Source organism: Perognathus longimembris, chromosome 1 (genome assembly GCF_023159225.1).
Source record: "Perognathus longimembris pacificus isolate PPM17 chromosome 1, ASM2315922v1, whole genome shotgun sequence".
In the NCBI taxonomy this organism is placed as follows: Eukaryota; Metazoa; Chordata; class Mammalia; order Rodentia; family Heteromyidae; genus Perognathus; species Perognathus longimembris.
This window is the reverse complement of record NC_063161.1, coordinates 54,295,666-54,435,939: the sequence shown is the minus strand read 5'-3', so window position 1 is coordinate 54,435,939 and position 140,274 is coordinate 54,295,666. Positions and strand designations below refer to the sequence as shown.

Genomic DNA, 140,274 nt, shown 5'->3' with positions numbered 1-140,274 from the left:
ACTGCTATTAACATTGTTGTACACTTTTGCATCTCTAAAATTTGGCAGTTCACTTAAACTTAGTGTTCACAGTTTACTTAAACTTTGGAGTAGGTGGAGATAGCAAGAAAGTCTGCCATGGTGGCATATGCCTATAAAATCACAAACTTGGGAACCTGAGGCAGGAGGATTATGAGCTTAAGGCCAGCCTGGAAGCTGTTGTTTTTAAAGTATTTTAAATCATAAGCTACTGCTAATACAAGGTGTAATTGCTTTGATATCCCCTCATCTACACAGCCTTTGATAGTTTTGTTTTCACCAAGAGAGTAGGCCCCAGAAAGAGGCAGTCGGTAAACCACTGGGAAAGAGGAGTTTCTGCTTTTGTGCTGCCCTGCACTTTCCACTCAGAATGGTCTAGTTACATGTGTATTGCCCCTTGCTGACTAACAATCCCCTGGGCACTTGAGGTCCCCTCCTCCTTTTGATGCTTGAAATTGGAAGCAAGAGCTACTTTAGCATTGCTTTTGTGAACACTGAGAAACTTGGCTTTGCAGGTTGCTTCAGTATTGTTGCAAGTTCTGTCTAGGGATATCATTAAGGCTGTTAATGGAAGCCTTAAACAAAGACACTTTCCAGGTGCTGGATTCTGCCATCCTGTAAGTGTGCTCCCTAGAGGATCATTCATCATGGTTATGGAAGGCTGTGCCTAGCATTGCAACAGCCTGCAATAATTGCACCATCTAGATCAAGAGGGCCCAGAGCCCAGTGATTCAGAGGACAGGGCAGCAACTTCAGTAGGTTTTGCAGCTCCTTACTGAATCCAGCCTTAAACACAACTAAAAGAAGTGAGGTGAGTGTGGTTGTTGGTGAGGGAAAGAAGTGACTCTGAGAAAGCCAGCCAGCTGTTGTGACTATTTCATTTAGGGAGGAGAGCCTCAAGAAACTAATGGCAGTTAACCTAAGAGTGGAGTGGCATCTTGCCATCTGCATGGGGTTCTTCAGGAAGTTGGCTTGAGGACAGTAATTTTCATTGCCTAGATTAATTGTGCTGAGCATTGGGGGTGGCTACTGATTGGAATGGGCATGAGTAGTTGGACTGTCTATCTTCTTTGTTTGAAGCCCATCCTCCCCCATCTACCCTTTCCTTTTTGATAGATTTGAAAGAGATGGGCAAAAAGAGAGAGAGAGAGATGGGCACCATCTATTGAATAAAAATTTGGAGGATTTATATTTAGGAAAGGAAGAAGCTCATGATCAGCTCTTTAGTTCTGTGGATTGAATGTGTGTAGGACTGCATGTATGATAGGAGTGGGAGCAAAACTAAAGGTGACTTTATGGTGTTGATGTGATGTAACCTTAATATAGATCAGTTTTAAAATGTCCTTTCTGACATACTAGAATCGGGAAAATTCTGAAGAAAGTTGTAGGTCTCAAAATAGCATTGTAGTCAAGTGTTGGTGGCTCATGCCTATAATCCTAGCTATGCAGAAGGTTGAGACCTGGAGGGTTGCTGCAGTTCAGGGCTAGCCAGGACAGAAGTTTACTAGACTCCATCTCCAAAATAGCCAGCAAAAAAGAGGGCTGGAAGCATGGCTTGAGTACTAGGGTCCCAGCTGAGCAGAGCAAGCGCAAGCCACCTACTATTACAACAAAGAGAAAGAAAAAAAAGAAAAGGGCATCATATCATCTGTGTGTGGGTGTGTGAGTGTGCGCTCATGAGTGTGCGCTCGCTAGGGCATGAAGTCTGGGCCAGGGCTCCTCTGTTCCTTAACTTTTTTGCTCATGACTGGCTCTCTGCTACTTGAACCACAACTCCTCTTATTTTTTGGTGGCTAACTGGAGTAGGAGTCTCACAGACTTTCCTGCCTGGGCTGGCTTCAAACTGCAATCCCCAGGTCTCAGACTCCTGAAGAGCTATGATTACAGACATGAGCCACTGGTGTTTAGCTAGTTTCTTGTTACTGTTTTTTTCTTTCTTTTTTCTTTTTTTGGTCAGTCATGGGGCTTGAACTCTGGGCCTGGGTGCTGTTCCTAAGCTCTTCAGTTCAAGGCTAGCACTCTACCATTTGAGCCACAGCACTACTTCTGGTTTTCTGGTGGTTAATTGGAGCTAAGAGCCTCACAGCCTTTCCTGCCCAGGCCGGCTGTGTCTCAGCCTTTTGAGTAGCTAGGATTACAGGCATGAGCCACCGGCACCGGGCTCATTTCTTGGCTTTTAAGTCTGCACATTACAGATTGAAGTTGGTATATGCATGTGTATGTATGTTGGTGTATGTGTATGACTGAGGTAACAGAGAGGCAATGGAGGGGGAAGGGGGTTAAAGCAAGTATGGTAAAATACTAATATTTGGGAATGTGGGTGATGAACATACAGGAAGTCTTTTAAGTTAATTTTCATAGACACAATAAAAACCTTAAGAATTGTGAATCTTTAGTTCAGTTTAAAGATGTATTAAGATGGAGCTTTCTATATGTATATATTTAAAATGCAGGTTCTGCTACACGTGATTTTATTGTTTGATCCTTGGGATTCCTGAACTAAAGAAATTACCCAACATCTTAAAACAATGACAGACTTTTGTTTGTTTGTTTGTTTTGTTTTGTTTTTGCCAGTCCTGGGCCTTGGACTCAGGGCTGTCCCTGGCTTCTTTTTGCTCAAGGCTAGCACTCTGCCACTTGAGCCACAGTGCCACTTCTGGCTGTTTTCTATATATGTGGTGCTGGGCTTCATGTGTGCGAGTCAAGCACTCTTGCCACTAGGCCATATTCCCAGCCCCGACATTGAACTTTTTTTTTTTTTGGCCAGTCCTGGGCCTTGGACTCAGGGCCTGAGCACTGTCCCTGGCTTCTTCCCGCTCAAGGCTAGCACTCTGCCACTTGAGCCACAGCGCCGCTTCTGGCCGTTTTCTGTATATGTGGTGCTGGGGAATCGAACCTAGGGCCTCGTGTATCCGAGGCAGGCACTCTTGCCACTAGGCTATATCCCCAGCCCCCCGACATTGAACTTTTAAATGCTAGTGTTTGGTCCCTTTAACTAGACTGCTAATTGAGAATTTTTCTTGCAAACTGTCTTTAAAAGGACAAATTACTTTCCAAAAAAAACATCAAATGTTAGTAACAATTGTTTTGGGAGAAGATTGGTTTATTATTTAATTCTTTTAAAAATAGTTGACAGTTATTGCAAATTTATTCTAAAAGTATTCATAAAATGAAAATATTTGGAAAAGGGTAGTGAAATAAATTATAGATAGCTTCTTTTTTTTTTTTTTTTTTCCAGTCCTGGGGCTTGAACTCAGGGCCTGAGTCCTGTCCCTGGCTTCTTTTTGCTCAAGGCTAGCACTCTACCTCTCGAGCCACAGCTCCACTTTTGGCTTTTTCTATATATGTGGTACTGAGGAATCGAACCCAGGGCTTCATGTATGCGAGGCAAGCACTCTACCACTAGGCCATATTCCCAGCCCCATCTAGGTAGCTTTTTAATTTTTGTCTTAGGGCTTGAACTCAGGGCCTGAGTTGCTCTGATCTGCTTTTTGCTTAGGGATAATGGTCTACCACTTGAGTCATAGCACCACTTCTGCCTATTTCTGAGTAGTTTAATGGAAATAAGAGTCTCATGAGTTTTTCTGCCCAGGCTGGCTTTGAACCTCGATCTTTAGATCTCAGCCCTCCTGAGTAGCTAGGATTATAGATATGAGTCACCAGCACTTGGTGGTAGTTTAATTTTTCAATGAACAGTGTCAGTATTGTTTATAAGAATGTCATTTGTGCTTTTTATGTGTCTTCGTGTCTTTAACCTTTTCTTTACTCTTGATTGGATAGAGAGGAGACTGTCATACGGACTCTGGAACCATGAACATATTTGATCGGAAGATCAACTTTGATGCACTCTTAAAATTCTCCCACATGTAAGTGTACTAACCTTGACTGTGGTTCCTTCATTTCTTCTCTTGGCTCCCCCTCCCCCCATTTTGTTAACTTTTGTATAAACAAATTAACAAATTGGCTGGATTCCAGATAAACCTGATTAAAAAAATACTTAGCTTCTGCAGGTTGCTCTGTAGTATGCATATGAGACATTGGGCACTTGGATCTTCTAAGCATTAGAGTCTGTTCACCTATTTCTAAAGCATTCTTATTATAATAATGCTTCCCCAACATAGCTCAAACTACTCATAACTATCACACATTCCCCTGAGAAGGGAAAAGAAGTAACTTAATGAGTTAATGAGACTGACCCAGAGTGACAGCTATTCTGAACATTCTCTCCTAGAACTCCCTCGACACAGCAGCACCTGAAGAAGGTCTATGCCAGTTTTGCCCTCTGTATGTTTGTGGCGGCTGCGGGGACCTATGTCCATGTGGTCACTCATTTCATCCAGGTAAGAACAGGTTTCCATGTGGTTGTTAAAACACTTAATTGCACAGAAGGAAACCAGCTCAACAGGATGGTTCATTCCCGAGCCCCTCCTTAATCCTTATCAGTAATTTGAGCTCTGAACTCAGCCAGCCAGCCATTCAATCAAGATATGTGGAGCTGGTTAAGTTTTCTGGCAACTGCATACTAAAACCAATATGTTAACCTTGGCGTTGGAGGGTGTGCTGCTGACTTGCAAGACATAGAGCTTAGGAGAGACATCATGTGACCATGTGTGCTGCCCTTCTCTGCATTGATGACCTTCCTGTCTTTTTCTTGTTTTTCTTTGCTGTCTAAATGACTGGAACAGTGATAATTGGGAGACAAAACACCAATTGTGCTGTTAATTATTGGGAAAGGCAGGATTGAGACCTTTACAAATTTGACCCATTTTACTCTCTGATCTACTGTTATCTGAATAGTTGAGGGACACCTTCAGTGACTCATTGTTCTGTCCCAAAGGAGACTTGTTAGTGCTGTCCATCAGTAGAAGACAGAGTTTGACAACTAACCAAAAAGTTTGAGGTTCTTACTAGCCAAGGCCTGCCCCTTCTTAAAATGTCCTTTAAAATAAAAATCACCAATATGACTCTTTATTTGTGCCTGGCATTTGCTATTGCAGAGAACTGTCCTTTAGGCATCTCCTGCTAAGGGTTGTATGAAAAATTACATATTCAAAACAGTTTAGATCCTTGAGTTAAAGGCAAAGTTTTCCCTTTTGTTTCTGGTTGTGTTGTTTCATTTTACTTTTTAAAGTAATGCAGTAAAAATACAATTGGTTCTTGTTATTCCCAGATTTTGTATTTAGGAGTTCACCGGCTTGCTAAAATTTGCAATTGCAAAATCAGTAATCCTAGCTTGGTGAAACTTTTGTTTGTCTCTTGTGCTAGCCTCTTAGTGTACATTGGGAAAGATAATACTCTCTGCCTTTGTAGTTCACTTAAATGTCTCTTTGGTAGGTTAGTGCTACCTTAATGCCACCTTTGTGCTTTTTTTTGTTCCTAGAGATTGATCAACTCAGGGCTTCATAACCTGTTTTCTTCCACTGAGCTATACCCTCAGCCAATTTTTTTTTAAATTAGTTTTGGGGCTTAAACTCAGGGCCTTGAGCTTTGAGCCACAATACCAATTCCGGTTTCCAGGTGGTTAATTGGAGATGAGTCTCATGGACTTTCCTGCCTGGGCTGGCTTTGAACCATAATCATCAGACCTCAGCCTACTGAATAATTAGGATTATAGACATGAGCCACCAGTGCCTCCTTAGCTTTTTTTGTGCTTTTGTTACTGATTTTGTTTGAAATTCAAAGAGCATAGGGGGAAGTGCTGTCCATTGAATTACTGATTGCAATGTCTTAGGGAGAAAATAAACAACACTTGTTCAGGTATCAGCTATAGTGCTGTTGGCTGTGAATTTAATGTTAGGTCAACAAAGTATGACACGTTAAGGTATCATTAAACAGAACTGCATGAAATAAGATTATTGTATTTCATGAAAATGTGACCAGAAGCTTACAGGAAACCCTGTGTTTCCCTCCGGAGCAGTGACTGTTTCCAGTATTTACTAATTCATTGTCCATTTTGACATTTTAACATGATTACTTTGAATTAGCTATATATTTTTTTTTTTTTGCCTGCCCTGGGGCTTGAACTCAGGGCTTGGTGCTGTCCCTGAGCTTTTGTACTCAAGGCTAGCACTCTACCACTTGAGCCATAGCTCTACTTCTAGTTTTTGATGGTTAATTGGAGGTGAGAGTCTCATAGACTTTCTCTTCCAGGCTGGCTTCAAACTGCAATCTCAAATCTCAGCCTCTAAGTAGCTAGGATTACAGGCATGAGCCACCTGTGCCAGCTAGAAAATGATTGTCTTTAAAGGAAGACAAGAACTTCAGTGTCTATATCCAGTCTTGATTATTTCCCTCTTTTTCTAATGCCTATATCCTCTCCCTTTAAAAAAGAGAGAAAAGAAAATTATTATAAAATTAATACATGTCTGTTGTAAAAATAAAATTCAGAAACACCTGACTCTTAAGAATGTGTTTTTTGTTTTTGTTTTTTGCCAGTCCTGGGCCTTGGACTCAGGGCCTGAGCACTGTCCCTGGCTTCCTTTTGCTCAAGGCTAGTACTCTACCACTTGAGCCACAGTGCCACTTCTGGCCATTTTCTGTATATGTGGTGCTGGGGAATCGAACCCAGGGCTTCATGTATACAAGGCAAGCGCTCTTGCCACTAGGCCATATCCCCAGCCCCAAGAATGTGTTTTTTAAAAACCTACAGAAGCTGGGTGGGTGGTGCACTCTTATAATCTTGTTTGGGAAGCAGAGGCACGAGGGAGGACCTCAAGTTCCAAGCCAGCCTCTGCTACATAAGCAAGATCCTATCTAGGGAACGAAAAGCCAACAACAAAAAAACTCAAAAAGCAAAAATGCTCCATTACCCATCACTCAGAAATAATGACTATACTGTTGACATTTGGTACTTGCTGATCTCTTGTTTTTTTCTTTATTGTGTGCACACACATTTTTTTAAAGTGACTGAAAAGTATTCCACTTATTCTACCAATGAAATGTGCTTTTTAAGCACTCATCAGTTTGGCTCATCTTTTCTGTTTCTTGGGCAAGCCTGACTGATAGTTTGACTTGAGCAGTTAAGCAGTAGATGATGGACTACAAAAGAGCCCCAAGAACCCTTAGCATCCACTGTGTTCCTTTTTCTGTCTTTAGAGCTTTGATTTCCCTCCCTACCCTTGAGAAAACTGCCTTTTTCCTTGCCTCCAGGTTAGACACAGATATTAGGAATTTTAGGTAAGTATTTGAACCTCATTAAGTCTTCTACCCTAATGTATTTCTTGACTGGCTCTGACAGGCTGGCCTGCTCTCTGCCTTGGGCTCCCTGGGGTTGATGGTTTGGCTGATGGCAACACCTCATAGCCATGAGACTGAGCAGAAAAGACTGGGACTTCTTGCTGGATTTGCTTTCCTTACAGGTATGCTAAGGAACTGGTCTCATTGGGAGGTGGAGGGGTGGATAGCGCTATAATTTCAGTATTTCTTAAAACTAAAGCCTGAGGGGCTGGGGATTTAGTTCAGCGGAAGAGCGCCTTGCCTGGCAAGCACAAGGCCCCGAGTTCGGTCCTCAGCTCTGGGGGGAAAAAAAAAACACCTATAAAAAAAATGCCAAAAAAAAACTAAAGCCTGAGATTTGTTTTTAATTCTTATTACCCCAATTGACATAAGATTCTTTTGTACAGTCTTCCCTGAAGTACATTACTCTGTTGTGATTTCTCCCTTCTGGGCTCCTCTAGGGCTGCAGTGTCCAATCATACTTGTATTTGAGTATCTTTTGCATTGTACTGCTTTTTCTGTGTGACTGTCAGCTGTGACTCCTACTTTGGGATCTAAAAATAGTCATGTGTGCTCATATGAATGAGGTTTATGACTTGCTAAATGGTAGATATGAGAACTAAGCTTAGAAATAAGAACCTGGCTTTTTTGGACCCATACTGGTCCATCTGCTCCCACAGGCGTCTGTTCTGAGCCTGGCCAACAGTTAAAGCCACACATTGACATCTGCCACATAGGACAATTTGCTGACTCTCAGGAAAGAATTCAAGTGCAGCTTTTCTAGAATTAATCATTAAAGGAAGCAAGACTGAAGCCACATAATAAAAATAATTGCAAAGCAACCTACTTGTTCTGAGTGACAGGCTGTAATCTATACTGTTTTGAGGAACTTTTAGAAAGGGATTTACATATTAAGCTTTAGCTTTCTTTTTTGTTGTTGTTTAGATTGTGTTTATTTTCAACATCATTATTCTATTAAAACCCATCCAACATGATTATTTCATTTAATTTATTTAATACACACTTGTAATCATATACTATGTGCCAGCACTGTTAAGTTTTAGTTTTCAAAGGCATGAAGGGGTGAATTATCAGGAGAGGAAAGAGCTGGGACAGAAGAAATGTTGGACTGCAACAAGTTGCTCTCACGTTGGCAGGTGTCCACCTGCAGAACCAGTCCAACCTTTCTTTGCTCCCAAGGAAGTCAGTCCGCATGACTGCAAGGTTGCAGGCTACCAGGCCCTGTTCTGCACATTACAGTCTCATTACTCTAGCTCAAAAATAGCTCACTTGCCTGCTTCACTCCTCCCCCTTGTGATCTTATGGTTTGAACTAAAAAGACAACTTTGTGAATATGTCTGTAAGTACCTAGAGTATATATGCTCTTAAAAACAAGGAAAAGAGAAGAGAGAATTACTTGTTTACATACCTGTTTTTGGAGTATGAATGCCTGTGCTACTTATGATCAGTTTGTGGATGTGAGGGTCCTCTTCTTACAGTGGACTGAAATGCCGTGGCTAATAATGTGTTCTGGTTTTTCTTGTTTTCTAGGAGTTGGTCTGGGCCCTGCTCTGGAGTTGTGCATTGCTATTAATCCCAGGTAACTGTTTTAGTTAGGCTTTCTGTCCTTTGAATCTTTGATGAATTTACCTTCTAACTATGGGCCACATGCTTGGAGCCCTGGAGCTAATGGGATGTTTCTTGAACAGCATCCTTCCCACTGCCTTCATGGGCACCGCCATGATCTTCACCTGCTTCACCCTCAGTGCTCTCTACGCAAGGCGCCGGAGCTACCTCTTCCTGGGAGGTAGGTGTGGAGTGGGGCACAGGTAGCATAGCGGGGCAGTACTGTAGCCAGAATTCTCACTAGGACTCCTACCTCAGCTCCCTGGCTGACTGTTAAATGCCTTCATTTCAGAGAAAACTAAGAAATGATGTTAATGGAATTGATTGGTTGGGCTTCTCTCGAGGTAACCTTTGCCTTGTCTTGATAGGTATTTTGATGTCAGCAATGAGCCTGATGCTTTTGTCTTCCCTGGGGAACCTTTTCTTTGGATCTGTTTGGCTTTTCCAGGTAAGATTTTTTTTTCCCCAGCAACCATTTGATTCATACTTCTTTCTCTAACTTAACCCTCAAGAAGTAGGCTAATTAAGCCTCTTCCAAGATAGGCAGTACCCTAGTGCCTTGTAGGCCATCCCTCCAAACCCTTGAAGGATACAGTGGTTGGGCATTGCTCAGGAGAAGTGTTTTACTTAGAGACAATTTATCTAAGACCTCCCAGCAAGGGCTTGATAGAATATGAAGCTTTTCCAGGAACCTAAAAGAGAGACAGTAGAATTGTGCCTTAGGTTAGCATTTTTGATAGCCAAGAGCCAGAAAATAGGGCTGCTTGTTCCCTCTTAACTTCAATTAATTACTATGTGGTAATTTTATTTTATTCTTTCATTAGGCAAACCTGTATATGGGACTGGTGGTCATGTGTGGCTTTGTCCTTTTTGATACCCAACTCATTATTGAAAAGGCTGAAAATGGAGATAAGGATTACATCTGGTGAGTATGGGAACTGGTCTGCACTGAGAATCAAGATGGAAACATCCCATTCCAATCCATGGAGGACCTTAGGTAGCCAGGCTTCAGGGGTGCATGTATAGCTGTGTGGTTTTGGAGTTGTTTATGAAATAGCATAGTCTCTCAATTCCCAAAGGGTACTGGATTTTTAAAAACTAGATTAATATATATTCTCTTTTTTTATTTTTGCTGGTGCTTGGGATCAAATCCAGACCTCATATATGCTAGGCAAATACTGTACTACTGAGCTACATTCTCAGCCTCTCAGCCTTTTGTAGTGGTTATGTGTGTGTGCATGTGTGCCAGTGCTGGGACTTGAACTCAGGGACCTTGAGCTTTCCCTTACCTATTGCTTTTGAAACCTGTTCCTCAGATCTCAACTTCCTGAGTAGCTAAGATTAGAGTTGTGAGCCACTAGCACCTGGCCCTTTGTAGTTTTAATAGTAGCTACCTCCAGGCAGGAGTGAGGGAAAGAAGTCTTTGTCTTTTGACTCAAGAGATGTGTGGGTTTGTGCACCAGTCCTAGGGCTTAAGTTCAGAGCTTAGGCACTCTCTTCTAAGCTGTTTTGCTCAAAGCTAGCCTCTCGAGATATAGCTCCACTTCCAGCTTTTTAAATTCTTGGTGGTTTATTAGAGATAAGAATCTCCTATATTTTCCTGCCTGGGCTGGTTTCAAACCACAGTTTCAGCCTCCTGACTAGCTAGGATTACAGGCATGAACCACTGGCACCTGACTTTGAATACTTTTTGTAGTATTTAAACCTTTAACAGTGAAAAGAAGATGGGCATAGTTTTTAAGTAGTTTTAAAGTCTCCATAAATAATACAACTTCAGTCTCTGCACAATCCAAAACCCAATCTCTTTGTGCCCTGTGGCTCCACTGAGTTGAATAGGATCCCAGATCACCCTCCCTCCCCCCAGTTTTACTTCCTCAGTTGGGGTGGTGTTGAAGAAGCTGACTTCCGTTCTGGGCTTGTAGATAAGGAAAGTAGGAAGTTCCACGGGTAACCTGATTCTTTTCTTTCAGGCACTGCGTTGATCTCTTCTTAGATTTCGTTACTCTCTTCCGGAAACTCATGATGATCTTGGCTATGAATGAGAAGGTCAGTCAGCCCACTTCCCACATGTAGAAGAATGGCTTCTCTGGTCAGCATCTATGTGTACACTTCAGACTTCCCATGTTACTCAGATACTTACTGTAGTGTAATGCAGGCCTCATTTGGGATAGACCACCAGTCTGCAGCCTTCCCTGGCTAGGATCTGGGCTCTGGTGACCAGGAGTAGCCCAGTGTGATCAGGCAAGCCCGCTCAGGCACTGCAGGGGTGGGCAGGGAGGCTGGGTGGGGGGCAGATGCTTTGAGATTCCATTTTTGCAGAGCTAAGGGATTTCTCATTCCTTGTTATTCCCCAGATCCCTTTTAGCCCCTGACTGAAGGCCACTTGAGTTTGAGATTGGATGTCAAATGCCAGAAATTAATTGCATGATTTTTTTTTTGCCCTTATAGGACAAGAAGAAAGAGAAGAAGTGAGATGACCATCCAGCCTTTCCCAGTTTGACCTCCTCTCCCTCTCCCCCTCATTTCCTCTTTGCACACATCACAGGTGGCGTGTTCTATGATAATGAAAAGCATCAGAAAAGCTTTTGTACTTTGTGGTTTTCTCTATTTTGAAGTTTTGGGTTTTTTTTTATCAAAAAAAGAAAACTGATTAGCAGAATATAGTTTGGAGTTTGGCTTCCTATTCCTGGAGTTCTTCCATATTCCCTTTTTTGTCAGCCCATCTGTAGCCTCTTGCTCTGTCCAGGCAGCCAGGCCACCAAGATGAGAAGTGGGGCCAGCCGAGGGAACAAACTTCCGGAAGTCCGCCATCCCACCAAGGCTCAGCGAGTGGACCCAGGACTGGTTGATAGAGACGCCTCGCCCACCCTTCCTCAGCACTGCTTGCTCTGCGCACAGTTCCTGTGGGACTAGCCAGTGTGTTTTCCATTGGGAAGAAGGTCTCTGGCCCCTTGGCTAACTCAGAGTCATCACATCTGATCTGTCAACTCTACAAAGAAAGCAGTCTTGTTGGTGCTGTGTGTCTTCTGCGCTATGTGCGCTGGTCTGGCAAGCCCCCTCAGCCTTGTCATCACGAGGGGGATGTGGGCTCTTCCAACCCACCTGGCCCTCAGGGACTCCGCCAGCTTTCCATCCTTGGGGTGGGAGGACTCGCACAAAGATCAATTCTTGTTAGGTATTTTGCAAAAGGCTAAGCATGGATGGCAAGGTAGATGTAGCCTAAAATTCTCCCATTTTCCCTGGTGTTTTGTATTGTTTTTTTAAATTGGTTTTGAAAATAGGTCCTCACTGTAGAGTGGCCTCCATTAGGTGGCTATGATTAAAGGCCCCCAAAGAGGAAGGCTAAGGAAAGGGAGCAGTTGAACCTCTAGCGTTAATTATGCGTCCTGCCAGATGAGCTTAGGCAAGGAGTCTTGGTGTCGTGGGGGACAAATCTCCACCAAACCAAGGGGTTCCTTGTAGGATCGGTGAAGCAGGGGCCTGGTGACTTGCAAGACAGCCTTGGTAGCCCTTCAGTGTATTTTGTCTAAACCCACCTCGACACTCTTAGGGCGTTGTCAGCCAGAGACTCTGGGCAGTAGATAAACTTTTCATTTACAGATGCACTTTGGTGTTTGGAGCCAGGCGACCAGTCCTGCAAAATGCAGCTCTGTTTGTTACAAACATGGGAGAGGCCTTATAACCATCGCCAGGTCCTCCCTGTGGGCTGCCACTGTCAGGTGGCACAGAAGGGCGCATGGGCACAGTCCTGGCCCTGGCCGCTGGGTTTCAGTGCTGGGCGACTATGCCAAGGAAAGCTCATCTTTAGTAGGACACCATTTTGGGCTGTGCTGGTTTGTGGTGCTCCATGTCACTATGCCATCTCATGAAACTTCTGGAGTGACGATGCCACCCATAATGGCTTGCCCTGCTGAGGATGCTGCCCTCCAATTTAGCTGCTGCCTCCAGCCTCTGGCTTGAGAACTTTACTACAGGGACTTCCTGCCTGTGAAAAGCCCTCATCCGCAACTCTCCATAGACGTGGCGGTTCTCTGCTAGACCCGAGAGCCTGACTTCCACCTGTTGAAGCCAAACTCCACCTCTTGTGCTTTTTTGCTTGGGATAAAGGAGTTTTTCTTTAGAAACAGTGCCAAGAATGACAAGAATATTAAAAAAAAATTACTTTTAAAGAAAATGTCTAACAGGTTTTTAATACAGTTATCTGTAATTTCCACTTTCTTTTCTAGCTCTTGGTTTTTTGGCTCAGGCTGCATTCTCTTAACTCATACTGTGAAGACAAAGGTGTTTTTGATTCAAAAATATATATCTACATAATCCTAATTTGTAAAAAATAAAGAAAATTCCTTAACCTCTCTTGCTGTTCGTGTGTGTTAAAGGCATTAAATGCAGGACTCAGAGCCTGGAGACTGGTTTGCTGGTGGGAGGTTGGATTGTCTGCTCTGGATGTGAATAGAAACAAGAGGCCCACGTAGGCCTCCCTCTGGAGCCCCAATATGTCCTGTCCTTGCTCCATCCCCACTTTACTGAGTCTCTGGTCTGCTGTGGAATTGGGTAATGTAAATGGAAGGGGGAAGGCAGCTTTAGTCACTTGTAAGTACTTGTGTTCAACTGGCCAGGCCTGTACCACATGCCTGGTGAATAAAGATCACACCAGGTTCATTGAGCTTTGGCACATTGCCCTCTAAGTGCCAGGGTCGTTGGTCACAGGCCAGTTAGTCTATGCTGCTGCTCATCTGTTTATCATGTTACTCTCAGGAGACCTGTCAGCCGGCCTGCCCGTCCCAGATAAGAATAGCCACTCTCCACAATCGGGAATGAATATTTCTCACCCTTTCTCTCTCTGAGAAAAAAAAGATTTCATCTTGAGCTGAAGGCAGTCACAGGGCATGCTATATTCCAAGTGCTTGCAGTGACAGGCACTTGCTTTACCTAGACAGTTCTAATATCAATAGCCTAAGAAGCTCAGATGATCAGTTCATTGCAAGAAGCCAAGCCTACATCTCTAGGCTACCCGTGTGGGGGTCACTGGAAGTCTTTTCCATTCCTGACCTGCACACTGGCTCGGAGGTGGAGAGGGAAAATAAAGAGGTTTTAACAAATTACCCAAATCTCACCAATATACAAGAGTGAACACAGCTGCGGTCTGTTTTCTTGCCAATTATTGGTGAAACTGGAGGCAATGGACGACAGCTGGGTTTGTGCCTGCTGGACCTGCACCATGGGGAAGAAGAGAGATGGGCAGCACATGTGGGGCATGGCCACAATGGAAGGAAAGAGTATGCTCCCTCGACATGGTGATCACATGGGGCATCCATGGGATTGCGGACACGGTGGCTAAGTCTGTTCTTGCTTACTACTTAGTCATTCTCTGCTAGCAAATGTAGGAGAGCTGCATGCAGACAAGTGTTTAAGTGGAGCAAGCAAGTGGGTGGCAAGATCACATGGAAAGAGGCAGCCTGGCCTGGTGGGTCAGGAAAAAGGCCTTGAAACCTGCACCAAGACTCAATCTCAAAAGGAAAGTCACCAAAAAGAAAGACTTTCTAAAAAACAGTGGAGCCGGGTGGCACTGCTCAGGAGACTGAGATCTGAGGGTCAGTTTGAAGCCAGCCTGGGCAGGAACATCCATGGACTCTTACATTAACAACCAAGAAAAAAAAAAAGCAGCCAGAAGTGGAGCTGTGGCTCAAATGGTGGAGCCCTAACCTTGAGCAAAAAAGCTTAGGGAGTGGGCTAGGCCCTGTGTTCAAGCCCCAATCTTGGTACAAAAGAAAATATAAAAATGGCAAAGGACATCCGGGCATGGTGGTACACACCTGTAACCCTAGCACTTGGGAGGCTTAGCTAGGAGAATCTCAGAGTCGAACAAGAATCTAGAGATTAAAACACACATGATATAAACCTTGTTTGGGTCTTGAACCCCCCCCCCCAAAAAAAATGAGAGAAACAGATACCTATAACCAGGGAGCCAAGCAGGTATGCAGGCAGGCAAACAGTTGAGGCAATTTGAACACCCAAATCCTAAGGATCTGACATTTGTGAGCTTGTAGGTTTCTGTTCACTGAAGCATGCTGGGCTCCTGCAGAAACCAGTATAGCTTCCTCCTGGGCTCCCAGGATCACTGGCAGTGGAGAAACAAGCTCGTGTCCTGAGGCTTTTAAGGCACTCTGTGGAGAGACTTCAAGAGGATAAGAAGCTTGTGGCTGGTCATGCCTGTACTTCTAGCTACTCAGGAGTCTGAGATCCTTGGGAGGATTATGATTCAAGGCCAGTCCAGGCAGAAAAGTCCAAGAGCCTTCATCTTCACAATAGCTAACAAAAAGCTAGGCTGGAGATGTGGCTCAAATGGTAGAGCACCAGTCCAGCAAGCAAGTATGGAGGATTAGAGCTCTCTGCCAATAGTAAGAAGAAGCCAGCTGGGAAACAGATTCTCCAGAGCCTAACTTCCAAAGGACAATGGTTTTATGAGACACTGAGCCAGAACTACCCAGCTAATCTGCTCCTGAATTCCTGACCCACAACATTGTTCAGCAACAACTATTAATAAAGAAAAAACAAAAAACAAGGTGGAGGAGTTGGAGCCAAGAGTGTAATTCAATAGTAGAGCATTTATTTAGCCAGCATCCCTAGCACCACAAAAATAAACAGATATTGGTCTTTTTTTTTTTTTTTGCCAGTCCTGGGCCTTGGACTCAGGGCCTGAGCACTGTCCCTGGCTTCTTTTTTGCTCCAAGGCTAGCACTCAGTCACAGCGCCACTTCTAGCCATTTTGTATATATGTGGTGCTGAGTAATCAAACCCAAGGCTTCATGTATAGGAGGCAAGCACTCTTGCCACTAGGCCATATTCCCAGCCCTGTTGCTTGTTGTTTAAGGTAGCAACACATAACAGAAATGCTCATAGATAGTTGATAATATTTAAAAATTGTTACTGCATAATGCTGATAATGTTTTTATGATGACATCTTCAAAAGGTATCTTTTAAAATGACATGGTGGCACACATCTGTAATCCCAGCACTTAGGAAGGTGGGATAGAAAGACTGAGCTCCGGGGCTAGGAATATGGCTTAGTGGTAAAGTGCTTGCCTTGAATACATGAAGCCATGGGTTCAATTCCCTGGCACTATATAAACAGAAAAAGCTGGAAGTGGTGCTGTGGCTCAAGTGGTAGAGTGCTAGCCTTGAGCAAAGAAGCCAAGCAAGAGCATGAGGCCCTGAATTCAAGCACCAGTATTAGCACAAAACAAAACACACAAAAAGGAAAGGCCTTGGCATGGGGAAGAAGGGCCCCACAGCATCCTGACCAACAATGGGTGGGAAAGAGTGAGAAGTAAACAAGGCCCATTGAAGCTGGATGTTGGAAATATGTCCCCAAGGTTTCAGGCTGGTGGCCAGGACTGGCAGGCTTAATTCCAGGAGAATTTTGTCCAAAGCCTGAGAGAGGTTTGGGAGATTGTGTTCAGTATTTAGTGATTGGTCACCCTGTACTTCCTCTTCCTACCACAGGGTGTCAGTTCAGCCCTGCAAACCTTGCCAGATGGGCGTGACCTCCATTGCAGCACCCAGTGGCAACATTTTCCCAATTGCTTAATAAAAAAAAAAAAAATATATATATATATATATATAAACAAAAATTAGTTTTGTTATTTAAAGAATGGAAAATGGAACCTAAATGGTTACATAAACTTGCTCTTTAAAAATAATTCCTGGGGGCTGGGGATATGGCCTAGTGGCGAGAGAGCTTGCCTCGTATACATGAGGCCCTGGGTTCAATTCCCCAGCACCACATATACAGAAAACCGCCAGATGTGGCGCTGTGGCTCAAGTGGCAGAGTGCTAGCCTTGAGCAAAAAGGAAGCCAGGGACCGTGCTCAGGCCCTGAGTCCAAGGCCCAGGACTGGCCAAAAAATAAAATAATAATAATAATAATAATAATAATAATTTCTGGGGGTCTGCGGAACAAAAAACTCGGGAAATGGTATTTCCACAGGTTTGGGTCAGTGACCGTACATTATGTATCTAAAACCAAACAACTACTAAACATAAAAAGGTCTAAACTAGACCTCTCAGTGGATCACAATAGCTCAACAGCTATGCATCTATGACCATATAAGACAAGGATAAGCAAACTCTATTTTTTTTTGTTTTTTTTTTTTTTTTGGCCAGTCCTGGGCCTTGGACTCAGGGCCTGAGCACTGTCCCTGGCTTCTTCTCGCTCAAGGCTAGCACTCTACCACTTGAGCCACAGCGCCGCTTCTGGCCGTTTTTTCTGTATATGTGGTGCTGGGGAATCAAACCTAGGGCCTCGTGTATCCGAGGCAGGCACTCTTGCCACTAGGCTATATCCCCAGCCCCAAACTCTATTGTTGACATTACATTTAAAGTTCTAGGTGAATTTCCTTTGTCATATGCCACGTGGCTACTGTATATGATTTTGGTATACTGGGTATTGTATACATGCCTACCTGATCTAGGGAAGGGAAAGAAAAAAGAGGGTGCAAGATATCACAAGAAATGTACTCACTGCCCTATTATGTAACTGTACCCCTTTTGCACAACAGCTTGTCAACAAAATTTAATTAATAAAAAAAAATAATTCCTGGGGGCTGGGAATATGGCCTGGTGGCAAGAGTGCTTGCCTTGTATACATGAAGCCCTGGGTTTGATTCCCCAGCACCGCATATATTGAAAACGGCCAGAAGTGGCGCTGTGGCTCAAGTGGCAGAGTGCTAGCTTTAAGCAAAAAGAAGCCAGGGACAGTGCTCAGGCCCTGAGTCCAAGCCCAGGACTGGCAAAAAAATAAAATAAAATAAATAAAATCCTGGGAGTTCTCCTGTCTTAGAGGAGTTCCCTGCTGGTGGCTTACAGGAGTCAAAAATAGAAACTTGGCCTGCCGCTTCCTTCCTTCTTTCCTTCTTTCTTTGCTTCTTTTCTTGCTTCCCTCCCTCCCTCCCTCCCTCCCTCCCTCTCTCTGAGGCTTGAACTTGGCCTGGATGCTGTCTCTTATCTTATTCCCCTCAGGCCTGGTGCTTTACCACTTGAGCCACACCTTCACTTCAAGATTTTTTGTGGTAAATTGGAGGTAAGAGTCTCATGAACTTTCTGGCTTGGGCTAGCTTCAAACCAGCATCCTCCTGAGTAGCCAGAATTAATTACAGGCATGAGCAACTGGCGTCAAATTTGAAACTTGATTTCTTGGCGGCTTCTGTGGCTGTTCAAGACCCCAACCTCCCTTCACCCTGCCCACACACTGCAGAATGAATTATCCTCCATCTTGTAAAGACCTGTCTGCAGTTGTTTTCTCCATCCATCCCATGCCTCCTTGGGGGGACGTCAGGAGTCCTGCCCACATCAGCTTCCCCATCCCCTCTGCTGTCGTTCACCTCTCTGCACTTAAGCCAGCTGCAGGACTTTTTTCTCGTACCAGTCCTGGAGCTTGAACTCAGGACCTGGGCACTCTCTCAGGGCTACTTTTTGCTCAAAGCTAGTGCTTTACCACTTGAGGCACAGCTCTACTTCTAGCTTTTTTGGTGGTTAATTAGAGGTAAGTGTCTCATGGACTTTCCTGCCCAGGCTGGCTTTGAACTGTAATCCTCAGATCTCAGCCTCCTGAGTAGCTCAGATCTCACAGCTCCTGATAGGTGTGAGCCACCAGTACCTGGCTCTTGGACCACAACCACGTCCTTCACATTCTCTTGCCTTCTCACTTGAGCTGTGCTTGCTTTGAGAGCCCAGCTCTGCCAGGGATTTTGAGTATTCGCTGCCAAACTTCTTGAAACAGAGCTCTAACACAGACAGGTTTGACCTTGCATGAGTCTCCTATGCTCCTATGCTCTACTATGCTCCTCATACTGTGAAATTAAATAGGTGTAACAATAACCCTACCTAAAAATGTTGCTGTGAGCCAGGCCAGCGGCTCACGCCTATAATCCTAGCTACTTAGGAGGCTGAGATCTGAGGATCATGGTTTGAAGCCAGCTTGGTAGAAAAATTTGTGAGACTCTGATCTCCAACTGACCACGAAAAGTCAATAATGGAGCAGTGGCATAAGTGGTAGTGCATCAGCCTTGAGTGAAAAATCTAAAGGACAACACTCAGGCCCTGAGTTCAAGCTCTAGTACCAGCTCTAGCACGCGCTCACGTATGCACACACACACAGAAAGAGATGCCTGCCAAATTGAAGGAGGGGACTGACTACAATGACATTTTAACATGATTGTCCCCTAAATGCCCTACTTCCTGATAAGGTCCCTCAGATTTTGGGGGGGTTAGAACTTCAACCTCTTTTGGGGAGGTGGACAAAATTCGGATCCACAGCACCCCAAACTCTCAGTTTCATGCATCCCACCCTCTGAGCAGCACCTGATTTTTTCAACATCTTTCTAGTTCATGTCTCAGGGCTTGGGCACTGTCCTTGAGCTTTTTTACTCGAGGCTAGTGTTCTACTTCTAGCATTGTTGGTGCTTACTTGGAGATAACAATTTCCTGCCCAGGCTGACTTTGAACCATTTAGGAAGTAGGACTGTGGCACAAAGGATAATAGCCTTGAGCATAAAAGCTCAGGGACAGTGCCCAGGCCTTGAGTTTAAGCCCCACGATTGACAAAAATTAAAAAAAAAAAATTAGGGGCTGGGGATATGGCCTAGTGGCAAGAGGGCAAGAGTGCTTGCCTCCTATACATGAAACCCTGGGTTCAATTCCTCGGCACCACATATATAGAAAAGGCCAGAAGTGGCGCTGTGGCTCAACTGGCAGAGTGCTAGCCTTGAGCAAAAAAGAAGCCAGGGACAGTGCTCAGGCCCTGAGTCCAAGCCCCAGGACTGGCAAAATAATAATAATAATTAGTTTACAGGAGGTGGTGGGGGGAAAAATGAGGGAGGAGATAACAAGTTAAACAAGAAATGTACTCTCTGCCTTGCATATGAAACTGTAACCCCTCTGTACATCTCTTTAACAATAAATAAGTAAATATTTTTTAAAAATTAGTTTACATTAGTGATATAGAGGGAGATTTCACTGTTACATTTCAACAGTTTACAATATATTCCAGTCAATCTCATCCCCCACCCCTCTCCCTTCTGCCTTTCCCTGCTTCCTAAAACAACTTCAACAGTTTTCATCATTCTATTTTTATAGTTGCACATAATATATTTTGACCATCTTCATCCTCTAGAAATGCATTTCAAAATGATTCACCTTCCCAAGGATATATAAGAACCTCCATGAAAGCTGTTGATCAGGAGGAGGAGGAGAGGTGGGAAGGGGAAATGGATTCTGTCCCGGGGGGGAGGGGAGACCCGCAGGAGGGACAAGGCTAACAAGGATGAAGGTGGTTGCATACTGTTGAGATAGATTATTTGCAACTATGAAAAAGAACAATGAGCTCTGTTGAAATTGTTTTGGGAGAAAGGAGGGCAGGGAAAGATTGACTGGGATACTATGTAAATGTGTGTGGAAATGTAACAATCACTTCCCCCTTTGTATAACTAATGTAAGAAAAAAATATTATTCACCCTCTATTTTTCTACCCTTCCCCCTTTCCTGTCTCCTAAGTAGTCCCTTAGTTAGATTCATGTTCTGTGTTTATTCATATATACAATTATGTAAATGGATATATATAGGTATGTACATGTCTATGAATATGTATGTCTCTTAGGTCTAGTTTTCACATATGCCACTCTTTTTTTTTTTATCTTAAAAGAGCTATCTATATTCCTGTTTCTCCTTTCCTAAGTCTCCTTTTCAGTACTGGAGCTTGAACTCAGAGCCTGGGTGCTGTCCCTTAGTTTTTTTCCATTCCAGGCTGGTGCTCTACCACTTGAGCCATACCTCCATTCTGCCTTTTTGTTGGAAATAAGAGTCTTACAGATTTTCCTGCCTGAGCTGTCTTCAAACTATGATCCTCAAATCTCAGCCTCCTGAGTAGTTAGAATTACAGACATGAGCCACTGACACCTGGCTTCTCATGTCTTTTAACCCCTCTAAATAAGCTTTCCACTGTTCTTGTTCAGGTCACCAGTGACTTCCATGCTAAAGCCAAATTTTTGTGTTGTTTAAACAAAATGTAACCCAGGCTGGCCTCAGAATTTCTATCCTTGGGGCTGGGAATGTGGCCTAGTGGTAGAGTGCTTGCCTAGCATGCACAAAGCTCTGGGTTTGATTCCTCAGCACCACATAAACAGAAAAGGCCGAAAGTGGTGCTGTGGCTCAAGTGGTAGAGTGCTAGCCTTGAGCAAAAAGAAGCCAGTGCTCAGGCCCTGAGTTCAAGGCCCAGGACTGACCAAAAAAGAAGAAAAAAGAAAAACAGTTCAGTCCTCCTGACTCAGCCTCCCCAGTCTTTGGATTACAGGTATACATTTATCATGACCAGATAAAAAGAGTTGGGCTTGAACTCAGGGCCTGGGCACTGTCCCTGAGCTTCTTTTGCTCAAGGCCAGCACTTTACCACTAGAGCCACAACACCACTTCTGGCTTTCTCTGTGCATGTGGTGCTGAGAATCGAACCCAGGGCTTCATGTATGCTAGGCAAGCACTCTACCACTAAGCTACCTTCCCAGCCTACAAGACTATTTGTGTGTGTGTGTGTGTGTGTGTGTGTGTGTGTGTATGTGTGTGTGTGTGTGTGTCTTGAACTCAAGGCCTGAGCACTGTCCTTGAGCTTTTTTACTCAATTTGAGTGCTCTACCACTCGAGATACAGCTCCTGCTTTTTGGTGTTTAATTGGAGATAAGAATCTCATGGACTTTCCTGCCCAGTCTGGCTTCAAACTGTGATACTCAGATCTCAGCCTCCTGAGTAGCTAGGGTTACACAGGTGTGAACCCCAACACCAGCAAAAGACAATCTTTAATCCTCACTTTGCCAGATACCTCAGCCGAATCTCACCACTGGTTGTTTATTCTTTCTGAAAACATTTCCTTGCCTGACACTTGAAGCCCACATTCTCTGAATGCCATCTTTCTAGTTTTCTCTGCCATTTCCTCCTCATTTCCTCTGGCTTCTAAAGAATGGAGGGCTCATGACTCAGATCTTTCCTTTTCTTGCTCCCTTGGTGATCTCATCCAGTCCCCTGGCTTTAAATAACATCCATATGCTGATGGCTTACTAATTTATATCTTCAGCCCAGGCCTCTTTGCTAAAGCTAGACTGCTATAACTAACTGCTGACTCCACATTTCCCTTGGATGTCATCCAATAGGCAACTTTAACTTAACACGGCCAACGTTTAACTGCCGATTTTCTCGGGCCTGAGGCCATTCTGTTTAGTCTTTGCTGTATCATTCTTCTAGTTTCTCCAACATCCTTGGAGTGAGCCGACCTCCTCTTCTTTCTCTCACATCACTATTGTCTCTGCTGGTCCACCATCTCTCTCTGGGGTTAAGAGGTGCCTTGCTGACCTGCTCCCACCCTTACTCCCCACATTCTCATCACTCTGCAACCTCCTCCATTTTGTTCCCAGTAAAAAAAAAAACAACAAACCACAGGTGCAGGCTGGGAATGTGGCTTAGTGGTAGAGTGCTTGCCTAGCATGCATGAAGCCCTGGGTTCGATTTCTCAGCACCACATACACAGAAAAAGCCGGAAGTGATGCTGTGGCTCAAGTGGTAAAGCACTAGCCTTTGGCAGAAGAGGCTCAGGGGCAGTGCCCAGGCCCTGTCTATGCCCATAGACTAAGCTCAGTTTAATTTTTATTTATTTCTTTATTTTTTGTCAGTTATGGGCTTGAACTCAGGGCTGCTTTGAGCCATAGCACCGCTTACCATTTCCTGGTGGCTACTTGGAAATAAGAGTCTCACAGACTTTCCTGCCTGGCTGGCTTGAAACCATGATCCTCAGATCTCAGCCTCCAGAGTAGCTAGGATTGCAAGTGTGAGCCACTGGCACCTGGCAGTTTAATTTATTTTGGGGGGTGGGGTGTGTCATGAGGCTTGAACTCAGGCCCTGGGCACTGTCCCTGAGCTCTTTTTGTTCAAGGCTAGTGCTCTACCACTTTGAGCCACAGCTCCACTTCTAGCTTTCAAGCGCCAGGACCGGTACCACTGAAAAAAAAAAATAGAAGTTTATTAAGTGTTTCTCCATGCCAATACCACAGAAATGCTCACTTGGCTTTACTTTAAATGAATGTGGCTTTAAAATTACTTATATGGGAGGAGGGAAAGTGGGAGAAAAATGAGGGAGAGGGTAACATGTTTGACAAGAAAGGTACTCACTACCTTACATATGTAACTGTAACCCCTCTGTCCATCACCTTGACAATAAAATTAAATTAAAATAGAAAATATGAAGCTCCCAAGCAGTCGGTGTCAGAGACAGGGAAAGTGCTCCCCCCACCTTTTCTTCTGTTCAATCCCTCAATGAATTATAGAATGGAAATAGGTATCTAGAGTTTGTTGCAGGTCATAAAGTTAACAATTTTCCTTTTTCAGTACTGGGAATTGAATCCAGAGTCCATTCATGTATTCTATCATCTGAGCTATGCGTTAAGCTTTTTTTTTTTAAACTGGGATTTGAACTCAGAACCTCCTGGCTCAAAACCTTTTAAGCCTAGTCTGAGTTTAAACCCCAATCTGCCTCCAAGTAGCTGAGATTGTAGGCATGAGTTAATGCACTCAGCTTATTTTCTTGCTTTTAAGACAAGGCTTCCTTACCTTTTGACAAGGCTGGCCTCAAATTCTCAGTCTTCCTGCCTTCAGCTCCCTTTCCCCCTCCCTCCCTCAGTAACTGGGATTGCAGGTATGTGCTACCAAGTCTAGCTTTAAAACTCAAAAAATAATACATAAGACAAAACAGTTTTTGAAGGAAATCTAGAAAAGGATAAAGAAGAACATGAAATCTGAGTGCCTGTGACTCAGTACTCACACCTGTAATCCTAGCTACTCAGGCAACTGAGAGCTGAGGATCGTGAGCAGGAAAGTCCATGAGACCTGTATTTCCAATCAACCACCAAAAAGCTGAAAGTAAAGCTGTGGCTCAAGTGGTAGAGTGCTAGCCTTGAGCACAGGAGCACAGGCCCTGAGTTCAAGCCCTAAGTACCAGCATACACAAAATAAATTAAGTAAACAAAAAGAAAATAAAACCACTGGCAACCCTGAAAACCTGAGCTAACGTTTTGGGGACATTTTCTGCAAAAGGCCGAGTGCCCAATGAAAGGCACCTGTGTGTTTCTTGATGCCTTGTGGGGGATGGGCTTGTGTCTGGCAGCTTGGGGTTCCTTTGTTTGGGAAATTCAGCAGCAACAGTTTTGCACAATACTAAGGCAAATAAATATTCACCCATTGTTCTTGGTGGAAATAGTGAGGTCACTTGATTCTGCAAACAGATGTGGTGAAGTGAGCTATGAAATGTGATGAAGTGATTTTTTTTTTTTTTTTTTTTTTGCCAGTCCTGGGGCTTGGACTCAGGGCCTGAGCACTGTCCCTGGCTTCTTTTTGCTCAAGGCTAGCACTCTACCACTTGAGCCACATTGCCACTTCTGGCTTTTTCTGTTTATGTGGTGCTGAGGAATTGAACGCAGGGCATGCAAGGCAAGCAATCTATCACTAGGCCACATTCCCAACCCCCTTTTTTTCTCTTTTTTGTATGCTCGTGCTGGAGCTTGAACTACGGGTCTGGGTGCGGTCCCTGAGCTTTGTTGCACTTGAGCCATAGTACCACTTCTGACTTTTTTGGTGGTTAGCTGTAATCTCATAGTCTTTTCTGCCCCGGCTGGTTTTGAACCATGATCCTCAGATCTCAGCCTACTGAGTAGCTAGGATTACAGACTACAGACGTGAGCCACCAGGGGACTTGGTTGACAAGAGACATTTCTCCAGTCAGTTCATCCTACTCCAGGGGCACAAACACAAAAGAATGGAGCCCAGCAGCAGATGGATCCCATCCTGGGACAAAAGAACAAAAAAGAGGTGGGCTCCGGTGCCTCAGGTCTGTAAGAGCAGCTACTCAGGAAGCTGCGATCTGAGAATCAAGGTCTGAAACCAGACTGGGCAGGAAAAGTCCATAAGCGTTACTCCAATTAACCAGCAAAAAGCTCAACATGGAGGTGAGGCTCAAGTGATAGAGTGGTAGCTTTAAGCAAAAAAAAAAAAAACAACAAAAAACAACTACGCAGGGAGGGGGCACCCAGGCCCTGAGTTCAAGTCCAAGTATCAACACAAAAAAAGAGAAAAGAATGTGGATAGACCCTTTCATCTCAGCTTGGAAGAGGTAGAGGCTGGAATCAAGCCCACCTTGCCAAACTCCTTCCTGGAAAGGAAATGGGATAAACATCCTGAGGCAGCTAGTTCAGTTCCAACAAGGAAGTGAGGTAACCCATCACTTTAAGCCGAGAAAATGGCTCGAAAGACCAAGAAAAAAAAAAAAGAAAGAAAAGAAAATTAAAAGGGGAGCTGGGTGCTGGTGGTTCAGACCTATAATCCTAACTACTTAAGAGGCTGAGATCTGAAGATTTCAGTTCAAAGCCAGCCTGTGCAGACAAATCCTCATGATTCTTATCTGCAATTAACCAGCAAAAAGCTACAAGTAGAGTTGTGGCTCAAGTGATATAATACCAGGTTTGAGCAGAAAAAGCCAGTCAAAAGTTTAAGGTCCTGAGTTCAAGCCCTGGTAATGGAAAAAAGAAAAAGTTAGGAAGCAGGTGCAGACTTGTTTGGGTCTACCTGGGAAGAGCAGAGATATGCAGCTTACTAAGAATACACGTAACCCCATTAAACAAAAGGACACTGGGGGAAGAAACAGGAATTAGGATGAGAAAATGGATCCTAAGGAACTGAGGATGTGGTTCATGTGGTAGAGGGCTTCCTGAGTAAGTGTAAGTGTGAGGCCCTATATTCAATCCCTAGTATGGGTACTCTCCCTGCCCCCCCCCCAATAAAATGATCTTAACCTTTTTTTTTTTTTTCCAGTACTGGGGTTTGGATTCAAGAGTATTGCACTTCATACTTGCAAAGTAGGTATTCTTCTACATAAGCCATACTTCCATCCCTTTTTGCATTCACAATGTGTGTGTGTGTGTGTGTGTGTGTGTGTGTGTGTGTGTGTGTGTGTGTGTGTGTGCTGGGGCTTGAACTCAGGGCCTGGGTACTGTTTCTGAGCTCTGTCACTCAGGCTAGTGTTTATCACTCTGAGCCCCAGGTCCACTTCTGGTTTTCTGGTTGGTAATTGGAGATAAAAGTCTTAATTTCCTGCCAGGGCTGGCTTCAAACTACGATCCTCAGACCTCAGCCTCCTGAGTTAAGTTAGGATTATAGCCATGAGCTACCCGTACATAGTGCTTTCACATTTTTAAAGAAAGTGTCTATGCCCAGGGCTCCCTTCCAATCTCACTGCTGCGATGTAGCTAGGATTATAGAAGGAGCCACTTGGTGCCTGGTGGGATCCTGACTTTTTAAACAAAGCAAACATTAGCAAACCCTTCTCTGACTCTTGTAATTTCCTCAATGATAACATTAAGGAAAAGAAGGGGAGAAGCTAGATGAGGGAGCAGGTAAAAAGAATAGCTGATGGGCCAGCTGGCTCAACCTAACTACCTTAACTACTGTACACATGAGGAAAACCAAAGTGTGGAGGAGGGAGGCAGCTTTCAAAAGTAAACTAGCGGGGGTGGGGGTGGGGTGTTTGCAGGGAGATGCTTGACTTCCAGTTTAGTGTTTGCAAGTCCTGTTAGGAATAATCCACACACCAGAAGGAGGTTGGAGATTAATGTCTATGGCAGAGCTGGCAAAACTAATGGGTATACAGGGAACCCCTATCAGGGTCTATTGCCACTCTGCCTGGACAATCACTGACTTTTTCTCTTTGCTGGTCCTGGGGCTTGAATTCTGGGCCTGGGGCACTGTCCCAGCTCAAAGCTAGTGCTCTGCTACTTGAGGCACAGCTCCACTTCTGGCTTTTTTGGTGCTTACTAGGAGATAAGCGTCACACAGACTTCCTGCCTGGGCAGGCTTCCAACGATGGTCCTCAGATCTCAGCCTTTGTCCTAAGTAGCTAGGATTACAGGAGTGAGCTACCAGTGCCCGGTTGTACCACTGAGTTTTGAACAGGCCCAGCATGCTCCCTGCCCAGGTACTTTTGCCCCAGCGGAGATGGCTGTGGTGCCAACACAGCAAGCCATGTTGACCAGGTTTTTAATCATAGGACCCCACATGTATTCTGGGGTGCCAAGTGTGCATGCTGTCCAGGCCTTCAGAGCTGTCACGGGAAGGTGGCTGCAGCGGGCTGCATTAGGGTGTCCTGAGTGGCATCACTGTCTACTCTGGCAGGGAGGAGGGCTGGTGGCTCCCGGCCGTCTTGCCTAGTTGCAGGCCCAACAGGAAGTCTCTGGAGAATCTAAAATAGTTCCTGGAAGCCAGGTTTCTCTGCCCCCACTCCCCTCGCTTTCCTCCAGAATTCTAGCTGGAGGAACTTTTCTTTAGGTCTTTCCTCTAAATCTGAGATGAGGTAAGATATTCTGAGACGCAGTTGTGTCTAACTTCCCTTCATGGCAACCACAGCCTATGGTGAAGTCTATCTCCCTCCCAGGCCTGGATGCTGTGCCCGCATCATACAGGCATTGAGTGCATTACCCCCCAGGGCCCAGGTCAGGGAACACCCCCAACTCCAGGCACAGTCCCGCCAGCTCCCCACTGAAGGTGTCTCCAACAGCTCCCCTGGGAGATGATGACCTCACAGGGCACTAGTGCCCCCCTCAACTACGTGCTTGGGCATCACTCATCCACCTCACCTAACCCACCCTAGTGCTGCCACACACAAGCCAAGGCAGGGAGGGGAGGCGGAGCCCCCACATTTTATTAGGGATACTGCAGAAGCTGAGGCTGGAAGCAGAGCAGCCATGTTTTTAACAACAGATAAATTAACTGCAGTGCGGGTTGGGGTTTGGGGACTTGGCCAGGCGATTTAATATTAAAAAACAAAAACACAAACGAAAAAAAGAACAAAAAGACAGACAAACAGTCAGACCCCAAGACATGGGGTGGGGAGGGCAGCACCGTCCAGACAGCAGGGAGGACCAGGGCAGAGAGAGAAGGCAATTTATCCCCCTCACCCCAAATTCCATCAGCACAGGGCCTTCAGAATGGCCCCATGGTGGGGGGCTTTGAGGCAGGAGAGCAGCCAGGTTGGGCAGAGATGGCACAGCTGGCGGGCAGGAAGCCCAGCACCTCAAGATGGCTCAGCCTGAAGTGGGAGCTGGGATATAGTGGCCTTGAACCCCTAGTCCCTTAAAGAAAGAGCTTTACTCTGGGTGATTGGAGGGACTGGGGATGGGGTCTCTCCCTGAGCTGAGTGTGGTCATTTCATCCACAGCAGCGGTGGGGTTGCCAGGGACCCCTCATCTTCTTATCCATCTGCCTCCTTGGTCCCTTAACAGGGAGGGGGCTCCACTGGCTCCAAGGTGTGGAGCATGAAGTCTCAGTCCAGTCTGTAGTCCCCAGCTCCAGAGGGGCCTGTGGGGGGCAGAGCGCCCTCAGCCCTGACTCCCACAGGAAGACAGGGAGTCGTAGAGTGAGTCACTGAGAGACTCTGAGGTCTCCAGCCCAGGAGCGCCCCCACTGGCCACTCTGCCTTCTTCACCCATGTCTGACGTGCTGGGGGTGCGACTGCCCCCAAATGCTGGGCCCTGGGGTGTAGAGGATGGGCGGTTGGGCTCCAGGCTTCGCTTCCGGTCCACGGGCAGAGCCTGGAAAGGATAGACAACTTGAGAACTCTTTCCTTTCCACCTCCTGGTCGATTCTTTTTCGTGTGTGTGTGTGTGTGTGTGTGTGTGTGTGTGTGTGTGTGTGTGTGTGTGTGTGTGTGTGTGTGTTGGTGTGTGCTTGCGTGCCAATCCTGGGGCTTGAACTCAGGGCCTAGACACTGTTCCTGAGCTTTTTTGCTCAAGGCTACCATTCTACCACTTGAGCCACAGCGCCACTTCTTGCTTTTATTGGGGGAAAGTTCATTGGAGATAAGAGTCTCATGGACTTTCCTGCCCGGGCTGGCTTCAAACTGTGATCCTCAGATTTCAGCCTCTTCAAGAGCTAGGATTGCAGGCAGGAGCCACCAGCACCTGGCCTTCTGTTTGATTCTAAGAGGCAATGACTCTGAGGGGTATTCTACCCACTGAGGTGGGGTGCTCTTCAGACACATTACAATCATGCACAGTCCTACTAAGGTTCCCTGTGTGTGTGTGTGTGTGTGTGTGTGTGTATGTGTGTGTGTGTTTCTGTAGAACCCTTTTCCCCACCTAGGGTGGCTGAGCTGCCCAGCCAGAGGGATACTCTCTCGGCCCATTTGGAGTCAGTGCACAACACAAGCTGTACATATTTCACCAGAGACTGTGTCCCTATCACCCCCTTTCTTCCTTCCTGCAGATCTCACCATCGGGGTCCTGGGAAGCCCCTCTAGCTGTCGGGGTGCACACAGGAAGGGGTCAGCAGAACTGCTAGCTGCCCTGGTGTTGGGGAAGGTCCAGTTCTTAGCCAGCTGGATCGGAGGGGCAGGGCCCGGGTCTTCACAAGCATCTGTCCAGGAAAAAATGGGAGGTGGCTGGAGCTGTCTGGCTCCTTGAGACTTGCCACCCTCCATGTGAGACTTACCATTGGGACAGGTTGGGTGGCCACGGTGGCTGGGAGCAGCGGTGAGCAGTGCGGGAAAGGCTGGCATGCTAGGGTGCCGCCCGCTCACCAGCAGCTCCTCTATACCTGGCACCTCCCGCTCTAGCGTGTGGGCGCGGCGAGGGACTTTGGTGAGGGCTGTGGGCCGAGCTGGGGGCACCCCTGCCGGGGGATCCAATCGTGCTGGCTTGTTCTTGGGAAGGTTCTTGCTGGGGGTCGTGCTGCTGCCATGGTCGGGGGGCGGGAAGGTCCCGATGCCGCTGTCCAAGGTTCGAGTCAAGGAGCCACAAGCTAGGGGATGGGGTGGGGAAGAGGACATGTGGTAGGTGCAAGGCAGAGCCTGCTCCCTCTAGCTTCAGGCCCCACCCCACTCAGCCCTCCTGGCCCAACAGGCTCCTCTATAGATCCTGCCCTCCCCCACCAACTAGCCATGAACTTGGAGCTGGTGCCCCCAAATAGCCCAAGAGCCCCCTCCCACCCCCTCAGTGCTGGACACCTGCCAAGGTGACAGGAAGGAATGGCAGGGGGTAAAGGGGAACTTCCTAGCCTCAGTCCCCAGCCCTGCTGACCTGTGAAGTGTGAAGTGGGCACTGGCTCCGCCAGGCTGTCCTCAGAGGGCATCTCTTCCCGCCTGCCCGGCTCACTGCTGGGCTGTGTGGGTACAGGAGACTAGGATGACCCCTCCCACCCCTCCCTGAACCCACAAATGTGTCCAGCAGCTTTCCGGTCCCAGGGAGAAAAACCCAGAGTCAGATCCTCTAGCCGGCCCTGCCCAAGCACTTACCTTTCCAGGTGTTTTTCCACAGCCCTGCAGTGGGCCCACCAGGCCATTCCGGGGCCCGCAGGCTGGCCAGGGGCTCTTGGGGTCAGTGGACACCGGCTGGAAGTCCCCATACTCAGGTTTGGGCTCCCGCCAGTTCTTAGGCGGCAGTTCCTTGCCATCCACCCTAGGGACGACAGTGCACAAGGAGGTGAGGGGGGCCAGCGCCCAGCAGGGAGGCCTGCTCTTGCTGCAGTCTGGATAACTTGTGGTATTCCAATTTAACCCTAATTGTGGTGATGGAATGAAAGGATGGAAACCCAATCTGACTTTCACCATTGGGGAGTGATAAGGACCAAACATGGCCATCTAAGTTGGACCCTCATGGTTGAATCCTGTTGACTTTGGAGGCCCAGGAGAAAACACACACACACACACACACACACACACACGACACTCTCTGCCACTTCCAGACTCTGCCAACAAGAAGGCTAACACCAGATATGGCTCTTAGAACCTGTACCTTCAGAGCCATGAGCCCAAATACACTTTTCTTTATAAAGTAGCCTGCCTCAAGTATGCTTGTTTGTTTCATTTTGTTGGTTGTGGGGTTTAAACTCAGAGCCTGAGCACTGTCCCTAAGCTCTTTTGTTCAAGGCTAGTGCTGTACCACTTGAACCATAGCATCATTTCGGCTTTCTGGTGGTTAATTGGAGATAAGGGTCTCACGGACTTTCTTACCTGGTCTGGCTTCAAACTGCGATCCTCAGATCAGCCTTCTGAGTAGCTAGGATTACAGGCGTGAGCCAGCAGTGCCTGACTTGCCTTGACTATTTCATTAGTGATGAAAAGTAGACACTACAGTCTGACACCCACCAGTGGTGCTTGGCCTCAAGATACCATAACCACCAGAGAAAATGGTGACCTATCATTGGTGGCTGTTCTTACAAACTTTTTTTTTTTTTGGCCAGTCCTGGGCTTGAACTCCAGGTCTGAGCACTGTCCCTGGTTTCTTTTTGCTCAAGGCTAGCACTCTACCACATGAACTACAGCGCCACTTCTGGCTTTTTCTGTTTATATGATGCTGAGGAATTGAATCCAGGGCTTCATGCATGCGAGGCAAGCACTCTACCACTAAGCCACATTCCCAGCCCTTACAAACTCTTTTTGACTCTGGTAATAGGCAGGGAAGCCCTCGAGAAACAGCAAGGGTAAGGGAGAAAGGTAGGAGTCCTTCCTCAAAGCTACCCAGAAACAGTATGTCCTGGAATACTGGCAGACCAGGTTATCTACTGGTATATGCACAACATCCCTGCTTGTTCCCTTGGCCCATCAGAGCACACTTGCCATTCAAACCTTAACTGGGGTCCCGTCCTTTGGACTCTCATTGGTCCAGACCTAGCAACCCCAAGATGAGTGAGTGGGTCCCCTTTGTAAACCACAGCTCTCCTTGTAGTGGGTGCCAAAGGGTAAGATGGGAAGGGTCCCTCCTCTCCAGCCCACTCCCTAAGAGATCTTCAGCAGCCCAGAGGTAGAGTCTAGCAATCACTGGACTGCCAAATAAAGGTCCTAGACCACCTAGTTTGACAAAGACAACCCAGAAAATGGAGACCATGAACTCTTCTCAAATGAGAACTAGTGTGCTAACTCGCCAGCCAGTAAGGGTAAAGTGGGGCGATGGCTGTAAACTCCAAACTTCTGACTGATCTTTCCTTCAAGCTGGGTCACTACCGCCCCCCACCCTGGTGGCACCCTAGCACCCTAAATCTCTGGGAAGCCTAAGCTCCTGGGGCTGGCAAAGGTCCAGAGTTGGGTGTACCCCAGCCCTCACCTGTTGAGCAGCTGTTGCATGAAGGTGTCTGCCCCTTGGTACATGCCAGCCAACTGGCCCTGCACCTGCCCCAGACCAGGGCTAGGTCCCGGGGCTGAGCCCCCAGGCCGTGGGCGAGCCCGGCTGCTCAGGTAGGCCTTCTCCTCCTCCAAGGCCCGGCGCAGGTCTTCCGCCTTGGCCATCAGCTTGGAGATGTTAAGGCTCTCAGCCTCCAACTTCCGGGATTCCACTTTGACCTCCTTCCGGAGTGGGGATCCCCCACCAGCTCCTTCCTTACTCTTGGTGGTCTCTGTACGGCGGTTCAGGGCTGGCAGCTTGCTCTTTTTAAGGCCAAACCAGCTGGCAATGCTGCTGGTGTTACGATGCTTAGGCTCGGAGCCTGGTGCCCGTTCCTGGCCCTGGAGCCGCAACACATTCTCCTCAATCCCCTTCATCACCTTCTCCTCGATGGCAGAGTGTGGGGCCGGCCCCTCGGAGCCCTGGCTTGGGTCAGTGGGGCCAGGTACTGGGGATGTGGGCTGTCCTGTGGAGCTGCCACAATCTGCCCAAGGTGGGCCCTTCCCCTTGTCAGGTTTGGGGGGCTCCTTGGTGACTGGGGAGGCCCCAAGTCGGGGTACCACCTTGGTAGGTGACTTGGAGGGTAGCTTTGTAGGGCTGCTGTGAGGGCTCTTGTTGGGCTTGCCAAGGCTGGGGGCTGAGGTTGGCACTTTAGCAGGGGTCCGGGGCACCTGTGGGCACAGGGCTCCTGCCAGTCGGCTCTTGGCTAGCTCTACTTTGGTGAGGCAGCTCCTTGGTGAGACAGGCTCCAGGTCCACCCGGGCCCCCATGGAGTGGGATGAGTAGACCCGAGGGGCCCCAGGATCCCCAAGTCCAGGTTCCTGTTGCTTCAGGCTGCTTGTACCTAAGGCCACTGTTCCCCGAAGAACTCCCTTAGCTTCTGGCTGCTCAAGGGGTCTGGTGGTGGGGGGCTGCATGTCTCCAGTGTGCTCCCCTGACCTCCCTGGTCCCCGAACCTTCTCAGTGCCAGGCCTTGCTGGCATCCCATTCTTCTCTGGGCCCAGGGGCCCCTCGGGGCCTGTCTTCAGTTTCCCAAGGGCTGCCAATCTGTCCCGCAGAGGTGTGTAGCTGGGATCCCCAGGTCGTCGTCCTGATCCCTGGCTGAGCTTCTTGGATGAGCTGCCAGGGGTCCTGCGGCCGGGGTGGGGAGACTCGGAGCCAGCCTTGTCCGGGTTCTTCTCCTGCGAGTTCCCATAGGAGCAGGATTCCGGGAGGCAAGGGCTGGAGACGCCAGGGCTCCTGAGGACCTCGGGGGCCTGTGGCACCTCCAGAGTCAGCTGTTGGTAGGGGGGCACCTGCAGTGGCGACGGAGGTGGCTCGGGGGGAGGCCCCCTAAAGGTGCTCCGAGAAAGGTCCAGAATATTCTCATAGCAGGGAGACACCACTGGTCCTGGGGACAGGGTCGTGGACAAGGCTGACTGGGGGGGTCTGAGTTGTGCAGAGTCCGGGATGGTGGGACAGGCCGAAGGGCTGGTGGGCAGGCCCTGAGCCCCCTCTGGGGACAGCTCCCCTCCACCCAGACCCCTGCGGGCTAGCAGTGGGGAAGGGCTGCCATCTGAACCACTGTTGCGGCAGGGGATCCGGGAATTTCGGGGGAGCTGGGGGCTGAGCTGGGGGCCTCCAGGGCTTGGGATCTTCTCCGAGGCTGGAGGCAGCTTGAGGAACTTGAGACCTCTGGTTGGAGAGGGCAGAAGGGGTCCCTGGGCTTCTCCAGGAGAAGGGGGCCCGATTTGGAGCTTGCTTTTCACCTGAGATGAAGAATGGGGGTGGCCAAGTCTCGAGCCCAATGGGGTATCTCCTGTACCCACAAACATGCTGAGAAAAGGGAGGGGCCCCTGGCCCTCTGAGGTAGCACCAAAGCCCAGCCTGTTGGCCTCTGGGGTACTCCCACCCCAAGCTGACTTTGGAAGGCTTTTGGGCTTGGACAGCTGTGGGGGCCCCTGGTCTGGGGAGGTTGGCTGCCCAGGACTTGGGTGTCCCCCATTGAGTGGGCTAGCTGCCCCTGCTAGGAAGGCCTGTAGGTAAGTCTCTGTGTCCTCAAGGAGTTGGCCCAGGTTCAACTGCTTGCGGGCCAAGGCACCCAGGAGGGTGTCAGGACTGGGTGCCTCATTAGGGTCACCTGCCTCATCAGAAGAGGAGGAAGAGCTGCTCCCCGGGGCACAGTGTGGGCCAGAGCTAGGACCCTGGGCTGCTGGTGGGGCCCTAGCAGGGCCCCAGGGTTTCCCAGCACCCTCTTCCTCTCCTGGGGCCCCCAAGAGGCGCTCCCAGTGCAGAACGCCTCCCAGGCTGCCAGAGCCCAGGAGCAGATAGGGGGTCCAGGGGGAGGGATCGGGCTGAGGTGGGCCGCACCGCTCGCCATTGAGAGGCTCTGGAGAGCTAGGCCCCTGGCCTGGAGGCTGCCAGGGGGTGGCAGGTGAGCACAGAAGCAAAGGGTCCGTCTCTTCCAGGGCTCGTAACACCTCCAGAATCTGGGCTTTCTTCCGAAGGAATGGGGACAGGGCATCCAGTGCTGGAGGTGGGGCAGGTGGGGGGCCTGGGCCTCCTGGCCGCAGCTGCTGCTCCCAACACACCTGGTGGAGAAGAAGCATGAAGAGGAAACCATGTGCAGCTAGCGTGCTGTGATAGGTGTGTGATGGGCACATCTGTCACAGGGCTAGCCTGGCTGGGTCTGTGTTCCCAAAACTAACTCACAGCACTTAGGATTATGATGGCTCAGCTCCTCCAAAGATGGCTGAATCCTGGTTACAGCAGTTCTTGTAGTTGGCACACTTAGGCTAGGGTGGGTACCCTTAGTTACCCCAGCCTTCCATCCCCATTGCCGTTTGGATCTGCAGGGCTGACGAGTTACACTAGCCTCTGACCTCCATGCTTATTCTGGAAGTGGGGCTAAGACCTCAGTTTAGGGACAGCCCAGTCCGGATCTTTAGCAGAAGACTGGGGATGACTCAATGTGAAACGTCCCTGATGTTACCTAGCACCCCTTTTTTTATTTGGTGCCAGTCCTGGGGCCTGAACTCAGTGTTTGGTAACTGTCTCTAAGCTTTTTTTTTTTTGCCAGTCCTGGGGCTTGGACTCAAGGCCTGAGCACTATCTCTGGCTTCTTTTTGCTCGAGGCTAGCACTCTATCACTTGAGCCACAGCATCACTTCCAGCTTTTTCTGCTTATGTGGTGCTGAGGAATTGAACCCAGGGCTTACTAGGCAAGTATTCTACTGCTAAGTCACATTCTCACCCCTTTTTCTTTTTTCTTTTGCTCAATGCTAGTGCTCTACCATTTGAGCCACAGCTCCAGTTCTAGCTTATTTAGTGGTTCATTAGAGATAAGAGTCTCATGGATGGTCCTCACTGGCTTTGAACCTTGATCCTCAGATTTCAGCCGCCTGAGTTGCTAGGATTACAGGTGTGAGCCACCAGTGTTTAGCTGCTTGGCTTAAGCCCCTTCTTATTTTTTTGGCCAGGGGCTTTTGAACCCAGGGCCTGGGCACTGTCCCTGAGCTCTTTGGCTCGAGGCTAGCACTCTACCACCTTGAGCCATAGTGCCACTTCCAGTTTTTTTTTTGGCCAGTCCTGGGCCTTGAACTCAGGGCCTGAGCACTGTCCCTGGCTTCTTTTTGCTCAAGGCTAGCACTCTGCCACTTGAGCCATAGCGCCACTTCTGGCCGTTTTCTATATATGTGATGCTAGGGAATCGAACCCAGGGCTTCATGTATACGAGGCAAGCGCTCTTGCCACTAGGCCACATTCCCAGCCCCCACTTCTAGTTTTTGAGTGGTTAAGAGATAAGAGTCTCATGGAGACTTTTCTGCCCAGGCTGGCTTTGAACCGTGATCCTCAGATCTCAGCCGCCTGAGTAGCTAGGATTATAGGTGTGAGCTACCAGTGCCTGGCTGTAGCTCCTTCTTGAATCTGGCACCATAGTTAACTATATCTGCTTTGGAGTAAACTCAATGATGTTAAGTTTAAGTCCTAGCCCTACCTAGCTCTATGACCTTCAGCAAGTTATCTGACCTCTAAAGCTTCATGGTATCATCTGTAAAAAATGAGATGGTAATTATGTTTAACTCCATAAATAAAACAAAAGAGTCCCACAGGGCTCCACACAATATCTGGTACAGAATGAATCCCCAAGGGCAACTATGACTCTCACCACATTACTAATGTGTTTGCTCACAGGCCAGTGGCTGGGGTGGGACCTGTTTTTCTTGGTACGAGGCTGACAGCTGAGGACTATACACACTTCCAGCCTGGACAAGAGCCTGTGCTTGACAAGCAGCCCTTCCCCTGGGGCTTGTTAGAAACACCAGTGGAACTTGCACTGACTAGCCTCTAGTCAGCAAGGCCACACATCTCTTACCTCTCTCTGTCCAGCACAGCGCCCTAGAGGCAGTGAGGTGGCTGGTCCTTCAGCAGCGTTCAGGGAAGGGGAGGCTGGTGGCTCTGATGGTGGCTGGAGCGGAGTGAGTGGGGTCTGTAGAGAAAGAAGAATTAGCATGCTGGCCATCTGGCTCCTTAGAGTCGGCAGACCCCTCTTAGGAAGTCTCCTGACCCCAGAGGTGGCTCATCTTGCCACCCCCACTGTGGGTTAGAAGAAGCCTCAGGAGAGCACAGCACAGATAAATCTGCAAACAGCACAGGCTCAGATGTCAGGAGGGGAGACCAGCCAGACAGCAGACAGGCCCAACCCAGAGGCAATGGCAGAACAAACTCAGAATGCACTTTTTTTTTTTTTTGCCAATCCTGGGCTTGAACTCGGGGCCTGAGCACTGTCTCTGAGCTTCTTTTGCTCAAGGTTACCACTCTACCACTTGAGCCACAGCACCACTTCTGGCCTTTTCTGTTTATGTGGTGCTGAGGAATGGAACATGGGGCTTCATGCATGCTAGGCAAGCACTCTACCGCTAAGCCACATTCCAAGCCCCAGAATGCGCATCTTAAGTCCAGCACACTGCTTTTCTCGGGGACTTCCTGTCCTCTTGCAAAGGAGGCTATCATGAAAGTCCCTTCCTGTTCTTCTGACCACCTACAGTTGGAGGATGGCAGAAAATGACCTTAGGAAAGAGATGGCAAGGGAGGCACCATTCTGGGTCCCCAACTGGGTCATGTCAAACAACTACAGAAGACTGCAAAAAATTTAATATCTGTCCTTGAGAATGTGATTCCTTCTCCAGGCCTCTCGACGGGATGGGCCAGCTTTAACCTCCCTGGCCTTCACTTCTACAGGGCTCAAGTTCTGCCTTGCCTCTGGCTGTGTGCAACCAGCTCCTTCAGCGCAGATCTTCCACTTGTGGAGTGGGCGTGGTTTGGCATTCCAACCAGTCTCCTTGCCCCAGTTGACGGCCTTTCAGGCTCCTGGGTTCAAGGAAGTTAAAGCATGTTTTTTCTTTTCTGTTTTTTTTTTTTTTTCCCTTCCTAAAGTATCTGTGCTGGTCCCTAGGCCTCTTTGCCCTGGATCTCTGCTTATGCTGTGCTTTCTACAAGAAAATGCCTCTTCGTGGTCTCTCTGAACTTTCTGTAAATCTTCCATCCATCCAAGTCCAGGTCGCAGGGTTAAGTGACACCCTGCGGGGACCTTCACTGAGGGCCTGTCTCCCCTCCCTGGCTCTAGGACAAGTGGTATCATCATACTCAGCTCTTCAGTCTGTCTGGAAACCTGGGTCCCAGTGGCTCTGGCCCTCTGGGATCATGTCTATCCTGCACAGGCCACAGTCCTGAGACAGGGCCTTGTGAGGCGCTAATCACAAGCAGAGCTTACTTGGTACTTACAAAGCAACTTTCATTCCATCAAAGCACAACTTGGAAATCATATTAATAATAGAAACAGTTGCCATTTATTCCCTTTCTCTCCTCCTCCCATCTCCTCTGGTGCCAGTACTAGGGCTTGAACTCAGGTCCTCATGCTTCTGCTTAGCTTTTTCCTTCAAGGCTGGAGACCTCTGACTTAAGCTACAGTTTCACCTCCAGCTGTTTGCTGGTGAACTGGCACTAAGGGTCTCTTGGATTTGTCTCCCGGGGCTGGGTTTGAACCCCTAATCCTCAGATCTCAGCTTTGTGAGTAGGTAGGATTACAGGTATGAGCCACCAGCACCGGCATATTTTCTTGTTTAATCCTCACAACTACACGCAATATAGGCACTTTTATCTCATTCCTAAAAGAAAAAGAACCTTGTAGTTTGTAAAGCTAGATACTTTGTACATTAAGTTACACAGTAGTTAATTCAAGAATCCAACCCGAGTTTATCTGAGGCCAAGGTTCATGCTCTTTCTATTATGTCATTTTACCCCTGAGGAAGTGAAATCTATAGGCCAAAATGGAGTCCCAGAGTTCACTGAAGTAAAAATAAATGACTTAAAGTTGCTCTGTTATTAGCAGCCATCTAGAAGGGGTGTGTTGCATTTTGGGATGAACTTAAGAGATTTTGGGGTGAACCCTGAAGTAAAGAGAGAACAGGGCAAGGGGGACTGCAGTCTCTGGGCCGATTGGGACCCAGTTCTGCACCACCTGGGTGGCACAGGGACTCCAGAAAGGCTTTTGTGGGGACCAGGCATCCCAGTGAGAGGAGTTGGGGTCAAGAGCTGCTTGTGTTGCTCAGACATACAAATTCAGACAGAGACACATCAACACGCAGAGAGTGTTTCTCTTTTGGTCAAATGTCCTCAGAAGTAGCCTGCTCTTCACCGCCATCTAAATTTGTTCTGCATTCTCCTTCCCACCAAGCATCTCTTTCCATTTTGGGGGTTTGTGGCAGGGTAACTTCTGTGGCATCTTGGGGTGTGTGCATGTGTACGCATGTATCCAGTCCTGGGACTTGAACTCAGGGCCTGGGCGCTCTTCCTGAGCTTCTTTTTGCTCAAGGCTAGTGCTCTACCACTTGAGCCACAGCTACACTTCTGGCTTTTTTGGTGGTTAACTGAAGATAAGAGTCTTACAGACTTTCCCGCCCAGATGGACTTCAAATCATAATCCTCAGTGATCTCAGCTTCCAGAGTAGCTAGGATTACTTACAGGTGTGAGCCAATGCCCAGCTCCTGTGACATCTCTACTTTCTCTTTCTCTGTCTCTCTTGGTTGGTTGTGGAGCTTGAACTCAAGGCCTGGGCACTGTCCCTGAGCTCTTTTGCTCAAAGCTAGCACTCTACCACTTTCAGCCACAGAGCCACTTCTGGTTTTCTGGGGGTTATTTGGAGATGAGAGTCTTATGACTTTCCTGTCCAGAGTGGCTTTAACCTATAATCCTCAGATCTCAGCCTCCAGGAGTAGCTAGGATTACAGATGTGAGCCACCAATGCCTGGCTTCTGTGACACCTTAAATTGAGTCCAGGATCCATTCTCAGAGTCTCCTGCTGCTCCTAGGATATGCAGGGGGTCTGCGGTGGCATGAGAAACCAGTGTCTGTGAACGCGTGTGTACCAGTGGTGGACAGATGCAGCTGTCTGTGCAGTTAGTAGCCGTGAAATTCGCCTTTCCTGCTTTCTCTGTGACAGAGGCTCTGGGCTGTCTTAGGGAGGGCCACACCCCAGCTCTGGGCAGGAAGAGGCCATGTCACTGGCCAGAGTCTCTTGGGAGCCTCAAATAGCTGCATTTGCGGTCTCCACCCATTTCCCCACAACACAGAGAGAAGCAGTGAGAACTTTCTTAGGCAACAAGAAATGCAGTCCAGCTGGGTGGGGAGCACCTGGAAGGCAGGGGGTGGCCAAGCTTGCACTCAGGTATACCAATGTAGAGCTTTCCTCAGGTGCTGATCTATTAGGCTGGACAGGCCTTCCTGTGGACCGCAGCCCCCAGTGTGGAGGAGGGTGCTGAGGGCCTGCTTCTGTGGGAGTGGGAGCAGACTCTCACACAGGGAGCCGCAGGAAGTAGGCTCCGAGGGGTGCCTACCTGGGAGGGGAGGGAGCCAGTGGTGAGCTGGAGCTTCTGTTGAAACAAGGCGCTCAGCATCTGGTTCTGCCGTTCCAGGTCAAACACTCTCTTCTTCAGCTTGATGCACTCTTCCCTCAGGTCCTGCCCGGCCACGGGTGGAGGAGGTGAAAGAGAAGATACCAGGGAGAACAGGATGAATACACACCTCACTCCCAGCGCAGCAGAAATTCTCCCTAGAGGACCCAGGTGCCTGCTGGACACACCCTCCCATCACCACCTCCCTAAGGATCGTGGCTGCATTGGTAGCGGGAGCAAAGGAGTCCATTCTGTCAATCACCTGCCTCTTGAAACCATGCAGCAGTTGATGAGGGGCCTGATGCCTGCAGGTGGCTCACGCCTCTAATTCTAGCTACTCGGGAGGGTGGGGTCTGAGGATTACAGTTCAAAGCCAGCCCAAGCAGGAAAGTGTATGAGACTCATCTCTAATTAACCACCCCAAAAAGCTGGAGAGAGAGATGTGACTCAAGTGATAGAGTGTTAGCCTTGAGCAGAATCACTCAAGGGCAGTGCCCAGACCCTGCATTCAAGCCCCAGTATGGGCACAACAATAACAACAGAGGGCCTACTTTAGAAGGGATGGGGGAGAATGACTGAGATACATTATATTCATAACTGCTTTGTTGAATGGCAACTTCTCTGTACAATTGCTTAAATTAAAAGCAAAGGGGGGGGGGGAGGCTGAGAATATGGCCTAGTGGGTAGAGTGTTTGCCTCACATACATGAAGCCCTGAGTTCAATTCCTCAGCACCACATAAACAGAAAAAGCCAGAAGTAGCGCTGTGGCTTGAGAAGTAGAGTGCTAGCCTTGAGGGAAAAAAAGAAGCCAGGGACAGGGCTCAGGCCCTGAGTCCAAGCTCCAGGACTGGCAAAAAAAAAAAAAAGCAAAGGGGGAGGGGGTACAAAAACAAAGGATGACCTTGGGGTTAGAGTGATCTATGAAGTTATTCATAGCATATGAGTAAATATTTTGATATCACTATGTTTATGGCATCAACTTTGCTTTGCCAGGCCCCAGCAGTGTATGCCTGTAATCCCAGCTACTCAGGAGGCTGAGATCGGAGGATTGCAGTTTGAAGCCAGCCTGGTCAGGAAAGCCCTTGAGGCTCTTATCTCCAGTTAACTAGCAAAAAGCTGGAAGTGGAGCTGTGGCTAAAGTGATAAGAGTGCTAGCACTGAGAAAAAAAAATCTGACGGACAGCATCCAAGCCCTAAGACTGGCAAACACAAAAAATATTGCTTTAAGGGCTATCACAACCTGGAGAAACCAGTTGGGACTAACGTAAGGGAAGGAGTCAAGTTCAAATCAAAGTTTCCACAGTTCAGAGTCCTGGCCTTAGAAAGCAACATACCTGCTGAGGCAGAAGGGGCAGAGCAAGTGAAGGGCCAACAGGCCATGTTCTCCACGCCCCCTCCTCAGCTCCTAGTGTAGGCTTAGGCGAGCAGGCTTTGGGGTCCTATAGAAGGACCTCCTAACTGTCCAGGGCCGCTCCCAGGGTGAGAATGTTCCCTGTGACCACTCACCTTCTGGTTCAGCAGTGCCTGCACCACATGGTTTGCAACCTGGGGACAGAAAGCCCTGAGGGTGAGCTGACAATCGGGTCCCGTGCCCCCCACCCCCACCCCGGCCCCCAGTCCCAGAAGACTTCCCACTGAAAACCCCACAGACCTCGTCTAGACAGCGTTCGTAAGTCTCCCGCTGGTTCTCATTGGCCTGAGCGAGTGCTGAGTTTTCTGCCTGCAGGAGTGAGGAGGAAGAGGGTAAGAAGGAAGCTTTGGGGATCTTTTGCCCCAAAGAGCAAATAAATGAGAGGGACGTAGCAAAGGGAACTGCTTTGTTGAATGGCAACTCCTCTGTACAACTACTTAAGTTAAAAACAAAGTGTGTGTGGAGGGAATAGAGACAGAAGATGACCTTGGAGTCAAGAGTGACTCGTGAAGTTATCCATAGTATACCACTTGAGCCTCAGCATCACTTCCAGCCTTTTCTGTGTATGTGGTGCTGAGGAATGGAACCCGGGGCTTCATGCATGTTAGGCAAGCCCTCTACCACTAAGCCACATTCCCAGCCCATGAGTATATACTTTGATGTCACTATGTTCATGACATCAACATTGCTTTGCAGGGCACCGGTGGAAGGACAGAGTCTTCAGAATGTGGCAGGGAGGCTTGGCCTGCGGACCCACACTTTGCCCTTCAACTTCTGAGCTCTGGGTCATCCAAGTGCTTCCTCCTATGGTCTTTGTGACCATCTTTTTTTTTTTCCCCTCCCTCAGAGCAGGCAGGGGCATGAACATGGGAGGTGGGGGAATTGAGACGTTTGAGGATTAGGATGGCCAATTCCTACACATGCTTGTGGGCCCTGAGCTTGCACCTGGGATGGAGAGCCAAGAACAAGGAAGGGCTTCTCTGAGGAGCTCTGCTAAAGAAATACTTGGCTTCCTTGGAGGTAAGGCCAGATAGCCCTAGCCATGGGAGAGTGAGAAAGGCCTACTTGAGCTCTTCATCCACACAGAGCACCTCTGCGTCCCCTGGGTTGGGGCCAGCACTGCTATCCCACCCGCCTTGTGCCACACACCTCCAGCTCCCGAAGTCGGTGGAGAAGCTCCTGGCAGGTGCTGGACTCCATGCTGTCATCACCAATGGACCCTGGCCTCAGGTTTCTCGGACTCCCAGCTGGCTGGTCCATGTCCTCCGACATCATGCCCTAGGAACAAGTGAAAGATGCCCTGGTACGTGACTCCGGGGCAAGAGGAAAAGACGAGGAGGAGGATAAAGACAAAGCTCTTCTGTGTCCTGGAGTTCAGATCAGTCTTTGTAACAACTCAGGGTCAGGCTGGGAGACATCTGCTCACTCTTCCCATTTTGAAGCAGAGACAAATGCGCTATAAACCTTTGCTCTTACACACTCTAGACATTGCCCAGACAGACACTGAGCAAGGAGCCAAGACCCTGAATTCTCCAATGGGATTGGCTTCAAACTGGCAAACCAATCAGCCTCCTTGTGCCTCAGTGTTTACCAAGTAACAATAATGTTACCTAACTTACACAGTGTTGGCAAACAGAAATTAGGTCTACAAAAGTGATCTGAAAATGTTAGGAAACAAAACAAATACTATGTTAGGAAACAAAACAAATACTCACGCATGGTGGAACCTACATCAAATTCCCAACTACTCAGGAGATAGATATACTAGGTGTTCAAGACCAGCCTGGGCAGTTGTAATGGTAGATCTCAAAAACATAATATAAAAACAAAAGCATGGGGCTGGGAATATGGCCTAGTGGAAAAGTGCTTGCCTCATATACATGAAGTCCTGGGTTCGATTCCTCAGCACCACATATGTAGAAAAAGCCAGAGGTGGTGCTGTGGCTCAAGTGGCAGAGTGCTAGCCTTGAGCAAAAAGAAGCCAGAGACAGTGCTTAGGCCCTGAGTTCAAGCCCCAGGATTGGCAAAAAAAAAAAAAAAAAAAAAAAAGCACTCAAGAGGTAGAGTTCTTAGATGTTCAAGACCTTGGGATTAATATCCTCAATGCTGAAGACAAACACAAAAACAGTAACAAAAAACCCCACTTAGTTAAATACCAGCAGGAGGCTGAGATCTGGGAAACTGGGTTTGAAGTCAACTCAGGCAGGAAAGTCTGTGAGACTCTTATCTCCAGTTAACCACCAAAAGTCAGAAGTAGAACTGTGGCTCAAGTGGTACAGCATGAGCCTTGAGTTAAAAAGCTAGGGGAAGCCGGGCAGTGGTGGCTCAAGTCTGTAATCATAGCTACTAAGGAGGCTGAGATCTGAGGATCCTGGTTCAAAGCCAGCCCGGGTAGGAAAGTCCATGAGACTCTTATCTCCTATTAACTACCAGAAAACTGGAAGTGGTTCTGTGGCTCAAGTGGTAGAGTGCTAGCCTTGAGCTGAAGAGTTCAGGGACAGCACCCAGGCCCAGAGTCCAGGCCCCGTGACTAACAGAAAAAAAAAAATTAGGTTTTTTTTTTCTTGTTGTTGTTGTTTTGCCCATGAAAGCGTGTGTCCCTCTCAGGCAAGGGACCTCAGAAGGGACTGATCCTCAGAACAAAATCCTATTTGTCTTACTTGTTACATTAGTATAAGTTATAATTATTATTGTTCCTCATATAAGTAGTAATATTCGTGTGTGAGTATGTGTGTACACCAGTCCTAGGGCTGATCTCAGGGCCTGGGCACTTTCCCCTAGATCTCAGCCTAAATAGCTAGGATTATAGGTGTGAGCCCCCAGTGCCTGGCACAACTTGGATTTTTTTTTTGGGGGGGGGGGGGCAGTCCTGGGCCGTGAACTCAGGGCCTGAGCACTGTCCCTGGCTTCTTTTTTGCTCAAGGCTAGCACTCTGCCACTTGAGCCACAGCAACACTTATGGCCATTTTCTGTATATGTGGTGCTGAGGAATGGAACCCAGGGCCTCATGTATACAAGGCAAGCACTCTTGCCACTAGGCCATATTCCCAGCCCACAACTTTGATTTTTTGACTAAAGGTTCTGTTTGGCTTTTCCAGTACAAGCCAGGTGAACACATGAAAACCTGCTTATTAGCTCATTCACTCACATGGTAAACCAAGTGAACCTGTTTTCTAATTCTGAGAAATGGGCAGAATGATTCTTCCTGGCAGTGTCACTGTGAGAGTCAGGTATGATCATCTAAGGACAGACAACACCCAGAGATACAGCCTGCAAAGGTGTGTATGTGAGTTGGCTAGTTGTGAAGAGCACTAAGGCAAGGACACAGTGTCCTCACCCCCAGCCTTGGCCTTCAGCTCACTTGCTGGGTATCCCTGAGACCAGGCCATTCTTCCTGGGCACAATAGGAAAGAACAATCTGGAAGGAGTGAAGAATACTGCCACTGTGGCACTGGTGGAACAGCTCCTTTTATGCATGCTGGCCTTTCCATTGAGGCCTTTTTTGTGCTGGTACTGGGGCTTGAACTCGGGTCCCTTAGCTTTTTTCACTCAAGGCTGGTGCTCTACCACTTAAGCCACAGCTCCACTTGGTAGTTAATTGGAGATAAGAGTCTCACAGACTTTTTATGCCTGGGCTGGCTTTGAACCGGGATCCTCAGACCTCAGCCTCCTGAATAGCTAGGATTATAGGCGTGAGCCACCAGTGCCTATCTGCTGGGGCCTCTTGACAATACTTCTGCTTAGTTGGGCCTTCATTCTCCAGCTCTGTAATGGTTTCCTTCACCAGGCTGTCAACCCCAAGACCATGAAATCCCAGGTGTAATAGTCTGCATGCAAAACACATACTGGTGACCAGAAACTAGTGTGTCATGGGCCAAACCCAGCAAAGTTCTAATTTGCACTGTGCTATGTGATGCTTCTATCTGTCAGACTCTTGCATTGGTGACTAGTTTTTAGTGGACTAGCCTTTATCTTCCACCCAAGTTCCAATTTTTCTTTTTTTTCCGGCACTGGTCCTGGGCTTGACAGGGCCTGGGCGCTGTCCCTGTTTGAGACACAGCTCTACTTCCAGCTTTTTGATGATTCATTGGAGGTAAGAGACTCATGGATTTTCCTCTCTGGACTGGCTTTGAATCTGGATCCTCAGATCTCAGTCTCCTGAGTGGCTGAGCCACCAGTGCCAAGCTGGGTTCCAATTTTTCTATTAGACAAAAGCAGCAGGTCACCTCTTTCTTGCTCCGCTGAAAACCCCACAAGGTGCCCCAGCCCCTTTCCAGCCTCTGTTTCCAGCATACACAGGCCCCAAAGCTCCTCACCAGTCTCTGTTCTCATCCAGGCTGGCACGTTCACACTGGCAGCCAGAACAGTCACCTCATCTGTGGAGAAACAGAGGGACGTGTCAGCCATACACTTCACAAGCATAACTGGGCTCCTTCTGTGTGGCAGAACACAAGGGGTGAACAAGCCAGGAATCTCTGCTTTTGTAAGTACAAAGCTTCCACTCTATTGGTGGAGGCAGACTGAGTTGTGATCATAGGCAGAAACCTGTACAAAGCTTAGTTAAGCCCAGGATGGGAAAAGTACTCAGGGCAGAGTAAAGAGCTAAGGTCCCACTTTCATTTAGGAGTCACTCAGCTAATAGCCACATGGTGCTTCCCACCCTTCCAAATACACGCGGTGATCAAAAAGAGAGGTAAATGCTATTATTGACTGGGCACCAATGACTCAGGACTGTAATCCTAGCTACTCAGAAGGCAGAGATAGGAGATCATGGTTCAAAGCCAGCCCAAGCAGGAAAGTCCATGAGACTCTTACTTCCAATTAACCAGCAAAAAGCTGGAAGTGGAGCTATGGCTCAAGTGGTAGAATGTTAGTTTTGAGCAGAAAAGCTAAGGGACAGTCCCCAGGCTCTGGATTCGAGCCCCAGTACTGGCATAAAGAAAAAAAGAAAAGCAAATGCTATTATCAATGCCTGTATTTTTAGATGCACAAACCGAGGAACAGGAAGTCACTCTGGCATACACTAATTGTATGCCACATGCTGTGTAGTGCTGGAACTTCCTTCCGCATCATCACATCTAATTCTCCTAACAACTTTGGCAGAGGGCAGCTTGGGCCTGGGAGAAGAAGCTGGCTCTGGAGGCAAAGAATGCTGCCCAAATCACATGGTTGGTTCACATAGACAGGCCTGGATGTCTCTCTCCTCTGCAACCTGTTTGTACACATATACCCAAGTTTTACTTGGCCAGCCAGCACTATGGAAAAAGTTACATGAAAGCTCCATTCAGCTACAGGGCCCTTGTAGGCAAGAGCCTGTCTACACAGTCCTGAAGCTTTGCAGTCAGACAGATCTGAGTTATAATCCTAACTCATCAAGAGAAGCTCTTTCCTGGCTTGTAAATTGGGCAGTGGACAGGGAACTGTAGAACAAAGGAGATAATGGATGCACAGTGTAAGGCATGAACTAATTGGAGGTTCTCATGGCTGCATGCTAACCTGGGCAGGGCAAAGCCTGAGGTTCTGCAGCCTGCTATTCTTGGCTCATACCACGTGGCCTAAGTCCTAGGTCCCTCCCCCAAGGTCTCAGCTGCAGATCTCAGGTACTGCCTGGCCTAGCCTGGCTTAGCCTGCCTACTGAGGCTCTATCCTCACATCCTCATGCTGTACCCTCCAGCCCTCCCTCCAGCTTGCCAGCCCCAGGGCTAACATAGCCTTCATTGGTCACTGCCTCGGACCTAGAGAGGAAGGAATAGCTGGGAATTCTCAGGCCAGGGACAATAAGCAAAAGGGAGCAGCCTTCTTTCTGATGTCTTCCCCCCCCCCCCCCCGCCACCCCGCCCCTACCCCTTTGGTTGTGCTAGGGATTGAATCCAGGGCTTAGGCAAATACATGATCACTTTGCCCCCCCCTCCCTTTTTTTGGAGGTAGGACCTCCTACTTTTGCCCAGGGTGATCTTGATCTGGAGATCCTCCTCCCCCTTGCCCCCCAGTAGTTGGGATTATACGCATAAAACACCACATCTGGCTAATATGTTTTCTGCTTCTTTTTGTAGGACCCGAGACTTGAACTCCAGACTAGGTACTGTCCCTGAGCTCTTCAGCTCAAGGCTAGTGCTCTACCTCTTAAGCCACAGCACCACTTCCAGTTTTCTGGTGATTAATTGGAGATAAGAGTCTCACAGAAGGGCTGGGAATGTGGTGCAGTGGTAGAATGCTTGCCTAGCATGCTTGAAGCCCGGGGTTCAATTCCTCAGTATCACATACATAGTAAAAGCTGGAAGTAGTGCTGTGGCTCAAGTGGTAGAGTACTAGCCTTGAGCAAAAGAAGCCAGGTACAGTGCCCAGGCCCTGAGTTTAAGTCCCAGGACTAGTGCAAAAAACAAAAGCGTCTCATGGACTTTCCTGCCCTGGCTGGCTTTCAACTGCAATCTTCAGATCGCAGCCTCCTGAGTAGCTAGGATTACAGGTGTGAGCCACCAGCTCCTGGTTAATACTTATTTTTAACATTCCACAACAATTTAAAGTCCTTTGTTGTTTTTGTTATTATTATTTTGGTCTGAGATGGTGACACAACACCTCAACACTTGATACTTCTGCTCATTGGCTAGTGCTTGTTCTACCCACTGAGCCATGCTTCAAATCCCAGCCCTTTGCTATTTTAACATTGGAAAATGTATTGAATATGGTTTGGTTTGTTCATGACATCATTACCTTTGATACATTTAGAAATGTATAAGCCTGGGAATAAAATGACAAAAATTTGAAAAATATTCTCCTTCTGATAACCAGCAAAGGGATTACAAACCTAAAAAGGCCTCAAGTTGCCTTCACAATTTGATCAGTTCTGCCTGTACCCCTCAATCCCAGTCTCTGGACATTCTTTTTTGAATACACTGGGGGGCAACTCCCAGGGAAGAAGATGAATAGGGTAGCATCCAAGGACCAAAAAAGGATAAATCTAAAAGCCAGGGGAAGCCCAAGGTTTTGTGATCCTCACATAAAAATATAATCCAACTAAGCAATGAAGATTACAGCTGGGTGCTGGTGGCTCATGCCTGACCTGAGGATCATGGTTCAAAGCCAGCCCAGGCAGGAAAGTCCGTAAGACTCTTATCTCCAATTAAACACCAAAAATCCAGAAGTGGAGCTGTGACTCAAGTGATAGAGCACTAGATTTTAGCACAAAAGCTCAGGGACAGTGCTCAAGCCCTGAGTTCAAGGCCCAGGACTGGCAAAAAAAAAAAAAAGAAAAGAAAAGAATCTTTTTCCCTAAGATAATAAAAAGTATCTCTGTCAGGCGCAAAAGCCAGACTTTATGCCAATGCAGTGGTTTTATGTGCTGAGGTGGATCGGAACCCATGTACCCCCAAAAGCCAGCCACTGTCACCCTCCCAGTCCTAGCCTCACGAGGCAGATGCTGGAGTCTCACTATAGGTGGCCCTCCTGGTTCACAGGCCCTGGAGGCTAAGCTGTCCTGCACAGCTCTGCCCGCCTGAGAGGCTCCGGAAGTGTTGGCTGAAGGAAAGGTATGAGTCACTCTCACACTGCTCTCATGCTGCAGTGGTCTGAGCCGACTCAGGATGGAGTCCGCAGATCCACCACAGCAGAGGGAGGAAGCTGTTAGCCTAAACTGGTGAGGAGTCACAGGAAAAGAGCTACTACATTTAAACTTGATGGTGGGGTGAGGAAGAGCATATGCCTGTAAGTAGGACCAAACTGAGTACGAGACTTAAAAACAAACCAGGTGCCAGTGGCTCGTGCCTGCAATCCTACCTATTCAGGAGGCTGAGATCTGAGGATGGAGGTGTTAAAGACAGTGTGGGCAGCAAAGTCTGTGAGACTCTCAACTCCAATTAACCAGTGAAAAGCTAGAAGTGGAGCTGTGGCTCAAGTGGAAGAGTGTTAGCCTGGAGCAAAAAAGCCCAGAGACAGCACCCAGGCCCCAGTACCAGCACTCCCTGCCAGTTATGGTGGCACAAATCTACAATCCCAGCACTTGAGAAGCTGAGGTGGGAGGATTGTGAGTTCAAGGCCAGTTGGCTGCACCATGGGACCCATCTGTCATTTAAAACAAAACAAACGGGGCTGGGAATATGGCCTAGTGGCAAGAGCTCTTGTCTCGTATACATGAAGCCCTGGGTTCGATTCCCCAGCACCACATATATAGAAAATGGCCAGAAGTGGCCCTGTGGCTCAAGTGGCAGAGTGCTAGCCTTGATCAAAAAGAAGCCAGGGACAGTGCTCAGGCCCTAAGTCCAAGGTCCAGGACTGGCAAAAACAACAACAACAACAAAAAACAAACAACAAAAACAACACCTTCCTAGAAGTGGAGGTATGATTCAAGGGCCAAAAATCCAGGCCTGAGTACAATGCCCTGAGTTCCAGCCCCAGTACTGTGTGTGTGTCCTCCCCCAACCCTGCCACCAAAGAAGGAAAAAAAAAAGAAAGAAAGAAAGAAAAGAAAAAGAAAACCAAAAATCTTCCTGTGTCGTCTATGCTACTGGAAAAATCAGAATTCAGCGAAACACAACCAGCTCCAGATCAAACCTCACCAAGAACTCGGTCGTTCAAGACCTAGGTTTCCTGATTAAATCTCAGAAGAAAAAGCCAAACCTAAGTCAATTCCCTAGAGGCTGTGTGGGGCGTAAGGGTCCCCTCCCACCCCCAGAGGCTTACCACTCTCCTCCTCTCACCTCTGTAATTAGCGTCCCAGCCCCCCTGGGAGTTGGGGAGAACCCAGGTCTCCCAGGATGGCCTGGTCTCAGACATTCCTCCAAGTGCTTCCACAACTCCCGTTGGGTCCGAAACACTCCATGCAGACCAGGCTGGGCAGGGATGGGGCGGCCAGGGCTGGGAAGTCTACCCTCTTGAACTGTAAGCTTCTCCCGCCAGAACAGCCAATGAGCAGCCCTTCCCTCCTCCACAAAGGCCTGATTCAGAGGGAGGTGACCTCAGTGCTCCAGGGAGGGAGGGAGGGAGGGCACAGCAGCAGCAAGCTCTTTGGCTGTACTTTAAGAGGGTGTGGGGGGCAGTTTGGGGGCAGCCAGGGATAGGGAAAAACTGCTGTTCAGGAGTGTCCGGGTAACCTGGGGACTTTGCTGAATAAATTGGTGCTGGCCATCTCTTTGGCCTAGTGGGTTGTCAAGGGCCCGTCCCCTACTTCCAGCCCAGGTTCCTAAGCAAGTTACACAGTGAGCCACGTCCTCAGCCCCGAATCTCCTACCCCTCCCCAACCACGGCACAGGGGCTAGAGAGGTGGCAGCAAGTCTGTTCTCCATCCTTCCTGGCCCTGGTCCTCAGCCAAGGCTTTCTGGCTCCTGTGGAGCCCCCCACTTCCCAGCTGTTCCCCTCGGAGTCCTCCAGGGAGAGAAGCCCAGGCTGGGGAGTGGGGGAGGGGTGGGCAGCTGCAGGAAGGCAGAGATGGAGAAACTACTTGAATAACAGAAATCATCCGCAGCACCAAGCAGTCCACTCCTCTCCCAGCTGCTTTCTGGAATCCCAGCCTGTCACACCCAAGAATCCACTTGTAAACAGCAACTTCTGCACCCATAGCAAACACCCCTTTTGCTCCAAATCAGCCCTGAGCTGCCACGGTATGTGGGGAGGGATAAAAAAGACAAGGCCAGGACATTCCTGATTGATAATGACCACTTCATCTCTGGCCCAATGTATCTTTTAGATCTAAGAATTCCAACTGGTCTCAGTCGCCTACAAGGGAAGAGAGTAGGCAAGAATTTCCTTTACTTTTCTGGACTATTGCCACTGTCCTTGGGGAAGGGGCCCACTGCAAGCCTTCAGCCTCCTCTTCACAAGCACTCCAAAACCCTCCCGGGATGGAGCAGGTTCTTTTGAAGCAACTGCAGCCGCAGGCCTTGCTCTTCCAGGCAAGGCAGGAGGAAGGACAGTGCATTATTATTATCCCCCAAACATCTAGGGGTTTCTCATTTTCGTTCCCAGAGCTCTCCGGTTCCTAGTCCAGAGCATAACCCAACAACAGAAATAGCAGCTGCAGGAGGTGGGGAGAGGGAAGGGGTTCAGACACAATGGATTTATTTATAGGGCTCCACACCAGGGGCTCCACAGCCAAGCAGCCTAAGGCCCCATTCCCAAAAGGCCAGTGCCTGGCTAAGGCAATGGGAAAAGCCTCTAGCAGGAAAGCAGAGCCTAAGATAGACTAGCCCAGCTCTGCTATTTCCTTACTTGTTGTGTGATATCGGGCAAATCACTCAACTTTTTTGTTTTTGTTTTTTGGGGGCTTGAACTCAGGGCCTGAGTTCTTTTTGCTCAAGGCTAGCACTCTACCACTTTGAGCCACAGCGTCACTTCCTATCACAACTTACTAGGAATAAGTTCCTTCCCACTAAGTACAGCAGTCTCCAAAGAGTGGCCTGGGACCCCGAGGTCTTGTCAAGGGGTCCACAAGGTCAAAATTATTTTCATAGGACTACTAAAGATATCTGCCTTTATCATTCTCACTCCTGAATGCAGAGTGATGTTTTACAGACTGCTATATGACATCACAGTAGGAGAGTCCAGCTGTCTTCTGCTAAGTCAGACACGAAAGACTTTCAAAATGAGGAATACCGACATTCTCCACCTTTTTTGTTTTAGAAATATGTATATTTTTCCTATATTAAATATGAGTTGTGGGTTTTTTTGTTTTGTTTTTGCCAGTCCTGGGGCTTGGACTCAGGGCCTGAGCACTGTAGCACTGTCCCTGGCTTCTTTTTGCTCAAGGCTAGCAGTCTACCTCTTGAGCCACAGCTTCACTTCCGGCCTTTTTTGTTTATGTGGTGCTGAGGAATCAAACCCAGGGCTTCATGTATGCAAGGTGAACACTCTATCGCTAAGCCATATTCCTAGCCCCATTAAATATGAGTTTATTGTTGTTTTTAAATGACTGGAAAAGTTTAAAACTCTTTAGCGCGCGTGTGCGCGCGCGCGCGCGCGCGCGTGTGTGTGTGTGTGTGTGTGTGTGTGTGTGTGTGCAGGGCCTCAAGCTTTTGTTTAACTTTTTTTCTTTTTTGCTCAAGGCTGGTCTCTATCCTTTAAGATATGCCTCCATTTCTGGCTTCCTGCTGATTAATTAGAGACCAAAGTCTCTCAGATCTGTCTGCTTTGAATCTAGATCCTCAGATGTCAGTTTCCTGAGTAGTTGGGATTACAGGGGTAAGCCACCAGCAGTGCTTGGCTTTGTCTGATTTTCTTGCTGATCAAACAGAAGTCATGGTTTGCGGGAAGAATATCACAGAGTGTCTTTCTCCATGAGCTGTATTACAAGGTGGAGATATCTTAGTACTGATGATGCTTTAAGCTTTATCTCTTGAATAGGTGGTGTCCATCTGTGAGTTTCTCTCTCTTTTTTTTTTTTTTTTTTTGCCAGTCCTGGGCCTTGGACTCAGGGCCTGAGCACTGTCCCTGGCTTCTTTTTGCTCAAGGCTAGCACTCTGCCACTTGAGCCATAGTACCACTTCTGGCCTTTTTTTTTTTTTTTTTTTTTGCCTTTTCTATATATGTGGTGCTGAGGAATCGAACTCAGGGCTCTCTACCACTCTACCACTAGGCTATATTCCCAGCCCCTAGATTTCCTTTTGTAATTAACAGGTATTTTAGAAGGCAATACTTCCAGTTAATGCAACTATCTAATTTATCCTTAAAACTCACTTACTAATTTTAGAATTCATCAGTGGATCATGTTTTGCTACAGCTACTCTGGATTTCCTCTTGTTCCTTTTACAGTAGTTGGAAGTTTCCTGTAAAGGATTGTCCTTCTTTCTGGGTATACATGTATTACTTCATGTATTTAATTATTTAATTACAGATGTACATTGCTATGTACTAATTGCATGTTTATAGTTTGGGCTGTAATCTACTACAATCATCACTTATTTCATTGCTCAAACTCTGCTCTAGCCATTGAGAATTATTATAGATCGGCTCTAGTGACTTTCTAAAATCTTTTTTGGGGGTCCTTCCTTCCCTCCCTCCCTGGCACCATCACAAGCTCCAGGGTTTTTTGTTGTTGTTGTTTTGTTTTTACATTTTTCCCACCACAACCCACTTTTTCAAAGAGCTCTACCAAAGCAATCTTCTCAAACAAAAAATTTGCTTTTGTCCTTCTCTCTTCAAATCTCATGATCTCCTCCTGCTCTGAGGACAGAGGAATCTCCTCAAGGCAACCTTAGAAGTCTTGCCTTGCTCTGGCCTAGGAACAATTCTTCTGAAAAACTTTCCAAGACTGGTCACTTCCTAAAGTGACTCCTAGCACGACTGTACTTCAAAATGCAACTGGTCCTGTGCTCCAACAGTCTTGTGAGGAGGAGGGACTTCCTATGTCCTGTCAGAAAAGGAGCTCCTTGAAAAAGGAAGGCATATCTGTATTTCTGACCTCCCCTCTCGTCTCTGCTAGTGTACCCTTCATTCAATAAGGCCCCAAGGCCCTGAAGACCTTTCCTCTAGATGCTTTAGGGATGGCTGATCTCCCTTCATTCCGGTCAGAAAAAGAGCAGGAAGAAGAGTTATGTGAGATGAGCAGTGGACTCATTAAATTCTCTATCCCTATCTCTCCTCTTAGGGCCTGGCTCCAATGGCCCCAAGCCATATGGAGGGCAGTAAGATAATTTTAGCTTTGTCTCTAGTGTTGAGATGATTGTTTCAAAACTCTCAATCTGGCTCAGGAGTAGAAGCTCTTGCCTAGCATGTGTGATCCCCTACCTCCCATCCTGAGCAATGAAAACAAAAAAATCAAACAACCCAAGAAAAAGCTCCCAACCAACTCCCAGACCTCAGTGGCTCCCTCAGGCAAACAGGATATTCTCAAGATTATTTCTAAACAGAAGGGAGACAAGGCTAGGTATTGAGAGAGCAGGTAATTCAGAGATGGGTCAACTAATTCTTCCAGGATTTTCTGGAGTTTTCAGTGGAAGAGGGGACATAAGGATACAAAATTCAGTAGCATTTGTAAAAAAAAAAACAATGAAGTATTGGAAAAAAGAACTTATGAAAACAATCTTATAATAGCTACAACACAATAAAATACTCAGGAATAAAAGACACTGAACATTATAAAACCATTAAAGAAGGGTAGCTGGGCACTGGTGGCTCATGCCTATAATCTTAGCTAATCAGGAGGCTGGGATCTGGGGACTACGGCTCAAAGCCAGCCAGAGCAAGGAAGTCTATGAGACTCTTATCTCCAGTTAACCACTAAAAAGCTGGAAATGGAGCTGTGGCTAAAAGTGGGAGAACACTAACCTTGAGCAGAAATGCTCAGGGACAGCACTCAGGCCCTGAGTTCAAGCCCCAGGACCAGAGAGAGAGAGAGACAGAGAGAGAGAGAGAGAGAGAGAGAGAGAGAGAGAGAGAGAGAGAGAGAGAGAGAGAGAGAGAGAGTTGGCTCATACATGTAATTATAGCTATTTGAGAGGCAGAAATAGGTATGTGGTCAGCCTGGGCAAAAGCACAAGACCCTATATGAAATTTTTTAAAAAGCACAAAGAGGGCTGGGGATATAGCCTAGTGGCAAGAGTGCCTGCCTCGGATACACGAGGCCCTAGGTTCGATTCCCCAGCACACATATACAGAAAACGGCCAGAAGTGGCGCTGTGGCTCAAGTGGCGGAGTGCTAGCCTTGAGCGGGAAGAAGCCAGGGACAGTGCTCAGGCCCGGAGTCCAAGGCCCAGGACTGGCCAAAAAAAAAAAAAAAAAAAGGCACAAAGAGCTAAGGGCATGGTTTAAATGGGAGAACATCTGCCTAGCAAGCACCAGGCCTGGAGTTCAAACCCCAGTAAAACCATTACCACCAGAAGGAGGAAGAGGAGGAGGAAGAGGAGGAGGAAGAGGAGGAGGGGGAGGAGGAGGAGGAAGAAGAAGCGGTAGCAGAAGCAGCAGGAGCACCAACAGGAGCAGCTGGGTGCTCATGGCTCATGCCTGTAATCCTAGCTACTCAGGAGAGTAAGATCTGAGGATCAAGGCTCAAAGCCAGCCCAGGCAGGAAATTCCATGAGACTCTTATCTTCAATAAACTATTAAAAAAAACCTGGACATGGAGCTGTAACTCAAGTGATAGAGCACTAGATTAGAGCAAAAGAAGCTCAGGGACAGTGCCCAGGCCCAGAGTTCAAGCCCCAGGACTGGCAAAAAAGGAGGAGGAGGAAGAGGAGGAGGAGGAGGAGGAAGGGAGGAGGAGGAGGAGAGGAAATTAGTGATACACATAAGAACAAAAATAGCCTGTATTTATGGATTGGATTAATACTGTTAAAATGTTCATGCTACCTAAATAGATCTGCAGATTCACTGCGATTCCTATCAAAATTCTAAAGACATTTTCCACAGAAATAGCAATCTTAAAATGTATACATAACCATACAAAACTGAATAGGCAAAGCCATCTTGAGCAAAAAGAACAGATCTGGAGGCATTATACTACCTGACTAAAAAACCTATTCCAAAGCTATTGTAATCACAACAGCAGAAGATATAAAAAAGTAGACACTAAGCTGGGTACCAGTAGCTTATGCTTGTAATCCTAGCTACTCAGAAGGTTGAGATCTGATGAACCCAGTTCAAAGACAGTCTGGACAGGAAATTCTGTGAGACTCTTATTTCTAAGTAAGCTGGACGTGCAGTTGTGGCTCAAGTGGCATAACACTATCCTTGAGAAAAATTAAAAGTTCAGGGACTGCGCCCAGGCCCCAAGTTCAAGCTCCAGGACTGGGGGCTGGGGATTTGGCCTAGTGGCAAGAGTGCTTGCCTTGTATACATGAAGCCCTGGGTTCGATTCCCCAGCACCATGTACGCAGAAAACGGCCAAAAGTGGCGCTGTGGCTCAAGTGGCAGAGTGCTAGCCTTGAGCAAAAAGAAGCCAGGGATGGTGCTCAGGCCCTGAGTCCAAGGCCCAGGACTGGCAAAAAAAAAAAAAAAAAAAAAAAAGCTCCAGGACTGGTGCGTGCGCGCACACACACACACTCTAACACCAGACCAATGGTACAGTACAGAGCCCAGGAAATAAATCCACACTTTTTTTTTCCAGTCCTGAGGATTGAACTCAGGGCCTGGGCTCCATTCCTGAGCCTCTCTGTGCTCAAGGCTAATGTTCTAATGTTCTACTGCTTGAGCCACAGCGCCATTTCTGGCTTTTTCTGTTTATGTGGACAAAGGAACTCAGGGCTTCATGCATGCTAGGCAAGCACTCTACTACTAAGCCACATTCCCAGTCCTCCACACATTTATGGTAAAACTGATCTTCAACAAAGTTGTCAAGAATATATATGGGGAAAAATAAGATAGTTTCTTCAATAAATAGTGTTGGAAAAACTGGGCAGCCAGGTACACAAGAATCAAATCATTTCACACCCTATACAAGAACTAGATCAAAATGGTGGAAAGACTTAAAGGTAAAACTGAAAACTGTAAAAACAACTAAAAGAAAGTATAGCAGAAAAGCTCCATGATACTGGTATGGGTAATGAGTTTTGGATATGAGTCCCAAAGCAAAAACAAAAATAGACAAAAGAGATCACATTAAACTAAAAAATTTTTTTTGCCCAGCAAACAATCATCAGAGTGAAGGGGTAACTTATGAGTGGGAGAAAATACTTAAAAAACCATACATACATCTGATCAGGGGTTCATATTCAAAATATCTAAGGCACTTCAAACAACTTAGTAGCATGAAAACAACCTGATTAAAAACTGGCAAAGGTGAATGCTGGTGGTTTACCCCTGTAATGCTAACTACTCAGGAGGCTGAGATCTGAGTATTACCACGTAAAAACCAGCCCTGGCTTTTTGCTGTAGGCCTGCTGGGTGCTGTCGAAATGGGCAAGTTCATGAAACCCGGGAAAGTGGTGCTGGTCCTGGCTGGATGCTACTCTGGACGCAAAGCCGTCATCATGAAGAACATCGATGAAAGCACCTCAGATCGCCCCTACAGTCATGCTTTGGTGGCCAGAATTGATAGCTATCCCCGAAAAGTGACAGCTAACATGGGCAAGAAGAAGATCGCCAAGAGATCCAAGATCAAGTCCTTTGTAAAGGTTTATAACTACAATCACCTTATGCCTACAAGGTATTCTGTGGATATCCCCTTGGACAAAACTGGTCAACAAGGATGTCTTCAGAGATCCCGCTCTTAAACGCAAGGCCCGACGGGAGGCCAAGGTCAAGTTTGAGGAGAGATACAAGACCAGCAAGAACAAGTGGTTCTTCCAGAAGCTTCGATTTTAGATGTTTTTTGTTTCCATCATTAAAAATAGGGGAAAAAAAACCAAACCAGCCCTGGCAGAAAAGTCTATTAGAATCTTATCTCCAATTAACCTCCAAAAAGCCTGAAGTAGAGCTGTGGCTCAAGTGGTAGAGTGCTAGCTTTGAGCAAAAAAGCTCAGGGACAGTGGCCATACCCATACATCAAGTCCTAGAACTGGCAAGAAAAAAAAAAAAAAGAGCAAAGGGCTGAGTGCTGGTGGCTCATGCCTGTAATCTGAGCTACTCAGAGGGCTGAGATCTGAGGATCATGGTTCAAAGCCAGCCCAGGCAGAAAAATCCAAAAACACTCATCTCCAATTAACCTGCAAAAAGTCTAAAGTGGTGCTGTGGCTCAAGTGGTAGAGTAGCATCCTTGAGAGAAAATGCCAAGTGAGAGCTTGAGTCTCGGAGTTCAAGCCTCAGTACCAAAACAAAATAAAACAAAAAGAAAGCAAAAACTGTAGAGGCAATTGTTAAAAGGAAACGTACACAGGGCCAGTAGATGAATGTAAAGATGCTTACCATGACTCATCATGGGGAAATGCAAGTCAAAACCATAATGAGATATCACCTCCTACTTATAATAATATGTTATCAAAAAAAGGAAGATAACTAAGGCTGGCCAGGTTATGGAGAAAAGGGAACCCGTGCATACTGCTGGTGGCAATGTGACTAGTATACCCATTATTGGAAATAGGATAGATTTCAAAAAAATAAAAATATAAATAAAAATAGAAGGACCATATGATCCAGCAATCCTACTACTGGGTATACAGCCAAAGGAAATGTGTCATAGAGATATCTGTTTTCCCTTGCTAATTACTGCATTATTCACAATAGCCAAGAGATGGAATCAGTCTAAGTAAACAGATGAATAGATAAAGGCAAGGTGAAACGTACACACACAGTGAATACTAATCTTAAAAACTAAAATCATCCTGTCATTTGCCATAACATGAGGGAACCTGGAAGACAAATGAAATAAACCAGGTACACGAAGATAAATACTGCAGGACCTTACTTATTACATGTAGAGTGAAAAAAACTAGAATTTACAGAAGTAAAGGGTAAAGTGGTAGTTACTAGAGTCTAGGGCTTGGGAATGATGGCGACACTGGTTAAAAGATACAAAATTTTCAGTTAGGCTGGGTGCAGGTGGCTACTTAGGAGACTGAGATCTGAGGAGCCCAGCTAGAAGCTAGCCTGGGTAGGAAAGCCCATGAGACTCTTTGTCCAATTAACCACCAAAGTGGTTCAAGTGGTAGAGTGCTAGCCTTAAACAAAACAATGCTCAGGGATGGTACCTAGATTGTGAGTTCAAGTTCCAGGACTGGCATTAAAAAAACAAATGAACAAACAAACCCACAAAATCAGTCAGGAGGCAATGCCTATGTTAATTAGCTTGATTTAACCATTCTACAATATATTGCATACATTATGTTGTACACTATAAATATACGTATTTTTGTCTATTTTGTCATTGCAAGCAGCCGGAAGGACACACAGAAGAAGGCATAAGCCTCAGGTTCATATGCAGACAGAGCAGCTAAGAAGACCTGAAGCTATTAGCTCAGAAGGAGTTTCTTACTTCCCTGGCCCAGGCCAGTTCCTAACTCTTCTTCCTGCTTCTGGGTAGAAGATGGGAGTCAGCAACCTTTCAAGATCTTGAGCGAAACCAGCGCCAGGTACCAGGTTTCACAGAGGCAAAGGCTGCAGCTGGTGACAGCAGAGCTGACTGAGGGAACCAACGTTAGCTACCTACTGTCTCTCTGACAGGAGATGCAATAGTCCAGGAGGCCCACAGCCTCCTCCAAGGGCTTGCAGGCTGCACCCATAGGTCTATCAGAGCTGAGTAGATACCCTTCTAGCCCCTATGTCTATTCTCCAGTGCCTGACGACTCAAGCCTCATACCTCAATCAATCTTCTTCCTCACCTTTCTTTTCCTTTCCTTTTCATTTAATGCCAGCACTGGAGCTTGAACTCAGGACTTAGCGCTTTTGTTTGGCTTTAGCTACTCAAGGCTGATGCTCTACCACTTGAGCTACTCCTCTACTTTTAGCTTCTTGATGTTTAATTGGAGAAGAGAGTTTCTTGAATTTGTCTGCCGGGGCTGGCTTCAAACCACATCGCAACCTCCTAAATAGACACTAGAATTATAGGTGTGAATCACTGGAACCCCACATCTTGACCTCTTCCTATGAAAGGAACAGACTGTGGACAGCTGAACCTCTTCTGACCCAGTGGGTGCCATCCAGCCAGAGCGCAGATGTCACCTCCTAAACTGCCATTTTGCTCTGGGAGGAGACCAGCTCTGGTTTACCCACAAGTTCCCACTGGGCTTTGCTCTCATTTGTGTCTACAAATAGAAGTCAGGTTTTCTGGATTTTAGCTCTGGCTTGCCAGGAACCTAGGTAAAGCCCAGAAAAGGCCATAAACTCCTGTGAGCTTCAGTTTTACTGTCTGTAAGATAGGGGTGAATTCTCTGTGACATCTCCCAGCAGGAAAGAGATAGTCTGTATAATTCCAGATAGATCTCAAATTATACAGGACTCTAGGCATTCATACACAGTGAGGCCAAAAGAGGACAGATAGTCTTAGGGAGGAACACAATGGCACAATGCCTCTGATCACCTAAACTAATATTTATTGAAATGAGCTCCAGGAAATGGAAATAAGAGGGTTTTTTTTTGGTCTTATTTGTTTTATCTGTTTATTTTTGTGAGGGGGGGATAAGGAGGAGTAGAGAAATGTAGGGAAAAAGGTGAACAAATGCAGGAATGGTACTTACTAGACATTATATGTTGAAAATGAACTCTACTGCTGGGAATGTGGCTTAGCGGTAGAGTGCTTGCCTAGCATGCATGAAGCCCTGGGTTTGATTCCTCAGTACCACATACACAGAAAAAGCTGGAAGTCGCTATGTGGCTCAAGTGGTAGAGTACTAGCCTTGAGCAAAAGAAGCTCAGGGAAAGTGCCCAGGCTCTGGGTTCAAGCCCCAGGACTGGCAGAAAAAGAAGAAATGTATTCATTACCTGACTTATATACCTGTGACTCCTCTGTATATCATTTTATACACCATTTTATATAATTTAATAACAATAGAAATATTTTTATTTTTATTTATTTATTTATTTATTTTTTTGCCAGTCCTGTGCCTTAGACTCAGGGCCTGAGCACTGTCCCTGGCTTCTTTTGCTCAAGGCTAGCACTCTACCACTTGAGCCACAGCGCCACTTCTGGCCGTTTTCTATATATGTGGTGCTCGGGAATCGAACCCAGGGCTTCATGTATATGAGGCAAGCACTCTTGCCACTAGGCCATATTCCCAGCCCTAGAAATATTTTAAAATGAAAATCTGGAAAAGGATGGCAATTGAGGATATATCCCCCCCCCCCCCCCCGCAGCCCTCACTGGCCAGAACAGGATAATGGGGATGGGGGTTAGGAGTTCAATGCATCTCTGGGTAAAAGCCTCCAGCTCTGAAGTAGCCTTTCTTTAACAAGCCAGCAGGCTTCCTGGGAAAGCAGTGGAGGAGGGGGAAATAGGGACAGCAGAGCCAAGAGCTTTAGGCTTCTTCTACCCTGGGGGGGCGGGGAACAGGAAGTGAGGTGCTGTCTACAGAGGAAATAAGAAGCTAACAACTTTCCAACTTCCCTTCAGTCTATAAGGAAAGCAGCCTCCAGCTTCAGAAACCTTAGAGGCCCAGGGTTAGGAAAATAGAAGCAAAGCATGCCGAGGGGGAGGGGGGGAGAGGAGAGAAGGGATCCTCAACATCACCTGACTGAGAAGTGAGAAACCCAGAAGAGAAGCTGAGTAGATGCAGCACTGCAGATCCTGTATTGCCTTATCTGCGGTCCTAGGCCAAGGCTAGTCAGCAGCAGCAAGCCATATCCTACTCCATGGAATTTGCCACTCCCAACCCTAGCACACACCAAGGCAGGCAAGCCCTCTGCTTGCTCTTTCACAAGTATCCTTTTTTTAAATTTGTAGCTCGACACAGATTCGTGCTAATTTATAGGGTACAGTACCGTAATTCAATCCATATATACAAGGTGTAATGATCAATTCAGAGGATTCTGGATACAGCCTTTACAGCCCTCATCACAGCTCTAATTCTGTAACTGTTCAGTTATCTGATGAATATGGACCTTCTTGATTACCATTGTATCTACAGAAATTAGCAGCACTAGACACAGAGTAAGTCATAAAATATCTTCTGGATGCTGGGTACAGGAGCTCCCACCTGTGACACAAGCAACTTTGAAGTCTGCGATCAGGAGGATTGTAGGTCAAGGCCAGCCTGGGGAAAAAGTCAGAGACCTCATCTCAACCAATAAGCGGGCTTGATGAAGCAAACCTGAAGGAGGATCTCGAGCATGTGCACACGTGTGTGTGTGTGTGTGTGTGTGTGTGTGTATAAAGCTAGGCAAAAAAAATTGATCAAGTCCTGTTTTTTTTTTTTTTCTTTTTGCCAGTCCTGGGCCTTGGACGCAGGGCCTGAACACTGTTCCTGGCTTCTCTTTTTGCTCAAGGCTAGCACTCTGCCACTTGAGCCACAGCGCCACTTCTGGCCATTTATCTATCTATATATGTGGTGCTGGGGAATCAAACCCAGGGCTTCATGTATAGGAGGCAAGCACTCTTGCCACTAGGCCATATTCTCAGCCCCCTGATCAAGTCTTTTGACCTCTTAGATGATATAGCTGAATCCTCTACATGGATGGTAACCATGTAATGCCAATTAAACCTAATTCCAAAGTTTCCATTGGAGCACTAATACTTAAATGATTTTTTTACTCAGTGGCAAAGAAAATATGTGATGTATACATATATATATATATATATAATGGCAGAGTTTACATATATATATATATATATACCTTATATATCATTTATGTCAGATGTTTATGAAGGTATTAATTTGTTGATAACTTCTGTGCTACATAAATTATACTGTTCTGAATCCCAAAAGATTTAATAAATATTCCATTGGTGTAGAATTTCATTTTTATTTTCTTTCATGAATAAATATTTTATGAATATATTCCAGACATTATAATATTCATTTCTTGAAGCTATAATGAGTAATAAATGAATCTTAATTGAAGCTGAAATAACTAAAACAAAAAGGATTGGGGATGTATCTGAGGGTGTGGCTTGAGTGGTAGAGCACCTGCCTAGCAAGTGTGAGGCCTTGAGTTCAAATCCTAATATCACCACCACCACAAACAAAACCAAACATCTGCTGGCTGAATGAGTTGCCTAGCGACAGCTTGAAAATTCCTAGAGACTAGAACAAAATCTTGACATTCACAGCACATGGAGAAAGAACACTTCTCTTAGTTTGGGATCAACTCTGGTAGGTCTGAATGTTTGGATATGTGCCATCACTCCCCTGCAAAAAAAATCATAGGTTAAGATCCTGTCAAGGGGATGGTATAATGAGACAAAGGAAGTCAGGACCTGGTTGCTCCAGCTTGAAATCCTAGTTACTCAGGAGGCTGTTAAAAGCCAGCGGGGCAGGAAAGTTCATGAGACTCTTATCGCCAATGGACCCCCACCAAACCAGAAGTGGAGCTGTGGTTCAAAGTGGTTAGAACAGGGGCTGGGGATATGGCCTAGTGGCAAGAGTGCCTGCCTCGTATACATGAGGCCCTGGGTTTGATTCCCCAGCACCACATATACAGAAAATGGCCAGAAGTGGCGCTGCGGCTCAAGTGGCAGAGTGCTAGCCTTGAGCAAAAAGAAGCCAGGGACAGTATTCAGGCCCTGAGTCCAAGCCCCAGGACTGGCCAAAAAAAACCCCAAAGTGGTTAGAACACTAGTCTTGAGTAAAATGAGCTCAGGGACAGCGCCCAGGCCCTGAGTTCAAGCCCCATGCCTAGGGGGGAAAAAAAAAAAAAAAGGAGGCAGAGGAATTTGAGAGGTGCTCATGTCAGAAGGTAGTGTCCTCATAAATTCAGCTGCTGCTCTTATAAAAGAACTCTGAGAAAAACCCCTTGGCCCCTTCCCACATGTGAGACACAGACATCAAGACACTGAATATGCTAGCACCTTAATCTTATAGTTCTCCGCCTCTCTCCTCAGTTGGGAGGAACAAACTGCTGTTGCTGTGTTTTGTTTTTGCCAGTCCTGGGGCTTGGACTCAGGGCCTGAGCACTGTCCCTGGCTTCCTTTTGCTCAAGGCTAGTACTCTACCACTTGAGCCACAGCACCACTTCCGGCAGCCTTTTCTGTTTATGTGGTGCTGAGGAATTGAACCCAGGGCTTCATGCATGCTAGGCAAGCACTCTACCACTAAGCCACATTCCCAGCTCCTGCTGTTGCTTTTAAGCTATGCAGTTTATACTATTTTGTTATAGCAGTCCTAGAAGACTAAAATAGCCAGAAACAGGCAAGTTAAGAGGCAGGAGAAATACACACACATCCAAGTGTTACCATAGGTAAAGTGACACATAAAGCATATATGCTATAAGCTGTGTTTTAAAAAGAAGAGGAAATGCACTATTACTATATCTTATCTGAGTACGTCTGAGTACAAACTGTATGTACTGGTATTAGAACTAGGAAAGTGAAAGGGAATACCAAGATCGAGAGACACAGGATAAAAAGACAAGCGACTACAAAAGCAATACTTGCAAAACTGGTGTAAACCAACTGAATAACTCATGGGGGGGAGAGGGGAAGGGGGAGGGGGGAAGAGGGGGGAATGAGGGAAGAGGTAACAAAGTACAAGAAATGTATCCAATGCCTAACTTATGAAACTATAACCTCTGCTCACTTTGAAAATAAATAAGAAAAAAAATCAAGTTAAAATCCTGAGACATAAAAAAAAGAGGAAAAAAGAACATGTTATTCATATTTAACTTTGTGTAAAGAAACTCTGGAGAGGCTGGATGTGGTGACACACGGCTGTAATCTCAGCACTCAGGAAGTAGAGGGAGGGTATCACTGAGTTTGAGGCTAGCCTAAATTATAGATTATATAGAGAGAGCCTGTCTCAAAAAAGGTAAAAGGCTTCCTCCTATAAACCTAGCTGAGGTCTGGGGATTGTGGTTTGAAGTCAGACTAGGTAGGAAAGTTTGTGAGACTTTTATCTCCAATAAACCACCAGAACACCAGAACCTATGGCTCAAGTGGTAGAGCACTAGCCTTAAGCAAAAAGGCTGAGGGACGGCACTCGGGCCCTGAGCTCAAGCCCCTTGCCGCCCCCCCCCCCCCGCAAAAAAAAGAGGTAAGGGTGTAGAGCTCAGTAGTAGATTGCTTGGCTAGCACTCACGAGGCTGGGGTTTGATCCCCAGCTCTGGAGGAACATATGAGCAACTATCTATGGGAAAGAAGGGAACGGAGGGGAGTAAGGTTTTTCAAGGTATCTTATTTTGTAAAAGTCATTTTCAATTTTCCACCCTGGGGCCTCATGTTTGCTAGGCAAGTGATGTACCATTTGAGCTGTACTCTTAATTTTTTTTGGGGGGGGGGCTTAATTTCTGGGCCTAACACTTGATGGGTACCTACACTACCACCTCCAGCTTAACTTTTTGCTGAGTTCTTTTGGGAGATGGAATCTAGTGGACTTTTCTGCTCAGATTGTGCCCTAAAGTGGATAGAGGGGACTGTAACTTGGGTATGATGGTGCATGCCTATAATCCCAGCACTTTGGAGGCTGGGGCAGGAAAGTCATGGTTATGTTAGAAGCCAGTCTGGCTATATAGCAAGATCCTGTCTTCAAAAAACCCCAAAGAAACAAACTAAAACCTTTTAGAAGGGAATTGTGGATATATTTCAATGGTAGAGTGCCAACCTAGCACGCATGAGGTCCTAGCATGAGGTCCTAAATTCAATGACTAGCACTGCAAAACAAAACAAAAGTACTTAAAGTGCTTTCTCTTATTTTCTTCTGTTTTTTTTTGGTATGTGTTTGTTTTGTTCGAGACAGTCTTCCTATGCAGCCCAGGCTGGTATCCTTCTGCCTCAGCCTCCAGAGCACCGAGATTACAGGTGTGTACCACCATACCTGAATGCTCAGCATCTGAAAATTCCTCTCTGCTGGTCATCTACCCTCTTCCTGGAGGCAGGGACCATTTCTCTAGGACAAGATAGGAGGTGAGGTGGTCTGGCTGGGTGAATGTGGGGTCTTGGACCACAAGACACGAGTATCATTCACTTCCTTTCTTCCCTAGGGCCTGGAACTCCAGGCTGTTTGTAGTGTGAACCCAGAAGTCAGTCAGGGACACCCTCTAACACTAAGCCACATCCCTCGCCCATCCAGGTCCATCTTTGCCTATGTAAAAGCTGTGTTCCTTCATGCCCCTGGGAAGGGGGCAAAATCTAGTCATGAGCAGAGATAGGAGAAACAAATACCTCCCAAGTTGAGGGCCAGGGGGAGGCGGCTGGGCAGGGGGAGAGTTTAGAGCAGATGGGGGTGAGGAGGGCAAAGTACTCCTGCTGTAGGCAGGTTCTGGGGGTGTCTCAACAGATCCCTGCACAAAAGGCCCAATTACAGCGTGCACATTAAGCCAACTTGGGGTAAGATGAATCAGCCACTAAGAAACCAAGGGCCACACCCCAGGAGTTCCAGGGCCCCTCACAGCCCTGTCTAGGAAAAGAGTGTCACCAAGTGCTCTCCCAGAGAATCAAGATCAGAAGCAAATTTAGACTGAGACTCAGCACCTAAACTCTACAGGTAACAGCAGGAGTGTGATATGAAGTCTTCTCTTCATTTAAAGTAACTGTAATTTTGTTCGGGGTTGGAAATTAAACCTGGGACCTTTCACATGCTAGGCAAGTATTTCTTTTATCACTGAGCGACACCCCCAGTTTGTTAATTTTTAAAAAAATATATAAAGTAAAAAGCTTAGTGAAAACTGCAGAACCCCCCCCCTAGCTTGGGGACCAGTATAAAGCTAAAGGTGCTGGGCCCACCTGGGCTCTTCTCAGCAGCTGCTAGGATTTTAGAAATCAGTAATAACAGCAATGATAATTCACCTTAATAATAGCCTGGCCTCTCTGGGCCTCTTTCATCTACGTAACTCCCAGAGCTGGAAGAACGGTAATTATGGAGCAGGTACCACACCCCAATGATGAGGTGTTATTAATCCATGAGCACTGGCTGGGAAACTGAGGCCCAAGGAGAAGGAGCACACCTCACCTAGTGCGGAGGACTAGGTACCAAGGGCTGCTGAGCAATGGGAAACTGAAGGTGCTGGCTGCACACCTCCAATGTTTTGGGTAAATACTGAAGACAGGGGTACTCATTCCAGACATGAGTTTGGGGTAAAGATGAGAAAGGACCTGGCTATGTGTCCCAAACTCCCTCCCTGGACCTCAGCAGGGTCTGGTGGGAAGCCCTGGCTGGCAATCAGGGCCTCTGTTCTGGAGCCCCTGAATCACCCTTCCAGAGCAAAGAAGGTTGGTGGCTGCCTGGGCTTCTCTGCTATCTGGGGTGTGCTCTGCCCTCCACAGCCCTGGGCCTCAGGCACAGACCAAGAGGAGAGAATGGGGGAGGATCCCTATTAAGAACACATCAAGAGGTGTGGGAGCCAAGTGCCAGTGGCTCATGCCTGTAATCCTAGCTACTGGGGAGGATGAGATCTGAGGATCACAGTTTGAAACAAGCCTAGGCAAGAAAGCCCAAGAGACTTTTTTGTTTTTCCAGTCCTGGGGCTTAAACTCAGAGCCTGGGCACTGTCCCTGAGCTTCTTTTGCTCAAGGTTAGCACTCTACCACTTGAGCCCCCTAAGAGACTCTTATTAACCATGAAAAAAAAATGAAAGCAGAGCTGTGGCTAAAGTGACCGAGCACTAGAGCTTTGAGCAAAAACGCTCAGGTACAGTGCCCTGACACTGAGTTCAAGCCCTAGTATAAGCACCAAAAAGAAGAAAAAGAAAAGAAGGGCTGGGAATATGGCCTAGCGGTAGAGTGCTTGCCTCACATACATGAAGCCCTGGGTTTGATTCCTCAGCACCACATATATAGAAAAAGCCAGAAGTGGCACTGTGACTTAAGTGGTAGAATGCTAGCCTTGAGCAAAAATAAGCCAGGGACAGTGCTCAGGCCCTGAGTCCAAGCCCCAGGACTGGCCAAAAAAAAAAAAAAAAAAAGGAAGAAGAAGAAGAAGAAGAAGGAGAAAAATTAGAGAGATTAGGGATGTGGTATAGTGGTTTGCCTCACATGCAGAGGCCCTAGATCTCATCCATAGGACATTAGAAATAAAAGACATCATTGAGAGGCTGCTTCTTGGAACCTAAGCTTACATCTGCAGCCTCCATCCATCTTTGACACTGATCCTAATGCAATCATTTCCATACAACCTGGTCCCTGCTATAGGAGCCTGCACAGGAAGCCCAGCTGACCTATGCTGCCCGAGAGGGTAGGGGAGTCACAGAACACCAAAGAACTTTTTCCAGTGACAATGGAAGGAGCAAACTAGTATTGTGAGCCTAGTTCTGTGCAGATGCTAAAAACAGACAAAAGCTCTGCCACAGGGAACACAGGAGGGACAAGCCAGGCGGCAAACAATGACCTTGTCCTCTAGCCCTCAAAATAGTGTCTAAAGGAAGATATTAAAGGTCTTATCCCAAAAGATTTGAAGTTTTTCATCAGCAGGTGAGGCAGTTGACCAGAATCCCTAGGGCTCTGGGTTAACTGACCTAGAGGGGGCCATGAGTTAACACTTCCACCTTCCAAAGGGCAGCTTCTTGCAATCTAGGTTTAAGAACTCACTCTTCCAGCTTTAAATGCAATGTGGCTCCCTCATGAATGAAAAATTTAAATAGAATGCAACCATGTAAAACTAGACCAGTGGCAGGAGCCTGTGTCTGACACTCACCACCACATGAATCACTTCCCCCTCAGGACTTCAGTTTCTCCATTTTTAACATGAGGGTGTTGAACTAGACTGTCTCTAGGATTCCTTCCAGCCTGTGGAAGCTCCACATTGTTTTGATGTGGTGGCAGATCTCTGATTGATTTGCATAAATTTGCATGTTCAATCAGAAATCCTAAACTCTAAGTATAGAAAATCCAATCAGTCCATTAGTGCAGCCAGACAGGCTAGAAGAGCCTGCCAGGTTTGGCTGAGGGTTGTCAAAACTGCCTGTGGTAGTAATGGTGACTTGAGGGGCGGGGGTGGGGGAAGTAGAAGTGAAAAAGGGCATCTGTTCAGAGAACTGATGGGCCAGGGACCCCGCTTCAGCTGTCCTAGCTCCTCCTGCTTCTAACGGGGCCTCTGGCTGGCTAGCCTCAGAGCCACACCCCAAGACAGAACAGCAGCTTCTGCCTAGCAACAGCTGCATCCTTCACTCTGACAGGGACTCCACCATTAGCCACTTTCTGGGAAAGTGACCTCCCTGGGAGCTTCCATTATCCATTTCAAGGGCTCACAGCAGTGAGAGGGGTTTCTTGGGCTCTATGCTAGATACTTCTTGCTGCAATGTTAGCTACATAGGGCAGCAGGGCCTGTGGCAAAGAGCTCCTCAGGCCCAGGAGAGCTTGCAAAGGGCAAAGCAATGCCCTCACATGAGCCTCACATCCCAGGGCCTCTCTTAACCACCACCTCTCCTTTAACACCCCTTTACCTGGGAGACCAAAGCTGAAAACAAACAAAAGCATAAGGCCTTTTGGCTCTTGGGCTGGAAAGCAAGTTTCAACCTGGAGAACCTCACTCTTGAGAAGCCCTACCTAACCCCCAGGAAGGGAAGGGGGCTGGGAAAGGTTGGTGAGGGTAGCTTCTCCTAGGGGCTGGGAGGGGTGAGGGCACCTGGGGAGATTGCTTTAGTCTGTTGCCTGAGAGTTAGGGCTCTGAGTGTAGAGGTGAGGTGGGTAGGACAAGGGGGTGGGATGGGCAGCAGTGGGGCCCTCCTTGTTCTCTTCCCACAACAGGGTGGATGAGTGTGCTGGGCTCCCTGGCGCAGATCCTAAAACAAGTCCCAACAGCTGAGATGCATACTGTCTCCTGGGAATCTGCTTACCCCCGCTGGCCCTAGGCTGCCTCCTCCTCTCTCAACTCCTCCCCAAACACTCAACTCAAAGACTAGCCCAGCCAGGATGTCTCACCAGAGGCCTTGATGGGTGGGCCAAACCTAAGCCAGCCAGAGTTCATATCCCAAGGCATCAGGGATAAGCAGAACAATGACTTGTTCTTAGGCAGGAAAAGAAGAGTTTTGCTTCTCTCTACCCCATGTTATAATATTAAGAAAGTGTGACCCAACACTTTTTCTCTTTAAATGAAGCTGCCCTAAGCCAGGCACTGGTGGCTCACACCTGTAATCCCAGCTACTCAGGAGGCTGAGATCTGAGGATTGTGGTTCAAAGCTAGCCCAGGCAGGAAAGTCTGTGAAATTCTTATCTCCAACTAACCACCAGAAAACTGGAAGTGGTGCTGTGGCTTAAAGTGGTAGAGCACTAGCCTTGCCTTGCGCAAAATCGCTCAAGTACAGCAACCAGGTCTTGATTCAAGACCTGCGACCAACAGCCCCCTCACCCCCCAAAAAAGGATGCTGCCTGTGGGCCATTCTCTCTTCTACAGTTATGTCCCAGTGGCAGCACTCAATGTTAAAATGTGGAGTGGGTTTTTAGAGCTTTCCAGTCCAACTGTTTTTTCATTTTGTCTTAGTTTTTTTTTTTTTTTCTGGTGGTACTTAGGTTTGAACTCAGGGTCTCATGCTTGCTAGTCAGGAGGTCTACCACTCCTCCAACCCATTTGGCTTTGCTTTTTACAGATAAGGTGTTGCCATTTTGCCCTACAGGCCTCTAACCTGCATCCTCCTAATTTCTACCTCCTGACTAGCTGGGTTACAGGGGAGAGCCAATTGTTCCTGCCCCTAGACTCTAATGCTGAGTTTTAGACATAAAGGAAACTAAGATCCAGAAAAGCAAATTGTGTTGGCCAAGGTCACACAGAAAGCTAGGATAAGCATGGGACCAGAGCTTCTCATTTTCAATCTAAAATTGACACAGGTTTCCACCCACTTACCAAGAACTGCCTTGTTCTATGCAGTGCAGGACATTACCTCTAGGTTCTCAACTAGAAGGATGCTGGAGGACTGAAAACACTCACATAAAGACCTCACAATGAAAAACTTGAACTATATAAAAATTCCTCTTCAAAGTACAAGTGGTTTGAGACAAAAAAACAACAACAACAATAATCCTAAACTGTTCTTAGGAAGGGGTGGGGGGTAGAACTGATTTGAGAGGTGAAGTTTGTGCCTTCCTTCTGATCACACAAGAAGGAAGCTCAGGAAGCCAGCTGGCATGTCTGTAAGAAAGGGTCTAACCAACAAGGAAACAGGGTATCTTCATTCTCCCTAAACATATTAATTATACAGCAATTCCATACGACTCCTTCATCCCCGACCCCAAGACCACTTCTATCCCAGGCCTTTGCCTCCAAACACTTTCTCTAGCTGACAACTGTGCCTAACACGAGGACTTATGGAGAAAGGAAAAAAGTAGCAGGAAGAGAATAAGAGAGATGACATTTTAAGTCAGGGAACACCTCAGTCCAAGACCCCTGACTCCCTAGAAAGGCAAGGCCTATAAGAAACAGCAGCTGGGGCAGGCTGGGTGGGCTTGGCTGATCCAGGCTTGAGCCGCCTTGAAAATCAGGCCTGTGGGAGGGGAGGGCCGTTTGTTTGCACCCTTGGGGCAGTGCCAGGGCTGGAGAGACCAAGGGGCTGCTTTGGGCTCAGAATAAGTACAGGATGGTTGGGGTTTGCATGGCCTTTCTCTGAGGCAGGCCAAACCAGGGGAGTGTCAGGGACAGATAAATTCTCTGCATTCTTCTGGCACCGCAGTTAGGACCCGGAGAGCCTTTTCTGCTGGTGCTGCCCTGTCCCCACTCTAGTCCAATCCTTCTTCCTCTCTTAGTCTTCAAGGTGGAGCTCTAAGGACTCCCTCCTTCCCGCAGCGCCTCAAAGCCGGTGAAGGGCTGCTCCCTGGCCAGGGTCTACCCGGGTCTCTCCGCCTCTCCCCGCCTTCCCCACGCCCTACAGCCCCGGGCCACTGGGACTGGAAGGAGTGCGCAGAGAAGCCCCAGGCTTGGCTCCGCGCCTGCGCTTTGCGGGGAGAGCCCCCCTCCCTTCAATCCAGCACCGCTAAGTGGCACCCGGATAGTGGGGTGCGGGTGGGGTGAGATGGCAGCTGGGGCAAGGTCAGTGCTTTCAAAGAGCGAGGGAGACCGGCCACCGGAACATCCCCCACTCCCGAAAGTTTCCCTTCCGGGGCCAACGAGTGTGCGCGAGGATGGCGCAGGGGGCGGGAGGGGGTGGGGTGGGGGTGGACAGAGTCTCAACCAGGACCCACCCACCCCCTCTCCGAGAGTGCGGCAGGAAGGATGGGCAGGCAATGAGGTGCGGGCCGGAAGCCTAGACGCCCTTTCGGAACCAAGGTTTCCACAAGAGCCTTACCCTCCCCAACACCCTCCTCCCCCGCGCCCAGAGCGTACAGACCACCCCAGCTCACCGCTCTTTAGATCCCAAATGAGACTAGAACTCACCGAGATCAGATGTCGAGCTGAGCCAGGACAGGCCGAACCTGCTGGGTCCATGGCAGCGGCTCGGGGGCGAGGACGAGGTGGGGAAGGGGGCAGAGAAAGGGGGGTACCGGAGCCGCCTCTTGGATGTCAAGGCTTTAAAGGGGCCAGTGAGCCCCGCCCCTCACCAGGACCACGCCCCCTCACCCAGCGTAGCCAATCCGAGCTCACTCTGCATACGCGCCCCGCCCATCATCGTCCAGATGTTCCCAGGACCGGAGCTAAGTCTACCCGGCCAGCGCGCGCCGCTTCCGCCCGGGTGGGAAGGGCTTCCCCTCCCCCTCTCCTTCCCCAGCGGAGAAACCTCCCCAGGCCTGGCCCTGCCTAGTAAACCTCTCCAGTGCCCAGGTTGGCCACGCCAGGCTAGGCTCAGCGGGAGTGGCTTGGGGGAGTCTACAGCCGCAAAAGCTAGGTACGCCCCGACCCACGAGCATGCGTGTCTGCTTCAGTGGGGTTGGGCTTGCACGTGTATATGTGGTTATGAGCGTTTGTGTTGGTAATTTGCCGTCCTGCATACGTGTTGGGTGTAAATCAATGGGAAGCGGCTTGAGTGCTTTCGTGGCCTTAAATGCTCCCTCCTACCCAAGGATCGGGTCTTCCCAGCCATCTGGTAAACTCCACTAGGAACAGGCTCCACTTACCAGAATGCTGAGCTGGCCGTTTTCTCACTGGGTAATTAGTGCAGAAAAAGGATACAGCCACCTCACTATCTCAAGGAACACCAGTTCAAACCACCTGCTTAAAGCAGCGAGGTAAACATTCTGCCCAAGCCCCTAGTCAGAGCTCCATTCAGTACCGTTTTCATTGGTCCTTAAACATGTTTGCCCTTGTCTGTGTACTTTATAATCCTCACCACCTGCACTGTACTGACTGTGCAGATATGAGGTTATGAACTGAGTTCTGCAGGGAAACAGAAAGGCGTCCTCACAGTGTCTACCTGTTTTATTAAAATTGCTTCTGTTGCAGGTATACACAGGATGTGACTTAAAGCATCATAATAGTCCAATAAAGGAACATAAAAACAAAGGAAGCACAGATTGCTCAGACTGGTTATAGATTAAGAGTTGCTCTCTGGAGAAAGTTTTTTAAAATGTGATTTAAAATATATAGAGAGAGGGGCTGGGAATATGGCCTAGTGGGAGAGTGCTTGCCTCGCATACATGAAGCCCTGGGTTTGATTCCTCAGCACCACATATATAGAAAAAGCAGAAGTGGTGCTGTGGCTCAAGTGGTAGAGTGCTAGCCTTGAGCAAAAATAAGCCAGGGACAGTGCTCAGGCCCTGAGTCCAAGCCGCAGGACCGGCAAAAAAAAAAAATAATAATAAAAATAAAAATACATAGAGGCTGGGAATGTGGCTTAGCAGTAGAGTGCTTGCCTACCACGCTTGAAAGCCCTGGGTTCAATTTCTCAGCACCACATAAACAGAAAAAGTCAAAAGTGGTGCTGTGGCTCAAGAGGTAGAGTGCTAGCCTTGAGCAAAAAGAAGCCAGGGACAGTGCTCAGGCCCTGAGTCCAAACCTACAGAACTTGAATAGGAAAGATGTAGGATACAGATAAGAAAAGAAATTACCTGCCCGGACAGTGAGCAGATCACTTTAGTATAGGGTGGGAAGTGGGAAAAGTTAATGCAAAAGGTTTTGTATGGATATCAGAATGAGGAAATGGATGATAGATGACAAAAGTTCTTTTTTCCCCTGGTATTATACTCAGGTTCTGCTTGCTGTAGCCTCCCAAGTGTTGGTGTGTGCCATCATACCCATCAGTTTATTTTTGTGGTGCTAGAGATCAAGCCCAGGACCTTGTGCATGCAGGCAGGTGCTCCACCACAAAGCCATATCCCAGCCTTTTTCTTCTTTTTAACCTTATTTGTAGACAGACAGTGGCAACGTTGGAACCCTACAGCAGGATTTTTTTTTTTTTTTCTGGTCATAGGGCTTGAACTCAGGCATGAACCCTAGAGCCTAGTTCAACATTTGTTGGTATCAATGGGCTAGTCCTGGGAGTATAACAAAATTTAGACATGGTCTTTCCCTCAAAGAGCTTAGAAGTTTAATATGACTTTACATGTCTGATGAATTCTTTAGCTTCTGGGTGGAAAATCTTAAACAAAAAAAAAGTCCTCCAGGCATTTCTACCTGTTTTTGGATGTTCCCAAATAACTGGATTTTTATAAGCATCTAGATGATATTTTACATTTTCATTCAGATGTTTACTCTTGTTTAATAAATACAGCCAGAGCATCTGCACTTTCCTTCCTTAAAAGCTCTTGTACACATGATGGTTTTAACATTCAAAGTTTGGCAGATTCTTCTTCCTGCTCATCTTGTTTTGTCATACTGGGATTTGAACGCCTGGTCTTGCATTTGCTGGATAGGCAATCTAAGCCACTCTATTGGCTCAGATTTGGGCATTTTTTTTGTTTCACAAACCTTTATATTCTTTCACTCTTCCCTTGTTTCTCTCTGGAAGTACAGGAGTTTGAACTCAGAGCCTCCTGCTTGCTGGGCAAATGCTTTGCCACTTGAGCTACACCTTCAGCCTTATAAAACTTCATCTTAGTGATAACAGATGCTCTATCATTTTTTTTCAGTATTTGTTAAGACACTTCTCAGTGTTATTATCCACTTAAATTATTAAAAATTAGAGGTCCCAACCAGGTGTCGGTGGCTCATGCCTGTAATCCTAGCTACTCAGGAGGCTGAGATCTGAGGATTGTGGTTTGAAACCAGCCTGTGCAGAAAAGTCCCCATGAGACTCTAATCTCTAATTTACCACTCAAAAACCAGAAGTGTTGCCGTGGCTCAAGTGGTAGAGCACTTGCCTTGAGTACATAGAGGCTCAAAGACAGCGCCCAGGCCCTGAGTTCAAGCCCCAACAACTGACCAAAAAAAAAAAAAAGTCCCAAAGTTACATCTCTATCCTTGATATGCACCAATAATCATACATTGTCCTTTGTAATAATTACAAAACAAGCTAGGCCTTTTAGGTGTCTGGAATTGCAAGCTGTTAGCAACAAACCAGTTTGTTGCTCTGGTCTATGTATGTAGTGCTGACATACTGGCAGATGATCTCAGAGAACCTCCCCCTCATTGCTCACATCAGTATTTGAATGAGGTTCCCACTTCAATGCTATGTGGTCATTCATTTAGTGCTAGATCATCTTCACTTCTCAGAAGCTGATGTTATAGCCATTTATCCATTGTGCTATGCTGGTGGGTAACCTGGCCTAAGGTTAGAACTCGTGATAACAGATGGCCAGGCTGGTAACCGACCTCTAGTAACATTCTAATTTGGCTGTTCTCTGTGCTGGATTAACTCTGAGCACATTTTAATGTCTTCCCTAGTCAGTAAGGGGAAGGAGTTTGTTAATATTTGCTCAATAGGTTGTTACTACTGGTGCTTAATTCTACTCGACAATCGGGTTCCTTAGATCCTAATAGCAGTGCTAATATAAGCTTTGAAACCTCTTACCTGATACAGGTATTATTGAGCCATCAGATCCATGGACCTCCTTTTTTTTACTGCTCACAAATTCAAAGCATTTTATTGAGCCTTAACTCTGTATTAGGTATGTAATATGGAGTTCATATGGAATTTGAGGGAAAGGCAAGCTGTGAAGATAACGCTTTAACTAAGGGCAGGGCAGACTCCTTGAACAGAGTTATGTAGGGGTGCTGGTATAGTGGCATATTCAGATTTGCATTTTTGGAAAAGATCACTGGTGGCTACAGGTGTAGAACACAGAAAGCTAGACTGAAGTCAGGGACACAAGACAGAAAATTTTTCTAGAAGTTGTGTGAACTGGAATAGGAAACAGAGGTGATGAACAGATGACTTTCAGCAATAAATAGCAGTAATATCAATAGAGCTTTGTTTTTGTTTTTGTTGCCAGTCCTGGGGCTTGAACTCAGGGCCTGAGCACTGTCCCTGGCTTCTTTTTGCTCAAGGCTAGCACTCTGCCACTTGAGCCACAGTACCACTTCCAGCTTTTTCTATATATATGTGGTGCTGAGGAATTGAACCCAAGGCTTCATGTATACGAGACGAGCACTTTACCACTAGGCCATATTCCCAGCCCCATCAATAGAGCTTTGGATTGTGAAGAGAAAGCTAAGCCAAGGCTTCTGGATTGGGTACTTTGCAGATGGTAGGACCACTCACTGAAGTCCAAAATGCTGGAAGAAGAGTAAATTTGGGAGATGATAGGTTCACTTTCACACTGAATGTCATCATCATGCATGGAGGACATCCAAGTAGAAGTGTGTCCCCAAGGATCAGAGCTTCCCAATTATTGTGCCTCAGGGTTACTGACAATGGGGGAAATTCAGTTCTGTAACCACTGTGATTAGTGAGACCACCCAAAATTAGCTTCATTTCCAACAGTTCCATATCTCTCTCCTAAAACTACTTCCTTTAAAACCCTCTGCACAGCCAAGTGCCAGCAGCTCATGCCTGTAATCCTAGTGACTCAAGGAGGCTGAGATCTGAGAATAATGGTTCAAAGCAAGTGTGGGCAGGGGAGTCTGTGAGACTCTTATTTCCAATTAATCACTAAAAAGCTAGAAGTAGAGCTATGACTCAGGTGGTAGAGTGTCAGCCTTGAGAGAAAAAGCTCAGAGGCAGTTTTGAAACCTTGAGTTAAAGTCCCAGGACTGGCACCAAAAAACAAACAACAGAAAAAAATCCCAAACAATAAAATCCCCCAAAACCCAGCTCTGTAACCCTGCATCTGAGCTCCTTATTCTTTCTTTTTTTTTTTGGCCAGTCCTGGGCCTTGAACTCAGGGCCTGAGCACTGTCCCTGGCTTCCTTTTGCTCAAGGCTAGCACTCTGCTACTTGAGCCAGTGCCACTTCTGGCCGTTTTCTGTATATGTGGTGCTGGGGAATTGAACCCAGGGCCTCATGTATACGAGGCAAGCTCTCTTGCCACTAGGCCATGTCCCCAGCCCTCCTTATATTTATACTTTCTCCTCCTTATACTTTCTTACTGAAAACAAATTATTAGACACAATAAAATAGGTGTTTTCAGAGATTTCTGTTAAAAGCCTTTGGTCTAATAAGCCTTCAGCACAGCACTATATATAGTGCCATCAGAAGGTAAGTAGTAGCACCTTATTTTTATTTAACACTATTGTCTGTAAAAATACCTTTACATTCTTTATGTCGGGGCTGGGAATCTGGCCTAGTGGTAAAGTGCTCATCTCGTATACTTGAAGCCCTGGGTTCGATTCCTCAGCACCACATATGTAGAAGAAAGCTGGAAGTAGCGCTGTGGCTCAAGAGGCAGAGTGCTAGCCTCGAGCAAAAGAAGCCAGGGACAGTGCTCAGGCCAAGTGCAAACCCCAGGACTGGCAACAAAAACAAAACAAACATTCTTTATGTCATCTGGACATAGGAAAAGAAAGGTGTTATTTCAGTTGTACAGATGGGCAAACTATTACTACAGGACAGGAAGTGGATTAAAAGGCAGGTAACAATAAAAAAAAAAACAAACCACACACACACACAAAAAACAAGCAAGCAAGCAAGCCAGACACTGGTGGCGCATGCCTGTAATCCCAGCTACTTAGGAGGCTGAGGTCTGAGGATCACAGTTCAAAGCCAGCCTGGGCAGCAAAGTCTGTGAGACTCTTACCCCAATTAATCACCAAAAAGCTGGAAGTAGAGCTTTGACTCAAGTGGTAGAGTGTCAGTCTTGAACAAAAAGCTCAAGGACAGTGCTCAAGCTCTGAGTTCAAGCCCCAGGACTGGCACAAAAACAAACAAAGAGGTTCACACAGTAAAATTTATGTATATTGTATAATAAAGGCATAAACTATTTTTAGATCCAAATCACTGTCACTGGGTTCAAAATTAAAATATCCAAGATTTTTTTTTTTTTTTTGGTGGTGCTGGAGCCCAAACCCAGGGCTTTGCATATGTTTAGCAAGCAGCCCTAAACAGCAGTTAATGCAGCTTTCTGTTATCTGTGACTACTGGGCACGTTGGAGACTTCACTAGCCCTAGAAAAATAAGATTTTTTTTTCTACTAACTACTTCCAGCTAGTCTAAAACTCTTCATTACAGGATTGTATTCTAAGGCTTTGTCTTTATGGCAGGCCTAGAAAGTCCAGAAAATAACTCTGGAAATCAGATCTGATTTAAGGAACCCTGGGAATGGATATAGTCTCAGGTTAGTATGATCTAAAGTATCTGTAATCCCCAAGGGCTGGTGATACGGTTCAATGATAAATTATATTTGCTCATCATACACAAGACTGTAGTTCCATCCCTAGCACCACAAAACAACAAACCACCTCTAAAAGTAGCCCATTCCACTTCCCACAACCAGGATCACAGTCTTAATTCAGACAGCCTCACTCACTGCTCTATGGATTAATTTCCCCCTGGAATTGTCCTAAACAATGAGAAACAGACACTGATTCTTTCCTTTGTATGCAGTGGATATTGTCCCAAAAAGCTTCTGCCAGGTTTTGAGGCTTCCTCGTTGCCTTACAAGTAACATAATTCTTAGTACAAAACCTTTTTTGGTATCTCTTTCTTGATTTTCCTGTCTTTCCATCTCACTGCCTCCAGAACCCTAATCTGTTTCCTTTTTCTTTTTTGGCCAGTCCTGGGCCTTGGATTCAGGGCCTGAGCACTGTCCCTGGCTTCTTCCCGCTCAAGGCTAGCACTCTGCCACCTGGCCGTTTTCCATATATGTGGTGCTGGGGAATCGAACAGAGAGCTTCATGTGTAGGAGGCAAGCACTCTTGCCACTAGGCCATATTCCCAGCCCCTGTTTCCTTTTTCTTCTTCTATCAGTGATTTAGGGATTGGATGTCTCTTGTGAAATGCTTTGCCCGAAAGAGCAGAAGGCTTCGGTCCCAACTGGTGTTGCCAAAGCAGCATACTAATTCCATGCCATGGTCCTGGGTCAGGATCTGAACAATCTGATTGGCCATATCACCGCAAATGGTGAGGGAGCGGAAGTGGTCAAAATCATGGAGTCCCAGCTTCCGGAGGCGCCTTGCAGCTGCCCGGTAACACTTCCAGGGCTGTGGTTCTACAAGAAGGTAATGGCAGTGGGAAGAAAGGTGGCCCAGGAACTCCCATAGGCCCTGGTCCCCATGGTTCAGATGAATCCACATGGTTATTGACATGCAGAAACCAATGTCAAAAACTGAACGTCCAAACTGGCTTAAGAAAGAGGTCAAAAGAACCTTCCTGGTCTGTTGATTCATGAAGTCCAAGGTGATAAAAGTCAAGGCATCAGGAAAAGGACATTCTTTTTCAGCTCGTTCCACCAGTACTGGATCTATGTCACAACAGAGGAGGCGGAGTTCTCTGGAGGCATCTGAGCAGGTCTCCTCCTCACTTAAGGAAAGGAAGTGTTTGTATAGAGCCACACTCAGATCCTAGAAGAAACCAAAAGATTTTGTCATTGCAGCTCTCAGCCAGTGAGTGAAAGAGATGCCTATCATTGTCTGAGCCTGCTTCTGAGCCTTAGAGGATTCCAGACTCCAAAAACAGTAACCTAAGAAAGTTGCACTTTTTCATCAACAGCCTTTCAGTGCCCTCCAGGGGTCACAGGCTGTAATGCATCATCTCTACATTGACACTGAGGGTAGACTAGCCTACCTGGCTGATGCAGCAAAGGAAACTATAGCAGTATTTTCCAGCTTAAGTCATATACTGGTACACTCACTACCTTTTTTTTTTTTTGGCCAGTCCTGGGACTTGGACTCAGGGCCTGAGCACCGTCCCTGGCTTCTTTTTGCTCAAGACTAGCACTCTGCCACTTGAGCCACAGCTCCACTTCGGGCTTTTTCTACTTATGTGGTGCTTAGGAATTGAACCCAGGGCTTCATGCATGCAAGGTATGCACTCTCACTAAGCCACATTCCCAGCCCCACTACCTTTTTTTTTTTTTTTTTTTTTTTTTAGTATTTCAGACCCAAGGGAAAAGGACAGAGGTCAGAAGCATAACCAATATCCCTTAATAGGTGAGGAATAGAGTAAACATCATCTAACAACAACAACAACAAAAGTTTCTTCAGATGTGTGGTGAGCAAAGTCTGAATTCCAAAACATTCCCATTCAGCCCCACTCTACAGTTTTCAATGTTACTGTCTTACATACTTCACCATCGCCTTCTGAGATTTACTCTGCTCTGTAGCTGCCATTCATCACTTACTATTGACCTGCTTCTAGCCAAATCCAATACTTTGTGATTTTCACCATCTTAGTGTCCTTTATACTATCTCTTTTGTCTTTGATTTATATAACCATCATAACTAACTCAAATTTGTGTTTTGGCTTTTCAAGGCATTTTCCTATTTACTACATCTGCAATTTTTTGTGTAGGTGAAGAAAATGCACAATGGAAATCACTCATATGTCCAATAAGAGTAGTATGGACAAATATGGCATAACCATTAAGATGGAATACTGGCTGGGTATGGTGATGCATACCTGTAATACCAGCTACTGTGGACACAGAGACAGGGAAGAGGACAAAAAAAAAATTGAGACTTCATCTCAGTTTTAAACTAGACAAAGCAGCATGTGCCTACAATCCCAGCTAGGTAGGAGGCCATAGGATAACAGTCTGAGGCCAGTCTTGGGCAAAATTACAAAAACCTACCTGAAAAATAAAGCAAAAAAAGGGGGGAGTGGGGGCATGACTCGAATGGTTAAGTGTTTCTCTAGCAAGTTTAGACCCCAGTATCATCACATACACAAAAAAAGATGGGATACTAATTACCTTTTTTTTTTTTCTTTTGTGATAGTCCTAGGGCTTGGACTTGGGGCCAGGCCACTGTCCCTGAGCTTTGTGCTCAAGGCTAATGCTCTACCACTGAGCCAAACTTCTACTTCTGGCTTTTTGGTGGCTAATTGGAGAGAAGAGTCTCAGACTTTCCTGCTGGCTTCAAACTGTGATCCTTTATTATTGCCTCCTGAGTAGCTAAGATTACAGATATGAGCCACAGTGCACAGCCTGAATAGCAACTTAAAATGAGAGAAATGAAGAAACTTGTCAACCTGTCTAACTTCAGCAACATATATATATATACATATATATTTCTCACAAATATATCTGAGTAAAAGAACAAGTTACAAAGAAAACATGTGGCAAATTTTATATGAAGTCCAAAAGCGAGCAAAAATTAAACTACATAGAAAAATAGCTATAAAGAAAAGCAAAGGAACAGTAATAATACAAGGGCTAGTTGTTACTTCTGGGCCAAGAGGGAAGTCTTGAGCCAGGTGCTATAATCCTAGCTATTCAGAAGGCTAAGATCAGAGGACCAAGATCTGAAGCTAGCCCAAGCAGAAGAGTCTGAGACTTTTATCTCTGATTAACCATCAAAATGTCAGAAGTGGAGCTGCAGCTCAAGTGGTAAAGCAAAAAAGCTAAGGGATAGAATATACCCAGGCTCTGAGTTCAGGGGTGAGCGCGTATGCACGCACACACACACACATACACACATACACACATACACACACACACACACACAAAGAGGTGTCTCATAAACCGAAAATCACAAGGAACTTCCGAGGTACTGAGACTCTTTTATTCTTGACTTGGACAGTGGTCATAAATGTTTGTGTTTCATAATAAGATATATATAGAGTATAGACTTAAGCTTTATGTGCTTTCCTGTACACTTGAAATAGTTCATTAAAAAAAACCTGAAAAAAAATAAAATGAAAGGTCTACAAAAAAAACACAAAAAACCTGGTATTTTAAGTATGGTTCAGAGTCTGGTGACTTATTTGTCCATTGTCATATGGTCAGTACATCACAAGACTTAGGTTATATTAGGTTCCTTCCTCTATTCTAGGCTTTTCTAACATAAACAACCATCAACTGGAAGTACAGATGCTAATTTGATAGATATAGGATAAGAACTAAGATTGTCTTTATTGGGAGTTTGAGGGAGTTTAAAGACAGGGTTTCACTATGCAGCCCAGGCTAACCTAGAACTACTGTTTGTAAAAATAAAACATAAATGCTGGAGTATATACAAGACAAATGCCCTAGAATTTACAAGTATTAGTGCTACACTGTGTGGTAAAAAGACTTACAGCTGGATTTACAGGTTCCAGATATATTTTTTACTATGATGTCATCTCTTATAAGGACCCTTAAGAATGTGAAAATCTATGGATACTCAAGTTCCTTATATAAAATGACATAATATTTGCAAAACATCACCCTACATATATACTACACTTTAATGTCCAGATTGCTTACAACAGTGGTGACTGTATTATTTAGGGGACAATGACATGCAAGGGGAGCCTCAGGCAGCTCTCCATAATCTAAGATTTTTTATTTTTATTTTTGCCAGTCCTGGGGCTCGAACTCAGGGCCTGGGTGCTATCCAAGAGCCTCTTTGTGTTCAAGGCTAGTGCTCTACCACTTGAGCCACAATGCCACTTTTGGCATTTTCTGAGTAGTTTAGTTTTTCTGAGATAAGAGTTTCATGGGCTTTTCTGCCCGGGCTGGCTTTGACCCATGATCCTCAGATCTCAGCCTCCTGAGTAGCTAGGATTACAGGTATGAGCCACCAGTGCGGGGCTCACATTAACTTCTGAAACAAATGTAATCATAGGTGAGATTCCATGCTTCTCTAGGATATCTAAGTGGTTACCAATAGCTGAGAGCCATTTTCCTATTTTTTATGTGGTTTGATTATAATATTTTTATGTTTGACTATTTTGCAGTAAGAAGAGTGGTAAGGACTCCTCTCCTTCACTTTAAGCAGAATGCTGTATTTTCCTTCCAAATTCTTTTCACTGCCTTCGGTGTACTCTGTGTGTGTGTTGGTACCGGGGCTTGAACTCAGGGTCTGGGCATTGTTTCACAGCTCTTTCACTCAAACCTAATGGCTCTAGCTACAGCTCCACTTCTGGCTTTTTTGGTGATTTAAGAATTTTTTTGGTGAGATTTAAGAATTTCATGGACTTTCCTGCCCGGGCTGGCTTCCAACTGTGATCCTCGAATCTCAGCCTCCTGAGTAGCTAGGATTATAAGGATAAGCCACCGACGCCTGTCTCTACCAATGATTTTTTTTTTTTTTAAGTAAAGGCACCAGACCTCTGGGTCTGTCCTGAACTACGGTAAGTAAGTATTAGCACACACGATCCTTAAATTCCAGGCATGATTCTGGCATCCCTGGCTCATCTATCTCAGTGAACTAATTTTAATTCCAAGCTCCCATACGTTGAGTCCCCCGAAGTTCCCTTTCCTCAGCAGATGGCTGGCTGGCAACTGCGCCAGAAGTCCAAATAAGGTGACCCTCCTCAACCAGGGGTCTCTGGCTGAGGAAGCCAGGCAACGATGGCTCACTCGGGAGGCTGAGATCTGAGGATCACGGTTTGAAGCCAGCCCGGCGAAAGAAAGTGCTCGAGGCTCTCCTGCCCAAAGCCGGAAGCGGAGCTGTGGCTCCAATGTGGTAGAGCGCTAGCGTCGAGCAAAAAAAGGCGCCGGGACAGCGCCAGGGTTGGTCAACGCTACCCTTCAAGCCCGTCAGGGGCAAGACTCGGAGGTGTGGTGGCCGGCCGCGGTGCTCCCGCGCTCGGAGCCCTCCCCGTCACTCACCCCGGAGTTACACCCCACGTCGAGCCCCAGGATCGGCCTCTTCTCCGGACCCTCCTCGGGAGGAAAGAGCCGTCGAAGTAGCTCCGGGGGCAGAAGGCAGACCCGTTGCTCCGGAGGGTGGAAGCGGGAATAGTGAGGGAAGTTTCCGAACGGGGCGGCCCCGGGTTCCAGAACTCGAGAATCCTCCGACGCTGCGGGATCCTCAGCGCCCCCTCCCGCCAGCCTCGCGGACGCCGCCATGAGCTCCAGTCCCGCCCCGCACCCAGGCGGAACCGGAAGCCGGAAGCCGGGGGTGGGCGGGGCAGAAGCGGCTCGGCGTCGTGTGCGCGTGCGCGGAGTGGCTGAGCGCCGTCGTGGCGGAGGGCGCTCTCGGTCGAGCGCTCCTGCGGCGGTTAGCTGCGTCTTCTCCCTTTTACGGGGAGCACATGAGCGCTCGGAAGAAGGAGTCTGTCGGTTGGTATTTCCACCCCCTTTCCTCGTACTGGGGATTGAACACAGTGCATGTTACGCAGGACGCTGAACCGCGTGAGCCACGCCCCCAGCTCTTTGTCTTTTTTTTTTTTTTGCCAGTCTTGGGCCTTGAACTCAGGGCCTGAGCACTGTCCCTGGCTTCCTTTTGCTCAAGGCTAACACTCTGCCACTTGAGCCACAGCGCTACTTTTGGCCATTTTCAATGTATGTGGTGCTGGGGAATCGAACCCAGGGCTTCATGTATACGAGGCAAGCACTCTTGCCACTAGGCCATATCCCCAGCCCTTTTCTTTGTATTTTGTTACCCAGAAACACGGGCTAGCTCTGGCCTCGAACTCATGATCTCTTTGTCTCCACCTTTGAAGGAGAGCTAATCGACCTGTAAGACCTGCTTTCCCCTTCTTTCCTTCCTTTCTTTGAGGGGGTGGAGGGAAGGCTGGAGAAGAACTGAGGAATCATACTGGGCAGCTAGAAGGTACAGCACTTCCAGCATGGACAGCAGAGTTGTGTTGCCTGTCCTCTTTCTTGCCTACCCTAAAGGTATCTTCTGCTGTAGGAGGCCAACAGTTTGTTAAACTAATAAGGGACTGAAGTATGACTCCTGTAGAAGTTCTAAAAGGAGTTAAATCGGGTCATTTTCCTTCTAATTTTCACTTTTTTGGGGTGCCAGTCCAGAGGCTTAATCTCAGAGCCTGAATGCTGTCCCTGAGCTTTCTTGCCCAAGTATAGCACTCTACCACTTTAGCCACAGCTCCGTTTCCCGCCTTTTTGGAACTTAATTGGAGATAGGAGTCTCACAAAGTTTCCTGCCCAGGCATGTTCCTCAGATCTCAGCCTCCTGAGTAGTCAGGATAATAAGCATGAGCCATCAGTGCCCAGCCCCACTCTGCTTTTTTCTAATCTTCTTCTCCTCCTCCTTCTTCTTCTTCTGACATGGACATGCTCTGAGTTTTCAAAACATGGTTTACCAGGAGGAAAACAGGCAACAAGCCCAGATAATGAAAGGCAGGCTCTTCCTGATCAAAGGTTTTTCCAGAAATGAAGATAGATGTGGGCCTGATAGTGCTACAGGTGACCTAAAGTGCCTCAGAAGTGACCTCATAAAGAGGCACTTTAATTTGACCCACTGGTTACTTTTCTTTTCTTTTTTTTTTTTGGCCAGTCCTGGGCCTTGGACTCAGGGCCTGAGCACTGTCCCTGGCTTCTTCCCGCTCAAGGCTAGCACTCTGCCACTTGAGCCACAGCGCCGCTTCTGGCCGTTTTCTGTATATGTGGTGCTGGGGAATCGAACCTAGGGCCTCGTGTATCCGAGGCAGGCACTCTTGCCACTAGGCTATATCCCCAGCCCCCACTGGTTACTTTTCTAACCTGTATTCATTTGGGAGCGCCTGATTAATCCAAGACACTCTCAGGCTGTGGTCATCTCCAACACCTTCGGGCAGTTGTAGTGGTACCTCGGAACTTGCTGTGTACTTTGGTTGGCCAGGTTTTGTGGAGCCAAATGCTTAGACAATTCAATGGGATGTGTGAGGGGGCTGGAGTGGGGGGTGGAGGTATCTCCTCTCTGAGAAAAACAAAACAAAACACCACCAAATTACAAATACAAAAATAGCTATGACAGAGAATGTGTTTGTAATGAGAAATCACAAAAATTTAAAAAGCTGACATGAATCACAAGCATCACAAAAGATTTTCATAATAATTTGGTTAATTAAATGCCAGTCATATTGGGATATTTTCCTTAATCTTTTTGGCTGCACACTATTTGATTACTTCTTTGTTTGAGAATAACATTTTAGAGAGAAACCAGAAAGAATTCAATCTTAGCATGGTGGACCAGATTTATCTTTTTTTTTTGTTTTTGGCCAGTCCTGGGCCTTGGACTCAGGGCCTGAGCACTGTCCCTGGCTTCTTCCCGCTCAAGGCTAGCACTCTGCCACTTGAGCCACAGCGCCGCTTCTGGCTGTTTTCTGTATATGTGGTGCTGGGGAATCGAACCTAGGGCCTCGTGTATCCGAGGCAGGCACTCGTACCACTAGGCTATATCCCCAGCCCAGATTTATCTTTTATTACTTGATAACTTAAAAATTTGTGCCAATGCTGGGTGCCAGTGGCTCACACCTGTAATTGTTGCTACTCTGGAGGCTGAGATCTGAGGATCACAGTGCAAAGCCAGCCTGGGTAGGAAACTCTGAGAGACTCATCTCCAATAAACTACTGAAAAAAGCTGGAAGTGGCGCTATAGCTCAAGTGGTAGAGAGCTCACCTTGAGTAAAAGAAGCTCAGAGACAGCACCCAGGCCCTGAGATCAAGCCCTGGGACTGGCAAAACAAACAAACAAAAAGCATCAAAAATTTAAGCATAGGAGTTAAAAAGAAAAAAATTTAATTAAAAAGAAGCATAGGAATTTTAAAAAAGAAAAGAATGAGCTGAGCATGGTGGCACACACCTGTAATTCCATCACTCAGGAGGTACAGGAAGGATCATGAGTTCAAGCTACAGGAGACCCTGTATTACAAAACCAAGGGCCAGGCACTGGTGGCTCACACCTGAAATCCTAGCTACTCAGAAGGCTGAGATCTGAGGATTGTGATTCAGAGTCAGCCTGGGTGGGAAAGTTTGTGAGACTCGTCTCCAATTAACCACTAGAAAATCAGAAGTGACATTGTGGCTCAGAGTGATAGAGCACCAGCCTTGAGCAAAAAGCGCTTAGGGACAGTGCCCAGGCCCTGAGTTTAAGCCCCATCACCAACCAAAAGAAAAAAAGAAAGAAAAGAAACCAAAGGACTGGGATGTCCTTCATTGGCAGCATGCTGCCTGGCTTGTACAAGCCCTGAGTTTGAACACAACATCTCAAAAAATAAAAATAAAAACAATCCCTCCCCCAGGTATGTTATTGAGTATATTGCCAACTAGAAAAACTTGTTTTGATTAGTATTGGTATGTGATAAAATCCTCTGTTTATAGTCTCATGGCTGATGATTGGAAGAATTTTCTTCAGACTGTCTTCTGGCTTCATGTATTTCAAGCCTTAATTCTCCTCTACTCCCACATACTTCCGGTGCTAGGTGCTGTGAGACTTGTTTATATCCTCATTTGACCTGTGACTGTACATATAGGCCACAGCACCAGGTGAGTCACATAATGGGTGGATAAGGTATACTTAGTACTCCTGGAAGGTATTCCTACACCTGGGCAATGGGTAGTAACTATGCATGGAAGTGACTGAAACTATGAATAGATCCCAAACACAACATATTCCCAACTAAACTTTCCCTGGATCTCAAAAATGCCAATGGCTTCTCCTGTGTGGTCTAACACAGGAGAAAATATGAAGGAGGGGAAATAGATAATAGCCATAACCAACTGTAAGAGAACATTTTACTTTTTCAAATTCTACATATATGCTTGGGCTTCATTAGCTACATGGAAAATTCATTTTTGTTGTGCTCAGAACATGTATCCAAGCAGGGTTAAAAGGAAGAGGTAGGGGCTGGGAATATGGCCTAGTGGCAAGAGAGCCTGCCTTGTATACATGAAGCCCTGGGTTCAATTCCCCAGTACCATATATATGGAAAACGACCAGAAGTGGCGCTGTGGCTCAAGTGGCAGAGTGCTAGCCTTGAGCAAAAAGGAAGCCAGGGACAGTGCTCAGGCCCTGAGTCCAAGGCCCAGGACTGGCCAAAAAAAAAAAAAAAAAAGAAGAAGAGGTACTTCTCATATGTTAGTATGGACAATATGGAACAGAGTATGGAGTTTCCTCCAAAACTTGAAGCTAGGGATTGGAGGCATGGCTTAGCTGGTAGAGAGCCAGCCAGTGAGCACGGCATCAGGTATTGAGTTTGAGTCTCAGTCTTGCAACAACAAAGAGAGAGAGAGAGAGAGAGAGAGAGAGAGAGAGAGAGAGAGAGAGAGAGAGAGGAAGGAAGGAAGGAACGAAGGAAGAAAAGAAGGAATGAAGGAAGGAAGGAAAGAAAACTTGAAACTAGAACTACCTTGTGATCCAGTGATCCTACTACTGGGTATATATTACAAAGGAAAGGAAATCAGTTTGTTAAAGAGACTTTACTCTTTTTTTTTTTTTTGGCCAGTATTGGTCTTGAACTCAGGTCTTCTCACTCTTGTTTGACCTTTTAGCTAGTGTTCAACCACTTGAGCCACACCTCTACTTTCAGCCTTTTGCTCGTCACTTGGAGATAAAATTCTCTTGGATTTGTCTGTCTGGGCAGGCTTTGAACCAGGATCCTCAGATCTCAACCTCCTGAATGCTAATATTACAGGCATGAACCACCCCATCCTTGCCTGCACTTATGTTTATTGCTGCATTGTTCACAATAGCCAAAGGATGAAATCAACTTAGGTGTCTATTGATGAATGAATGAATGGAGAAATTGGGTTTATATATAGAATAGAATTTTATTCAGCCATAAGTAAATGAATAAAATTCTGTCATTTGCCACAGGGTGGATGGAACTGGAGAACATTATGTTAAATGAAAGACAAATAATGCATGTTCTCATTTGTACATGAAAGCTAAAAAGGATTGATCCCAAAAATAAGAGTATCATAATGGTTACCAAAGACTGGAAAGGTGCCAGGGAAGAGAAGATGGAGAGAAAATGGTGAGTACCAGAAGCATCTTCTATGTTAGCATAGCAGCATTTACTTATACATTTTCTAACACAAATGATAAGTATTTGGAGTGGTAGACTATGCTGATCTGATTACTATTATATGTATTATATATATATATACATATATATATGTATATATGACTATCATACCATGCTCCACAAGTATGTAATACCATTGTAAGTTGGGTCATTAAATGTCCTCCAGGGACTCTTGTGTTGAACACTTTGTTCCCAGCTGATGGCACCCTTTGGGAGGTGGTGGAAACTTAAGAAGTTGGGGCCTAATGGAAGGAAGTTAGGACATACCCTGATTCAGAGGCCTCCCTGCCTGCATTCCTCATCTCAGAACTGGCTTCTTGCTGGAGTGTGGCCTGCCTGTGTGCCTAGCACTCTGTAGGCTGAGGCAGGCAAGTTGGAGGCCAGCCTGGGCTACATAGTGAGACACTGTCTCAAAAGGAAAAAGCATCTATTTAGAAGTCTCTGGTCTACATGGATCTCTAGCTGTTGTGGCTGTTTTCTCTCCTCCAATGTGGGTGGCATCTTCTCCCTCATCTGTGACATCTATAGAAGTGCTTTCTACACGCTGGACACCTAAGAAAAGCTACTGATTGTTTTCTTTACTGTCTGCTGACTCTTGCCCCTGCTGCTTTTTCTGTCACCTTCCCAGATGTGGTCTGAGCTCTTCCACAGTCCAGTTGAACTTATACCAGAATCTTGTTAGAGAAAAGGATAAAGTTCCTGGCAGCTCTGTTGTGATGGCTTCCCCTCTCATATGCTGACCCCAGCGCCACTGTCCTCACAGGAACCTGATGACATAAACATCAACTCAGATGCCTTCTACTCCTCCCCATGGTCATTTGTGCAAAAACTTGGATAAGTCACTGCAACCCCTGCTTCTTACTTTCCTCCTAGTTAAATGAAACATTTGGAATAGATGGATTTTTTCCTCCCTTCTTCCCTCTTTCCTTCGCCCTTTTTCTCTTCCTTCATTTTCCCTTTCCTTTGTTTCCTCTATTTTCCCTTTCATTTCCTCCTTCCCTCTCCTTCCCTTTCTGTCCCTTTCTTCCTTCCCCTTCCTTCCCTCTACTTTTTCCTCCCCATCTCTTCCCCTCCCTTCCTCTACCTTTTCCTTCCTTTTCCTTCCTCCTGTTGAACACATGCACCATATGTCCTGTAGATTCTAAGTGAACTTGACAGCTCTAGGAAGTTTCAGTTGTATAGATTCACAGCTGCTATTTTTGAGGAGCTGTCCCAGTATTTTAAGGAAACATTTTGGCTCAAAATAAGGAAGAGACTTGTAATAGAGCCACCAACCAAAGAACAGTCTCTCATGACCCAGTGAGCCTGTCAGTGTGGAGGGGCCTCCCAGGGATTCCGTCTAGCGCTGGAACCCTGAGAGCCTCTGGGAGGGGTTTACTGAGCAAGTAGACAAGTTATCATTTCTTTGTGGGCTTTAATTCACATGATGCTCCAACAGAAGGGACTCTGCAAGTTGTCCCACTGCTCTGAGTTACTTACACATAGACTCCAGTAGGCATTCTGAGGTGTCGTGCAAAAGGCAGACAGAATCATTAGCAAGGTGGCTGTGGCTCACACCTATAGTCCTACCTGGAAGGTTGATCTCTGAGGCTCATGGTTTGAAGCCAACCTGGAAAAGTCCATGAGGCACTCATCTCCAATTAACCACCAAAATGCCAGAACTGGAGGTGTGGCTCAAGTGGTAGAGCACCAGCCTTGAGTGAAAAGGCTCAGGCACAGTGTCTAGGCTCTGAGTTCAAGCCCCAGTACTGGCACACTAAGGAAGTAAATTGAAAAAAATAACCCAGCTCAGGTGTCATAGTAATTCTTTTATTCATATTTTCAGCCATTCATAGACCCTGGGGAGGTGAACCCAGGGAAGAAGAGGGATGAGGAACTTAGAGAACTTGTTGAAGCAGAAGGGTGCATCTGGAAGTATGGTGGGCAAGCACTTGCTCTGGTGCTGTCCTCAGAGATGCTGGAAAACTCAGGACTGTGGCTGTGTAGAGGTGGTTTCACAAAGACAAGTAAACAGTATCCAAGAGATGTGACAAAAGCGACATTGTTGGCCAAAAAGGAAAGGCTGAAAAGGAAATCTGACAGCCAGGTCCTTCCTGCCTCCTCCCTCTCTCCCCGCCTCCTTTGTCTTCCCACTCACTGTACCAGGCTCTGCTTTTTCCTCAAGTAGCCACTAGAGGGCAGCCACAGAGCTTGTGTAAAAAAATTCCAACTTTCTCCAGGTGGGCCAGGGAAGATTGCTGGCTCTCTCTAGTTAAAAACAAATAGTCTTGCCCCACCCATGCTAAAATGAGCACCCAGGAGGTGTCTTTCCTCTGTAGCTTTGTGGCACCTGCCCAGGTTTGGCTTCAGTTTCTCATCATACTAATCTTGCATTCCTCATAATTCCTGCCCCTCCCCCATTGCCCATCCCCACCATTCCTCCTAAAACCCATCCAGTCACTTGGATGGTGGGTCACATGGTCACAGGTGGGACACCTGGGCTTGGACTCTGCTCCTACTGACAGCTCAGTGGTGCCCTAACCTCTGCTCAGGACCCTGGGTAGGAGAAAGAAGCACACTTCCCGGATCTCCCCCTCCCTCCAAAAAAGAGCCATCTTTGAGATGACTGTGATTTGTGCCCAGATTCTGTTACTTATTGTCTGAGGGTTTGCTCTTTCCTTGGCCTTTTGGAGTTTAGCTTTGGAAATATTTCTCAGTCCTGCCTCTGTAGGAAGAGGAGGACTTAGACAAGTAGATTCTGGGAAGCTGGCCAGCATGTGTGTGGCAGGTCAGTGAAAAGGTGTAGGCCTTTGTAACCCTTTCTGGAACTGAAGCCAGAGATAAGAGAGGAATCCAAAGGGCCTTGAGGAGTGAGGAAAAACTACATGAAGTGTAATCCATGTTCTGGTGCCTCTGCCTATACCACACTGGCCAGGCCATTTCCATTTTGTAGATATGAAAACTGGAGCACAGCCAGCAGTTGGTGCTCACGCCTTTAATCCTAGCTTCTCAGAAGGCTGAGATCTGAGGATCCCAGTTTGAACCCAGCCTTGGCAGAAGTCCATGAGACTTTTATCTCGGATTAACTATCAAAATGCTGCAAGTAGAGGTGGGACTCAAGTGGTAGAGCACCAGCCTTGATCAAAAAAAGATAAGGGGGCTGGGAATATGGCCTAGTGGCAAGAGTGTTTGCCTCGTACACATGAGGCCCTGGGTTCAATTCCCCAGCACCACATATACAGAAAACAGCCAGAAGTGGTGCTGTGGTTCAAGTGGCAGAGTGCTAGCCTTGAGCAAAAAGAAGCCAGGGACAGTGCTCAGGCCCTGAGTTCAAGGCCCAGGACTGGTCCCCCCCCCCCAAAAAAAGCTAAGGGACAGTGCCAAGGCCCTGAGTTCAAGCCTCAGTATCAAAGGAAAACAAAACAAAACAAAACAAAAGCACCTGAATCACAGACAGCAAGAAACTTTTGCCTAATGCCATGAATGTGTTGGCAAGAAGGCTAGGAATCAGAAACCAGAAATCCTGCTTCCCAGATGGTAGCCAGGTGGAGGAAAATCTGAGTGCAGAATCTGGTGATGCAAGACTGGGTGGCATTGCAGACCACTGGTCCCTTGAGACGTCAGGGCTCTACCACCCATATCAGTTTCATTCCAGCCCCCTCCCCTCCCTCAGGCTGGAGGGCATAAGTGATGCCATTTGCATGAGGCAGCTGTGGGGGGCTCTGCGACCTTGGACTCATTACCAAGCCTTTGTGAGCACTTTGGCTTTGCCCTCCCTCTGCTGTGGACGCAGAGGATTGCTGCAATGGATTAATTTAGGCCAACTGGCATCCCATTCGCGGTCCTTGGTTCCTTCTCTTCTCCAATACCCAAGACAGAATAAAACTTCACACGCTTTTGCAATATTTCTTGAAAGTTAGAAATAGGAAGGGTGGGAGGGGGGAGGGTTGGGGTCCAGAATAGAGAGCGTACCTAATCACATTACCTGGGACCCAAATGGAACACCCCCCAGGATATGAGGAGGGGGAAGCCAAGGGAGGGGTCCCCCTCAGAGCCTCTTTGCTTCCACCCAGTAACTTTCCACTGGCTCAGAGTTGGCCACGTGCATACGCTGGCTGCATGCTGTCCCAGGTGTGGCCCCCTGGTCCCCTCCCCAGCTGGCATTTGGCCAGGGGGCCGGATGACTGACGCACGCCCTGCCTGAGATCCCAGCCTCCTGCAGGCTGATAAGGAGTCCTGGCTTCATCTCATGGGACCAGCTCAAGGGATTGGCCCTGGCTGTTAGCATCGGCTGGACAGCTTCCAAAATGGAGAGATATGGAGATAAGGGGGGCAAGGGCTCAGGGCCTCTGAGCTCAGTGACTGGCCGGGAAGCTGGGGGATGGGACTCCTTAAGGCCTCAGGAGACCCAGCTGGAGGTGAGCCAGCAGGTGGCAGCAGATGGTGGTGAGCTTAGTAAACAAGAGGTGCAGGAGGGACTGGGGCAGTTTTAGGTGAGGGCTGGGGACAGGGCAGAATTCTCCCACATGGGGCTGGCCCAGCAGCTAGAACTGCCTCTTCCAAAAAGCTCCCACACCTTACTTCTGTGGGAGCAGCTCTAGGGTGTGGGGTGTGGAAGGAGGAGAAGGAGAAGATGTGTATGTTCCAAACACTTCCCAAGAGGATGTAGGGCTGGATGACTGACCCCACATGGCTCTCCGCTCTCACCTCTGGTCAGGACCCTAGAGGGCCAACTGAGGGAAATCACAGAGGCTAGGGACTTGGCCTTAGGGCTCAAGTCCCTAGAATAAGCCACTGGTTCTAGAGCCAAGAGATAATGGGCATCCTGGGACCCCATCACCCCCCTCCCCTGCACATCTCCTCATCCCGTAGCTGTGCCGCCCTCCCAAACCCCTTTCTTACAGTGTCAGTGCTTGAACCAGAAAAGTCAGAGGAAGCATAGACTGGATGAAGGACAGTGTGGCCAGGGTTGCCTAACATGGCAACTCTAGGAGTCTTAGGGGTCATAGGTCACACCCAGGCTTCCGGGGGTCAACTTCCCACCTCCTTGTCCTGTGAGTCCTCAAACAGAAAGGGGCCCTCAGCCTTGACTCTCCCAATGTAGAAGCTGTAATTGGGGAGAAAGGGGTGGTACAAAGGATGGTGCGGTCTCAGTTCCATGGCCCCAAAGGATGGCGTATGTACAAGTGGCAGAAGGCAGGGTGAGGGCAGGCCAAGGGCACGAGCGCTGGCCACAGGCTGGCTGCAGCGAGTTTATGAGTGGCATCGCAGGGGCACAGAGAGGTCACAGGAGGGGGTGGGGGCATTCTCGGCAGGAAGGTGGGGATAGGAAAGGTTCTCATTCTCGGTTGGTGCCAAATAGCTGCAGGAAGAAGGTGAAGATATAGATAATGTCTAGGTAAATGTTGAGGGCTCCAAAAATATACTCCTCAGGGCTCAGCGAGTGGCGTCGGCTACCCATCAGCAACTGGGTGTCAAATGCCAGGAACTGGGGGAGAAGGAGAGAGAGAGAGGTCATAGGTCAAGCACTGTGAAATGAGGGCAAGCCCGATTTTTTTTTTTTTTTGATGCCAGTATTGAGGCTTGAACTCAGGGTCTTGATGCTGTCCCTGAGCTTTTTATTCAAGACTGGCACTCTACCACTTGAGTCACAGCTCCATTTCTAGCTTTTTGGTGGTTCATTGGAGAAAAATGTTTCATGAACTTTCTTCCTGCCTGGGCTGGCTTTGAGCCTGGATCCTCAGATCTCAAGGATTACAGGATTAGCTAGGATTACAGGCTTGAACTACCGATGCCCTCGGCCTCCACCTCTGATTTTCTTATTCTCACCTCTACCTGACTGCTTAGTGACAGTCTGGAATCTAGAACTTTCTCAACATCTATTTACAGAGCACTTACTATGGTGATAAGCACAGAAGCCTAGCAGAGAGCTTAGTGTGTCTTAGTGTGTTGAGTGGAATCAGTAAACAATACAAAGTGCTGGGGGTGGGGGGACTGGGTGGCAGGAAGTTAGGAGGGAACCTTCAGGCTGAGCCTAGTTTTGTTTTCCCCCCATTTCCCTGAATGCCCTGGTTTTTGTGGGAGGGTAAAGGTTTGAGTACTCCAAGTACTAGCAAGCAGGAACCGAATGAGCATTTGTTAGGTGCTGCATAGACATCAGCCCATTTAAATAGTCTCACTAATTACCCTGTCCTGTTGGATTTATCATCCCCAGAGCAAACTGAGGCCAGATAGGCTAAATATTTGCCCCAGTTCACATAGAAAGTGGCCAGCCCAGGATTTGAACCAGAGTAGGCCAGTTTCAGAGCCTCTGCATGGAACTATTCTTCCTTGCTGTCTAAAGGCAGTACAGGTGAATGTGTTTTCTCCCTGCAGCACTGACATGGCCTCGTGGATTCTGGATGGATTCTCAAGCCCTGGCTGCTCCCTGCTGGCCACCAACTACTGCCCCGAGTAGGCCTTCCTTCTGTCCACAGTGACTCTTCTCTTCCTATGTAGCTTTCCCCTAGGTCTAACCTAGAATCAGCACATGAAATCTGGCAACCATGGTGCTTCCTTCTAAAGAGAGAGGCCAAAAGGTACACAGTATTAAAAGAGGGTAAGAACCGGGTGCTGGTGGCTCAATGCCTGTAATCCTAGCTACTCAGAAGGGTGAGATCTGAGGATCATGGTTTGAAGCCAACTCAGGCTTCAACCCAGTGAGACTCTTATCTCCAATTCGCCACTTAAAAACTGGAAGTGAAGCTGTGGATGAAAGTGGTAGAGTACTAGCCTTGAGCTAAAGAGCTTAGGGACATCGCCCAGGTCCTGAGTTCAAGACTCACAGCAGACAAAAATAATTAATTAATTAAAAAATAACTAAAAGGTGGTCTGGGAATATGGCCTACTGGCAAGAGTGCTTGCCTCATACACATGAAGCCCTGGGTTCGATTCCCCAGCACCACGTATGCAGAAAATAGCCAGAGGTGGCGCTGTGGCTCACGTGGCAGGGTGCTAGCCTTGAGCAAAGAGAAGCCAGGGACAGTGCTCAGGCCCTGAGTCCAAGGCCCAGGACTGGCAAAAACAATTTAAAAAAACCTAAAAGGGGTAAGAGCCATTAGTTTATGGAGACTACTTTTTTTCTTTTTCTTTCCTTCCTTCCTTCCTTCCTTCCTTCCTTCCTTCCTTCCTTCCTTCCTTCCTTCCTTCCTTCCTTCCTTCCTTCCTTCCTTCCTTCCCTTCAGTATTAAGGATTGAATTCATAACACTTGAAACAAACCTCTAGCCCTTTTTGCCTTCATTATTTTCAAGGTGAGCTACAATTTTTTTTTTTTTTTTTGCCAGTCCTGGGCCTTGGACTCAGGGCCTGAGCACTGTTCCTGGCTTCTTCCCGCTCAAGGCTAGCACTCTGCCACCTGAGCCACAGCGCTCCTTCTGGCCGTTTTCCATATATGTGGTGCTGGGGAATTGAACCCTGAGCTTCATGTGTAGAAGGCAAGCACTCTTGCCACTAGGCCATATTCCCAGCCCACAATTTTCCTACTTGTGCATCTCCATGTTGCTGGAGATGACAGCAGGCACATGACACTGTGCTCAGCCATTGATTGAGATGGAATCTCACAGACTTCTTTTTACCCGGGGTGGCTTCAAATCATGATCCCCTGATCCTGTCTCCCAAGTAGCTAGCATTATGGTGCTTGAACCACTACACCTGGTGAAATCTGCAATTCTTTAAATCCATTTATACTTTTGTAAACTGGGCTATGTCCCTCTCTTCCATCACTTATATGTGGGAGACTTGTGTTCCTGAGTCTTCTGAAACTCATTTGTATACAAAAGTGTGTGTGTGTGTGTGTGTGTGTGTGTGTGTGTGTGTAACAGCTGTATGCCAGGGACTTGCTGAGTGCTGAAGAGACAATGGGGCACACAAAGCTATGTCAGCTTTGGGGGGGGTTCACTGCTGAGTGGGTGACACCTACAGATAATGACCAGAAACACTGGTACAATCTATAATTAGGGTTGTGGAGGAGGGAGTTTCTGATTGGGTATCCCAGGAGAGGTGACATTTTACCTGAGGTGTGAATGATGAGTAGGAGTTTGTGGACAGAGAAGACCTGGCGCAGGCGCTGGGGACTGGAAGGGGCCACATATGAAGAGGGAGGCATTCAGTGTGCTAAAAGCAATGTGCAAAGGGAGAGGGGACAAAATAGCTGGACTTGACCTTGAAATCTGCACTTTACCCTAGAGGTTGAGAGCATGCTGCCCCAAGCCCCCTGGACCTACATTCTTCTTTGCTTTAGATGCAGCCCTGTGGAACCCTGGGAGAATTCCTGCATCCATGCCAAAGCCCCCAGTACTGCACAGGGGACCAGAGGTTCCAACAGGAGTGAGTCCCTCAGCAGTGGGACGTGGAAGCAGCTCATCTCTGAAGGTGGGGCAGATGGGAGTGATGATCAACTCTGTCTAGAATATCTGTCAAACTTGGGAGTCTTCCCTGCCACTCACTAGGTGTCCTGGGAAAGGCATTCAGTCTCTCTGAGCCTGTAAGTACAGAGGTGTAAAAGGGGGATGAGAGTGCTTGCCTATGAGGCTGTCACAAGAGTCAGATAATGTGTGTAAGGTGCCTGGCATGGTGCCTGACACACAGCCAGGGCTTAACGAGTGGGAGCTGCTAATAGGGCTTATTGTTGTTGTCTGCAGAAGGAGGGGTGCTCTCTCGAGGACAGGTAGACGCTGCTGCTAAGACTCAGGTGGCTCCTGCATCTCATCAGCGAGGTGGACATGTTCCTACGGGAATCTCTGTGGCCTTAGCAGAAGAACACTGGGGAGCTGTGGCCAGGGCTGCAGGGAGCTGAGTTGGGTATTTCAGGTCTCTGAGCTCAGCAACATTGAGAGAAGTGTACTCAGGAGTTCAGACTACAGCTGGAATGCCTAGATTTGAGTTCTAGCTCCATCACTCAAGTTAAGTCAGCCACTGAACCTTAGTGTCCTCACCTGCAGCATGGGATAATAATAATAATATCCACACCACTGTGTCAGTGTACATTGGCATCAGCTGTTACTATTCTGCAATGTCATTTTACTTCATTGCACTCTGTGGCATTCCATTTGCATTCCCAAGTAAATTTTCCATGTGAAGAAGGAAAGAGAGAGAGAGACAGAGAGAAGAGAGAGACAAACTCAATGCTATAGGCTGTTTAGCAGTCACAGCTGCCAGCATAAGTTAATACATTTCTGAGCTGGCTTATCAATCAGTAGCTTGCTTGGTTGATTTCCCAGAGTCTGGTCACCCCTGGGTGAACTAATGAAATTGAATCTCTCAACCTAGAAGGCTTGGCCCTTAATCAGGTCTTGGGGTGGCCTCTCCAAGGAGGCCTCCGAGCAGCCAGTTTGGCTTTTCTCTCCAAGAAGAGGAATGGAATGATGGTGGCCTCTGCCCTTGCTCTCTGGCTTTGGTGCTTATCTCCATGGTGCTAGGGGGGATGGCCTGCTCCAAGTGTTACCCCCACTGCCTGGTTCCATCACTGAAACCTCATGCCTGTGAGTCCATAGGAGGCTTTCCACTCATTTCTTCTCAGCATTTACTGAGTACCTACTATGTCTGCCCTAATAGTACTGACAGCTTAATGAGGTCACAGAGCTATCAGAGATTCTGGTCTGAACACCAATTTATTACAAAGGAAAGTAATAGACTGGGCTCTCCCTGTGATGGAAAGCACTGTTGGCAAGGGTCTTAGTTAAGAGCTGATTATCTCGGTTACTGCTGACATCTTAGGTTTTATTTATTTTAACATTTTAGTTTTAAATTGAGTTAAAAACTGGGTTGATTGCCAACACCTTAAAAAGTAGCAGGGGTGAGACAGTGCTGGCTCAAGCCTGCAATCTTAGCTACTCAGAAGGCTGAGATCTGAAGATCACAGTTCAAAGTCAGCCTGGGCAGGAAAGTCCTTGAGACTCTTATCTGCAGTTAACCAACAAAAAGCCAAAAGTGGCGTTGTGGCTCAAGAGATAGGGCACCAGCCTTAAGTGAAAAAGCTAATGGACAGTGCCTAGTCCCTGAGTTCAAGCTCCAGTCCAGCATGCACACACACACACATCTTCCCAAATAAAAACCTGCAAATCAACAAACAACCACAGAACAGCAGGTGTCTGGGTGAGCTATCTGAACACAAGAACCCTCAGAGAAGCATATAGAGTGGGAGTGACAGGCAGTGGCAGGATGAGGATACTAGGACACTTTTAATGGAATAGCCCATTGCAAGGGCATGGCTACTATTATATGAAGCAAGGGAGTGACCAGTGACTTGCTGACGGTCACTTATCTGGAGCTGGAACCTGGTTGGGGGGGGACAGGGGGGGAGGGCAGGTGGGCCAGAGGAGCACTGCCCTGAGCTTCCCTACTGGCCAGGCCTGCATCTACTCAGGTCCACAACTACACACCTGGCCTGACCCTGCTCTGTCAGGACCCAGGTTTATGTCTGCTTCCTTCCTTCCCCCCACTCAGCCTCAGATGAGAGGTTTAGGGACCCTGAGAGAGCCATGCCATGGAACGGCTAGCAATGGACAGGCACCAAATACAAAGAGCCAGGGTTGCAATGTGTTGAACCAGCATAAAAAGAAACTCGTGGACTGAGTCCCTCCTACAGCAATGCCAGCAGGGGTGCACAGAGGGGTGAGTTCCAGGCCATTCTCGAAGGCTGCTTCTAACAGTGATTTGCTGGAAACAACCCAAACTCTCAACAGGGGGCTGGCTAACTAAACTGGCAGAGGCACTGAGGTGGAAACAGCTTTGATTCTTGCTAGCACAAGGAAAAAAGCCAGCTGCAGAAAAGCCCCTAGCATCCCATAAAACTATATAGGTCCTAGGAGCCTGTATAGTAAAGATCTCTTTAGAAAGGTCTGGACAAAGATTCTACTGCCTGTAAGTATGACTATGTGAAAGCTGGGAGGAGAGCATGTTCTAAATGGTGTTAACTATATTTAATCCTCTGTGTGTGTGTGTGCGTACACATGCACACGCATGCTGGGACTTGAACTCGGGGCCTGGAAACTGTCCTTTAGCTTTCTTTCCCAAAGGTGATGCTCTACCACTTAAGCCACAGCTGCTCTTCTGGCTTTTTTAATTTTGTTATTTTTTTGTGATTAGTTGGAGACATGAGTTTCAAGGGCTTTCCTACCTAGGCTGGCTTTGAACTACAGTCCTCAGATCTCAGCTTCCTGAGTAGCTAGGACTACAGGAATAAGCCATCGGTGTCCTGCAACACACTTTAGAAAAAAATTGAACATGCTGGGTGCCGGTGGCTCATGTCTGTAATCCTAGCTACTCAGGAGGTTGAGATCTGAGGATGGTGGTTCAAAGCCAGTCCAGGCAGGAAAGTTAGTGAGACCCTTATCTCCAATTAACCACCAGAAAACCAGAAGTGGCACTGTGGCTCAAGTGGTAGAGTGCTAGCCTTGAGCTGAAGAGCTCAGGGACAGCGCTCAGGCCCAGAGTTCAAGCCCCACGACCAACAAAAAAAAATAATAATTAAAAACATATATATATATATATATATATATATATGCCAGTCAGTTCTCACTGTAAGTCTCTTTGACAGGTGTTGAATTATAAAGCACAGAGAGTAAAAGGGATTGTCTCAAGTCATACAGCCAAGAAGACAAACTCAGGTCTTAGGGCTCCAGGGCAATCATGGTATGGGGGGGGCGGGGGGGAGAAATCCACCAGGTCTTGCCATATGAGGTGGTCTGTGCTTTGGGATTGGGGGATTGGGTTCTTTGTTTGTTTGTTCGTTGTTGTTTTTTTAAGGCAGGGTCTGCTCTGTAGCCCACGCTGGGATTTAACTCATACTCATCCTGTCTCTGCCTCCTGAGTGCTGGGTTATAGGTGTGCATCACATAGATTGCAGCAGGATCGGGGGATTCTTAAAACATTGCCAGCTGTAAGTCCTGGGCCTCAGAGATGCAAGACAGCGGTATAAAGCAGCAGGGGTGTGACAAGAGGCTGCTGAGAGGTCTCAGTTCCATATCTAGCCTGATGTCAGTGGAAAATCCTTCTCTCCCCTTCATCGATTTCATTGCCTTAAATGGCACAGGCAACAATTGCACCTAGAGATAAGCCTCTAAAGAGTCAGAGTCTAGCAGGCATTCTAGCCAGAAATTCTGGTCCAGAATGAAAGGAGGGGATATAAGCAGATCTGTAAGTGTCACATAACCATATGAGAATGGGCATGAATTCAATTATAGTGCTTGAGAACACAGGCTGGTAGATACATAGACCTGGGTTCGAAGCTATTCTTAACAGTAAGAGTCATTGAGCATGTTGGTACATAAGGAAATCAGAGGATCATGAGTTGAGGCTATCCTGATCTACATAGCTGATTCAAGGCCATTTTGAGTTACATCATGAATCTCTGTGTCAAGAAACCTAACTAGCCAAGTGTTGGTGGCACATGCCTACAAGGCTAGCTACTCAGGAGGAAGATCATGGTTCAAACCCAGCCCAGGCAGAAAAGTCCAAGAGACTTTTATCTCTAATTAACCACCAAAATACTCTAAGTGGATCTATGTCTCAAGTGGCAGAGCCCTGGCCTTGAGCAAAAATGCTAAGGGATAGTGTCTAGACCCTGAGTTCAAGCCCTAGTACTGGAACAAACAAAACAAAAAAAAATCTAAACAAAAAACCCAAGTTCTCCATCAAGGATAATCCACTACATTTTTCCTAAGAGTTTTACATCTATCAATTCACTTAAAAGTTGTGACAACTCAGAGCATAGACAGCATTCTTGCCCCCATTTTACAAATGAAAATTGGAAGCACAGAGATATCAGCTAATTTGACCAATTCACACAGCTATAGAATTGGTGTGACACAGAAGGGTGTGGAAGCTGGTCCCTTGGCTTCAAACCTTAGTCCCCCAAATAAAAGGTTAATATTTAAGATAAGAATAACAGCTACCACCAACCATGTGCCAAGGGCTAGGCCAAATTTCCTTTTCTCGCTCTCTCTTTTGTCTATGATCCTAGCCATTACAACAGCTTTGTGAAGCAGGTAACATTGCTCCCACTTTAAAGATGAGCCAACTGAAATACAGAAAGGTCAAATCGCTTGACCAAGGTCACCCAGTGGTAAGGTTGAATGAGGCCTTGAATATGCAGTGCACTAGCCAGTTGGCTAGTTTCTTCCCACTCACAAACACTCCCCTGGTTCTGCCCATAGTACCTCTTCCTGGCTCTACTCTGGAGAGTCCCATTTAAGGTGATATGAGAACAGTAGTCTCTCTGTCCCTGCCTTGGTGGCTTGCAGGTGTGGGTTCTCCTAGCACTGAGCAGGACTTCCAAACCTCCCCTCTTTCAGCCCTCCCCCCTTAGAAATAGGGGCATTCTTTCACCACCCTCTGTCAGATTGCATGAATACCCAGGTGTGAGCAGGGCATGGGTCCAAAGGATTAGTTACCCCCCCCCCCCAGGTGAGGACCGGGAGGGGGCACTTGCTCACTGGTCATTGTCCACGCCCTCTCACCCCTCCCAGGGAGGAAGCCACTCCATTTCCAGGTGGCTGAGTGAGACTTCAGGGACGGCAGCCTGTGGCAGAGGGTGGGTGACAGACTCTGTCTCTCACCGATCTTTTCCGGCTTATGTAAACCCCCAATGCAAAAGAACCTCTAAACTCAGAATGAAAAATCACACTAGAGCCTTGGATTGCACCGCCACAATTACCTCCAAGTGTGTCCTAATCGAGAACAGGGTGGTATTTATATCACAGAACTGAATGAGAAAGGCAGGTTGAGGAGTAGATTTAGGTGTGAAGAAATGACAGTATTCTTGTGTGTGTGTGTGTGTGTGTGTGTTTGTGTGTGTGTGTATACTTGCTCTCTCTGGGCCTCTGTAGGGTCTGAAGACAAATGGCTATGTTAGGGTCACCATCCAGCATTTCTACAAAGCATCCTTCAAGCCTGGCTCATCTATCAGGCCCCACAGTGCCTAACCTTGACAACGCACGCCTTCCTGTCACTCTCTTCCTGACTCTGGGACATGGCCTCTTAGCTGTTCTTCCAGTTCCTGGCCTATGCACGTGATTTTTCATTAATCTTTCCCTAAGTCGGCTGACTGATTTGTTTCTCTGCAATTCCCAGTGACTCCTGAGATCCTCAAATTGGCCAGGCTGGGCAGGGATGGAAAATTTCTGCTCCTGACAGGCTCACCACTTGATTTCTAAAATCCTATTCCTATTTTTCCCCTTGGGTCTCCTAGGTTTTAAGGGCCTGGCTTCCTGATTTGCTTGACTCAGAGGCCTTAGTTTCCCCAAAGATGGCCCAACTCTAAAATGGAGCAACTTTCCAAGTCACAGAGACCCTGGAGGCTCAGCTCTTGCTAGAAACCAGTTGGCTAAGGCACTTGATCCCCTTGCCTCTCCCTCCCCCCTCCATTCTGCCTCAGCTTCACAGTCCTGTCTGCCCCATCATCCCAGTCCAGCCTATAAGTTTACATACACACACACACACACACACACACACACACACACGCACGCACACACCTAAGGAGAGGGCACTAGAGGGAGAAGACAATGTGTCCAATGCCTCTTCAAGGCAGTGCAGTTCAGCTGACTCACCCACTTCAACTGGCATTTGAGTTCTGGCATCCAGTGGGGGGAGGAGGAAGGCTGAAAACCCAAGGCACTGGACATGGGTCAGGCCTAGGAAGGGCTTGTTCCTCAGGATAGTATCAGAGCCCGGAGAAGCCCAGGCTCCACACCCTTCAACTACAGCTCAGTCTAGCTGAGCGGGCCTACTCTCCAAGACCGCAGAGTCTTTTAGGAAGGAGTGAGAAAAATCACTGGGTTCTCCCTCTAAAACTAGGCTGGTATGGAAGATCCTTCTAGAAGTCTGGGGACCTCATCTGACTCACTCTACACCCCTTTCTTCACATGTAGTCTTGCTGACTGCAGCCTGCAATTCTTGTCTAGCTACAGTGCTATGAGACAGAGCCCCCCCCTCACTTTTTTTTTCTTTTTGCTAGTCCTGGGGCTTGCACTTAGGGCTTGGGCAATGTCCCTGAGCTTCTTTTTGCTCAAGGCTATTGCTCTACCACTTGAGCCGCAGTACCACTTCTGGCTTTTTCTGTTTATATGGTGCTGAGGAATTGAACCCAGGGCTTCATGTATGCTAGGCAAGCACTCTACCACTAAGCCACATTCCCAGCCCCCTCCACCTTTTTGTTTTTGCTGAGAATCCCCCAGGCCAGGCTGGGGGATGCCAGGATGGGCAAGAGGAGAGCACAAAGGGTGCTGGGCTGGAACCAGGAGGAAGCCACAGAACAAGTGATGCTGGAAGGAGTAGGCATAAGGCCAGAGCATGCTGTTGAGGTGGAGTTTGTGAGAAGACAGAGGGATTTCAGTTCTTATAGGGTGACCACTGAGGACCCTGTCCACCCAAAACTAAGAGAAGGTGGGAGGAGCCTGGCTGCCCCTGTCCTTGACTTTCCTCTGCACCGAGGCACCAAAGAGCCTGTCTTCCCTCCTCCAACCAGATGGACCTACCCACGAACTCTCTTGACCACTGTTTATGTAACCTGCAACATGATCCCAACCAAGGCTTTCTGGTGTGTTGATTGAATGAGACATTAGGAGGTAATTGAGCACCTCAGTTCCTCCTTCTCCTCCCTGTGACTCACAGGAGACTGCCTGGGCACTGCCTCATTCAGCTGTGCAACCAGGCCATCTTAGCACCTCAGGGGACCTGCCCTGCACAACGCCACACCTTCCAGGCATCCATTCATCCAAAAAGCATCTGCAAGTGCCATGGCATGGGCCACTGTACATGAAGCAGACCTTCGGAGAAGGGGGATACAGAACTCACAGAGCCCCCAAAGGGCAAAACAGGGCAGCGCTCTAGGGCAGGAAAGATGTATTTGCATTCGACTCTACCACATTTGACTGTTCGATTTAACAACAGAAGCAATGGTGATCTGAATGAGGGCACTTTTATTTGTGTGCCATTATTGGGATTTGAACTCAGAGCATGGGTGCTGTCCTTTAGATTTTTTTTTCCTCTCAAGGGTGGTGCTCTGCCATTTGAACCACAGCTCCATTTCCAGCACTTTAATGGTTAATTGGAGATAGGTGTCTCATGGATTTTCTGCCCAGGCTGGCTTTGAGCCACACTCCTCATATCTCAGGCTTTGGAGTGGCTAGGTGGATGAGAGCACTTTGAAAAAGTTGGGTGGGCTGAGGGAGGGGCTCTGTGGTGCAGGACATGCTTAACATGTACAGGTATGGACTGACACTTCCGTGCTCAGGCAGCAAGGGGTTGGTGTGGTTGCAGCAGAGTGGGTGAAGGGGACATCAGAGATGTCCTGTGGGAAGCAACTGCTGGACACCAAGCAGGAAATGCTCTGACCTGCTTCACTCCAGCTGCTGCTGCAGTGTGAAGGAGGCTGTGTGCCCAGCAGAGGAAACTGGCCCACAGAAGACCATGGCCCTGGTAGAAGGTCATAGCAGCTGGCACCAGCATAGACCATGAAGGTAGATAGAACACCACTCAGATTCTACACAGGAGACAGAGGGGTTGGAGGCACAGCTCCATTGGTAGAATGCTAGCCAATAAGTGAAAGTGTCAGGTATTGAGTTCAAATCTTGGTCTTGGGCCAAAAAAAAAAAAAAAAAGAAAGAAAAAGAAAAAAACAGGAGTTAGAGATATAGAATGTGTTGTTAGGTTTCTGAGAGGTATAAACAAAGGGGAAGTCAAGAATGTCACCAAGGTGTTTGTCCTGAGTGACTAGAAGATAGGAAGGTTGTGGCAGAAGCAGGCATCCTGGGAAAGAGCAGGAGGTAAGTACTTCAAGGTTGATTTGGCCGTATCTATTAAACTTCAGATGAGGGGTGACATTGATTAGGCCATGGGACATCCTTGTCTGGAACTCAAGAGTTTCAGGCTGGAGATGACAATGGATGCCAGCAGCATAAAGGATGGTATTCAAAGCATTGGGAGTGCCTGAGCTCCTAGGGAGGGAGGAGGAAAGAGAAAAGCCAGGGCCTGCCCAGGGCAGGTAGCACTATGGAGCAGGCTAGAGAAAGACTATGTGAAGGGTTGCCTGGACACCCAAGGAAAAAACATGCTTCTGGGGAGGAACAGTCATTTGTATCAAGCCCTGCTGAGTGTGGGTAAGAGGGAGATTGTGACTGACTGCTAGATCAACAATGTGGCGGCCATTGGTGATCCAAATGAGCACATTTTGAAGAGGGTTAAGTGGACTGAGGGTGTGGCTCAGTGGTTTAGTGTATGCTTAGCATGCACAAGGCTTTGGGTTCAATCTTGAGCACCACATACATGTATACATACATAATGGTTAAGCAGGGAAGAATTATCCAGGTACATGTGGCTCATACCTGGAATCCCAGCTACTCAGGAGGCTGAGATCTGAGGATCACAGAAACTAACCTGGGTAGACAAATGTGTGGTGAGATTCTTTCTCCAATTAACCAGCAAAAAGCTGGAATGGAGGTGTGGCTCAAATGGTAAGGTGACATTTTTGACTGGAAAAGCTAAACAAGACCATAAGGCTCTGAGTTCAAACTGTAGTATCAGGCTGGGAATATGGCCTAGTGGTAAAGTGCTCGCCTGGTATACATGAAGCCCTAGGTTTGATTCCCCAGTACCACATACATAGAAAATGGCCAGAAGTGACGCTGTGGCTCAAGTGGCTGAGTGCTAGCCTTGAGCAAAAAGAAGCCAGGGACAGTGCTCAGGTCCTGAGTTGAAGGCCCAGGACTGGCAAAAAACAAAACAAAACAAATGGTAGTACCAGCATAAAAAGGGGGGAAGGGGAGGTAATAAGCTAGACATAGTGATGTGTACTAGTGACCATGCTACATAAGAGGCAAAGGTAGGTGGATTGGGTCAAAGACCAGCTCTGGAAAAAAGGTGAGATGCTATCTGAAAAAAATAACTAAGGTTAAGGGTTGGGGATTCAGCTCAGTGGAAGAGCACTTGCCTGGAAAGTGCAAGGCCCAGAGTTTGGCCCTCAGCTCAGAAAGAAAGAAAGAAAGGAAGGAAGGAAGGAAGGAAGGAAGGAAGGAAGAAAGAAAGAAAGAAAGAAAGAAAGAAAGAAAGAAAGAAAGAAAGAAAGAAAGAAAGAAAGGAAGGAAGGAAGGAAGGAAGGAAGGAAGGAAGGAAGGGAGAGAGAGAAAGAAAGAGAAAGAGAAAGAAAGAAAGAAAGAAAGGAAGGAAGGAAGGAAGGAAGAAGGAGAGAGAAAGAAAGGAAGATAGAGACTGAGAGGGAGGGAGGGAGAGAGAAAGAAGAAAGAAAGAAAGAGAGAGAGAGAAAGAGAAAGAAAGAAAGGAAAGAAAGAGAGAAAGAGAGAAAGAGAAAGAAAGAAAGAAAGAAAGAAAGAAAGAAAGGAAGGAAGGAAGGAAGGAAGAAAGAAAGAAGGAGAGAGAAAGAAAGGAAGATAGAGACTGAGAGGGAGGGAGGGAGAGAGAAAGAAGAAAGAAAGAAAGAAAGAAAGAGAGAGAAAGAGAAAGCAAGAAAGAAAGGAAAGAAAGAAAGAAAGAGAGAAAGAGAAAGAAAGAAAGAAAGGAAGGAAGGAAGGAAGGAAGGAAGAAGGAGAGAAAAAGAAAGGAAGATAGAGACTGAGAGGGAGGGAGGGAGAGAGAAAGAAGAAAGAAAGAAAGAAAGGAAAGAAAGAAAGAAAGGAAGAGAGACTGAGAGGGAGGGAGGGAGAGAGAGAGAGAAAGAAGAAAAAGAAAGAAAGAAAGAAAGAAAAGGAAGGAAGGAAGGAAGGAAGGAAGAAAAAAAAAAGTTCCAAGGGCTCAAGTGGTAGAATTCATGAGCATGAAGCCCATAGTTCAAACTCCAGTATCTCCCCTAGAAGAAATGTGAAACAAGGAGGGAGGAGGGAAGGAGGGAGAAGAAGAGTTAGGGATGGTGAGTATAGAGTCACTCTCTACCCCCTTCATGCTGAGGATCAAATCCAGGGCCTTGTGTGGGCTAGTCAAGGATTCTACCACTGATCTACATCCCAGTCTTAGCTATTTTTTCATTATTATTATTATTATTATTTTTTTTTTTGCGGGGGGCGGGAGTGCTGATCCTGGGGCTTGAACTCAGAGTCTGGGCACTGAATTAGCATGCACTTTTTTACTCAAAGCACTCTACCACTTGTTTTTTTTTTTTTTTGCGCCTGTCCTGGGCCTTGGACTCAGGGCCTGAGCACTGTCCCTGGCTTCTTCCCGCTCAAGGCTAGCACTCTGCCACTTGAGCCACAGCGCCGCTTCTGGCCGTTTTCTGTATATGTGGTGCTGGGGAATCGAACCTAGGGCCTCGTGTATCCGAGGCAGGCACTCTTGCCACTAGGCTATATCCCCAGCCCTCCTAGATTCTTATTATTTATTTATTTGCTGGTCTTGGGGCTTGGACTCAGGGCATGGACTCTGTCCCTGAGCCTCTCTGTGCTCAACCTAGCACTCTACCACTTGAGCCACAGCACCAGTTCTGGCTTCTTCTGTTTGTGTGGTGCTGGGGATGGAACCCAGGGCTTCATGCATGCTAGGCAAGCACTCTACCACTAGGCCATATTCCCAGCCCTCCGAGATTCTTTTTATAAAGGACTCTTTTTTTTTTTTTTTTTTTTTGGCCAGTCCTGGGCCTTGGACTCAGGGCCTGAGCACTGTCCCTGGCTTCTTCCCGCTCAAGGCTAGCACTCTGCCACTTGAGCCACAGCGCCGCTTCTGGCCGTTTTCTGTATATGTGGTGCTGGGGAATCGAACCTAGGGCCTCGTGTATCCGAGGCAGGCACTCTTGCCACTAGGCTATATCCCCAGCCCCAGGCAATTTTTATTACATCAGCGCTGCCTTCCTCCCAGAGCTGTGGTAGAGATCCAATGAGGCAATAGAATTGAAAGTGTTTATGTGGCATGTAAGGGGGAACAGATGGCTGGGATTATTTTTTATTCTAATAACACAAGGGATTATTAAGAAGATTTAAGGGATTATCATCCACTCAGCTCTATTGTATGTACAGCTCCCACATGTGCCCTAATCTGATCTTTGTAGAGCCCAGTCCACACCCTAGTTCTCTATGCATGATGCTAACCCTCCTCCAATTCCACCAGCCCCTCTGTGCCCTTGATGTCTTGACCCCTCTTCTTTTTTTTAATTTATTTTTTATTAATTGGACATAAATTTTTTTACAAGGTGTTGTGCAAAGAGGGTACAGTTACATAGTAGGGCAGTGTGTACATTTCTTATGATATCTTACGACCTGTTTTTCTATCCCTTGTCTAGGTCAGGTTGACATATATGCAATATACAATGTATCAAGAACATATACAGTATTCACAGACTTGGTCTCTACTGTCTCTCCGTCTCCCTTTGTTAACAGTCATATATCAGGGAGATCATGCCCCTTTGTTTTCTGTGTTCTAGGCTTGTCTCACTCAACATTATTTGTTCGAGTTCTGACCATTTCCCTGCGAATAACAGTATTTCACCATTCCTAATCGCTATGTAGTATTCCATTGTGTATAAGTACCATATTTTTTGGATCCATTTGTCTGTGGAGGGGCATCTGGGTTGTTTCCATATTTTAGCTATTGTGAATTGTGCCGCGATAAACATGGAAGTACAAATGCCTTTTTGATATCTTGGATTTTGCTGTTTAGGATAGATGCCTAGGAGTGGTATGGCTGGGTCATAGGGTAGGTCTATATTGAGCTTTTTGAGAAACCTCCATACTGTTCTCCAAAGTGGTTGTACTAATTTGCACTCCCACCAACAATGGAGAAGGGTTCCTCTTTCCCCACAGCCCCTCCAGCATTTGTTGTTTCCTGAGTTCAGAGTATAGGCCATTCTAACTGGGGTGAGGTGGTATCTCAGGGTTGTTTTTATTTGCATTTCCTTTACTAGCAGGGATGTTGAGCATTTCCTCATATGTTTCTTTGCCATTTTTATATCTTCTCTTGTGAAGTCTCTCTTTAGCTCTTTTGCCCATTTCCTAATAGGTTTATTGGGCTTGGAGGGGCTTAGTTTTTTGAGTTCTCTGTAGATGACCGATATCAGGCCTTTTTGACCCCTCTTCTGTCCTCTGTAAATGCTAACCTCCCAACCATACTGCCCAGGCTCACACTTCCTAGAGCTGTTTTCTTTCTTTCCTTCCTTCCTTCCTTTCCTCCCTCCCTTCCTCCCTCCCTCCCTCCCTTGCTCTTTCCTTCCTTTCTTTCCTCCCAGCTCAATTCCTCACTGGATCCTTTTTTTGGTGTGTGTACTGGTTCTGCGCTTGAACTCTGGAACTGTCCCTGAGCTTTTGCGCTCAAGGCTTGATGAGGAGATGCATATTTCCAAACCAAGATGGAGTAGCTGAGGCCAAGCAGCCTAAAGTATAGCCCCAAATAAAACCCCTAACCATGGGAATGAATCTCTGAACATTACTTTCCCAGGCCTGCTCAAGGTCTGGGATAATGCTTTATTTTTAACTAGTCTCGATAAGGAGAGTAAGGGCCAGGTTGACCTGGCAAATGTTGTGTTGCATCTACGACTCAAGGCTAAGTACTGTCTCAGTATTACTATCTGCATCCTGCAATGGAGATGTTCTTAGTTGAAGGTTAAGACTGTTAGAATTTAGATTTCTTCCTCTATACTGTTTAGCAACTATAACCTCTCCTGCCAAGCCATCTGTAGACACCTGCATGTGGTTTTTACCTTTATAAACCCAGGCTTGAGGACTGTTCGGCATCAGAGTGTTAGCTCCCGAGTCTGCACTGTCTCCCTGGCCAGTCAGCTTCTGTGTTTGCAATAAAGCTTGAATTCTCCCAACTTTGTTTGTGTGCTGGACTTATTTTTGCTCAGACCCTGTGACATTTTGGGGTGGGGGCTAGTCCCTCCAACCCCCTCCCCATAACAGCTAGTGCTCTTTCACTTTGAGCCACAGCTCCATTTCGGCTTTGTGGTGGTTAACTTGCAGATAAGAATCTCACGGACTTTCCTGCCCAGGCTGGCTTTGAACAGTGATCCTCAGACCTCAGCCTCATGAGTAGCTAGGATCACAGGCATGAATCACCTGTGCCTGGCCATCACTGAATTCTTTTGAACACTATTTTGCTTTGTAAGATATGGTTAGATGGAAGGGCACTTGTCCTTCCAGGAGCCAGGAGAGTGTCAAATCATCACAATTTGCCCAGCATCTAGTAGCTCCCTAACAAGTAGAAATTGCAATGCTGAAACGGAATGGCCCAGGTAGACTGGGATAATTTGGCACCCTGGTCTTTTCATTTATTTGTTTTGTTTTTGTTGCTAGTTCTGGGGCATGGACTCAGGGCCTGAGCACTGTCCCTGGCTTCTTTTTGCTCAAGGCTAGCACTCTGCCACTTGATCCACAGCACCACTTCTGGCCATTTTGTATTTATTTGGTGCTGAGGAATCGAACCTAGGGCTTCATGTATATGAGGCGAGCACTTTCCCACTAGGCCATATTCCCAGCCCCGGCACCCTGTTCTTGACCAAGCCCATATGTATTTGACTTTACCATTATCTTCCCAGGAAATTTTGGGCCAATGGTCTAATTACTATAGAATCTGATTTTCTCACTCTAAGAGGAAGGCTTAGAACTTCAGACCCTTCCAGCCCTCAGATTCCAATGCTGGCAGTCCTTGGTTCATTCCATCATATCCACTGAGTTCTACAGTATCACACACTGTGCTTTTCCTGTTTACCATGGCCTTGGGTATGTAACACCATGCTTCATACACAGAAGATGCTCAATTAAGACCAGTGGCAAAGATGAATGCATGAATCCACTGCACCCCCCATTCCTGGCTTGATCCCTATCTAACTCCCTAAAGCCTCTGCTCACAGTTCACAGTTATGGCCCAAGTCCTTTTACCCATGGTAAGGAACAGAGACAGAGAAAGAGAGATGCAGAGAGACAGAGGGGAAAAATCACTGGAGACTTCCTTAACTCTATTTAGTTCTGAGCCAATAGACAAGTCCTCTTTGAGGACAACCACAGAAACACTGAGAATGCATCAGGTTGGGCACAGAACACCTGAGTCCTAGTCTCAGACCTTCTGCTGACCAAGACACCATGCTGGCCCTTTAACACCCAGAACTTCCAGTGTGGAAAGCATATTTATTTTGTTTGTGTGTTGTGTATGACCTGGGGCTTGAACTCAGGACCTGGGCACTGTCCCTTAGCTCTTTTGCTCAAGGCTGATGCTCTACCACTTGAGCCACAGCTCCACTTCTGGCTTTTGGGTGGCTAAATGGAGATAAGAGCCTCTTGGATATATCTGCCTGGGCTAGCTGCAAACCTTAATCCTCAAATCTCAGCCCTAGAAGTAGCTAGGATTACAGGCGTGAGCCACTGGTGTCTGGCTAGAAGGCAGTTCTTATAAGCACTCCATCCCTCCATGGATTGTGGTGGACATCCTGTCACTTGAAAGCTTTTGAGGCTGTGACTAAAGCCAGGAGCTCTGGATGCTTGGTAGAGCTGAACATGCCAGCGAGGGAGAGCCTGGCTGCTGAGTCCAGTGGCAATGGATGTCTAATTTGGACGCCTTCCCGTGAAGGCAGCACAGAGGACTTGTCTGGTTGGGTCCTCGGAACTGTCACATGTAGGTGCTTGGAGCCCATCTGAGCAAAATGCCTGGGTTGCATTACTCTTGGCATGAATCTGTCCCAGGTGACCACTTGTCTCTTGGACCTCTGCTTCCAGGAACATCCTACCTAGCATCTGACCCTGAGTTGGTCTCTGGAATCAGATGGGCCAGATTCCCAGATAACCACTTCCTCACTTGCTCTACAACCATGGTATGTCATTTGACATCACTGAGCTTTGACTTCCTCATCTTCATTTGCTCACAGTAGAATCTATACAGACAGCTTGCTCAGACAAAGCATGTGCTCAGTAAATATTAGCTATTATTGTTACCATAACCATCATCACCATCACCAATCCTGTTCCGTGGGGAAAGCAAAGAACAAGCTCAATCTAACAGAGTCTCTCACTAGGTAAATCTCCTTGACCCTAAGCTTTCCTTCCCAGATTGCCCTTGGAGAACATTACTTTAGTCTACTGGTCAGGATACTCCCTACCCCCACCCCTCCAAAGAGGAAGGGGCACCTCTTCTGTGCCCCCTGCCCAGGTCAGCTGATCTATCTGAGACACCAGACATAATTCCCCGAAGGCAGCACTAAGCTAGCCCCACTTCTAGGTGCTTTCAAAGGATGCCCTTCGGACTATGACGAAGACAGGGGTGGTTAAGGAACTGGGTGAGATAATCACAAAGCTTTCCCCAGGAGCTGAGCCAAACTTACCAGTGTAAATACACCTGCTCCTAGCACGGCATAGACTGCATGGAGCCAGGGTACCTGTGGGCAGAGGAAAACTGGGCTTAGGGTGGCTAACAGGGGCAGTGAGCAGGACTGAGTCCAGAGGATGGAGGATGTGGTCAACCTCTCACTTAATGATTTTGTGGGTGCTCATGGTGGTGGCGTGGTATCATTAGGTGACCCCAAGATAATCCTTGAGGGACTGGCAGGAAGCTCCCAACAGACCTGATTTTTTTTTTTTTTTTTTTTTTTGGCCAGTCCTGGGCCTTGGACTCAGGGCCTGAGCACTGTCCCTGGCTTCCTTTTTGCTCAAGGCTAGCACTCTGCCACTTGAGCCACAGCGCCACTTCTGGCCGTTTTCTGTATATGTGGTGCTGGGGAATCGAACCCAGGGCCTCATGTATATGAGGCAAGCTCTTTCGCCACTAGGCCATATCCCCAGCCCCCCAGACCTGATTTTTAAAATATTTATTTAATGGATTTTTCAGGTACTGGGGTTGGAACTCAGAGTTATATAATTGATCTATTTGCTTACTTGGCTGGTGCTGTACCACATGGGCCATACTTCTAACCCTGCTTTTTTGCCAGTTCTGGGGCTTGGACTCAGGGCCTGAGCACTGTTCCTGAGCTTCTTTTGCTCAAGGCTAGCACTCTACCATTGAGCCACAGCACCACTTCTGGCCTTTTCTGTTTATGTGGTGCTGAGGAATGGAACTCAGGGCTTCCTGCATGCTAGGCAAGCACTCTACCACTAAGCCACATTCCCAGCCCTCTAGCCCTGCTTTTTTGCTGGTTATTTTGGAGACAGAGTCTCGAGTAATTTTCTGCCTGGGCTGGCCTTGGGCCATGATCCTCTGGATCTTAGCCTCCTGAGTAGTTAGGATTACAGGCGTGAACCTGTAGTGCCAGACCTGGTATTTCTTCCCTCTCTACCACCGCAGGCTCTGACTAGAGTAAGATGACACACTCAGTCAGGTCCCTGTCCTCTCTTCAGCCTAGGTTTGGATAGGGGCTGCTTCTGCCTCCCAGTTTACCTGCACCCTTGTCCAGTGCAGGGTCTGTCTGTCTCTTGGTCACAGGGTTCTGTGGATCTCCCTTGGGGGAAGGAACTCAGCTGCAAGGGGATACATGTAAATTCGGGATGTGTGGGGCTGGGGGAGTCTGGAGTCTTTGCCAGTTGTGCATGGTAAGGCTTGTGTCTGGAAGCCAGAAGAGCACCCCTCCCAACCTGCTACCCCAGGTCTATCCCTTGGTCTCAGAGGCACCCAGCGGTGTGTGAAAACCCCACAGGCATGCTAGCCTTTCCCTCTGAGGGGCCCTCCCAGGAAGCTTTCCAGAAGATTCCTGGAAACAAAGGCATCCCATTAGCTAGACCTCAGTCAATAATGGGTTCTTTGAAGTTCTAGGGCTCCTTCTGGTAATCCTTCTTCCTCATATAGATACACAGAGGGCCCCCAGGCCAGCTCCGGCCCCTCCCTTCGTCAACAGGATCCTGGAACAAGCCAAGGAAATGCCAGCAGAACTGATCTTGATGTCCTGGATGGGGAGCCAAATGCCTCTAAGCTGGGGCTAGTCAGGATGGCAATGGGTTGGGGAGTAAAGGAATACCCTCCCAGCCTTGGCACACAGTAGGTGATGAGGGGACCAAGTACCAAGCCTGGCTCATTTGGTACCCCAGTAAGTGCCTAGCTGCTTCCTCGCTTTTGCGTTCCCAGGATTCTAACCTGTGTCCTTCCTGTGAAGGCCCTAATCTACCTTTACAGTCTTTGCAGTGGCCTGAGTGCTTATATAGTAGCCACTGGTGTTCCCCAGCTCAGGCTGGACATCACTAGAAGAGCTGAGAATTACCTAGTCTACAAGGGGAGTTGGGTCCATCCTGCTGCCCCTCCTTCCACTCACCAGGATTCTGCCTCTCTAGACTCAAGGCTGATCCCCACCCCCATTAGTAACCCTTAGTTTGTGCCCTCTCCTCCCTCAACCCTCCAGTGGCATGGAAAAATGGGAAAGGTGAAGCCGGATGCGACTCATGGGGCCAGGCAGGTGCCCAGACCTGCCAAGAAAGAAAGGCCTCCTTGTTTGCTTGCTGATACTGCCAACAAGCCTGGAGCAGGTGCCAAGAGGGGTTGGACAGGATGGCAAACTAGGGCTTTGGCCCTGGGCCTGCCCTGGAAGGTGCGGGAGGGGACAGCACCCAGGCAGTGGCCCCTCCACCCTTCCCACGGGCCTGCAGGCTGGAGACACACTCACATATTGGAAGGGCAGGAGGATGGCCAGGATGAGGCCACTGAAGAAGAGCGTCATGAGCAGGACGAAGAGCACACCCTGGCAGGAAGTGAAGTCAAACTATGGACAGACGAGAGAGACAAGGAAGAGGGCTGTTAGTGCTGGGCCTGAACCCATTGAGCCTACCCTGGACCATGTGCTGACCACAGGTTGAAGCACAGTCCACCCGCCCCCACCCCCCTTTCTCTCTCTCTCCTTGAACTCACTATCTGATGCTTTTTCTCATTGGCTGGCATTCTACCTGAGCCATGCTTCCAAGCCCAAGCCCACAATCTTGAGTTCACCCCCAGAACCCGGCAAACCTCTCCCCAGACCCGCCTTACCCAATTACCTCTCCCCAACTGTCCCCTCCCCCCAGCCTAAAGCTCCCACATGAGACTTCCTCCCACCCCCAGCCCCAGGAGCTGACCTTGGTCTGGAAGCTGAAGACGGTGACTGAGAGGCAAACGAGAGCTGTGATGCCCAGGCACAGCAGTACCGACGTGGTGTTGTAGTAACTGAGACAGGGGAGGGGGGTCAGCCCCTGCCAGAGGTCAGCCCTCCTCTCAGGCCACACATTTCTGCCAGGACCTGATCTCATGCACTAAGCTTCCCAGTCTTTCTTCTGATCCCTCCCTGTGTGAGCGTACCCGTCCTTAAGGCCAGGCTGCTGTCCCTGAGCTCTTTAGCTCAAGGCCAGCACTCTACTACTTGAGCCACAGCTCCACTTCCAGATTTTTGCTGGCTAATTGGAGAGTGCCAGAGACTTTCCTGCTCAGACTGGCTTCAAACCACGCTCCTCAGATCTCAGCCTCCTGAGCAGTTAAGATTACAGGCATGAGCCACTGGTACTTGGCTCTGGGAACTTTTAAGCTGCAGCCTGAGGGGATTCACCCTGCTCCTCACCATTCTTGACTCCTATCTCACCAACCTGGGCAGGTCCTAGAGCCACTGGCCTGTTGAGGGCTCAAGGAGTGGGTTCTCAGCTAAAGCTTTCTGTCTCCCTGAGTCCCTCCACTTCCACCCAAGTGACTAGGGCTTGAGGGCAGTCCCTCAGGTGTGGCCAGAGCCTGGCTACAAGCCTGGCTCTCCTTTCCTTCTACCTGTCCCCCTTTACCTGGACAACATCCCAGTGAGGTAGGCCATCGACAGAGTCTGCAAGGAGAAACAGGGTAAAAGAATGTTCCAGTAATCAGACTCTCTCAAATCTAGCTTAGGTCTCTACCTGTGCTTGTGGCCTGCCACGCTAAGTTGGCTTCAGCCAGACATAGGTTCATGTTCAGGACTCAGGCCCAGCTAAACAGCATCCCAGTCCATCTGGTAGACTTCTCAAGCCAGAGATCCCCTTTCTCATTCAGGCAGCTCTGCTCTGCTCCCCTGGTAAGACCCCACCCCACTGTCCTAGCTCTGGGACTCCTATACAAACCTCACTAAGTAGAGCATAAAGAGCAGAGATTAAATGCAGAGGGAGAGGCGGAAGCTATTTGGAAAGGGAGGGTGGGTGTCTTGCTGGAAGAGGCGGGGCATAATGCCTCTGCCCCTAGTGACCTCACATTGGATGTCCCCAGTCCTTGGCCCTCAGAGCCCATGCTGCTTCTGTCCTCCTGTCCGCACAGCCTCCCTCTGTCTCCAATCTACTCCAGTCACTTACAAAGACGGTCAGCAGAATCAGGTTCCAAGGGAAGTGCCGCCTGCAAGGAAAGCCGGGGCCTCAGACCAGAGTTATTTACAAAGAGGGGATCCTGCCCCCACTGCCTTTGTCTTCAGCCATACTCCCATGTGTCCCCATCTGTCCATCTGCCCTGCTCCCATCTCAGGGGTGTCCAGGGAAGGGAGTGAAGGACTGGACTGCTGGACAGCCCCAGAGAGGAATGGGGCCCTCCCAGGGGCGCACAGCACATTGATGGCAATCAGGGCTAGGGCCAGGGCTTTCAGGGGTCCCCAAACTGTTATCATACCTGGGTCCAGAACAGCAAGCCAGGGTCAAGTAGGTTGCAAAGAACACAGCACTGTGAGAGACAGGCAGATGGGTAAGTTCTCCTCCAGATGCCACTCTCCATCCAGTCCCTGTTTCATTCTACTCTCTGCCTCCCTTACCCACTGAGCACCAGGCAGGAGGGGGGGCGGGGCAGGGAGAAGGACATGGTTATCCTATATACTTGGTCTAATGCCAGAAGAGAGCAAGAGAGATGCATCTGCTCCTAGCAATGCTGAATCTGGAGAGACATAGGATAGCTGTTCCTGACCATGTAGCCTAAAGCCTTAAGGAGACTACTTGTTATTTTATTTGTTTATTTATTTATTTATTTGCTGGTCCTGGGATTTAAACTCTGGGCCTGGGTGCTATTCCTGAGTTTTCTTTTGCTAAAGGTAAGTGCTGTACCACTTGAGCCACAGCACCACTTCCAGCTTTTTTGAGTAGTTTATTGGAGGTAAGAGTCTCATGGAGTTTCCTGCCTGGGCTGGCCTTGAATGGCAATTCTCAGATCTCAGCCTCCTGAGTAACTTGAATTACAGATGTGAGCCTCTGGTGCCTAGCCACTACTTGTTATTTTAGAAGCTCCTATATGGTACTTTCTATGTGCTAGGCAGTGTGTGTGTGTGTGTGTGTGTGTGTGTGTGTGTGTGTGTGTGTGTGTACTAGTATTAGGACTTGATCTCAGGACCTCATATTCTTGCTTAGATTTTTCTGTTTAAGGCTGGGGCTTTACTGCTTGAGCCACATCTCCACTATGGATTTTTTTTACTGGTTAATTAGAGATAATCTCATAGGCTGGTTTTGATCTGTGAGCCTCAGATCTCAGCCTCCTGAATAGTAGGATTACAGACGTGAGCCATCAGCCCCTGGCTTAGGTAGAGTTTTTAAAGTGCATTGCAAATACTGACTAAGGTAATCCTCATCCATTCACAGAGGGCTAAGGTGGCTTTTCCAAAGTCAGGCAGTTATCATGTTGCAGAAGCAGGACTGGAACCAAGATGCGTTGGATCCAGGGAGCTCACTTATAACCACTACCCCACACTGCCTCTTCTGGTTACTACCTGTAAGAATCTTTTAGTTACTTTATTGTTGGTCAGCCCTGCTAAGCCGTGATCTCAGCCATACCTGGCCCAAGCCAGAAGTGATACCTGTGGACTGAGCCGTGTGTGGTGGGAGGCAAAAGGAGGCTCAGGCGAAATCCAGAAATAGTAACTGTGAGGCAAGCAAGCAGAGACATAGAGACTCAAGGGTAGAGTTATTGTCACCATTAATGCATGGTGGCACTGCCATCCTTTCTCTACCTCCTTCCTCTGTTTCTCACCTACCCTCCATAGCAGCAATTCCAAACATCTTCCTCCTTCTCCAAACCTCCCAGGCTACTTTGCTCTCCACAAAAGCTACCTGATCTGTCCCAGAAAGATCTGAGATAATGAGGTGGGGTTCCTCTGGCTCCTAGCCTGTCACCTACAAACCTCAACATGACACTCCCATCTTTCTCCTCCCTTCTCAGGACAATCCCCCGGCCCCTAGCCTCAGCTGTGGGGGTTCATCCCTCAACATGACCTTTTCTCTTCTCTTCTCTTCTCTTTTTTTCCCTTCCCTTACCTTTCCTTCCTTCCTTCCTTCCTTCCTTCCTTCCTTCCTTCCTTCCTTCCTTCCTTCCTTCCTTCCTTCCTTCTTTCCCTTCCCTCCCTCCTTCCTTCCCTTTATCTTCCCTTCTCTTTCCTTCCTTTCTCTTTTCTTTTGTGCCAGTCCTGGAGCTTCAACTCAGACCTTTTAGCTTTTGTGCTCAGGCTAGCACTCTTCAACTTGAGCCACAGCACCACTTTGGGCTTTTTGCTGGTTAATTGGACATAATAGTCTTTTGAATTTGTTTGCCCAGGCTGGCTTCAAACTCAATCCTCAGAGCTCAGCTTCCTGAGTAGCAAGGATTACAGGTATGAACTACTACTGTCTGACCATGATCTTTTTCTTTAACATCCCTACTAAAGATTTCTTCAGCACTTCTCCATCCCCAACATCTTCTCCTGCCTAGTTAAAATTGCTATCTACCCTGACACCTGAACTTCTCGAAGAAAAAACTGTCTCCACTCATGATGTCTTCTCCATGTCCCTAATCCGGTAAACTCCACCTCTGCCTAAAGGAGAGCCGGCTTGGCTACACCAGGGTGACCTTGTTGAGTCCAATTGACACTTACCTTACCAGACTTCTCAATGTCTGGTCACTCCTACTGTTTATGACACACTTTTGGGTCCCTCTTCTCTCCCTGGACACTCCTCGGTTTCTTTCAGGGAGTGTGAACATGCCTGGTTCCTTCACTACAGGCTCTGCTCTCTTCACACTTTCCCTAGGTGGGCTCAGCTCACTTGATCCCCATATTTCACATCTCCATTTTCCTTCTCCACCTAGGACTGAGACATCCAGCTGCTCAATAGGCAGACCTGGTATTGTGGGTGCGTGTGCATGTGTGCGCACACATGCGCACCAGTCCTGGGGCTTAAACTCAGAGCCTGGGCGCTGTCCCTTAGCTTTTTATTCACTCAAGGCTGGTGCTCTCCTACTTGAGCCACACTTCGAGTGGTAAGAATTTCCACTTCTAGCTTTTTGCTGGTTACCTGGCGATAAGAGTCTCATAGACTTTCTTGCCCAGGCTGGCTTTGAACCACAATCGTCAGATCTCAGCCTCCTGAATAGCTAGGCTTACAGGCATGAACCACCAGCCCCTGGCCATTTGATTTTTCATAAATGCACCAGACTCCACTGTGAAGAGCTGAGCTCTCTGTCCTCTCTGTTCCTCCATTTCTACCCCTACTACAGAAGATGCCACGCATCTGCCAAACCACCCAGCTGGAGGCTTCAGCATCATCCTTCACATTTATCCTGCCCTGCCCAATTAATCACCTGGATCTGTTAATCCTCCCGCTCAGGCACTTCACAAATTTGTCCTCGTCCCTCATTCTCCACCACCTCCCTTTGAGGATGGGCCACTTCTTTCTCTTTTCTGGTCCTCCAGCTTCCAGCCCTGCCTTCCACCCTCCATGCTACAGGGGAATCCATCCATCCCATGCCTCCCAAGTCCAGCATCTCTCCAATTCTGCTTTCACCATGCTCCACCCTTCCACCCCACCCTTCCCATCACAACCTGCTCAAACTGTGCCTGCTTCGAAGGACTGGCTAGTAAGGACTCTGGAGGCTTTCTCTTCCCAGAGGCTTTCCCTGCACCAAGAGTCCCCTCAGCTGACCCCAGATCATGACTAGCTCACCTAACTTCATGGATACTGAGATGCAGCATCTGGGTATCAATCTGTCAACTGGTCATTTTGTATTCCCACTAGCTAACCAAGGGAGCTGGCACCTGGTTGGTGCTCCTTAAATATTTCTGAGTGAAATGAGAAAGCAAAACAGAACCAGGCAGTGATGGAGCTAAGACAAGCCTATCAACTTGTCATCCTGCTCATGCCAGCCAGCAGATCTGTCCTGTCCTTCACCTCATTCTTTTCCTTGTTGTTCTTGGTTTGGGGCTTGAACTCGGGGCCTGGGCACTGTTTTGGAGCTCTTTTGAGCACGGCTAGTTCTCTATCACTTTGAGCCATAGCACCACTTCCGGTTTTCTGGTGGTCAATTGACGATAAGAATCTTACAGGGACTTTTCAGTCTGGGCTGGCTCTGAACCGTGATCCTCAGATCTCAGCCTCCTGAGTAGTTAGGATTACAGGCATGAGCCTCTGGCACCTGGCTTTACCTTGTTCTTTTTTTGGTCTCCCTTGAGTCACTGGTCAGTCACTTCAACAATAATGACAATAATAGCACCCTTGTCTGTGTGTTTCTTGGGTGCGGGTCCTGTCACACTGGCCAGACTAGAAGCTTCCTGAGGGCAAGAACCTTGTCTCCTTGGCTCTCTAGTCTTTCAACCCTTAACAAAGAATTAGTAGAAAACAGAACAACCCAAGATCTAGGGTCTATGGTGCAATTTCAGAGCCAGATGCGAGCAGTCACAAAGCCTGGCCTGCTACTACTGTGTGGTTGTGGATGAGTCACCTAATAGCCAAGTCTCAATTCCCTGAACAGGAAGATGGGTACCGGCCTGATGTGAGGATGCAGATCAAGCATTTGGTGCGGGCACAGCTCCCGGATGGGAGCTGCTATTATTGTGATTAAAAACTGTCTGGTAGACAGCTTCCTTGATCCTTCTTTACCTCCGCCTCCTTTTTCCTCCACTTCCTGGCTTTTCCCACCCAGGCTCAATGGAGCAATCAGACAATAAGGTGAGGACCCAACAAAGCAAAGCTGGTGTAGTAGCATAGTGTATATGTGGGGGGGGGGGGGGAAAGAGGGAGTCTGGTGCCCCAGGGGACAAGAATGAGTCAGGAAAGGGTGAATAGTGAATAGCTGAATGTACGTCAGAGCCTGAGCCTCAGGGCCTGGGATGGTTTGTTTACATAGTGTCAGGACTGGGAGTGAGACTCAGGTGAAGGTGAGCTACCAAACCCAAAGTCCTTCCCCAGCTTGTCCTGTTCCAGGACCCAGTGCTGTAGACAGCAGAGTATAGATGGTAAGTTTCACCATCAGACACGCCTGAGTTTCTATCCTGGCTCTGCTACTTAGGAAGCAATAATGACTCTTTGCCTCGGTTTCCTCATCTGTACAATGGAGGGGTGTAATTATAGTACCAGTTTGGTAAGTTATTGAAAGGATGAGTGAAAATTATTTGGAAAGCACTTCACAGAGGGCCTCGTGAATAGGAAAAGAAGCTTAAAAACGCTCTTTGTTATTGTTGCTCTTCTAAAAGGAAGAGATTAGGGGCCAGGCACCAGTAGCTCACAGCTATAATCTTATCTACCCAGGAGGCAGAGATCTGAGGAGCTCCATTCAAAGCCAGCCCAGGGAGAGAAGTCATAAGACTCATCTCCAATTAACCACTAAACAGCGGGGAAGTAGAGCTGTGGCTCAATGGTAGAGCACTAGCTTTGAGGAAAAAAAAATCCCTCAGGGACAGCAGCCAGTCCCTGAGTGTGAGCCCCAAGACTGGCACATGCACTTGTGCAAACCTCCTGCTCCCCACTCAAAGGAAGACATTAGGATGCTGGAGCGGGGAAAGCACTTGGTGTGCTGAAGGCCATGAGACAGATACTCCAGGACTCCAATAGGAGTTGCTTTCGGGCCAAATGGGATGAGTTGAGGGGTGAGGAGAGGGCAAGGAGGAATCCCAGGTCAGCTTCCTGTAGAAAAAGGGCCTAGCAGGGAGACTCCAAGCACCTTCAATGCTTTGTGACACCCCATGAAAAGTACTCAGTCCACATCCACCTCCTTTCTCCTCTCTATCTGCAACTACCCTGGAGCCAGCCAGCATATTTCTGTTCTCTGCCTGGGTAAGGTGAAGAAGAGATGTTCTAGATCCTGCCATTTAGAGGCCAAATTCTCATGACCCTTCCCTCTCTCCAGACAACACACACACACACACACACCACACACACACACACACACACACACACACACACACACACACACACACAGTGGACTAGATTCTATCCTGTTTGTGAGCTTGCTCCTTCCTGGGCTGTTCCCTGTTTTCATTTGCATAGAGCATGTTTCTAAAATCCTCCCACAGAAGGCCAGAGAGCTGCCCAAGGACTCCATTCTTCAGTTCTCAAGGGGCCAAGGCTGCCAGGCGGTGCTGACGTGTTGGGAGCCATGCCAACCTGCCATGTGGGCTGGCTGGGGTGGCAGTCCCTGGGGTCTCATTAGCTCTATACACAGTGTTTCCCAATGCCCCAAGACATGGGCCTCCCTGCTGGTTTACAGATGGGGCAGCCTGTCCTGTGCCCTAGGAAAGGCCCTAGGCTGGGCCTACTTTCCTATCAGAGTCTCTATCCAGAAACAGGCAGGGCAGTGTAGTATGTAGGCTCTTAGGTCTGGAGGATCTGTCCCCCTAACCTTGCTGTCTGAGATCCCCTTCCAGCCTCCAATCCACCTAGGTCCCTATATATCACGCACACCACATGCATTCTCACATTCATGCGTTTTTGTTTAAGCGGCTCATCTCTTGGAAACAATCAGCCCTCTTGCCTGATCTTTTGAGGTACACCCCTTGATGTGGACTGAGAAGCCTGGGTGTGCTAGGTTCCCTCCACCCATCTTCCTGCACACTACACTTGAGCACGTGGCTAGTTCCACCCATCACCGCCCCCTGCAGGCAGAGGCCTCCTCCTCCCTAGCAGCCTCAGCTTTGGGTTGGGCTCACAGTGGCAGCTAAGAGTGAGCAGCAGTTCTCTGACCTCAGGGAGGACCTTACCTGGAATCATGCAGGTGAGAGGTGGGGTCCAGGATCACCTACAAATTCAAACCTCTTCCCCAAGTTACCTACCATGTTCTTTAAAGAGTATGAGATTAACAGAAGCCAGTGGCTCAAGGGCTGAAAGGAAACAGCCAAGTAGAGGGATTAAGGATACAAGTCTTAACTTGAATCCTGGATTTGAATCCCAGATCCATCATGGACTAGCTGGGCAAATTACCATTGACTACCTGTGGTACCTCAGGCAAATTACCTAACCTCTCTGAGCCTTCGTTTTCTGAGGTAATCGTAGCCAGTACATGTAAAGATCAAGTGCAATAGTATACATCAAGTACACAAAACAATACCCAGCCCTTATTAGGCACTCTTTAAGTGGTGGTTGTTATGATTAATAATTTCATAAGCATTAATAACAATGTTCCTAAGAGTAGCAATATTATCATTAGTGTGGCTCTAGGTGTTCCAGGGCCCTCCCTCTAGAGCCAAGGCACTGTGTCTCTCCAGCCCTGGGTCTCTCAACTTGTGCAGGTACTAGAGCTGAACCGAGCCTCCCGCCTGCCTCCCGCCTGCCTCCCGCCTGCCTCATCAGTTCTAAATAGCCCCAAGTGGAACTTCTGGGTAGGCTCTGCAGCTAGCACCATGAACAGGGCATGAGGGTTTGTGAGACAGTCCTCAGAGAGTGGGGGAAAGGCATGGGTTTGCATCCCCTCTCATGCCTGGGTCTTCTCTGGGAAGGGGTTGGGGTGAGGCATACTTACTAAGATGCCCAGTACCAGCCTGGGTTGGCCTGGACATAGTCCTTAACAGGATCACTGCAGAAAAAAGGGGGAGATAGAGAATCAGAAATTACTCAATCTCTGCTTCAACATCTGGCACCTACCCTACACACTTCTCAGGACTTCAGAGGCAGAGAGGGATGTGGTCCCTGGAGGTCCAGGGAGTCTGAGTCTCAGCAAAGCCTGGAACCTGGAGATGCCTGGCTGCGTGGCTGGCAGGGTCAAGTGGTGTGTCTGCCTCACAGACCATTGCTGCCCAGAGGGCTCCCAAGTCCACTGCACACTGGACTTACACTGGGCATCCTTAAGGGGTTTCCTCGCCCCTCCCCCACCCAGCCTCTTCAAGGGTACATTCTGTGTGTGTGTGTGTGTATGTGCACATGCGTGCGCGCACATGCCCACGCGTGCTGGCCCTGGAGCTTGAACTCAAGGCCTGAGCACTGTCCCTGATCTTTTTTGCTCAAGGCTAGTGGTCTATCACTTGAGCCAAGCTTCACTTACAGCTTTTTTGGGGGGGTGGGTGGGGGGAATAAGAGTCTCACAGACTTTCCTGCCCTGGCTGGCTTCAAACCATGATCCTCAGATCTCAGCCTCCCGACTAGCTAGGATTACAGGCATGAACCACAGGAACCAGGCTACCACAGGAACATTCTAAACGAGGTCTGATGCCCCTAGAGGTGGCAGCCCTCACCACCAACTTACCAGAAGGTAAAGAGAGCCACAACACCCAAGGTCACCAGTAACTGGATCAGCAGGATGGTGTAGACCTGGGGGGAGGAGGAGGAGCTCAGTTTGAAGCTAGGTAGATTCAGTCCCCCTCCCCCACCTAAGCTCAGGGACACCCCTCCCTTCCCCCAGCTCCTAGGAATCCATTGGAATCTCTAACTACATTTTCTGGGCTCTCGGTCTCTTCTCAGGGGTTGTTGATAGCCCAGGACAAGAGGAGAGAAAGGGGAGCCATGAGCTGCATGACAAGGTGGGGGGAATGGCTTCTTCAGGCAGAAGTGGTGCCTCATTCAGCCCACTCAACTCTCCCCAGTCCCAGAAACTCAGGGGGAGATAGTTACCTTTCTGATGAAGACACGGCGAACTTTCTGGTCATCCCAGCTGAAGGTGGAGAAGAGTTCATGATGTCCGGTGGGGTACCCACTATCATAGCTGGAGCTGCTGCCTGGTGGGCAGGTGGAGGGCTGTGAACCCCAGAGATACTTGCCACTTGCTCAAAGCTGTCTTCCCCTCAGGCTGGCTCTGTGGGCCAGCTGGTGCCTTCCTCTCCAGCCCACTCCAGCCCACCCCACTTCTCATTGCTTCTTCCTGCTCTGGGTCCCAGAAGTGAACTCTCCCCTCCTTCTCCCTCCACCCTGGCTACGGCTCTGCCACGCAAATGTGTCCCTTTCCCCCTGCTCTGTCCATCCCCAATCGTGGACACTTTGGTTCCTTGTGGCCAAGAACCAGAAAAGGGACAGCCCTTTTCCAGGCCACTCAGTATAACCTAAGATCAAAGTTCTGGGTCCTGGATAGCTTTGAGGCATTTGAGAGCTGGGGACTGAGAGCATGGAAACTAAAATTTGTTTGAGGCTGGAGGACAAGTCAAGGAAGTGGTGGGAGTGAGGGGTAAAGGTTCAGGACCTGGTCCCACTACTCAGGCTTTTGGAAGAGCATGGATTTCACAATCAAGTAGACTCACAGGTGGGTCCATTGTCCTATAAGTCTGACTGGCTATGTAACCTTAAGCAAGTCATGGCCTTCTCTCAGCCTCTTTCACCAGTCCTGGGGCTTGAACTTCGGACGTGCTATTTCTGAGCTTTTCTTTTCTTCCCCCCGCCCCCCTACCTCCCAGGCCTTGGCCTTGGACTCAGGGCCTGAGCACTGTCCCTGGCTTCTTTTCGCTCAAGGCTAGCACTCTGCCACTTGAGCCACAGCGCCACTTCTGGCCATCTTCTTTATATGTGGTACTGAGGAATCAAACCCAGGGCTTCATGTATAGGAAGCAAGCACTCTTGCCACTAGGCCATATTCCCAGCCCTCTCTGAGCTTTTCTACTCAAGGCTAGTACTCTACCACTTGAGTCACAGCCCCACTTCTGGCTTTTTTGGGGGTAGTTAATAGGAGATAAGAGTCTCATGGGCTTTCTTGCCCAGGTTGGATTTGAACTAGGCTTCTCTGAGCCTCTCCTGCTATGGGGTGGTAATGCCTACTTTGAAGAACCAAATGAGATAAAAATGAATGCCTGTGAGCTCTGTGCTTGGTAGGGACTATACCTTCTTCCTGTGAGCCTCCTCATGGCTATTCCCAAGTCTTCAAATGTGTCCCCTTTGGTCCCTTCCGCTGTACCCACCAGGTCTCCCCATTGCCCATCACTCAAACTCAAGTTCCTGATAAAGTTTCCACAGGATCTGGGTGCCTTTAATCCTAGCTACTCAGGAGGCTAAGATCTGAAGATCCCGGTTCAAAGCCAGCCCAGGTAGGAAAGTCTGTGAGACTCTTATCTCCAATTAAGCACCAAAAAGATGGAGGCTGAGCTGTTGCTCAAGTAGTAAAGTGATAGTCTTGGGCAAAAACAGCTAAGAGATGGTGCTCAGGCTCTGAGTTCAAGTCCCAATACACACACACACACACACACACACACACACATACTAGCTCCATAGCCTTTATGATTGGAGTCCTTCAGCCTCCTACACACTCCGCTCTCCCTCTTTTCTCCACTGGAGTGCATTTTTCAGCCACCTGATCTCTTGCCTCTGGACCTCTGTGCATTCTGTTATTTTAGTTCCAATACTCTTCTCTGTCTCTTCACCAGGCTCACATGCAGCATCCTTCAGGGCTCAATGTACACACACTTTGCTCCAGGAAGCCTTCCTGAACTGTCAGGTATGCCACATAATCTGTCCAGGCCTATGTCACTGAGGGGTGGACAAGTCCTCTTTGCAAGGGAGAGACCCTGGCAGTCCTCTGTGCTCCCCAAATGAACTCACTGCTGACACTGCAGGCATTACACACAGACCAAAAGGCACATAGCCTTCTCTGCCTTGACAGGTTCTTGGAAAATATTTCTTGAAGTAAAGCAGCAGTCTCAGCATCCAAGGTAAGGGAATGAGGAAGAGGAGATGAAGATCCAAGCAAACTAGGCTGGGAAGGTGGCTTAGTGGTAGAGTGCTTAACTAGTATGCATGAATTCCTCAGTACCACATAAACCAAAAATGCTTGGAAGTGGCGCTGTGGCTAAAGGGGCAGAGTGCTAGCCTTGAGCAAAAGAAGCCCAGGAACAGTGCTCAGGCCCTGAGTTCAAGCCCAAAAAGGGCAAAAAAAAAATCCAAGCAAACCTACTCGGGGCTTAGATACCCTTTTGCCTTCACCTCATGTTTCTGCCTACTTCCTCTGCAACCCAAATGGCCAGGCTGCAGAGGGGGGATAGAGAAAAGAGAAAGAAAGATGGGGTGGGGTGGGGTGGGGGGAGAGAGACCAAGACCAAGACAAACAGAGAGAGCAGTCCTGAAGATGTTGGGGGTGGGTGGGCAGAGAGAAGGGTTCCCACATATCAGACCTTTTGGTATCTGCCAGTAGGTGACACTAGGTTTGGTCCTCGAGCCTTTGCGTCCAGGGGCTTTGTGGGAAGAGGTGTAGACCATAGTAGTGGCCATTCACTCCTGTGAGCTGCGGCTGTGTATGGGGCATTGTCCCTGGATCCCTTCTAGAATTCTGCAGGTGATGGGGTAGAAGATGGGGGAGGGGAGATTGAGGGGCTGCTTGGGGACCCTAAAGTGGCTGAAGATGACAGAAGAAGGGCCTTTCCTTGCCGCCTATGGACAGCTGTGCATCCCTAGTCCCCAGGTAAAGCTGTTTCTGGCTGCGCAGCCCTGCAGTGGAGCGCTCATGATAGTGTCTTGACCCACTGGTGTGATCACTGCCGGCGAGTGTGCCTGCTGCAAGTGACACTGGGCTCCTGCCCACACTCCCTGCCCCAGCCTGTGCCTCAGAAGGCAACACAGGCTGGGGAAAGGGCAGGGAGGCAAGGAAAGTAACAGGGGAGGTGCATCCCTGGCCCTGCCCCAAACCCCCAGCAATCCTAGGGCCTCTGTGGGAACTCCACCTCACTAAAGTTTCAGATGAACCACTGTGTAAATGTGGTACCCACATCACAGGTGCCAGAACCAGCCATAGCTGTGCCCGCTGCAGGGTTACACTGCCCCTTCCTGTCACCCACTCCCCGACACCTCACCTGCATCTCCTTCTAGACTAGACCCTAGCTTTTGTCCACTATCTACCACTTCTACATGGCCTAGCTCAATCAAGTGGGGAGGAAAAAGTCCCCTTTTCTTTTCTTTTTTTTTTGCCAGTCCTGGGCCTTGGACTCAGGGCCTGAGCACTGTCCCTGGCTTCTTTTTTGCTCAAGGCTAGCACTCTGCCATTTGAGCCACAGCGCCACTTCTGGTCTTTTTCTATATATGTGGTGCTGGGGAATTGAACTCAGGGCTTCACATATACGAGGCAAGCACTCTTGCCACTAGGCCATATTCCCAGCCCAAAAGTCCCCTTTTCTCATCTAAGACCTCCCAGACCAAAGATATCACATTTCTCTTTTCACAGAATGGTCTTCTAGCGTTTAAGCCTTTGATAATACAGCTTCACACAACCACCACACAGTACATCACATCTGGGCAACTTCCTCCCACTCGGTACCCCCCGCCCACCTGATGCTCCATACTCCAGAGGCTAGGAGACTTACTGGGATCCACATAGGCCCAGCTTGGATGGAGAGGCACAGCCGTGGGGGCTGGCGGGAAGGCCCCAGCCTTCAGTCCCTCCCCAGAGGTGGCCTCCTCATAGGAGGGCGGGGCTGAGGGCACTGCTGGAGCCTCCTTCTTCTCACCATTCGCCTGCTGCTGCCCCTCTGTCCCGGGGGCCTTGTTAGCCACGGAGAGCTGTGGGGGAGAGGCAGAGAGACAGTCACCAGGGAACAAGAACCTTCCCATCCCTCCTCACCAGCCCCCCAGGTTCCTGGAACCTCCAAGTGTTCTTCCACCTGTGCTAGGAAAGATGGACGGGACAGATGAGAACCTCCCCAGTTTATAGATGGCGGAATTGAGCTCAGGGACATTGAGGCCAGCCAAGGACACACACTGGTTGGAGGAAAAAGAAAATTCGAGCCAGGTGCTGGTGGGTATAAACTAGCTACTTAGGAGGCTGGGATCTGGGATCCCAGCTTGAAGCCAGCCCAAACAAGAAAATCCATGAGCCAGAAGTGGAGCTGAGGCTCAAGTAGAAGAGTGCTAGGCTTGACCAAAAAAAAAAAAGGTTCAGGGACAGCGTCCAGGCTCTGAGTTCAAGCTCCTGGACCGGCACCAAATAAATAAATAAATAAATAAATAAATAAATAAATAAATAAATAAATAAATAAATAAATAAATCCAAGAAAAGAAAGGAATGAAGAGAGGGAGAGAGGAAGGAAGGAAATTATTCATAGTGCCCATCCCTAGTGGACTTCTATGGCTCTGTTTCTTGAAAGTACTGAATAAAAGCCTCCTTCACTACATCTTCCTGCTAAATAAGGGAACTGAAGACCAGAGAGGTAGAGTGACTCATGCAAGGTCACAGAGCTATGCATGGCTTGCTGGTCTGCAGGGTGTAGTTATCATCCACTAGGACTGGCCACCTTCTGCTGGGCTGGAAATATACAAGGAGAGTGAAGGATGGGAAAGAGAAGAGCACGAAGAAGTGGAGAGGAATTTGAGAGAAAAGAGGAAGGAGACCCTAAGGTAGAGGGTGGGCAGGGGCCCCCTTACCCTCAGCCTCGCTCCTGACCAGAATCACAGAATATCACTGCTGAAAGAAGTGACATTCAAAAGACTTTGCTTAAGCAGATGAGGGAAGTGAGGTCAAGAAGGAAATGAACACAAATCTTGTGGGACCCCCAGTTCCATGATGGGCAATTTCACCTTGGTGGAAGGATGTAAGCCAGGACAAGCAAAGGAGAGACTGGCGTGGTGGTGTGTGTAAAAACAGGCACCAACCTCAGAAGGTGGTGGTTTAAGTCTGGTCCTACAAAGACTAGGTTGAATTGAAGGATTGAGAATGACGGTGGGTGGGCTCCTTGCAGAACTGCTGGCTGGGTAGCCCAGTCTTCTGGTTGGTTCTATGCAATCCAAGGACCCTGTGGGGAGGGGAGGGGCGGGGGCGGGGAGCTTGTGCTTCTCTCAAAAAGCTTGTGGTGAGAGTTGGGGAGTGGGGCTGAGGAATCAGGGTCCTATTACCTCAGTTCAGAACGTAGCAGTGATGGGTGATGGGTGCAGCGAGGTGGGGAGTAGATGGGGGGGCTCACATAGGGGCTGCTCTTCAGTTATACCATTCGCAACATCCCCAGACCTTGGAGAAGGATCCACTGTGGGAATGCATCCTTCCCACTCCCTAACCCCCTTCATCTGTGGGCAAGCCCAGGAAAACCTATCTCACTCAGTCCCTCCCCTCAGCCTCCTGGTACCACCCCCCCCCCCCCCTACATGCATAAGGCATTCCCAAGTGATGTCTGGCCAATGGCAGGAGGTGGTATCACCCAATGACATCATTTGGAGGCTCCAAAGAGAGCTTAGCTTAAAAACAGGGAAGGGGGGGGGCGGGGTTGAGAGCCTTAGGAAAGGATGATATTGGTTCTGAGACAGAGTGGGGATAGGGAGGGTTTTCTCCTATTTTCTCTGCCCAGTGCTTAGTATCTCCAAACAGAGGGCTAGAGGACCCTCCCCCTTTGCCCTAGGCCCTAGTGGTTGTATAAATCCACAGGCTGTTGATGTTACATAACCAGACTGGGACAGCCAAGTCTCTGATCAACCCCTCCTCTCCAATTCAGGCCCAAAACTGGGGGAGGGGAAATTATGTTTTTATTCAGTCTCATACTGGCCAAAATTAAAACAAAAATCAAAGCATTCCGATGCAGGTCCCCCAACCACAGGAGATGTATCCAGCTCTCTGGATGAGGAAAAACAACAGCGAACTGGGGAGAGAAATTCATAGAGGGTTCAGAGCACAGGCATTCAGTGGTTAGGTCTGCTGTGGAAGGGATGCTTATAGGCACTGTTCCTCAAGGCTCATGGTGGTGCACACACACACACACACACACACACACACACACACACACACACACTGATCACCCAGGCTGGCTCCTTACAGGTGCCTGGGTGCATTTGAAAAATCTTGCAATGCCAAAGCAGGGGGTGAAAGCAAGATGGGAGTAGAGAAGAGCTTTGGAGGTAGGAAGAAAAGCTGACTTATTCCTTGAAATGGCCCTTTTTTGGGGGGAGAGGTCCTCTGATTTCAGCGAGGACCCCAACGGACCTATGGGTACTGGAGCCAGGGAAGACTGCGTAGAATGGTTCAGAAAGCTTGCTCAGGATGACAGGGATACAGGGAGTCCAGAGGATGGAGGATGGGTTGCAGGCAGGAGGGCGGGGAGCGGGGAGAAAGATGCCAGTACCTTTCCCTGGGTCATGGTGTCGTCTCTCGAGGAAGGGGGGTCCCTGAGGCAGAGGCGGCCGCCGGGGTCACCGCAGCCTGTGTGCGTCTGTCTCCTTCCTCCTCGTGGGTTCTAGCAACATCCACTGCAGCCGGGCCAGGCGGACCGGAGCGTACCATCCGCGCAGGCGGGGAGGGGGAGAGGGAGTGGGGGAGGAGGATGCAGATTCGCAAGTCTGGGGAGGAGGCTCGCACCACCCCCTTCTCTACTGGGGCTCCCTAAGCCCCTCCACCCCCCCCGCCCCCTCCCCCCGGGACAAGGAGTGCAGTGCAGGATGCTGTGGAGCAGCCCAAGTGGATGGGTCCGCGGAGAGGGAGGGGGGACTCCGTGACACCCGACCAGCTGGTGTGGCCGGCCTGCCAGCCGGCTGGTAACCAGAGCTGGTGTCAGGGCCTCAGTCTCTCCTCTCTCTGCCATCGCCATCTCTGTGCAGGCAGGGCAGGCTCCTGCCTCCTCACTGGCCTCTTCCTTGTTTGGATGAGGCCTTGATTTTTGCCCCTGTCTCTCTTCTAATCTGTCTCATCATCCACAGTGGACTGAGGAAGCCCTGGGCATCTTGACTACCCTGTCTGCTCCTTACAGCATCCTGGACCCTGAGTTTCTATGGGCTTCTACATGCCACTGGCTATCTCTCCCAGGCCTGGGTTTTCGCCTCTGTGAAACAGAGCAAGAGTGTCCTCTGCTCTTCTCTAAGATATGGTTGGGAGGATGTAGCATCACCTTTTCAATTCCGTTGGGGCATTTCACTTAGTTCTTTCTAGAGATACTTCTGGGTCTGGCATCAAGCGTCTCTAAGCCCCTCTCCTCCTGCCTCCTCTCAGCCTCCATCACCTGATCTCCATCCTTCCTCTATTCCAGAATCCACTTTACTGTTTTCCCCAGCCTTGTCCTGGGAGCTCAGCTGTCACCAGGTCCCGTGTTCTGCAGCTCTGCAGTGCCACTGTGGGGTTTGCAGTGTCAAAGAGCTGGGCTCAAGTCCCAGTTCAGTTTTCCCACTGGCCATGTGACCTTGGGAAGGCCCTGAACCTCTCTGAGCAGAGAGCACATCTCTGCCTTCCTAGACAGACTGTGGGACCATGGGTTATGGCCATGAAACTACACCAGGCATGGCTGCCAGTGTGAGTCGTTCTTAGCTATCGGTGTGGTGGAATCTCCTACCACAGTGTCTCCTGCTACTGCAGGGTGAGCACTCAGGAGGGCCAAACCTCCTAGAGTGGATGGAAAAACCAACACTCCAGACAGGTGAAGGAGTGAGGGTGGCCGCTTATGTCCTGCTTTCCTGTCATTTCCCAGCTCCATCCACCTGCCTGGGTGAGCAAGGAAAGTTGTATTCGTCCTCCTCCTCCTCCTCCTCCTCCTCCTCCTCCTCCTCCTCCTCCTCCTCCTCCTCCTCCTCTTCCTCTTCCTCTTTTTCCTCCTTCATCTGGTTGTAGTGGGGTTTGAATATAAGGATTTGTGCTTACTAGGCAGGTGCTATACTACTTGAGCCATGACCCCAGTCTTCCCTTTTGTCCAGATAAGGTTTCATGTTTTTGTCAAGATGGCTTCTGACTTTGACCCTGCTATCTACAACCTCCCATATAGTTGGGATAACAGGCATTCGTCTCTGTCCTGATTCATTCATCTTCCTTTTTGGAACCAAGTTCCCACACATGCATGTAAACCTGGGTCTTCCCATCCAGGTGTACCCTCCGTCACTGCCTGCCCAAGCCTTTCCTCTGGAAAGCAGTCCTTGGCCCCCAGCAGCACTGCTCCAGCTGTGCCTGGGCCAGGCCAGGTCCGGGCACTCTTTCACAATCTGCATCCCAACTGGGCACTGGTGGCTCATGTCTGTAATCCCAGCTACTCAGAAGGCTAGGATCTGAGGATTATGGTTCGAAGGCAGCCTGGCCAGGAAAGTCTGTGAGACTTTTATCTCTAATAAACTACTCAGAAAAACCTGGAAGTATAGTTGTGGCTCAAGTGGTAGAGCACTAGCCTTGAGCACAAAGAACTCAGGGACAGTGCCCAGGCCCTGAGTTCAATCCACAGGACAGGGTAATTAAAAAAATAAATAAAAGAATCTGCATTCTAGAAGGGTTTTCCTTCCCCTGTTTAATGGCTCCAGAATTACCTCCTCCAGGAAGCCGACTTGTCCCTAAGGCCAACTTAGATATCCCTGTTCTGTAGCTTCAAAAGGCCCTGATGTGGTGCCTGTCACATGTCACATGTCACTTATCTGTCTCCTCATAAGACCCTAGTGATCCCATGTGTAGTAGTTTTTGTGTTGCAGGCCTCAGTGCCATGCCAGGCATGTGAAATCCACCCCATGCAGTGTACTTATGAATAGTTCTCAGATGTGGCATTACACAGAACCTGAGCTCAGCATGTTGCTGTTCGCCAGTTCCACCTGTTCCTTTTCCCTCGTGTACTTCGCTCCAGCTGCACAGGCCTTTTGGCTGTTCCTTATCTGTTGCTCAAGGCCTTGGTACTCACTGTGTGTTTTGCTCAGAACCCTATGTGTTTTACTTCTTCAATTGCTTCATAGCTTTGCTTAGACCTCACCTTAGTGAAGGTCACTACACAGTGGTAGCCATGCCACTGATGTTCCTAACCAACACATTGGCACATCCGACAGTCCCTTTTTCCTGTGCCTGTTTTATTTTTCCTACAGTAATTGTCTCTGACTTATCTTTTTTTTTCTGTCTCTCGAGGTTTAAATTCAGGGTCTTGTGCTTACTCGGTAGCTGCTCCACTACTCCATGAGCCATGCTCTCAGGCTTGACTTAGATTTTTTTTTTTTCTTTTTCTGTTTTGGTGCCAATTGTGGGGCTTGAACTGAAGGCCTGGGCACTGTCCCTAAGCTTTTTTTTTTTCACCAGACTAGTACTCTAGCACTTGAGCCACAGCTCTACTTCTGGTTTTTCTGGGTGGTTAATTGGAAATCAGAGTCTGCCTGGGCTGGCTACGAACCATGATCCTCAGATCTCTGCTTCCTGAGTAGCTAGGATTGTAGGCGTGAGCCACCAGCACCCAGCTGCCTCTGAATGTTTAAGGACAACTCTGGAGAGTGAAGCCAAGAGAAGAGGAGGGAGAGCAGCTAGGACAGGAGGAGACCAAAGAACTTCCCCCCCTCTTCTTCAACAGCTAATCTAGGTAAGAGATACTATCCTCAAGGCATTTTCCCGGCTGGCTTTCCCGGGGAAGTTTGAGCCTCATTCATTTCCTCTCTTTTTTTCTTCTCCATTCAGGCCCACACCGTGGCAGCCCATCCCACTCCTACTTCTGCTCAAGTTGTCAACCTGCTGTGTCTGGAGCCAGTGCCAGAGAGGAGAGGAGGATGAAGGTGTGAACAGAGTCCACTTCTCACTTTACGGACATGGAAGGCCGAGGCTGAGAGGTGAGTGACTAATGCAAAGTTCCATGACATGCGGGGTTGGGGGGGGGGGGGGTCAAACCAGGGTGAAGAGTCCATTCCACCCAGCTCAGGGACCCTCAGCCCAAGAGGGATTCAGGGACCTCACACTTGGGGAGGGGCAGGTCTGCCCACATTTAGGGTAGCACAGTTAGAACTGCCCAGTCCTCCCTGCCTCCCATCTGTACCACTCTGCTGCCTGAGTGTGGGTGAAGACAGAGACTGTACCTTTTAAAGCCAGGGATGGAATGGCAGAGCCTGGGCCCAACCCAGCTTGCTCACAGTAGCAAGTTTCTCAGGATAGGCCATAAGAACCTTTCTGAGGAAGTAGAACTTTGTCTCCAGTAGAGTGCCAGCAAAAGTCAAGCACAAGGCTCCCAGTTCTAGCCCCGGTGCAGGCACAAAAACAAAACAATAACCTTTCCAAGCTTCAATTTTATCTATGAAGTAGGTAACCATCAACTCGCTGATAGCAATGACCACCTCAAACAGAAAGCCCTGCCAAAGGGGCTTACTTTTTAGTGGACTGTTATGCCCTTGGCAGAGTGACTGTGAGTGACAGGAAGGTGACCTGGGACAGGGCCGTGTCTCCAACATCAGTTTGCACTGGCTGAGAGCCCTCCTAAACTCCTCCCCTCTCCACTAGAAGCCCTTCCTTGTGTGTCCTCCTCAGCAACCCCAGCAGTAAGGAATACTCCTGTGGTGCTAGCGAGACCGCCTGTAATCCTAACTACTCAGGAAGGAGACTGAGTAGATAGGAACCCTTAGACCAGGGTTCAAAGCCAGCCCAGGCAGAAAAGTTTATGAGATTTTTTTCCACTCCAATTAACCACCAAAAAACTGGAAGTGGAGGTGTGTGGCTCAAGTTTCAGAATGCTAGTCTTGATTTAAAAAGGTAAGGGAGAGGGAAAAACTGGGAGAGAGGGAAGGGGTGACATTGTCCAAAAAGAAATGCATTCTTTACCTGATTTATGTAATTGTATCCTCTCTGATGTACAGAGGGGTTATAGTTCATAATAACAATAAAAAATAAAAACAAGAAAGGAAGGGAGGGTGCTCAGGTCCTGAGTTCAAGCCTCCATATCAGCACACAGGAAGGGAAGGGAGGAAGGAAGGAAGGAAGGAAATGAAAGAGAGTAAGAGAGAGAAAGAAAGAGGGAAGAAAGGAAAGAAGGGGAGAAAGAAAGAAAGAAAGAAAGAAAGAAAAAGAAAGAGAGAGAGAAATAGAGAGAGAAAGAGAGAAAGAGAGGAAGCAAGACAGACGGTGTCTAGTGCTGGTCAGCTTGGCTGCATAGCTCCTCTCTGTTGGAGTGTCCCTTCCTGACTCCCCGTGCCTCATCCCAAGACATACTATGCCTGCCCAGATAAGGTCTCTAAAATATGGGAGACAAGCCCTGGCCTTGGTAATCTGCAATATCCTGAACCTCCTCTTTGCCACTTCAGGGATTGATGTGTCCCCTCCACCTTCTTTTTGTCCCTCACACCTGTCCCTCCCCCCAAAGCCGGGTAGGGGGAGTGAGCCAGCCAGTGCTGAGGCTTGGGCGGGTCTCGTTGAGTGCATGATTGTGATCTTCAGGCTCCTCGTGTCTAGCCTTGTATTCCATGTGCTGTACAACGCAGGCAGCATTGGTTCACTCCTAACTAGACCAAATCCCTTATTGAGTAGAATAAAGGGAAAAAGCCCAGGTTTTGTAGAAACGGATATTCTGGTTCTAGCTTGGCTAATCACTGGCAAGAAGCCCTTTGAAGTTGTTTTGTCTCCTAGGTCTTGATGTCTTGCCCTGCCCAGTTCCTGGTATGGTCACAGGTTCTGTCGCCATCACACATGCTGCTGTGTGTGTGCATTTCCACTTGTCCACCAGAAGGAAGGCCCCTTAAAGGCACAGGCTGTGCATCTCCATCCTCCAGTCCCCACCCTATCTGTCCCTTATACTTGGTGGAGTTCGGGAGTAAAGAATAGGCCCCTTTGGAATCAATGTGCTTGTCACTCGGGTACAAATTCTGGTTTGCAGAATTTGCAAATGAGCGACCTGAGGCAAGTCATTGAACTTCTCTGAGCTTCTATTTTCTCTCTGTAAAGTAGATCTTTATTAATCAGTTCACCTATCCAGTGACTTTGTTGAGGGCCTAGTTCATGTCAATCAAGTGAGGTATAAATAGCTGTGACCACAGCAACCCTTGCCTGGAGTGATTGCGAGGGGACCTGCACAGGGCTCTACAGTGTCTGGTACGTGGTAGGCCTGAAGATTAGCACTGTTGTTGGAAACATCCATTCAGGACCACTCACTGACATCACGCACCGGCGCCTTGCTAGGCCCTAGGAAGGCAAGGATATGGAATGCCACCACTCAACCCCCCAGGAGCTCCCAGTTGATCACATCTACTCTGCATTGAGTGGGCACCAGCTTCATCATGGCTTAGAAGTTTATAACCAGCACCTGTATGCATGCTGGAAGCAACTAGAAAATTCTAAAATGTCAAGTAGTCCTTCAGTTGGTTTGAGAGAGAACCTTGGTGGGATCAATGATCATTTGCATTGTGCTTTTGGGAGATTCAGACAAAGGAGAGCTTGTACCTGATTGGGAGTTAAGGAAAGGACTTGCTTTGTATCTTGAAATAAAAGGGGGAGGAGGGGAGGGCCAGGCACTGGTGGCTCATGCTTGTAATCTTAGTTACTCAGGAGGCTGAGATCTGAGGATTGCAGTTCAACGCCAGCCAGGACAGGAAAACTCGTGAGACTCTTATCTCCTATGAACCACCAGGAAACTGGAAGTGGTGCTATGGCTCAAGTGGTAGAGTGCTAGCCTTGAGCAAAAGAGCTCAGGGACAGCACCCAGGCCCTGAGTTCAAGTCCCCATGACAGATCAATAAAATAAAAAAATAAATAAATAGAACAGCATATCATGGGGTCTGGGAATATGGCCTAGTGGCAAGAGTGCTTGCCTCATATACATGAAGCCCTAAGTTCGATTCCCCAGCATCACATATATAGAAAATGGCCAGAAGTGGCGCTGTGGCTCAAGAGGTAGAGTGCTAGCCTTGAGCAAAAAAGAAGCCAGGGACAGTGCTCAGGCCCTAAGTCTGAGTCCCAGGACTGGCAAAAAAAGAAAGAAAGAAACAGTAGCCCCTCTGTACATCACCATTATAATAACAATTTTAAAAAAAAGAACAGCACATCATGATGCCTTCAAGGGAGAGGCCTGGACCTAAGCTCAAGGTAGATAGTAGAGGGGAGGAAATTTCCAGATGCATAAATTATTTGGGGAGAAAATGACCAGGATATGGTAAAGGATGGCAATAGAAGGTACAGATGGGAAGAGGTTTTGGTTGTTGTTGGTTTTTGTTTTTTGTTTTTGCCAGTCCTGGGTCTTGAACTCAGGGCCTGAGCACTGTCCCTGGCTTCTTTTTGCTCAAGGCTAGTACTCTACACCACTTGAGCCACAGCGCCACCTCTGGCCTTTTCTATATATGTGGTGCTGAGGAATTGAACCCAGGGCTTCATGTATACAAGGCGAGCACTCTTGCCACTAGGCCATATTCCCAGCCCTGGGAAGATGTTTTGGAATTGAGCACAGGTCAGGACAGAGGTAGACAGAGGAGGCATGGTCTGCTGCTGGAGGATGGAGTGCTCTCTTCTTACCCCCAAGCCCCTCCGCTCCACAGTGGTGTGATTACAAGAGCTGATATTGATGGGGCTTTCCACATGGGCTAGGCTCTGTGCTGAGTTTGTGATGGGCAGTTCTTCCAGCAGTGGGAGGACTCTTTCCATCTCCTATATTTGTGTGTGTGTGTGTGTGTGTGTGTGTGTGTGTGTGTGTGTGTGTGTGTATGTGTTGGTTTGGGGGCTTGAACTCAGGACCTGGGCACTATCCCTGAGCTTTTTTTTCTCAAAGCTAGCATTCTGCTCTACCTCTTGAGCCACAGCTCCACTTCCAGCTTTTTCATGGTTAATTGGATATTAAGAGTCTCACAGGAGCTGGGTGTATTGCCTAGTGGCAAGAGTGCTTACTTCATATACATGAAAGCCCTGGGTTTGATTCCTCAACACCACATATATAGAAAATGGCCAGAAGTGGCGCTGTGGCTCAAGTGGCAGAGTGCTAGCCTTGAGCAAAAGAAGCTGGAAACAGTGCTCAGGCCCTGAGTCCAAGCCCCAGGACTAGCAAAGAGCAAAACAAAAAACAAAACAAAACAAAAAAAGAGTCTCACAGACTTTCTTGCCCAGGTTGGCTTTGAACCAATGATCCTCAGATCTCTCAGCCTCCTCAGTAGCTAAGGTTACAGGTATGAGCCACGGGCTCCCAGCTACCATCTTTGTTTTTACAGACAGAAAACTGAGCCTTTAAAGAGGTTCAGAAACTTGACCAAGGCCACCCGCAGCAGGAGGAGAGAAGAGAACCCACTTTCCAGCCCCAGCTGGGCACCCCAGCCCCGCTCCCAGCCAGTTGCAGTCACACTTCTGGGGTCCAGTGTCTTAGCAGTTCAGTGGGGTTCATGGCAATTCCTTCACTGAGCCAGGAAACTCCCTGAACCGTGTGGCATGTCATAGGCACTGAGCAAGTATTCTGTCTCCTCCCTTTCTTCTGAACTGAAAGAGCCAGGAGCCTCGTAAATATTTCAGTGGTGTTCTCTATAGTGGAGGACGTGAAGCTTGTTCTTTGCAGTTCGGGAACTGTGAAGACATCTCGGCCTGCTGCAAATGTTTGATCAGTGCATTTAAAAGGAAAAAAGAAAAAGACTTGCTGCAGAACAGCTCACAGTTGCTGGTGTGAGACAGACTTACAGATATTTTTCTGGTGAGAGGCTAAGCATGAGTCCTCCCAGGATCCCATTTTCCAAAT

At 47.8% G+C, this 140,274-nt stretch overlaps 4 protein-coding genes, 1 long non-coding RNA gene and 1 pseudogene across 13 annotated transcripts in view; 3 read left to right on the top strand and 3 right to left on the bottom strand.

Annotated features, from left to right (window-relative positions):
• The window catches only part of Tmbim6 (transmembrane BAX inhibitor motif containing 6), a 23,497-nt gene extending 10,286 nt beyond the window's left edge, over positions 1-13,211 (top strand). For both annotated transcript variants that reach the window (XM_048364913.1, XM_048364905.1), the window contains 9 exons: positions 3,799-3,884; positions 4,250-4,358; positions 7,256-7,376; positions 8,785-8,833; positions 8,943-9,040; positions 9,228-9,307; positions 9,684-9,784; positions 10,830-10,905; positions 11,308-13,211. In XM_048364913.1, the coding sequence (XP_048220870.1) occupies positions 3,829-3,884; positions 4,250-4,358; positions 7,256-7,376; positions 8,785-8,833; positions 8,943-9,040; positions 9,228-9,307; positions 9,684-9,784; positions 10,830-10,905; positions 11,308-11,331 (714 nt within the window). In that variant the 5' untranslated portion in view covers positions 3,799-3,828 and the 3' untranslated portion in view covers positions 11,332-13,211. The remainder of the gene's footprint in view (positions 1-3,798; positions 3,885-4,249; positions 4,359-7,255; positions 7,377-8,784; positions 8,834-8,942; positions 9,041-9,227; positions 9,308-9,683; positions 9,785-10,829; positions 10,906-11,307) is intronic.
• Positions 13,212-27,582: 14,371 nt separating this feature from the next.
• Nckap5l (NCK associated protein 5 like) lies at positions 27,583-72,438 on the bottom strand. 6 transcript variants are annotated; one of them, XM_048364858.1, is made up of 13 exons: positions 72,178-72,438; positions 45,722-45,810; positions 42,584-42,712; positions 41,675-41,743; positions 41,530-41,568; positions 39,966-40,088; positions 36,445-36,558; positions 32,034-34,660; positions 30,227-30,389; positions 30,012-30,093; positions 29,425-29,733; positions 29,207-29,349; positions 27,583-28,526 (listed from the first exon to the last, which is right to left on the bottom strand). In XM_048364858.1, exons 2-13 carry the CDS (start codon positions 45,764-45,766, stop codon positions 28,314-28,316), a joined length of 4,056 nt encoding a protein of 1,351 aa, XP_048220815.1. In that variant the 5' UTR covers positions 45,767-45,810; positions 72,178-72,438; the 3' UTR covers positions 27,583-28,313. The 6 variants fall into 6 exon arrangements, with proteins under 6 accessions (XP_048220815.1, XP_048220823.1, XP_048220807.1 ...); XM_048364866.1 differs by having other exon boundaries at positions 45,751-45,810; XM_048364850.1 differs by lacking the exon at positions 72,178-72,438 and adding an exon at positions 50,128-50,952.
• On the top strand, positions 57,226-57,681 carry LOC125365036 (annotated as a pseudogene).
• A 5,543-nt stretch (positions 72,439-77,981) lies between the features above and the next one.
• Bcdin3d (BCDIN3 domain containing RNA methyltransferase) lies at positions 77,982-84,062 on the bottom strand. Of its 2 annotated transcripts, none has more exons than XM_048364827.1 (3): positions 83,805-84,062; positions 79,000-79,611; positions 77,982-78,806 (listed from the first exon to the last, which is right to left on the bottom strand). In XM_048364827.1, the coding sequence occupies exons 1-2, from the start codon at positions 84,042-84,044 to the stop codon at positions 79,015-79,017; spliced, it is 837 nt and encodes a 278-aa protein (XP_048220784.1). In that variant the 5' UTR covers positions 84,045-84,062; the 3' UTR covers positions 77,982-78,806; positions 79,000-79,014. The 2 variants fall into 2 exon arrangements, with proteins under 2 accessions (XP_048220784.1, XP_048220795.1); XM_048364838.1 differs by having other exon boundaries at positions 77,982-78,815; positions 79,009-79,611.
• Positions 82,753-96,773, top strand: LOC125364986. The gene is made up of 3 exons (XR_007213613.1): positions 82,753-83,017; positions 90,736-90,740; positions 96,746-96,773. It is a non-coding gene; the product is annotated as an uncharacterized LOC125364986 (long non-coding RNA).
• Faim2 (Fas apoptotic inhibitory molecule 2) lies at positions 94,266-132,101 on the bottom strand. Of its 2 annotated transcripts, none has more exons than XM_048364809.1 (12): positions 132,001-132,101; positions 129,262-129,457; positions 125,603-125,706; positions 125,238-125,302; positions 124,518-124,571; positions 117,447-117,497; positions 117,140-117,179; positions 116,606-116,643; positions 115,919-116,006; positions 115,474-115,569; positions 113,212-113,265; positions 94,266-94,415 (listed from the first exon to the last, which is right to left on the bottom strand). In XM_048364809.1, the coding sequence occupies exons 1-12, from the start codon at positions 132,013-132,015 to the stop codon at positions 94,266-94,268; spliced, it is 951 nt and encodes a 316-aa protein (XP_048220766.1). In that variant the 5' UTR covers positions 132,016-132,101. The 2 variants fall into 2 exon arrangements, with proteins under 2 accessions (XP_048220766.1, XP_048220774.1); XM_048364817.1 differs by having other exon boundaries at positions 125,603-125,670.
• Positions 132,102-140,274: the final 8,173 nt, after the last annotated feature.

Bases quoted from the DNA above. Each gene is read 5' to 3' on its own strand.
- Nckap5l (XM_048364850.1), bottom strand. From the start codon at position 50,203: ATGTCTGAGACCAGGCCATCCTGGGAGACCTGGGTTCTCCCCAACTCC. The intron at 41,744-42,583 runs GTGTGTGGCACA...TCACTCCTGCAG, and splicing joins ACCGACTTCGGGAGCTGGAG to GCAGAAAACTCAGCACTCGC. The intron at 28,527-29,206 runs GTGAGATCTGCA...TATCCTTTCCAG, and splicing joins GGCTTCCCAGGACCCCGATG to GCTCTGCCCGTGGACCGGAA.
- Bcdin3d (XM_048364827.1), bottom strand. From the start codon at position 84,044: ATGGCGGCGTCCGCGAGGCTGGCGGGAGGGGGCGCTGAGGATCCCGCA. The intron at 79,612-83,804 runs GTGAGTGACGGG...GGTTTCTTCTAG, and splicing joins ACGTGGGGTGTAACTCCGGG to GATCTGAGTGTGGCTCTATA.
- Faim2 (XM_048364809.1), bottom strand. The intron at 117,498-124,517 runs GTAAGTATGCCT...TGTCTCTCACAG, and splicing joins GGCTGGTACTGGGCATCTTA to TGCTGTGTTCTTTGCAACCT. The intron at 113,266-115,473 runs GTGAGTGTGTCT...CTCTGCCCACAG, and splicing joins TCCTCCTGCCCTTCCAATAT to GTACCCTGGCTCCATGCAGT.